Below are 144,179 nucleotides of genomic sequence, written 5' to 3' on the forward strand. Positions count from 1 at the left end.
GTATGGTCCAAGGCTGTCTTCAGGCCAATATTGGTCACATAATGCTTTCTGTTTCTTCTACTTCAGATAATAAAGTTAAATGGCTGAGGTAGCCCAGTCTATGGGTAGATATTGTGTGGACATCGCAGATATTTATCTACAGACATATGATTTAATAAATGCATTATGGCTGTATTCTATGCAAGGGTGTTCTACTGTCACTGCAGTCAAATATACCACTGTAATAGTTCCAGAATGCAAAATTAATTCAGTCTTATAATGCTGTCTTTTTCTCCTACTCCAGAAACAAAAGGTATATGGGTGAGGTAGCCCATGTTATGGACAGATATGACTGTGGTTACATTTCACAGACACTTAGCAGCAATACTAATAAATTGTTAACCGGCATAGTCAATTCCTAAAGAGATTTGTTTCAATATATGCAGTACTGCTATGTGCCATGCATGTGTGTTCTACTGTCACTGCAGTCAAGTATAGCACTGTAATAGTCCTAGAATACAAACCAAATTCAGTCACATAATGTTCTCTTTTTCTTGTACTCCAGGAACAAGGGATATATGGTATGTGATTGAAGTAGCCCATGTTATGAGCAGATATGATTGTGCTAACATTTCACAGACAGATACCAATAAAGTTGAGCCTGCAGTCGCATCTATTGGGTTCTATTCCCATGCCTGCCAACTAAGGGATGGCAGAAGTCTAGATTATGTACTGTACACAAACATGCCTCTCAGGTGTCACAGTTTCATATAATGTAATTAAAACTGCCTAATCAATCTATCACAGGTCTACCAGAAAAAAGATTACCTGGAATGCAATGTATTATCAAATCTGCTTACAGAACATCATGGTAGTTATAGAAGTCCACATTATATGAAAGTGCTCTGTGTAGTTGTGCACCTGCCTTTGTTATTGCTTGGCCCATACTGACCCATGCTAACAGCTTGAGAGGTATGTACGTACTACATTAGCTATAGGAGAATTGTAGTCACTGTACTCAGAACTGACACTAAATGCCTGTAGAGTATATAGTAGCAGTGTTTTCAGGAATATAGTCTGCATTGTCAGTCATGGATTGTTTCTCTCTCTTTTTCTTCCCACCCCTTACCTTCATTTATTTATTATTGTTATTTATTATTATCATTTAATATTAACATATGTTGTTAAACTAACTATATGTTTGTAAAATGTGATATAATATTGTTGTTATTATTATGATTCACTATTAGCATACTTTGTTAAACTATTTTGTTGTCCTTATGGTTTACTTCTTACTGGCATGCTGTTACCATACTGACTGTTATGTTATTTACTGTTGTGTTACACATATTATACATTAATATGTATTTGGATGAATTAAAATGATGTTCCTTTCTGTTAATACTATAAGTGGTTTGGTTATTACTAACCTTAACCTATTGCTATACCTCATTCACTACAGCACATTAAGATAGGCTGGGGCTGATCCCCTTACTTTGACTCAACTGGTCATGGCACTGGGTCCCAGAAAACCTGGGACCCAGACTGGTGGTGCACCGTCTACTGCCCTTGCACTACCTGCCACGTCAAGTAGTCCCATCCCATGGGATGGGGCCAGGCCCCCCTCTGGGAACAGTGGTGGAGAGGGTGTTGTTACTCAGGATGAGCTGCCAGTCTTGGAGCACAAGATACTCTACCATGGATTTGACCACTGCCTGCGCTGGACTGAGGGCATACTGGCTGACCTGGTGGGGAAGCCTCACACCGATGCCCAGCCTCCAGCATTGCCACCCTCGGGGCAGAGAAGGAGCAGTGCTGTCAGTCTCATGGGTGGGGATGTGAGTCATGGTGCTGCTGTCTGGAGGCACATGGGACCTGGATTCCACAACATCCTCCCCATCCAAGGTGTTCATTCCCCTCATGTGTCACACACTGCCCCTGTCTGCTTTCTTGTTTGTCTTTTCTGTCTGCAAATGCATTCTCACCTATGCAACTTACCTTCCCCACACATACCTATGTCCCTTCCCTAACTTTTCAATCCCACTTTAACAAAATGGGCACCTGTCCCAAAAAAAGTATCATCCCTTACATAGCTCTCCATTTCGCACATGTGTTCACTGGACACATGCAATTTAGCCCAATTGGCTTGACAACACAGTTATGTTGTTCTCACCCCTGTCTCTGGGGTTGAGAGCTCAAAGTCATGTAGAAATTCTGTCAAAGTGCACAGTTGTTGCTGTACAAGAAATGGGTAGCTATGGCTCTCTCCTACACCTTTCCTGCACATCCCTACCTGTCTTTCAGTATGTTTTCCCCCCTGCTTGCACCCCATTTCACCACTTTCCTATCTCCCCATTTTTCTTTTCTTTATATTTTTTAGCATGTTGCTGTGCAGCATGCTGCCAAACGTAGCTTTGCTATGCTCAGCTAATTAGAGTTATATTCACTGTAAGTGTTTTTAAACTTGTAATACACACTTACAAAATAAACACCTGTCCCATATTTTGAACTCAATACCATTGGTACCTGCAGGCCACTGCATTAACCTGACACACCATAGAAATTTTAATTAAAACAGGTGGTTTAAACAAAACATAGTAATTGCCAGTTACAGTCATTACACATGTTTCAGCAGAGCTGCGCACCATGCCACTTTGCACAAACTTGATTACAATGTAATTAAAGTCAAAAGATTAAAAATGGGAGTGTACATTGGACTCTGGTGCAATAGTACACCAGCAGAAAACCAAAGACATAATAATGGATGTAAATGAGGCCTGCGATAGCAATTAAATGTGCCCTTCAGCAGCAACAGGTAGATAGGTACCTGCTAAGGCATTAACGGCAAAATATATGTTCAGCTGGGACCCTGTTGTACACATACATCCATACAAAGCCACACACATACTGATGGATGAAGAAAATGTATGTCACAATCTGTATCTGTGCACATATATCTTGCAAATACACCTGCTGTAGCAGTGGCTCAGTAGCTCAGTCTGTTAATTGCTTTGCAAATGGAACAGACCTGGGTTCAAATCCAGTGGTGTGTAGAAGTGAATTTACAGTATTGGGAAGGCAGCAATTAATGACTGAGTCATGCACTCTTTATCCACACAATGCATTTCAAATGACATGTCTGCTTTTCACTGATGGAGGTCACAGGCCTGTAGGTAGGAACACACTTCACATATCCCTATAGCAAAACTTATATGTGCATAAAGTGTCACTTCTTGCATCAATATGCATTCACACAGAATATCAACATAGATACTGCACATGTGGGGCACTAATATCAGAGTGCACCAGACAATCCTTCCAAAGTCACAGTTCAGATTATCACAGCTGCACAGCTAACATACATATTGGAAGTCCCTGCTTGTAACAAGACCTTCCCTCATACATACATCAAATTACTACCAGACTGTAACACATGGCCTGGCAGTTGCCCACATGTTGGATATATTCTTATATTTACACCTCATCTTGCCCAAGGACACACCAAACATGTTGCCTAGTACTCTGTTAGTGATACCATTTCCTAACCTACTTACATTAAACACATGCATTATTTAGAGTGGAAAAGGTAGCCTCACTCTGGTTCTGCCTCCACAACATGGCTGACACAGCTCTCACAGTTACTCCTACAGCTTGGTGTCCTCCAAAGTGTTCACACTCACTGCCTATGTCTATACCAGCAGCAGCGGCTGCAGCCTGTAGCACACACATCTCTATGGTAAGGTTCCTGCTACAGATCTATTCTCTGCAATGATGTAGTCTCCTCATCCCAGTAATGTCCACCACAACATATCAGAAAGGGGCCCTAATCTACATAAAGGCCTTATATACTGTAAAGTGGTTGCATGTCATTGGCTGAAGATAGTGAAAATCAGCTGTGTTACCTGCAATTATCATTTCAGACCCACAGACTGGTTTAGAGACAATCATCTGCTGATGATAAGCATGTTTAAAAGGCAAACAACTGACTAAGGGAAATCAGTCTGTATGAGACTTTCCTCAAACAGAGGACATATTTGTGAAAACCTTACTATCACCATATATCAACAGAAGACAACTGCACTCTAGTAGGTATGTAACTGATTTTGTGTATAACATGATGCAGATGGGTAAATAGACATATGGGGACTAGAGAATACAGCATTAAGCCTGTCATAGACCTGTGATAATGACATGTCATTGATCTCCTGCTTCCTTATACTGACACAACATGTTACTATACATCAAGGGTGCATTATTTGTTGTCATTGTGACACACTGGTCTCGTTGGAATGTCCCTTTATAGTGGTTGTAACAGCACACTGCTAATTGTATGGCACTGTTCCTATGATGTATTATCGAGGTGTTGCACATGGGGACACACCAGAGTAGACTCGAGTGTTGGATGAATGATCATACAGCAGTATCTGTCATGGCACACATGGAAATACTTGACTAGTGCTACTATCTCAGTTGCTTCCACACACTTACTATGTTTGAACACTGTGGAGTATGACATGTGTGAGCTAGCAGTGGATAATGACAGCCATGTTATCCTTGCTGTATCTCTACATAGTGTACTATCACGTATGTCATTCTGTAATGTGGTCCCCTTTTTTTGTCTTTCAGGAATCATGTATTCTAGATGTCATGCACCCTTCTCTGATGCAGAAAATGAAATTATACTTGAAGGATTAAGGCAACATCATCACATCCTATGACCAAGGGGAGCCAAAACAGCGAATAGCAGGCTGCACTGTGGGCAGACCTTGTCCATGATGTGAATGGGAGGGGCCATCAGGGCAGGACATATGAGCAGATTCAACACCATGCAATGGACATTATTAATGCTGCACGATGAAAGGAATGAGAAGTAGCCAGGGATTGTGCTGTCAGTGGTGTACGGCCTGCAGTGGACCAACCACTCATGGCCACTGAGGAATTCCTGGTGAAGTTAGGTGCACATAACAGCTCCCTGGCATCCATCATACCATATATCATGGACGAGGATGCCACAGTTTCCCCAGAACAGGAGCGTGCAGGTAGGCTTAGTGTGATCAGCATTGTAATACTGTAACAGTCAGTGTGTCAGGCTGGACATACTTTTACATTGGTATCAGGTCTTAGTTCTTTGGGGCGGTGTTACCTCAGTTGTTCTCTCATACTCAGAATGTGACCAATACAACAAGTAACACAGTGCGTACTGTAAATGTGAGATATATGGCTTATTGTGCTGCAACATGCATTGGTGATGACATTACCTCACCCTCAACTTTTCACAGGTCCGTCACATTCTGGTCAAGGCCATGGTCCTGCTCCTGGTAAGCATGACACTGTTTTGTTAAGGAAAATGTATATTCTATTAAAGTTATGGGCCAGAATAATGCCCTATTTAAAAATAATGTCATGTGTAAACAGGGTAGAATGTTTTTATTTTCCATTCTGGAACAGGTACATAAAGATCTTAGAGGGGCTAATCAAAGGAGTGTAGTTGAACAAATAGAAAAACTTTGGCAGTGACAGTTAAGAAAAGATAATCCTGCCGGTTTAAATGAGGCATTTACTCTAAAATGCCTTTTAAAACACAAAAGGTTGAAACGACATTAAATTAGGCAGTGAAGCATGTACTTTAATATATTTGTTAAGACAGGTATATTGGGTTTTTATGTGTTGTTTTATCAAGTATAGTGTCATATTGCTTAATTAAAAGTTAAATTGTACTAGTCATGTTTTACTTGACATGATTGCTATAAAGGTCTTGAGTTGAATATGTATTTTGTTCTGAGGAAGTGTGTTTTTGATGAAAGCAGATAGGAAACATTTGACCGATAATCCAGTTGTGGGTCTTTGTTATTATGAGTACTGGTGAATTTTTCAAACACAATACTGCAGGGATTCATGTACCGCTTTTTTTTTCTTACCACAGGTGAATGGGGTGGTTGGTCTCTGTCCCCTACACAACCTGATGTCTGTGTCTTGATGATGGTGGCCACAGGGAGGCACCGGTGGGGGTGTTGGGGATGAATCCATCCCACCAGCAGACATCCCTCTTCTGTCTCCATTGTCACCACACACAGTAAATATGTCCACATATACCTATCCCTGGAGGCCACAGAAGCTGGACAGTCAGAAAGTGGAGACATTGTCCAGGAAAGTGTGGCATCTATGGCTGCAGTGAGTGTAAACACTGGCCATAGTCAGAGACCTGGTGAGGTCCCACACAGGCAGATTGACAGGGGTGCTTGTAGGAGACCTGCTGTCTGTCCACCACCTGTTGCAGGTGTCACATCATAGGTCACTTGGCGCATGTTTCAGGCCATCATGGAGACACAGGCACATTCTGAATGGAACACCAGATGTATGCTTAGGTTATGGATGCAGCACAGTCTGAGATCAGTGACTGCCTCCACCTCACTGGGGACACCCTGGATCAGTTGACTGATACTGTGCCCAGAAGGTGGGCTGAGACAGTATCTGTCTTGGACCGCACATTGTCTACACTGGAATGTGTGGTTGGAGTTGAGCATTGCACTCGTGGAAGTAGGTCAGCAATCACATCTGCTGAGAGTCCATGTGGCCATGCACAATCACACTCCCATACTGGCAGTACATCCAGTGCCACAGATTGGACTGTGCTGTCCATAACATGATATGGCAGGACATAGCCTTGTGGTTCTGGGCATTCCCATGGGAGACACAGTCCCAGCAGACAGCAGGCACCATCAGGTAGTAGCACTGCTTCTGACCTTGGGCATAGAGGTGCCAGCCAAACTCTTGGCAGAGCCAGTTCCCATGCTCAGGGCCAGAGATGGTGAACTGTCAACTCTACCATGTACGGTCCAAAGCTGCCAACATACACACATGTAGGGCTAGTACTAAACATGGCTGTGTACAAGCACACACTCACACACCACTGTCAAATGAACATCACTTACAGAGACACATGGCACCTTTCCATGGTTCATTTTACCTACTCCCTTCCTGACTGACACACATACTGTCAACCATTTGGGTCAGATTAGGCCTCCTGCACCCTCACACAACACCATGTGTAAGTGATGATACCTGTGCCTCATCCCTGCCATCCTCGCCATCGATGCAAAGAAATGAAACTATGTGTCTGATGCTCAGGGTGACTATATTAGTTAACATGTACTTGTGTAATGCAGCGTTGTTTTGCCATGCCACTTGTAGTGGTTAATGACAGATACTGTATGCTGGCATTTGTTACAAGTATGCCACATACTTTTGTGTACCTTATGTTGTATGATGTTGTAATGGCTGCATACTTACATGATAACAGGTGAGTCACAAACCTGTTTATGTTCCTCTTTCAGGGGTCTGTCAGGATAATTTATGGACACACAGTGACAATGAAGTAGCACAAAATGGCATGTCAGCACAGCAGAAATATGTCTTCAGCAAGGTACAGCATTATAGGTGCATGGCTCCATAAGTTCATATGTGTATAACAGGCTAATATGGACAATGGCAGCATTCAGCCTATTCATGCACCCCTAATCTGAGAACAGGTCTGCTATCCTTGATAAGTGTCACCAGGGTTTTGGGATCTCACACATCTACAAGTTGTGATGATGGTGATGACCCATCTACAAATATTGTGTGTCCAGTACAGACAGTTTCCTGACACCACTTATGATTGTCTTGCTCTGCATCCCACTATGTAACCTGCACATGGTGTGTGTCACAGCAGATGTGTGCTTCACATGCATGGGGGCCTGTTTCATGTAGGGTGTACTGTCTGTGTTGCATACCTGTCTCTCCAGCATGTACTATGTATACCACAGTGATGTTGTAAGGGTGTAGAACAGTGAGAGATGAGTTAGTCCTATCATGGACATGTGGGAGGTACGGAGTGGGGTCAATACCTCCCTGTATGGAGCCAGACACATCCCCTACAAAGCATTTAGGGGACTGACTACACATGTACGGTCATGACATGGACTTCATAGGACATGCTATCTATGCTGTGTATTGGTGTACTATGGAACCTTTGTGGTTGCTACAGTTGTACTATATGCCTGGGCAGTGACATAGCAAGGATGCCACTGCACACAATGATAGCTGTGATGACTGCCACATTCAGTATAGCAGTGACAGTCTGGGATTTACATCCCAAACCTGTCGGTGTAGGGTGCACAACAGTGAATGCATCCCCACATCTTACTGACCAGTGAGAATAAAAGGCTACATTACTCTCTGTGTCCATAACTCTATATGTAATGGCTCAAATGTGAGGTCTGCAGACACTACAATATTTGTCAGGGGTGGATGATGTCCCACAGGGTAGTATTGTGCAGTTTTTGGCAGTTAATCTTTGTCAGTGGCTCAAAGCACAACTGACTGTCTTAGGCCATCTTGGATACCTGTTGGTTCGATGTGAGAGTCTGCATATTGGGAGCTGTTACAATGATCTGCTAATGTACTCAGTCAGAGGTCACTGGTACTGGCTGTGACTGCAGACAGGGAATATGTATATGGGATATGCCAATAATTTAGGATGGTGAACCCCACTTGGTGATTGACATCATTGCAGCACAGGACTTCCACTGCTATCTTCCCAGAGTATGACTGTCAGACACTTGCCTATCCACCAGCTGACATAACACTCTGTACATGATCTTTACAGTTTCCAGCAAGGCCTGCTGACCTAATATTGTCATACACCTTGTCAGGTCATGGTTGGTGGAGTGAGATATATGTCTGACATCCATTGTATAGTGTAACAGTCAAAGGGCTCTTCTGGTTACAGCTGATAGGCATGATCTGGCCTTGAGAAAACATAACAGTGTTTGGTCCAGTGTCAGTAGGTGCATAACAGTGTCAGTGCTCATATCCATTATATCTTCTATCATGGCATTTCAGGTGACATGATTCAGAGATCTGGAGACACTGCTTGGCACTACCTATTAGTTGTCCTTCATGCAAGTAAGTGCTGCAGTTACTTCCAGCATTTTGCAGGAAGAGTCATTCAAGGTGTCTGCACAGAGCACAGACAATCATGTTAGTTAAGTGTAATATGCACGTCATGCTGTGCTTCACTTGCCCAAAGGATGGTCCAGGTCCTCATCTACAATGCCCTGCAGCAGTGCCGTGAAATCCCCACATGAGGAACCAACATAGTGCATCATGTCTTTACCGATATAGGTGACCAGTATAGCCCACCCCCCCCCAATGTGAGGTCCTCCATGGTGGGTTCTGGCCACAGATCAGTCTCTTTAGAACTACTGGCACATACCCCCCCCCCGCAGACAATACAGACATATATGTCAAGATAGCCATTTATTACATCCTGTGGGATGCTTGACATATCGTGACTGCACCTCCCCCTTCAGATGGGACAGGCAAGTATGCAGAGCTCTACACCCATGCATTATGTCAGCAGCATTACAATGGCATGAACTCATCTGTCCATGACAGGAGGGACACAGGGTCATCATGGCTCAGCAAACCTAACTGGTGGACAACTTCCATAAGCAGGTTGTACAATAACAGGTGGGCACTGCTGTATAACAGTTGGGATGAGGGTGCCCCCCTTACATGGAGGCAGTACCTTCTCAGCTAAAAGAAGCACATAGGGTTGTTGTGATGTTGAGTAGACACAGTAAATGAAAAAAGTAGCCACCCACACAAAACAGAACCACAGCACACAGTGTAGTTACATGTGTGACCTCAAAGGACAGGCCCAGATTGTTGGTGACCTCATACATCATAATGCCACATACGATGGGTCTGGACTCATACATAACCTGTACACCCACACTGACTGTGTCAACTACACTCCATTGTCCCCACCACATGTGAAACACTAGACATTCCTACAACCTGTCCCATAACTTAAATATTTACAGAACAGTTCATAACTGGCCTTTCATTGGAAGATACATACCATCTATCGCACATGTTAATATTCCAGGCTGCATTCTACATCTGATCTCACAAGGATTACTAACACCATTGGGACACCCTTACAATAATACTGACACTACTGGCTGCACACCAGCTGAGTGGACAACGGCAACTTTTATACTCGTGCACAGAGGTAGTGCATCCACTGACTGACATAGCTATACGCCTCTTTGTCTGAATATCCATATCTGTATGGCTATAGGGGTGATCATCATGAAGATGAACAGCACACATATATGTGTTTGACATACAGTTGACTGTACACAGTTTGGATGTGTGACAGGGGGAGCATGACTGTTACATGTGGTGGACATTTCTGAGGCAGTAACCATGGACCTGGGTGAGGGTACATCAGGGCATATAATCCCCTAGACTTAGTCAAACTATCTGACTATATCCCTGTTCAGGCAACATTTACAAAGCACTCACTTAGGCATCCTTGATACTATCGCTGTAGGGGTCACTAAGTGGCCCATTCCTGAGACACATATGCAACATAGAGCCATCCACCTCCAATAGCTGATCTGTCAGCAGCAGTGCTCAATAGGGGCAGTCCTGTGTCCTTTACTGCTTGGAATACATTCAACCACAATACACATGACTACTAACTGACTATGGCTAACAATGTTGGCTGATGCCTGCAAATTATGAGCCCTCATATAGTCTCTGTGGTATGTCACTATCCTGCAAGAGGGTGCATGCCTGCTGACATTGCAATGGCCAAAAACTGCATGCAAATACATATGGAGTATCAGTTCCATCAGTTAGATCTATGTACCTGGTAAGTAGCACATTAGTCGCAACATGTGATGTACATAGTCAGGGGTGAAAAAACTGGGACACAGACTTGGCCACACAGGTTTACACCTAATGTGTCTCAGGTCACCCTGCCTCTACAGTGGAATGGCAGGAATCATATGTCATAGCTGAGGCCACTGTCACCTGTACGTGACATGCTCATAACCTACAAGTACTTTTCCCTCAGCATGCCAGTATCTGAGTGCAACAGGCATTTGGTGCTGTACCTTTCCAAGCAGTACTGGCAATTGCACACAGCAGTATAGTCCCTCACAAGGTCACTTCACGTCTCCAATATGTGTTCAATGGGGATAGTCTGCAATGAGTATCTTTGTCACCTGTGGCATATAGACTACACAGAGATGATCTGTGCCTTGCATAAGGGGTAATGTTTGACCCTGCTTTATTGCATATGCTGCTTATTTATGGGAGGCATAGTAGATGGATAACCCATAGTAAGGACATTAGCCTCGTAAGAGACGTTGGTATTACATGTTTGTGGGAGAGATTTATCTAGCAGCCTTAAACACACCCTTGAAACATGCCCCTGCCTAATGGCACACAGAGCACTTCAGTGCACCTTTCCACCTGCCATTTATATGAATGGCTGGATAACCACTATCTCAACACAGGGCATCTGCCTGTGACCCTCATGGACTGAGGCAATATATGCTGATCATATAACTATGGATATAAAGATGTCTATGATTGTGAGGGCTGTATGGCCATTATTCAATTGAAGTTCAAATGTCCAATAGTTCCATAACATGATGTAAAATGCTCTAAGAGGCTCACACACAACCATGGCTACGTTGAGGCTAGCACTTCTTCCACTCACTGTGTACAGGACATGTTAAGGTACACAGGTAGTGCAAGTTGGCTGTATGTAGATGAGAACACTTACCTATATAATAGCACACACTACAGATCACAGTATGTTATGCATGCTACACATCTCATGTCTGCTAGTACTGTCACTTCAGGGCATACTATGCTTGATGCATCAGCAGGCCTTGTTGTGGTCAAACTTTGGGGGAGGGCACATAACATGCTGTAAATAAAATACTGCAAAACCCTACCTATTTCTGTGTTACTAAGATGATCATATTTATGCTATTAGGACACACACACCCACCAAGTAGCCTGCACTGAGAATAGAAACCCTACCTACCTAGTCTTACACACTGTAGATCACAGTATTTATCACATGTGCCATGGCTTATATCCTGATACTAGAGAGTCAGCTGGTAGTCTTAAGGTGAATGACTTTATCAGGCCTTGTAGAAGAGGGCAGTGTGGAAACCAGCAGCAAGTTACAGGACCAAAAAGTGCATAACCACTGCAGGTGGATAGCCCATGAAAACACTGCAGTTGTTATTCAGGAGTATATACACACACACACACACACACACACACACACACACACACACACACACACACACACACACACACACACACACACACACACACACACACACCAAGTAGCCTGCAGTGAGATGACAAACCCTACCTATTTAGTCTTACCTACTGTAGAGCACAGTATTTATCGCATGCACCATGGCTTGAGTCCTGATACTACACTGTTGGCTGGTAGTCTTAAGGTGGATGACATAATCAGGCCTTGTAAAAGAGGGCAGTGTGGAAGCCAGCAGCAAGTTACAGGGCCACAAAGTGCATAACCACTGCTGGTGGATAGCACATGAGGGCATGGCAGTTGTTTTGCAGGGGTATACACATACACAAGAACACCAAGTAGCCTGCAGTGAGATTAGAACCCCTACCTTCAAGGTCTTATTCACTATAGATCACAGTAGCTATTGCACACACCACAGGTTGAGTCTGTAATTTTTTATATATATATATATATATATATATATATATATATATATATATATATATATATATATAAATGCAGGCACAGTACTTGTGCATTACACAAACTAGGCTTGTGTTGAATAGCATCTGTGGTCTGCAGAGTGATATTGCTCCTTTACTGTTATCTGCATCAAGTATCCTAGCAGTGGGATGACTATTATCCAAGCTATGTGTGCATCTTTACCAGTATGACCATATGTGGCTGCTTGCAGTTAGGTGGGCAAACTTGTGGGAAAGAACAATGTCCCCAGTCCATGCATCCATTGACAACATTATACATTACACCACCTGCTCACCTGCATCTCTCTATGCAGTGATATCCAGCAGGCACAAGGGTCTGTAGGTAATAGGATTATGTACTGTTGCGCCCTTAGTTTGGATCCTTTGAACAATAGTATGGATGTGTGATGGTGCAGATTTACTCACCGTTATTAGGGTATGTAGAGCAATACAGACATCCACACACATATTTATGTAATTAACAGGGATGTATATATAAATGTAGCTTTGCATGTGTATGATATGTATATGTGTTATGTAAATATATGAGGAGAGTCTATGTATCAATATGATATATGTAGCAATATTTATCAGTATATGTCTGAAACTACATAGAGATAGATATACTATGCATGTGAGAGATACTGACAGATGGATATGTATACATATATGTCTGTATGTATAGACATATCTATACGTAACAGATCAGTCTGATGATGGAGCAACAAAATTGCTCTCATTTTAAAGGCAACAGAATTGCGCTCATTTTAACTAAGATCATTTTAAGGGCAAAAGAATTGTGCTCAGTTTAACTGTGTTTGGGCATGGTCAGTGTGACTGCTAGTATTAGAAGTCTAAACCTCAAAATGCACTCTCTCAAGGCACTTCTAAAAATGGAGAACATCGATATCTTTGCAGTAACTGAGACCTGGTTCAAGGCTCCAGAGAGCACCCCTGCAATACCAGGCTACAACTCTTACCACACTTTTTGGCCACCAAACCAGGACCAAAACACTAAAGGTGGAGAAGTGTCCATATTCACCAAGGATATTCACTCCAATAGGCTAGTTGCCCAACAAAATCTATCTGAAATTCTCCAGGTGTAACTAACACTAGGTAAAACTGCAATCCAAACTGTAGCTTGCTACAGAACCCCCACCATGACCCAAGATTCTCACTACACCTTTCTAAACATCAGAACAACAACTCCAGAAATGTAGATCCGGTCACTCAAACAGTTAAATCAAAAGGTATTTATTCAACTGTTGAATAAATACCTTTTGATTTAACTGTTCGAGTTACCGGCTCTACATTTCTAGAGTTGTTCTGAAGTTTATTCTCTACCTTTGTGTGGTCTGACCTTTCTAAACATACTGGAAAATATTAAGATAGAACCAAAAACCCTAATACTGGGTGATTTCAACTATGCTGCCATTAACTGGAAAAACTACTCGTTTACCAACACCTTTGCCCAACGGTTCTTGGAATTCATAAATTCCAGCGCCCTGGATCAACTAATCCATCGTCCCACCAGAGGCTCCAATATCCTAGACCTGGTCATTACCAACATGGGAAATCAATGCTCCACACCTATGGTCACCCCCTCGTTGGTCAGGTCTAACCATAAGCTAATCACCCTTAACATCCACATCCCACCCCCACATCCCAGTAAGTAACCTCCATAAATAACCTTCTCCAAAGCCATCTTCATGCTACTCAAGTCAGAAGTGACAAACGTCATGACACCCATGCAGACGGGAACTGAAAGTTCGACTGCTGAATCCTACACTAAGGGACTGTACGAGCGCATCCACTCATGCCTGAATCGTGCCATCCAAATAAAACCAAGATGCTCAACTCCAAAAAAGGAAGCCAATCTGGTGGTCGCCTGCCATAAACAAACTTTACAACAAAAGGAAGAAACTGTTGCAGAAAAGAGGAAAATCCCAGGATGCAAAAAACTCTTTTACCAGCCTCAGTAAGAAGCTGAGATCCTTCATAAAATCCTCCAAAGCTAGTTATGAAAATAAAATTGCCAAAGATACCAAAGACAACCACAAGGCATTATATAACGATGTCAAGAATCTAAATGGCAAGGCTCAGATCTGCTCTGAGCTACAAAAAATGGCATTAAATATACTGATCCCAAGGATATTGCCAGTATCCTGGCAGATCAATTCAGTGCCAACTTCACCCCCTCTCACCCCCTAAATAGCCCATCTCAATACCAGAAGATTGCCAAATTCTGGTAATAATGGCCACACAGGTAAAAAATGCACTCTCCAAAGTTAGAATACAGCATCCATGGGACCATATGACATCCCAGGCTGTGCATTACATGAACTACAAAATGAACTGTCCCCTCACGTAAGTGTCATGTTTAATCATAGCCTCACCTCAGGCTTTGTGCCCACTGAGTGGTGCACAGCTACAGTTATCCCACTCCACAAGGGGGGATCAACCTTGGATCCCAGGAACTACCACCCCATCAGTTTGATGAGCCTGATCAGCAAGACCATGGAATGTATTATCATGGAACTTATAAACAAATACATTGGCAACCTTCAAAGACTGGACCCCACCCAGTTTGGGTATGTGAAGGGACAATCTTGTCTCCTGAACCTGATTGACTTCTTTGAATCAGTCTCCAGAGCCGTAGACGAGGGTAAGACAGTCCACACAGCCTATCTGGACCTTGCTAAGGCCTTTGACACCCTCCCCCACTCTGGAATAATAGATAGACTTACTAAGTTGGGCATTAATCCCTACATCACTCAATGGGTTGCCAACTGGCTTACTGACAAAACCCACACTGTAAAAGTAGCCGACTCCAAATCCAGCTCCAGGCAAGTGACAAGTGGAGTACCTCAGGGTTCAGACCTGGGACCGCTCTTGTTTGGCATCTACTTCTCTGAAGTACAGGCCAACACTAAGAGACTCTGGCTAACAAAGTTCACAGATAACTGCAAACTGGGAGCCATTATTGAATCCCCAAATGATGTGAATACTCTACAAAAGGACCTTATAGAAACAGATGCTTGGTGCCAGAGCCATGGGCTCAAGCTCAATGCCAAGAAATGTATAGTTATCCCCTTTGGGAAAAACATGTACCTATGAATTACCCAATAGGTGGTAGTACACTAAACACCGAAAGTGTGATAAGAGAGTTAGGGACACAGGTGGACAGTGGTCTCACCTTTGATAACCACATCGCCACAACAGTCAGGAAATCCTTCTATGTGGCACACCTCATCACTAAAGGCTTTTCATTCAGAAAAAAGGAGGTCATTGTCCCACTATCCTCATCCCTCATTAGACCCATTATAGAATACAATGCCCCATTTGGTATGTACCTATCAAGACATCTGCAACAACTGGAAAGGCCGCAGAAATACCTCACTAAAAGAATCACGAGCCTAAAGCAGATGCCCTACACTGACCGCCTAAAAAACTACAGCTATACTCTGTCACATATCGTCTACTCAGAGGCGATCTCTGCTTAACATACATGGCCATGTCAAACCCTGAGCTGTTGGACATGCTACATTTAACAAAATCCCCATCCCTCAGAGCCACACGCTCCAGGGATCTAAACCTTGTCATCACAATAAACAAAACATGCTGGAGGGATAGGTTCTTGACCCAGAGGCTCCTCAGTCCCTGGACTAGACTGCCCATACATGTCAAGCAGAGCGCCTCTTTGGCCCTCTTTAAAAGGAACCTTAATGATTGGATGGGAGAAAGGAAATTCACCCCGGGGATCACGTCAGTTGCCCTGCTAGAAAGGGGTCCAGGGAAGTAAATAGTGTGGGAAGAAATAGCCAGGGAATTGCTATGGCTAGGCTTGTATAGGCCCTAAGGCCGATAGCCTAGTACCAACCTATGAACCTATGAACCTATAAAGTGACTCCAGGCCACACTTACCTGCACTCCAGTTTGGGATTTTGTATGTTACAGACTATACCTCTCAATTGTCCAGAGTTTTGCAGAATGTCCAGAGTTTTGCCTCATAGTTTTGGTCTGTTCCTCATAAAATTTGTGGTTTTCTGGCAAATCACTTTGATGAACCTAGGACCAAAGTCACTAAATAGTGATATACATTCGAAAGTCTGACTTCAAATCCTTCAGAAAATGGTCTGTTGAAACAAAACCTGTTATTTTATCAACTATTTACATTTATGAGAGCAGTATTTAACATGTGCTCCTGTTTGTGTGCCTTTGTCCCCCATTTTGTCAGGTTTTGAACATATTTCTTGCACTAAGAGGTTGAGAGGTATGCTAGAGACATTGACATCTGTCCCTGTTTCTGCAGTACTGCACATTACTCAAAATGTCCACGGCATTCCCCAGCTTTCTGCTGTACTTAATATATGACTAAGGTTCATAATGTTACTCCATACACAGAGTGACAGTCTCTGAAAATACCAACGTAATAATACCTCACATGCAAAAGATGTGCCTGCTTCCAGATCAGAAGCATCAACACCATCACCCATGCTGACTTCCCTAGTCCACTGAGCCGCATAGGTTGCCAGACAGAGTGTGATCAAGTTCTATGTTACAGCCCTGAGATCACCTGGTCTGATGATATACTATTGCTGACTTACTGTTTAAGCAGTTATATGAAAACACTGCTGTGTTGGGTGTGGGGGAATAACAGCACATAATCTCCTGGGATAGGCAGTAGTCCAAATATCATGTGACCCCACTGTTTAACATCTCCCTTGACAGATGTTGTGAATATTCCAATCATGAGGCCTAGTGATTATTAGGGAACACATACTATTGGACTGGGTACCTGTAGTACCATGTGGATATTACTTCTGTCCACATAGCCCACTATATTTCCTTGCATAAATGCAGCAGATCCATACATATTATACCATATTATAGTAATCCTTAAAAATAGGGTGTAGGTTAGAGACTTACTTTGAGAATTCAGCAGTTGATAGGTCTGCAGTTCAGGGATGACTCTGTGTGATGCAAACAGTACACAGCCAGTACATGGATAGGTACAAGTTGTGTGGGTTGTCAGGCATCAACAATTTTACTATATGTATCTGAGCAGGAGTAAGGTGTCAGTCCCTGTGTACCTAGGTTGTCAGTGAATGTGCTATGTGTTTTCTCATAGCCAAAGCCAGGGTGTACTGGGCATGCATATGTCTGCCTACAAGGCCATCATCAGGAGGTTCCTCCTCCGAGTCCTCTCGTGCCTGTGGCTGTGGTGATGTAGGCACTAGTCAGGGTTGCATATCCCTTCCATTTGCTGATCCTGCTGCAGCTGTTTCTACAGCATCATATTGTGTAGCATGGCACATACTGTGAACATATGGTCACATGTGGCTGGAGAATACTGCAGTGCTTCACCAGATATATTGTGACTTCAGAAGCCCAAACACATGCTCTATGATGTTTCTAGTCTGTGCACGTGCATCATTATGGCAATCTTCAGTGGGTGTGTATGCATTTCTGATGGGTGTCGTCATCCACGTTTCCAGTGTGTAGCTAGTATCCCTCAGTAAATGGCCATGTGGGATGTCCCCCACAGCAAACATCTGGTCCAGCTGTGATGTGTGCCAGATATGGGCATCATGATAACTGCCAAGGCTGCCAGCACACACATTAATGATAAAGCCCTGGGCAAATTGTACATGACCTGACAGTTGATGGAGTGGTACCCCTTGCGGTTTATGTAGATTCTACCCTCCTCACTGGGTGTTGACTTGATGTGTACATGAGTACAATCTATGGCACCTGATACCTTAGGGTAGTGTGCTAAATGGTAAATGCGTTGCATATTGCTTGCCCTCACCTCAGGGGTGAGGGAAAATAAATGTGCTCACAGGCATGTGGTAGTATGGCATCCAAGAACTGGTGGAGTACCCTGGAAGCAGTTGTTTGTGAGACCCCCATCATGTCCCCAGTTGTTCTTTGGAAAGCACCTGTAGTTAGTATCCTAAGGGCTACACCTACCTTTGTTTATACTGGGATGGGTTCCCCTCTGTTGGCTCTGGATCTGAGTTGAGGGCGTCAGAGCTCAGTGAGTTCTTGTAGTATGTCCCTATCCACCATGCAGTGCTCTACAATCTCCAACTCATATAGCCCCTAGAAGGTTACCCGGGCCTGAACATTCTTCTCCTTCTCTGTCTAGGCCTATTGTGAGCAGCAGCATCAGCACTGACTTCAGCATCTAGCACATACAGATATAGAAGACTTGCAGCAGCTCCTCACGTTCTCTCAGTTAAAAGTCCCAGGTCTGTACTCCAATGGTGCAGAGTATGGGGGAAAATCAGATTGTAGGGTGTATGCATACTTTGCAGTGCTCTGCTATAGGTTCTGAATGTGTGATTGGCTACCTATGATGCATTCCACCTGCCTAGTATATCATTAACATCATTCAATGGTCCTAGTTTAAGTTGAACAGAGATAAAACCTGATTAATATGTCACTGTGTTTGAGATATAATCAGCACTGTGGTGCACAATGCAAATGCATGCCCCATAGGTAAACAAAGCCTAGCAGTCAGTCTACACACTCCACAGACTTCCACGGTCAGCATAGCGGCATGTCACACAAACACATAGTGACATGCTTCCCTTACCTAAACAAAGCTTAGAAGTTAGTGCACATACCCTCCTGCAAGGATATGCTCAGCACTGTGGTGCACTGTGCAAACAGACTGAAATAAGCTTAGATATCATTGGAAACACCCTCCTCTGATGTCAGTTACCTCCTCTGTAAAAAAACAACATGGTTCTCTGCCTTCACAAAGGGAATTTGTGGACATGATCACCCTTTTGTGCTATTTAGTAACTCCACTCTCATTTTCATAGGGATCTGTGCTGACAGCCTGGAAACTACATGCTTCAAAGTCCTACCACATTAACAACAGCACCAATGTACCACTGCAGATACTCCACTCAGGGTCCTGTAATGCATTTATGTCACATAATATTAATTTTTTCTCCAATTTTTTTTATTTTTTATAAAGCATGTTTGTACACTGCAGCACACTGCACAAGCATACCCAGATTATTAAAAAATAAATTTAATTTAACTTATTTTCTTTAATCTGTCAGAGACACAGAGGATAGTCTTGCTCATATCTGTACATGGTATGCCATTTCTGCCCATCTGTCTGTATTTTTACAGCCCCTTTTGTCTGTCTATATTCCTGTACATGGAGTTTTTCTGTATACACTATGGACAATGACACAGGGTCTGCAGAGTTGCCTTTCTGTTTGCTGGATTGCTCTACCTACCTCATTTGCTTGAGATTCACGTGCTTATGAGGTGATTTGCGTACCACAGAAGTTTCTGTGTTGGCACACTCGTGCGTGCCACTCAGCAGCACTTACTGAATCTAAAAATGTTCGCAGCCATGTTAGCAGCACGGCGCGAAGCCTACATGAAAAAAAATATGTAGGCTTTATTAAATTTCCCCCTGTAGGTCCTGGAAAATGAATGGAAGGAAGGAAGCATTTTTTCAAAGCTGAATGCTTTCCTGGTAGAAGTTGTTTAGTCAGAAATCTGCTGTAGAAATCAAGACAAGTGTATGAATTTCTCATCCCAAATGATTTTCAGGTTTAACCATCTACAGGAAGTCTGAAGAGACACCAGTGTCTGTGATTGCAATGAAGAGATAACTTAAAGCGAGTATGATTCTAAAACCAGGAGACATATTTCCATCAAGTTTCACAAATATAAAAATAGTTACTAAGTAACACCCAGTATAACATAAAATTCTGTAGACAGATTGTAAAACATTGCAGATATATTCAATAAATGAAATATTGCAAGGGCATGCTTTTCTTTTAAACTGATCCTGACCCTCTATAATGCATTCTTGGAAGAGGAAAAGGCTGAAGATGAAGCCAGGCATTTTGTTACTACAAAGTCAATTACTGCTAGTACAGCTGACATGAGTGAAGAAGATCAGGTTTATGTGGTCACATGAGAAAAAAGCAAATGTCCCATCACTGAAATAGAAACCCCCTGTCAAACATATTCAAAACAGAGATGGGCATGTGGAACTCCCTTTGTAAATGATTGCAATATGCACAGAACAAGAACATGTGTTTGCAACAGTTGTGTAAAGAATACAAAATAAGAGGATGAGAAGAGACAGATTAAAGAACCAGGTGGAACTCCTCCAACGGATGTCATTTGCATCTAATTGATTATGCAGCTGCTGGTCCATTATGATAGATTAAGGTGAAGGCAACATTGCCTGCTGATGGGACTGGGAAGGTAATGATGATGGTTGAAGAGGAGCGTAAGACTGCCATGCCTGAAGTCAGAATGAAACACTGTGATGAGACAGCTTATGTACACATAGAAATAAAGGTGGGATACCAAGTTTTGTATTTGCAGGAAAGTCTTCTACATATACCTCCAAGAAGAATTTAAAAGAAGTGAAGAATGAAGGTCAAGACAGACTCCAGCTACAGTTAAAAAAGGTTTTGACATGGCTTGCTCATAGGACAGAGATCTGATGATGAAACCTTCCTTTTGAATAGAGTTAAAGAGACTGGAGTCTTAACTTTATATAGCATGATAGAGTTCAATTACACAGCTCCATGTGCTGGGACTAGAAATGATAAAGTTTTAAGGAAAGGTGTCCAGCAATTATGAAATATGAAACTCATGGCCATCTAGAAAGTGAAATTGTACTTTTTAACCTTAACCCTGCTCATATTTCCAACCCCAACTATACACCTGTCCTGAGAAAAAACCTTTTCGTAACACTACCACTTCACAAGACACTCAGACACATGCCACATACAACAGCAAATGTGCACAATACTAAATGTATCCCCTTTCCTAGCGCTAATCCTAACCTATAAACATTCACACACAAAGTCCTACTCCCTAATGCCAAAACTTTCAGTACATCTGTAACTTTAAGCATTAACACCCAGACCCATATTTACTTTCTGCAGTCGATTATCCTCCATCTTACCAATGCAAAACATATTTTTACTCAACCAAAGTTCACTAGTTCAGTTTTGTAAGCACATTACTGTGTCAGTCTCAAGAACATTCATAGGATCATAGGAAGTTACTATGCTAATGGCCCTAGGCCCTTTACAAGCCTAGCCAAGTTATCCTTGTTTCCATGATCAGCACCTATTGCCCCTGTCCAAGAGAGACAGGCGGAACCTCTGGGGTGAATTTATGATTACCAGCTTGTGTTTGAAGGGGGCCAATGAGGTGTTCTGTTTGACATGAAGTGGGAGTCTAACAAAAGAACACTCGACCAGAGGAATAAAGTTAAGCACTTTTATTCTTTTTATTCAGAGCTTCTTCATAACAAATAACACAGTAAACCCACACTCTTATATATCACCATCATTATGAAATCACTTCTGGTCTCAGTAGCCAACCATTATAAATTTAAAATCTCATTCCTTGACAAAAAAAAATTATGAACTATAAAAAATATTTATTGTATTAATACAATGTCTAAAAATTACGTAACGGTACATGCCCCCTAAAAATTAACATATCTTAAATAATTTCTGACAGATATTTTCTCTTTCAAACCTGGGTCAGCATCTGCTCTCAAAAAATCTGCCATTTTAATTTTAAGAATTCAAAAATAATTCCAAAAAATAAAGAAACCAAGGTCAAGATCCACACAGAAAAGATTATTTTGAGCGCTTTCATCTCTCCAATAGAAACATCATCAGAATGAAGCAATCTTTTACCCAACATCCCTTATATGCATGACAAAAAGGTTTCAGCTGAAACAATTAATAAAATTAGGTTCTTAAAGCACCCATGCCCAAGGCCAATATAAAATAAAACCATACTAAAATTGAAATGCTTAAAAAGTATTTTAAAGTGCATATGAAATTGTGATACATAAACCCTAGAATGCATGCATGACTTTCATCCACAATATTTGCAACAGCTACCTAAAAAACAGCAATACTATATTTTTAAAACTTTCTTTATAAAAAGAATTGTGCCTTCAGTCTTAAAACAGAACTGATTGACACAGCACGATTAAGTCCTGGACCCTCTGTTGCATTTGCTCTTATTTGCCATTTGAGTTCTGGCAATTCCAAGAAATCGTTGAGGCGTCCCCCCTTTCTCCCATGTTTACCTGCTCTATAATAATAAATTTAAATCTGTGTCCTTCATTGGCAATAATGTGTGCTGCTAATGCATTTTTGCAATTTTTCTTGTTTATATCATAATAATGTTGATATATTCTTCTCCTCAATGCATTTTTCATTTTGCCAATGTAGAAACTTGGACATTGGGAGCATAGGGCCAAATAAAATCACGTCTTTGCTGCTGCAAGACATTTTTCCTCCTATAGTATATCTCCCGTAATTGGGAATCAAGATATCTTTGGCTTCAAGGATGTATTGACATTGTAGGCAGTAACCACATTTTACTTTTCCTATACCTCTGCCTAGATCATGTTTCTGTCTTTCCAGCATGTTTTTATGCTGCAATCTCTGTTATATACAGTGTTATGGACTGGTCCTACAAGTTGTGCCTGTTCTAAATCAATACTAAAAATATTCCAGTTGTGTTGAATAATGTTCTTAATGTTGTAAAATTGCTGGTTGAATATAAAAATAGCTGACCTTTTAAAAGTGTTACTGCTCTCCTGCCTAACGTCATTTTGAATTCCTCCCCCTGTACCAAGGAGGGGTAGAAAATGCCCACTCAACCTTTTATTTATTACCTCCTGAAAAATATTGCCAACATAGCTCACAGGATAACCTCTCTTTTCTAACATGTCTTTTAAGATATCAATTTGTATGATAAATTCATCATATTCAGAAATTATCCTAGCTAGTCTTACCCTCTGACCTTTTACTAATGCCTTCTTTTGATGAAGAGGGTGGCAGCTGGTGAAATGTAAGAGACTATTTGAATACGTGGGTTTCCGGTATATATAGTGGAAGTAAAGTGTTGTTTAACTCAATCTTTTTCAATAGTAATGTCCAGGTAATGGACAGTGGATTCAGTGATGGAATGAATAAATTCCAGAAAATCAGTACTAGTTTTCAAGAATTCTAAAAAGTTAAGTTCCCTCTTGTCTTTTTTCAAAATTATGATATCATCAAGGAACTGCCCTAGAATGTCCAGTCCTTTGCAAAGGAACTGTTGAATATGTACTCTCTCTCCCAAAATGCCAGTACTATGTTTGCAAAAATGGGGGCACATGCTGCCCCCATTGCCACACCCTTCACCTGCTTAAATAACTGTCATTCAAAAGTTATGATATTTGTATCTAACACCAATTCTATCAATGTTCTTAATGTTAGAATACTGTTGTGACTGAGTGTAGAATACTGGCAGAGATATTGGTAAAACCAGTCTAGTCCTGTTTCGTGTGGTATGACTGAAAATAAATCCCTGATGTCTATTGTCATAAAAATCAAAAGGTCAGTGTACATCTTTTTATTGATTTTGGACAAAAAAAATCCCACAAATCTTTGAGTATCCAGAGGCAATCAAGTAATATACTCTTTAGTCAGCCATCTATAAATTTCGCTATGGGAAAAGTTTTTGATGCTCAAGCATCAACAATTGGTCTAAGCGGGGGATCAATTAGATCTTTATGAATCTTGGGGATTCCAAAGATTGTGGGTATTTTTGGATATTTTACTGACATGTAGTGATGTTCTTCTAACTTAATTTGCTGGTTCATAAGTAACTCTTCTGACATGATATCTACTTTGTTGTAGCAAATATTTCTCTCATTTAAACTAATTTCACAAAATGTGTCCCGAAATAGATGATTAAACATTGTGTTAGTATATGTATCATAGTTCATGATGACAAGGCCCCCACCTTTGTCGGGTTTCATGACCCGTATCTCGGAATTTTGAGATATTTCCCTAAGTAACATCATCTCTGTGTTGCTCAAGTTGTTAACCCATCTATTCCCCCTTTTTGAACACTTCCCTAATGTCTTTCTCATATAATTGTTCAAAGGTTGGTACTGTAAGGTGCAAAGTGGGATTAAATGTATTAGGTTTTTTATAACTGGATTGTTCATTGATATTGTAATTAAGACGCTTAAAAAACTGCCCCCTCCGCATCCATTTTCAAAAACTCCTTCTTAGTACCTGGTTATGCCCTTGTATCACAAAACTCTATCCATACTACTATTAACTCCCCAAATTCCTCTCTGATCACATGCTGGAGCTCTGATCCCCTGTAGGCTTGGTCATCTGAAAGGGTACTTTTAACTGTAGAATCTTACTTGATATATTTTCTTCTCTTACCAATGTATAACTGACATTATCTTTTTAACCACGTTCTATATCTTCTTTTACCTGGAGTGTTTTTATTAATTTCTTGTTATATTACTATGCTCAGCATACATGATGTAACCTGTTTTGTGTATTATGCTGGATGTACTGTATTTGTATAACTTGATGTTGGAGCTTTTCTCCCCAGGCCTCTGCTGAAAATGGACCTGGTCCAGTCAGAATTTCCCAGTTAACAATGTAAAATAAAATAAAATAAATAAAATAAACTTCCTAGTGAAAAGCTTAAGGTCAATTATAGTTTGGTCTAGAGAAGCTTTTTTTCTGGTGCAAAGGTTAAACCATTTTGAAACAAATCTGCTATCAGGCCATCGAATTCAACACTACTATAATTGTAAATTTTAAAGTCCCCACTTGTGTTCTCCAAAATAACTACATTGGTGTTACATTCACTCTCTAATATCTGTTCCCCCTCTCTCTCCAATTCCCCCTGGTATATATGGATTATTGGTGATTGTATTTGTAGTTGTAGTGTGCCTCACCCCTCCCCTGGTTCCTCATTCTCTCTGACCTCCTCGGGAGGAGGGTCTCTAAAGGGACTGAGGAACTTGTCCTTTTCTCGCAGTTGCTGTTATTAACTCAATTCATGTTAGATATATATTCAAAATTATTGAGAGCCCCTTCCTACCCCTTAGGTGGTAATGGATAGGCTCTATTCTCCCTGTATTCCTTTTCTTCCCTCTTAAGTTTATGCATTTTTATTTGCTTCAATTATTTCATTGCACAATCAACTTGAATCAGCCAACAATAAAATAGCCAAGTTCGCCACTGGATCCCCATATAGATCCACCACTGCTCTGCCCTACAACAAATAAATTGGCTAGAATTCCCACAATAACTAACTTATACCCAATTTGTCTTTACTCACCAACTAATATATCAGCCAAACAGAACCGTAGCCCTACAACAATTACTCCAACCATATACCAACACTCAGCAACTCCGATCCTCACACAAAACACTTCTCCAAGTATCCAAAAGCAACAGACAAAGCCGGGGATACCTTCTACTCACACCACATTTTTACACTTTGGAACTCAATCCCTCAACACATCCTAAATGCTACCAAGCTACCCCAATTCAAAACTCTGCTCAAAGACCACCTCACTAACAACTGGCTCTGCTCCTGCACCAAGCCAGGCTAATACCACATAAGCCCCACATCAAATTTCATTCCCTAAATTTTATAGTCCCTATGTATACCCCACTCCCACTTGTTAACACCACCTATCAGCTACTTACAATAAGAGTATCATTTGTTAATTTATTTTTTTTTGTAAGGGTATACATATGTACATGTATTAAAGTATACTCAAATGATCAACTAAAGATGGACCCCTGCCCTCAAAAAAAAAAAAAAAAAATATATATATATATATATATATATATATATATATATATATATATATGTGTGTGAATGACTTTACTATATTGTAATAAATTTCTCCTTTTCACTAAAGTGCCTATTGTATATTGTACTTTCTTTATTGTCTCTAGATATTTCTGTTACATTTTACGTAACACCAACACTGTACCTGTCAATATTGTTCTTGTTTTATTGGAACTTTTCTCTCCGGACCTCCACTAAAAATAGGCTCACACCCAAATGGACTATCCTGGTCAACAAATGTAAAATAAATAAATAAAGTTTTAAAATAGTCAACTTTTTTACATTCAAACAATAAGCCATTCTGAATGTTTTCATCTGCTATATTAATTTTGTTCAGTAGGCCCTCCATTTTTCGATCATTGTCCCTGATTAAACATTTTAAAAGTTCACAACCGTTTTTATTAAACAGTTCCAAGAGCTCTAGATGTAGTAGTGAGTCCCTTACCAGGCTCGTTGAAAACTTCCAAAGTCTAAGGCCCTTTGGAATCTTTTCAGTGCGGACACATTCACTAAGATAACTACTCTCCAATTGTAGCTTTTGGTAGTCCATGGTCAGTTTTTCCAGGTTTCTCAACTGTTTGCTTAAAGTTCCAGTGTTTTGGGTTGGAGCCCAATGAGATTCAAGTTACCAGTCCTTCTCTCCTTCCAGCCATTGTAGTAAGGTGTTACGGCTGTTGTAAGGAGTTCCACAGCCATCGATTCCTGCATTTGAACGTCATAGATTACGTTGCATGTAAATCTAGCCATCCTGATTGGCTAGATGCTGCCTGTTGTCCTCTTTGTGCTGGTGTAATGCCAGAACTATTCAAACTACAAAATATGTTACCAGAATTGTTGATTCCTGCCCCATTTGGGCCCAGATGGTTCCCATTTGCTGGTGAAACTTTATTATAGGCTTGTTGGGTAATTTTTTCCATCTGACTGCCCAAATTGGCCACCGTCGTGTCTAGAGCTTGAATGGCTTCAGCCAAAGAGGTGAGAGTATGTGAATCCATGTCCTTGGTTCCCTCCATACCAAAACCAATGGAAACACCAGCAAAGTAAAGAACAAAAAGTAAAGGACTCCTCCACTAAAAGTACTGTCAAAAAAATCCAAATAGTAAATCCAAAAGTAAGGCAAGTCCTACCACGCTGTGTATGAAGCAACTTCACTTATTAAAACAATAAAAGCAGTATCATAAGCGCTTTTGGGTAAATCCCTTCATCAGATGATAAAACACTCGTAAAAACATAGTATCTAATATAGTACAGCACAGCCAATGAAAATCAATAGTTTACCCTCCTTTTTGCTAGATCTGGTTTTAAAGGGACAACATCATTTAATTCTGGGGCTTTGTCAGTTCCCTAAGAGTCCATTGCATCTCTTTGCATTCAGTTTCATTAAACAAGTCACCCATTCTTTGACTTCTGTTTACAACACATATAACTATAAAGGCAAATACATGATCACTATGCAATTCTATATGCTTGTACAGTGCATTATGTTCTTTTCTTAACCTTATATCTGATAGATGCTTTAAAATTCGGGTCTACTTTATATGCTCAAAAGACGAAAAACCCGAATCCAAATAGCGTGACACATAAAGAGTGAACCGTGAATACGTCGAATGTACTAAAGTGCGAAATTTAAAACCTCCAACCATCATAGTCGGCCAAGCCACCACCCACAACACACTACCTACCCAAACACAATAAAAAAAAAAACATACATACACTAACCAAAACCCTACTTCTAACCCTAAATTAAAGCACCAAAACCCTACTGCTAACCCTACACTAAACCCCACATGCACAACTAAATATGCACTATCCTTAACCCCTCTGTAACCCTAAGGTCCGTAACTACTGCACACTTCCCCTACGGAGCTATACCCAAACAAACTAAATATTTCACACACATACACTTAACAAAACCCTACTAAACCTTACATACATTAACTACACAAAACCTTACATACACTACCTACCTATGCACTTACCTTAACCCCTCCCTAAGCCTAAGGTCTATATCTATCACACACTTACCTTATGGAGCTATACTGCAGATGGGCCAACTATGCAAATTCGATATTTCCACTTTCACAGTTTCGTTCGTTCGACATATTCGCGGTTCGCTCTTTAAGTGTCACGCTATTTGGATTCAAGTTTTCCAGCTTTTGAGCACGGAAAGTAGACCCTAAAAATTTTATCTTTAAGTCTGCAATTTGTTTTTCCTACATAATATGAAGTACACTGTTGACAATTTGCAATATAGACAACCTTTTGCGTATTACAGTCAGCATATATATTCAAAAAGTATCTCTTGTTGGTCCTGGAGTGTATAAAACAGTTTCCTTGTAAAATGTGCTTACAGGCCTTACAATGTAGGCATGGGAATGAATAAGTTCCCTCCTTCTTGATGCCTGGATTTTTAAAATGCATAGGTTCTTGACATAGAATATCTTTCAAATTTTTATTTCTTTTAAAAATAAAACTAGGTTGTGTCCCTACAACTCTAGTTATATTCTCATCTGTTAACAGAATTCTCCAGTTGTCTCTCATTACATTACATATACCACCTATATCATTACTGTATGTTAAACTTATTTTCAAACCTTCATTAGCTTTTTGAATCTGTGCATCTACCTTATTAGGCTATTTTTTACCTCTGTGTAATCATGGTTTTGCACTTTGTTTTCTATAGAGACTGCTGTTGTCCAATTCTTTTTCAGTAGATTTTTGCTGTAACCTCGTGTTTGAAAATTATTTGTTAGAGAGTCCAATTCCTGTATAAAGGCATTTTCATTTGTACAAAGTCTGGATATTCTGCAGACTTGCCCCTTGACTATGTGTTGAATACATGTCTAGGGTGCATGCTGTCAAATCTAAGCATGCTGTTGGTCCAACAAGGCTTCCTATATAGTGAGGTCTCTACCTACCCATTTTCTTTCTTAGTAATACTAACATCCAGGTATTCATTAACTGAACTAGAATAATTCAATGAAAATCTATAGAAGCTGGTAGTAGACTCTAAATACTTAACAAAGGATGTTAATTCTGATGTGGTGCCCCACTACAAAAAGAAAACATCGTCCGCAAATCTATTGCAAAAGAAAATTGTGTCTTTCCAATCATGTACTACCTCAAATATCACAATATCTTCCCAGTATGCCAGGACTAGGTTAGCATATGTGTTCGCACAAGGTGTACCCATAGCTATACCTTGTCTCTGGCAATAATACTTTTGTTTGACATAGAAAAATATTGTTTTCTAATACTAGCCTTAATAAGGAACATAACCATATATTTTCATCTATATGTATGTTCACCTTTTTATTCAATATTTCATCTATGACAGTAATATCATATTGATTTTCTATGAAAGTGAACAAATTCTTTACATCTAGGGTAACAAACATGTAGGAAATGTCACTGTTCTCTTGTAAATAAACACCCAATGATTCCAGAAATGTAGCAGTATCTTTCAAAATTCTGGGGAAGGATTGTAACATTGGTGTAAGAGTACATTCTAACCATATAGAAATATGTTCTTTTACCCAACCCCTACCTGATACTATAGGTCTCATGGGTGGTGTTTTGAGATCCTTATGAATTTTTGGTAAGGCTTTAAAACTGGGATAGTGGGATGTTGTATATATAAAAATATCAGCAGCTCATTGTCTATCGAACCAGTTTTTTCCATGTTAAAATAAAGATTTGTGCACTTTTTGTATGTAAGAATTCACCATTAGTGGTGACAGCTGAAGAAAAGTCAATTTGTCAGCTAACAACTGACAATTAACTACTTTAATAATACTTTTCTTACTATACTTGATCATCATGCCCCCTTGCGTTCTATATGTATGAAATGTAAGACAGCTCAATGGCTTACAAGCAATACAAGACAACTAATCCGTAGCAAGAATAAAGCCTGGACTAAATGGCTAAGCACTAAAAACTCCTCAGATCATCTTAACTTTAAACAAAAAAGAAATATGACAAAGCTAGCTATCTTAGAAGATAAAAAGAGCTTTTATACCCGACTACAGCAATCCCCCCACCTCCAACCACACAAATTTTGGAAATCTATTAACACACTACTTTTCCCTGGCAAAGTTGCAACACCTAATCCTCTTGGCTCCAACCCAGACTCCCCCTTACAAACAGCAAATGCATTCAATACTTTCTTTACTTCAGCAATACTTAAACTTGCTAACCAACTAAGCCCTGACACCTCTACACTAGCTAACCCAAGCTGCACTTCTCCACCATTTCAACTTAAACCCATACCTACCTCCTACATCCTTTATTTACTTCAAAAACTCAAACCTTCAACCCCCTCAGCTGACAAATTACCAGCTGAATATCTCCAGCTAGGGGCAAATGCTTTAGCCTACCCTGTCTCCATACTAATTAATAGGACCTTAAAAGAAAGCACTATACCTTCAGTCTGGAAAATTTCATACATCATCCCTCTTTTCAAAGGGGGTGACTCATTTGAGTATTCCAACTACCACCCCATAGCGCTGCTATCTCCCATTGCAAAAATTATGGAGAAATGCATCCACAAACAGTTGCTTAATCACCTCCTACATAATAATCTCCTTGCCAGTTGCCAACATGGCTTTTGTCCATTCCATAGCACCACCACAGCCTTATTATCCTTTATTGACTCCATTAACACAAACCGCAATAATAATATTCTTTCTTCTGCATTTTTCGTAGACCTGTCAAAAGCCTTTGATATGGTCAATCACCAACTCCTCTTACATCGATTAAAATCTCTCTCACTTGACAATCTTGCCATAAATTGGTTTACGTCATATCTTCACAATCGGAAACAAGCTGTTTTATGGGACAACCATCTTTCTGACCTACTCCCTACCACTGTTGGGGTCCCTCAGGGCTCCATCTTAGGTCCTCTGCTTTTTTCCACATTTATTAACGACCTGTATCTTGCCACCCCTCTTTCTACTTGTATTCAATATGCTGATGACACCACCATTATTTGTTCTGCCAACAACCAAGCTGACCTCCACTCCCTTACCCAAAACACTTTCACCACTATAGAGAATTGGTTCACTAACCACTGTCTCCTCCTCAACCCTAAGAAAACCAAGCTCCTCCTCTTTGTACCCACACACCTGTCTACCTCTTTTAACTTCACACTTACTTCTAACAATGGCACCCTCATCACTCCAGACCAAACAACCAAACTCTTGGGTGTTACTATTGATGACCAACTAAAATTTGATTCTCATATTAACTCAATCATAAAAACAACAAATAGAAAACTAGGTTCTCTCTACAGGATCAAATCTTTCCTAACTCCTGAAGCTAGAACCACCATAGCTCGAACCCATTTAATCTCCACCCTATTATATGCTTCTCCCATTTATACTAATCTTTCAAAACATAATCTCAATAAACTTATATCAGCATATAACAACATTGCCAAATTTGCCCCTGCCTCTCCATATAAAACACATCATTGCCTGAACCTCCTAAAACTAGGGTGGCTGGAGTTACCCCACCTAATTCAATACTATCAACTCACTATTGCCCACAAAGCCCTTCACCACCCTGAGAATACTCCTATGCTCTCCACCCTAATAAAACCCTATAACAACCTGAAAAACCTACGCTCCTCTAATAAAACATTGATTCAAACTTCTCTATCAAAGAACACTGCAGGAGACTCCACATTCTCCAACTCAGTTGGCAAAATATGGAATAAACTTCCTCAAGACCTCACCGACCTTACTTCAATTCCACTTTTTAAAACTAAACTGAAATACTTCCTAACCAACCACAGGATATGCTCTTGCATTAACCCTAGCTGACCTTTTCTTCCTCACTTCTCCTGCCACCTCTCCTCCTTATCCCAATTCTACTACTTCACACTTTCCAACTCTGTTGGGTAACTATCTCTCCCTATTAATACTGACTTTAGTAAATTTCTATTGTTAAACTATCAATAATATCATTATTTCTGTTACAAACTATGTCTACATGAACTTACTTTCCACCTATGTCTTTGTCTTTTCACTGCTTCCTGAACATCCTGTGATTTGAGGCTTATTTGCATTGTTTAGTATTGTAAATTTTTGTATTTTTTTTTTGACATATAGTAGATAGCGGAGCTTTTCTCCCCGGGCCTCCACTGAAAATGGACATGTATCCAGTTGGACCAGCCCGGTTAACAAATGTAAAATAAATAAATAAAATAAATAAAATAAAATAAATAAAACAACAGATCTATTTGTGTGTTATAAAACTCTTTGCTAAGTACAACAACAGCAACACCCTTATCAGCAGATTTTATAACTATGTTGGCATTATTCTTTAACTCTTGTAGTACATTTCTATGTGGTTGGTTTAAGTTAAAATACATAGAACTATGTGTATTATGCAGATACTTTTCAATTTCACATTCACATGCTTTAATAAACAACAACAGTGTAGGATTTAAAATAGGTGAAAAAGTGCTAGGCTGCTTCAATACATGAGGTGTTTGAACACTGTCCATATCATTAAACATTTGCTTCGGCATTACATTCCATGCAAAGTATAGCAGCTCAGCATAGGTGCCAGAAGTTGTTAAAGACTGGGGGGGCAGAGGGTGACAGGGGCACTTAGTGAACTAAAAAGGGTAATTTTTTTATAATTATTTGCTACCACAACATAGGTTCACTTGGAGGACATTTTAAGTTAAGCCAATTCCCTTTTGGTGCTTAAATTAACATTTTCTGATTGGTCTTAGCTATCCTATGGCTGATAATTGTATATTAGCCCTAGTGAGAACAACTGTGATCATACCATAGATAATTTGAAGGGGCCATGTAAGGGATGCAGCATTTAGGAACAGCCTCTATCCGTTAGTGGCATGAGGGGAAATCCTGAAGTACATTTTCTATTACCCATCCTTAGATCCAAGTTGCATTTGAATATGGATGGATGAGCTTTGCTTTATTTTTATGGATAGTCCGTTCCAGAACAGTGGTAGCCTCTGTGATATATATCCATCTTTCCACAACATTCAGTTTAGATACCTGGACTGATTATTTTTGATGCCATTTGACTTGCTGATGTTCAGTAGGTCCATCTGTATTATGTTGGAGGATGCTATGTATGCCAGACATGTCACCTCTAAGCACTCTGTAGGATACTGAGTATAGTAATAAATCTTTGAGGTGGTCCATGCAAGACCTATTGTTTAGGCCTTGTATCCTTTTAGTAAGGTATCTATGAAGGTATTCCAATTGTTGCATGGGGCTGGACAGATACATGCCAAAGTGGGCATTATACAAAATGATTGACATAATGAGAGCTTTGTAAAGGGGGACAACAACATCTCTAGATCTAGTCACAATCAATTTGTTTATAAGCTGTGCAATATAGAAAGGCTTTCTTATGACTCTAGGCACATGTTGGTCAAAAGTTAGGTCACTGTACACACAAGTTCCCAAATGCCAAACAATTGAATCAGTTCTCAGAGGGCATTGTGATAATTTTGACACCAGTTATTATTTGGGATAAACCTTCCTGCATGATGGTCAAGTCATTTGGGGATTCAATAACTTCTCCTAGCTTGCAGTCATTTCACACCTAGATGGCCAAAGCTCTTTGGTATTTCCTTTTACTTTTGAGATGTATATGCCAAACAGAAAAAGTCTCAGCACTGAACCCTGGGGGACTCCATTGGTGACTGGTCTCGTCCCCTGTTTTGATCTCCTGCATCCTGTGAGCCAAGTTGGCAATGCAGCTGGTGATGTAAGTGTTTGCTTCTACATTATTCATCTTTTTTACTACACCTGAGTAGGGGATCATGTCAAAAGGCTTGGCCAGGTCAAGGTAATGTGGTGTGACTGTTTTACCTTCATCCATTGCTTTGGTAACAAGAGTAAAGCTTAAAATTTGCCCATGATTTTGAGCCTTTCACACTTTCCCCTGGGTTGTTTTCAAACACATTTTTAGGGCCATGCATACATGTATGCATTCCTTGATTCACCTTCCTGATTGTATTAAATTATATTCCTTGTATAATACAGCACACTTGTTAGACTTAAGTTAGAGCGCATTTTAAATTTATTGTTTAAACATTTTTCCAGTAGGTAATGAAACAAAAATGCATTAACCAATAATGACAAAACTGCCCTATTCAGAACATTTCCATCATAAAGGTCTACTTCCCCACACAATTCCATTTTAAATTTATTGTTCGAACATTTTTCCAGTAGGCAATGAAGCAAAATGCATGTACCAATAATGACAAAACTGTCCTGTTCAGAACATTTCCATGATAACAGTCTACTTCTACACACAATATATGAATACAGAATCACAGTAGTGCAAGCCATAGGCATGTTGCACAGCTTCTTGAACGTATTTTCAATTGGCGGGGGGGGGGGGGCAAAAGGCCAAAAACCTGGGACACATTTTAAACATTGCTTGTATAATTTTGGAAAGTTGCTTGCATAAAACATTGTGTTGCCACCATGGATTTCACTGCCAAGTCTTAAACCCAGAACCCTCTGCACTACAGTCAGAGCAACATATCACTAAGCTAAACCAGCAGTTTTTTGAAAGACAGGAAGACAAACTTAAATGGCTATCATATCATTTAGTGAATTTAGTTCTCACTACTCGCCATAGCTCTCAACCTCTTAGCACAAGAATACAGAACAAAGCCAATAATGGGGGAATACAGGCCCAAAATAGGGACACATTTCAAATACTGATTTTATAACCTTAGAAAATTGCTAAAATAAAAGGTTTTGTTTTACCACTCCTGAAAACCAGAGGAGCAGAACAAAAATGTGAGGCATAAATTTACAAGTGATGGTGGCTATGGACTTGAGTATCTCTAGCAACCAGATGTATTCCGTTGGGGGCATTTTCGCACACACACACACACACACACACACACACACACACACACACACACACACACACACACACACACACACACACACACACACACACACACACACACACACACACACACACACACACACACACACACACACACACACACACACACACACACACACACACACACACACACACACACACACACACACACACACACACCTACATTACAAACTCTGAAAATAGTATGTCTCTCTCCCAGCAAATCCCAACAGCCAGTCCAGACTCTGTACTCCTATTTTCACACAGGCAGCTTCTGAAATTAAATCCTTCAGCAGCATTTCACCCAGGCAGCAGGCAGCCTCCAAAATTAAATCCTTCAGCAGCAGCTAAATAAAACCATCTGTTCTCAAGCAAAAGCATTCAAAACCAGCCAGAAACCCAGAAATACGTGTGCCGTGAGCTCAACTCCGACAGGCTGGTAGCCCTGATGACTTAATTGCGCACATGATGACGTCAGCTAAAGCGTGAAAAATAAAGAAATAATTCAGGAGAGTTGGGTGGTGATCTGCAAAAGTGGGAGGGCTCCCCCTCCCCCCTCACTCTATGGTTCTGGTGCCCATGCAGCTCAGATATTAGAGTACAAAAATATGTCCCTGTACTCGGTACAAAATTTAAACCCTTGCTTAAAACTGTAATTGTAATTCAGAAAGAGAAATACCTGTGATATTATGAACCTTGCAAAAGTTGCATGCATTATTCAACAGTCAGTTGGAGGTCCGCCATCTCTTGTAGTCCTTGTCCATCTGATGTGATGTGTGCCTTCAGTCTTAAAACAGAACTGATTGACACAGCACTATTAAGTCCTGGATCATGTGCTGCATTTGCTCTTATTTGCCATTTGAGTTCTGCCAATTCCAAGAAATCGTTGAGGGGTCCCCCTCTTTCTCCCATGTTTACCTGCTCTATAATAATAAATTTAAATCTGTGTCCTTTATTGGCAATAATGTGTGCTGCTAATGCATTTTTACAATCTTTCTTGTTTATAACATAATGTTTATATATTCTACTCCTCAATGCATTTTTAGTTTTGCCAATATAGAAACTCAAGCTTTGGGAGCATAGAGCCAAATAAAATCACGTCTTTGCTGTTACAAGACATTTTCCCTCCTATAGTATATCTCCCGTAATTAGGAATGAAGATGTCTTTGGCTTCAAGAATGTATTGACATTGTAGGCAGTAACCACATTTTACTATCCCTATACCTCTGCCTAGATCATGTTTTTGTCTTTCCAGCATGATTTTTATGCTGCAATCTCTCTTATATACAATGTTATGGAATGGTCCTACAAGCTCTGCCTGTTCTAATTCAGTACTAAAAATATTCCAGTTGTGCTGAATCATGTTCTTAATGTTGTAAAGTTGCTGGTTGAATATAAAAATAGTTGACCTTTTAAAAGTATTATTGCTCTCCTGTCTAACATCATTTTGAATTCCTCCCCCTGTAATAAGGAGGGGTAAAAAATACCCACTCAGCCTTTTAAATGTATTATTATAGAGCAGGTAAACATGGGAGAAAGAGGGGGACCCCTCAACTATTTCTTGGAATTGGCAGAACTCAAATGGCAAATAACAGCAAATGTACCAGAGGGTCCACAACTTAATAGTGCTGTGTCAATCAGTTCTGTTTTAAGATTGAAGGCACAGTTCTTTTTATAAAGAAAGTTTTAAAAATATAGGATTGTTGTTTTTAGGTAGATGTTACAAATATTGTGGATGAAAGTAATGCATGCATTCTAGGGTTTATGTATCATAATTTCTTATGCACTTTAAAATACTTTTTAAGCATTTCAATTTTGGTATGTGTTTACTTTATATTGGTCTTGGGCATGGTTCCTTTAAGAACCTAATTTTATTAATTGTTTCGGCTGAAACCTTTTTGTCATGCATATAAGGGATGTTGGGTAAAAGATTGCTTCATTCTGATGAAGTTTCTATTGGAGAGACAACAGCACTCAAAATGAACTTTTCTGTGTGAATCTTGCCCTTGGTTTCTTTATTTTTTGGAATATCAGTCTGTGTGGCATTGTGTTTCCAATTCCAAATAATTATTGGTTGACCCTACAAATTTGATTTATCTACTAACTCCACTACAAAGAAGAAAAACTTTCTAAAACCCTTATACTGTAAAACATGTTTAGCTAATGTGTTAGCATGATCTTTCTTTTTAATTGCCAAGAGATTCTCTCTTACTCTATCTATTAACCTTCGAGTGGTTTTCCCAATATAGAAATGGTCACAGTTAGAACAAACAGCTAAATAGATAAACCCATCATTTTGACAATTAAACCTACCTTTAGAAATAAGCAAACAATCTAAATGTTTAAAATAATAACTATAGGTTGCCATCATAAATCTACATTGTGATAATTTCTGACAGGGTAAAGTACCTATTTTTTGTCTTCACCTGTCTATTTAGTAGTTACAGATGAACTGTCAAGAAGCTGTTTTAAGTTCTTAGTCTTTTTGTAAATAATCTTTGGTTTAACACCCAAAATAGCAACTAAATCTTGATTTCCCATGAGTATTTTCCAATTATCATCTATCACCTTCTTAATCTGTAACCTATCAATGCTTATTGGAAGAGGAAAAGAACACTTCAATACCTCTGTCTGACAATGTCCTTGACTTTGTTCATTAGTGTCGGGGGAGAAACCTGCCTTAATAATAGGTGGAAACTTAGTATATCTTTGTGCACCCACATTACTAGAAATATTTATTAACCCATCTAAGGGGTACCCTTGCTCCAAAAGAGTTGCTTTATTCTATTAACTTCTTCCCAGAAAATATTGTCATCACTAGTCATTCTGCTGATCTGGATGACTTGCCCTTTAAAAATATTTAACTTCATAAATTTCAGATGAAAACTGTCAATGTGCAAATAATTATTTGTAAAAGTTTATTTTCTATAGATTGTACTAATAAACTTCCTTTCAAAGACATCCATTTGGAACTCAACATCCAAAAAATTGCTCTAACCCCTCTACTACTTTCAGTAAATTTTAACCACTACACAATATTATTTATCTGGGAAAGAAATTTACACAGCTCATTAACATTACCAGCCCATGTAAAGAACAGGTCATCAATGTACCTTTTATAGAATCTTATGTACTTAAAATAAGGCAACTCTTATACAAATTTTTGTTCCCACCAACACATAACTAAATTAGCAAAAACTGGAGCTACATGAGATCCCATTACTACACCTCCTATTTGTTGGTAAATCTAATTATCAAACATGAAAAAGTATTACTTAGCGCTAGCTCCATTAGTTGGCAAATAAAAATATTTTGCCTCAACTGACTTCCAGACTTACTCAAATATAGTCTCATAAACTCAAGCCCTTCAGCTTGTTCAATGGATTTATATAATGAAGTAACATCTATGGTACACAAAAGCGTTTCATCTCCTATAAAACTATACTTTTTAAGTTTGACCAAAAATATTCAGGAATCTTTCAAATACCATGTACTAGTTTGAACTACTGGATTCAAAATCTCATCCAAGTACATGGAAATCTTAGCTGTTTTATTAATGAGAGCTGACACAATAGGCCTAAATGGAGGCTAAACAGCATCCTTATGTATTTTGGGTATTCCAAATAAAACTCCTAGTTGTGGTTGCTCAGCTATAAGAAATTCAAATAAATCCACTGTAATATATTGCTGATGCAACAAATCAAGTAAAACTAAGTGAACTTCTGGGTAACTTCTCCTAACAAAATCTTTAGAAGCTTTCTTATACTTAGACAAATTGGCTAACAATAAAACCATTGCCTCACTGTAATCTGAAAACTCCATAATCACTATCCCTTGTCCCTTGTCAGCTTTCATATACCTAAGGTGGGAATAAGTTTTCAGCTGTTTCAAAGCATTAGCTTGTGCCTGGGTCAGATTATAAAATTTCTTAGTTTTTATTATTATTATTATTATTATTGTTGTTATTCCTCACCTCTCTTCCCATCTCTCTAAACAAGTCATAAAGTTCACTTTCACAAACTGAGGAAAAATATTTAAGGTGTTAATCAAGGGAGGATTAACATTACTAACTTTTTTGAAAGTATGCTTCCCTCTATCAAGGATACCATGAAAAACATATTTTAAATGTAATTTCCTAACAAATAATTTAAAATCCAAGATAGTATTAGTAACATTAGTCTTAACTGCTGGCAAAAAAGTAAAAACATTTTTAAAACATCAAATTGAGCATCAGAAAAAAATTTTTTTACTCAAATTAAACATGTAAATCAGATATCAATGGTCTTTGTTCTTTCCCAACGTTTTCATTGCTACTGCAAACTCTTCTTGATTCAGTGTGGGATTGTTCAACCCTGTAACTTGTGAGGAAAAAGGGGAAGCCTCCACACTACAACTGCTAGACTCACTGCAAATTATATTTCTGACAACAGAGGCATTAGAACGACCTGGTACTACAAAACCACTTGCTTCAGGAAAAGAGTCTAGCTTATTAAGATGACACTGTTATTGTAATTCCTAAAACTCTTGTTGTTTTCAGAATTATTCCCAATAGGTTTTCTCTTTTTAACCAGAAAGGTCTGCCCTTGTTGATAGGCTGAAATATCCCTAACTGACTTTTTTTTCTTAAAAACAATACTTTCAACATTCCTTTGAACTTTGACATCCATATTATAATATAAATGTTGAAACGTGAAAAGATGGATGTCTATTAATCACAGCATTGAGTTTTCTAATGTCCTCTATTAACACCTTTATTTTCTCATTGCTCCAATTAACAAACAACTTTAGCACTTCCAAACCAGTCTTGTTATACAAGTCCCTTATTTTCACAGAGATGCTATCATCATACTTATACCATTGGGGAACGCATACACCCTTAAACCTAAAGGCACAATTCCCAATTCACTACATCTGTTTAAACAGTGATTTTTTAATATTAAAGATTTATATTTCAGAACCTTTTTCTCTAATGCATAAAAGTTAGTTTTAAAGTCTGGCATGTCTGTTTCTTTACTCAACACCTACCTTGTAAACTGAGTGGTGTTGTTCACTTCAGTAAATGGATTCTTATTATCTGTTTCCAAATAGTCCGTAATTGGCCGATTAACCACAAACACTTCAGCTCCAACTACTGTTCCTTCATCTGAAGATGAACCATTGGGCCTGTTTCCAGCTACCTGAAGGGCTCTGAAACTCCCTTGAACTTGAAGTAGGAGAGTTTGCGCCTTATTGATGTAGTCTTTAAAGTCACATGTTAACACAGAAAGATCTTCAGGTGTAGGATGAATGCTCAAGTCAGAACAATTGTAGCCTTTGATTGCCAGGGAACCCCACTTCAAGGCCACAAAACTGAAAACCGCAAAACTGTAAACTATTGACTGTAAACTGCAGGAAATCAAAAGTAAATTCCAAAATTGAAGGACACAACATACCCAAATGTACCACAAAAAACTACAAAGCTCCAAGCCAGAATGTCCAAAGTTATTAGATAAATCTAAGTTTGTAGGGTCAATAATTCCTAGAATTATAATGGCAGATGTTTTTGAGGACAGATGTTGCCCCAGGTTTGAATGAAAAAATATCTGTCAGAAGTTATTTAAGATATGTTAATTTTTAGGGGACATGTACTGTTGAGTAATTTTTAGACATTGTATTAATTTAATGAATGTTTTTATAGTTCATATCAATTTTTTTATGTTAAGGAATGAGATTTTAAATTTATAATGGTTGGTTACTGAAACCAGAAGTGATGTCATGATGATGGTGATATATAAGGGGGTGGGTTTACTGTGTCATGTGTTCTGAACAAGTATTGAATAAAAAGAATGAAAGTGCTTAACTTTTTTTTCTCTGATCAAGTGTCCTTTTGTTAATATTCCGTATGAAGTGGAAATCTGTTCCAAAGGTGTGGTAAACTCTGGGGAGACAAATATGTCCCTCCAGCAGGTTCTAGTAATCTCACATAGCAGGTTAAGGTCTTTAGAGTGAGTAACCCATGTACCATTTGACTTGTGGATATGCAGCATTTCTAATAAAGTAGCATCAGAGACTAATCACAAGGCAGAGATTGCCTCTGAGTAGGCTGTACGAAACAGAACAAAGTGATAGTGATTTCAGTTGATCCACATAGGAAATATGCCGAAGACCTTGAATTTTCCTTGTGAGGAACCTTTGTGGTCTCTCCAGTTGCTGCAAGTGCTTGGATACTGAAAGGGGCATTGTACTCAATTACTGGCCTAATGAGGGAAGAGTGCAGGGAGGTTGTAACTTCTTTTTTTCTGGAGACAATGCCCTTACTTATGAGATGAGCAATATAGAATGATGTTACCACTGTGGAGAACTGGTGATCAAAGGTAGGGTTGCTGTCAACCTGTGTGCCCTGATCTCTCACCACTGAGTGCATACTTAGGGTGTTGCTACTTATGTGGTAGTTAGCAGGAACATTGTCTTTACCAAAAGGGATGATAAGACTTTTTTGCATTGAGTTTAAGACCATGATTTTGGCACCATCATATGTTTGCATAAGAATCTCTTGTAGGGTGTTGACATCATTTGGAGATTCAATGACCATTCCCAGTTTGCAGTCATTAGCAAACTTTGTCAGCCAAAGACCTTTAGTTTTTGCTTGTAATTTGGAAAAATAGATTCCAAGCAGTAGAAGTCCCAGGACTGATCCCTGAGGAAACCCCCTGGTTACGGGTCTGCTGTTGGAGGTAGACTCCACTATTTTAACTGCATGGGTTCTATCGGTGAGCCAGTTGGCAAACCACCTAACAATAATAAGGTTTGATACTTAGCTGGATGAGTTTGTCAATGCCTGAGTGGGGTATAGTGTGAAAACCCTTGGTTAAGTCTATGTAGGCTGTATGCACAGATTTCCCCTCATCCAGGGCCTTGGTGACTATCTCAAAGAAGTCTATCAGGTTTAAAAGGCATGGTCTTCATTTGACAAATCCAAACCGAGTAGGGTCAAGTGTTTAGAGATTACCTCTATGTTTGTTGATAAGGTCCATGATGATTTGCTCCATGGTCTTAAAGACAAGGCTAGTCAGGCTAATAGACCTATAGTTCCCAGGGTCAGTGGAAGCACCACTTTTGCACAAGGGGATAATGGTGGCCATTTTCCATTCAGCTGGGATGAAACTGATGCTCAGACTATGATTGAAAAGAGTACCCTATGGTGTTGCTAATTCTTGTTGGAGCCCATGTAGGATACAGACAGGGATGTTATCAGGTCCCATAGATGCTATGTTTTTGGCCTTGGAAAGGGCATTTATGACCTGCCCTTTACAGATGCAAGGTAGGGAACAGGTGGTAGGGATGTCATGGGGTACATGTGGTAGAGACAGGGGAGTAAAATTTTCACAGAACCTATCAGCTAATAGGTTAGCTATGTCCACAGGTTCAGTATATGTGGTATCATTTACCAGTTCAGTACAAATCTGGGCTTTTCCTTTTAGGTTATGGATGTAACTAAACAACTCCATATGGTTGTCCTTAGCTGAGAAAGTTAATCTGGATTCATAATTTGCTTTGGAGGACTTCACAAAAAGTCTTATTTGCTTGTTTAAGCTGAGGAGGTTTCCAGTTTAGGGCCTGCTTCCTCTTACTCTTATACATCAATTTATTCCTCTTATTGTAAAGCCTGTTAATGGCAGTTGTCCACAAGGCAGGTTTGCTCTTCCTTGGAGAGCTTGTTTTGGTCCTATCTTGTATGGCTGAGTCAATACAGTTATACAGATGTTTGTATAAAGCATTGGCATAGTTGCCAATTCCATCTGAGGGGGGAGAGGTGCAGTGAAGCTCTTTATACCATTTTGTAAGAGGTTATAATGTGCTTTGGAGAAGTTTTTTGTCTAGTTGCTACTGGGTGGGGGTGGGGGGGGTCAGGTATGACAGTTACTTCAAATGGCACTGATTTGTGGTCAGATCTCACCAGGGAAGACCTCACAGTGGAAGTGCTACAGATGTTGGTGCCCCTTGTGGAGGTGTCAACCAGTTGGTCCAGGGCATTGGAGTTAATGAAGTTGAGGACCCTTTCAGCAAATGAGTTTGAGCATGAGTAATTTTTCCAGTCAATGGATGGGTAGTTAAAGTTGCACAAAACCATGGTGTTTGGATGTATCTTGATAGACTCAAGTAAATCCAAATAGGCAGAGTGCATGTCCTGATTCATGGAGAGGGTTCTGTAGCTGGCAATAATAGGTGCCCTACCAACAGTTAATTGCACCTGAAGTATCTCCGGGGAATCATATTGTTTAACCAATCCGGAGGTGTATTTATTTTTAAAGAATATTCATACACTGCCTCCTTTAGTTTTCTTGCCTACAGTTTGTCATCTGAACGTGTGGAATGAGGTGTAACCAAATATTGCTGGCATGCATTCCACAGCCTTGAACCAAGTCTCCATGACTGCATAAATGTCTGCATCTTCCAAGGTGAGGGCTGCTTCCAGTGAGTGCAGTTTCATGCTAAGACTCCTAGCATTTAGCAGCATACCACGAGGTTGTTTTGTGATGACATTTTTTGTTGGGAGTTGTGCCCTTGTGACTTTGCATAAAAAAGGCACTATGGAAGTGGCAAGAGCCTTTTTCAGTAGCTGAAATCACAGAGGTAACAGATGAAGACCATCTCTGGCAAAACATCAGGTCTAGCTAGCATGCCCTCCCAGGCTAAAAAGAACTGGATCCCCTTAGAATGACACCAGAAACTAAGCCAATTATTGAAGTCAATGATTTTCTGTTTATATTATGGTATCATCCTAGGTGATTGTAATATGCTGCTCAAGGCTAGGGAGATACCTGCTTGTGACACATGATCAGATAGCTCAATCATGTCTCTCTTCATGTAGTCAAGGAAGGCACGTCTCAAGTTGTTTACATCAACATGTACTATGACCGAATCATAATGGTATTTGTTGTTGACAGAGGTGAGTGCCTGCATTATCTGATGAATCCTGGAACAAGAAAGTCAGATGACCGTGACTTACTCCATGTTCACTCTGGTGAGAGGGACATCTGTGTGTCTCATTATAGTGTCTCCTATGACTAAGATATTTGGAGTGGATGTGTATTGTCTTATGGGTTTTGATGGTGAGACACTTGTGCTTGTGTCATTATGTGTATTCTGTGTTTTGGGTGATATGGTTGGTTTAGTATGTATATGTTTTGTAAGTCTCTGGTGTTTAGGTAGATGTTTTGTGATCACCTATGCATATGTTGGTCTATGTGTGTGCTGTGTGTTATGAGTAGGAGTTGTGGTAGGGTGGCTGACAGCCCACTGTGTATTGCTATCTATTTCACAAGACATCTGTGATTCCAGATTCATAATCTAGGTGCATCTCTCACAAATGGTACATGAATGATTGAGACATATGTGGTTATCAGTGTACATGAGGCAGTTGCTACACTCCCTCAATTGGCCCATGCCAACCAGGCTGGTAGGAGAAAAGGAGGGAAACTGACAGCTCATGGTCCTAGGAATAATCTTGGTCTGGCTATAACCCTGAAGAGGGAATACAGCAGGTGCAGGTATTAGTAAGTTTAGGCATAAGGAACTCTGGTTTATGTAATATTTGCAAGGCTAGAGAGCAGGAGTCTGCAACTGGCAATACCTCTGAGCAGTAGTGCACTATGCTGTGAGATGCACAAACAGGTGTAAACAAGCACAAACCAGTTGAAACACTGGTTATTTAAAGCAGAAAAACAGGAACTAGCTAAAGGTCAAATTATCCAATCAAAAAAATCATAAACAGAGCCCTGCAACAGTAACTCTGGCTAGATCAGACCAAACTGCACCTTCCTCTCATGAGGGCACAGCCGGGCCTTTCCTAACAAAAGGTTAACTGTTTTACAAGCTCCAAAGGTCATAAACAGTACTAGATTCAGCAACCATGAACCTAGTCTATGCTAGTATTTTTCAGGCACAGCAACAAGTTAAATGAACAGAACAAGCAGATGAACAGTAATTACAGGTGGAAGAAGAATTGAATTAGCAGACAATCTAAAAATGCAGTAAAATACAGTTGCACAGTTTAAACAAACAAGTATGCAGCAAATATTATTTTAGTTAATCAGAAGTGCAGAAAACAGTTGAAGATAAGCACTTATGCTTTGTAGTCTCTCAGCAGGTTTTCAGAAAACTGTAGAGCAAGAGCAGAAGGCCTAGCTTACTGCAGCTTTGAGCAAACAACAGTGAATGTGACTCATCCATGTATGTATTTTTTCCATTTGTTAACTGGAATAGGCTGGCTGTATTAAAAACATTTTTCAGAGAAGTGTTTGGGAGAAAAACTCCATATATAAAGGCAAGTATAAATTTAGTGCAATATATAAATTTATTATACTAGGGTGTGAATATAGATCAGTATATATGAAATTATAACAAGAAAAAAAATAAGTGAAATGTTACAAAAATACTAACTTGCACATTAATGACAATTTGAAATGTGTAGCACACAAAGGTAATACTGCTGAATTTTTAAAACATTTGTAACATTGAATAATCACACTAATAAAGCACAAATCTATGTACTTTGTTTACATCTTGCTATAGCTAAAATACAAATTTAAATTATTTTTTTACTCAAATAGTTTTTTTATTTTCAGATATTATATCTTCATAATATTTTTAAATAAAATCTTAAATAACTATATACAATATTTACATCAGACTGACCATTTGACTGTATTCAATGTATACAAGTACAATATAGAATTGACACTTCAGTTATCAGGATATCTGTATTAATTATTGTAACGTGTCCAACAAAGATATAACTTTCTTTCATGGATTGTTTACCAATGGTCTAGGATAAATCTGTAGTTCTTTGATTTTGATTTCTATCAATGCTGAAGTCCTCAATAGAGTGTAAGCATATTATAAAGTTGGTGATGTGTTTGAATTCCATCTTCTGGTTATACATTTTCTTGAAATTGCAAGTGTTGTCCATAACAAATACATATATGTCTTATTCAAGTGAGGACCTTCATTCACATTTAAAAGAATCAGTACTTTAATTAGGTTGAAAGATTCATTAAATAAAGCTTGTAAAAAGTAATTAATTAAATTCCAATATGATTTAATTTTACTAAAGTCATAAAATGTGATTCCAGTCTGCTTTATGTACGTGCTCACATCTCCAACTTTCTCCGTTTGCAGTAGAGCTGATTTTGTTAATTCTATCTGGGGTTAGAAATGCTCTGTGTAGGTATTTCCAATTAAATATTTTCCAGTATTTTATAATAGATGTGTGATTAACTGATAACATATTTGATTTAATTTCTTCTGTTAACTGTAATGACTGGCTGCTTTTTAAAAACTGCCAATATGATAATTTAGGTATTGTTTTATAGATTATTAATTATTTGTATAAATTTGAAATACTATTTCTCTTATTATAACTGTGATATAAGAGCCATACAAACAATTTATAAGATTTGGTATAACTTTAAACAAGGAATTGTTGACTATTCCTGCATAAGTCTTGAGTGTACATAAGAATACTTTGTAAGATTAACCAGTCCTGTGATGGAATGTTATAAGTCATTTTATCATATGTAAGTCTAAAACTTTTAATTTTTTAATACATTGAAACCAACACATGAATCCATTTTTCCCCAAGAAGTAATTATTTCCCTATATATTTTATGAGGCTAGTTCTTAGTAGTGTGTAATGGGGTTAAAAGGTCAAACCAAAGTTTTAAATCCATGTTTGCATTAATAAATTTTCTAAAGGAATTAATTTAATGATTAATCGTGAATGTTTTGGTTGGATTTGTTATATTATATTGATTATTAGTACAAAATATGTACCAAGGTTCGTTAGTTTTGTCTAAAATTAAGAATGTTTTAATAAATTAAACTCATTTATTAATATAGCCATTGATAATTCTTTCCAATTCACAAAATAATTAGAGTTTATCCAATCTATAGTAGTTTTGAGTATGGATGCTTTTATATATGTATCACTATCTGCAAAGTTCAGTCCTCCTTGTTTCCAAGGTCTAATGCGATGTGTTAGGGATAATCTATTTCTTTTGGGATACCATAAAAATTTTAATAGGCACAAATGTATTTCTTTAAAAAAATCATCTTTCAGGAGGTAACTGTTTTGCCAATTCTACATACAGGATATTCGGTAATAATTTCCATTTTTATTAATTGTAGCCTGTCTTCAAAAGTTAATATTATTTTATTCCATTTTTCCATATATATTTTATTGTGTCAATAATGTTTTTATAATTTATTCATACTATTTCATTTAGATTTTTGCATAACACTATTCCTAGATATTTTAGTGTGGATTCTTTTTCCCTATGCTGTGTTTTCCTTTGACTTGCAATTCTTTTTTCTTATTTAAAAATAAAAATTTTAATTTTGATCTGTTAAAGTGAAGACCAGTAATCATATAACATTTCTCCATTACTGTGTCTAACTCTTTGAAAGACTCCTTAGAATTTGATAGGGTTAATAATATATCATCAGCAAAAAGCATTATTTTAGAGATATATTGGTCATAAACATCCACCCCTTTTATTTTTAGGTTGTTATGTATTGAGTCTGCAAGTATTTCTATAGCCAAAGCAAATAGAATAGGTGACAGAGGACACACTTGTTTAGTACCTTTTGTTATATAGATAGATTCTGAGGTGAAAGGACCTATTTTAATGTAAGCTAAGTTTTTAATATATATATTTTTTAAGAGTTGAATAAAGGATGGGGGAAATTCAAATATTGTTAGATTTTTAAATAGATAATCCCAATTTAGGGAGTCAAATGCTTTCTCTATGTCTAATCCAATTATGAGTGCTTCTCTGTTTTCTTTATTTACATAACCTATAAGGGTGAGTATCCTTTTAACATTGTCATGTGTATGTCTATTATATATAAATCCAGTTTGATCTTTATTTATTATCTTGGGCAGGGGTATTTTCATTCTGTTGGCTAAAATTGGCATAAACATCTTGTAATCATTATTTAGTAATGATATAGGTTTATATGAGGTGCAAAGATTTGGATTTTTTTTTATCTTTTAAAATTGGAGTTATTACAGAATATTTCCATGAGAGTGGAATTATTGCTTCTGACTGGACTTCTAATAAAGTTTTATGAAAAAGAGAGATTATCATTGAAGGGAAACATTTATATATTTCCATGATTATACTGTCTATTCCTGGTGCTTTATTAGTTTTACTTTATTTTATCTTGTCAATAATTTCTTTGTAGGATATAGGTTTTTGTAAGTCTAATATTAGGTTTTCTGAATTTTTTTTTTATATTGATGAAGCTTGTATCCAAATTTAATTGATCAGTATCTTAATTTACTTTTTAAACTGTTCCATGCAGTAGTACCTGAATACATCAAGGATGTCTCCTATATCCAATACTTCCTTCCCTTTCTTTTCATGGTATATAATATTAATGTCATTTGCTTTGGATTGCATTTTAATTCTTGTAGATAGATTAAGTAAATATCTGGGGAGGTGACTAATGAATGTACTTTTAATTTTTCTAAGGCTAGACATGTTTGTGTGTTAGAATTTCATTATTTTTTTATTTAGATCATCTATTTTCTTTGTAATTTCTTGACAACTTTGTTTTTTTCAGTCTTTGCTGTCATAAGTCTGGATTGTAGATCCAGTAATTCAAAATCCCACACCCTAACTTTGGTTTTATGCCAGTTAAGGGTTTTACCAAATAAATAAGCTTTTAGTGAGTTGCAGACCATGATTTTACTGATTTCTGTTGTATAATTAATTTCCAGAAATAATTGTAATTCTGTCAACATCCAGCATTTGAATTCTTTAATTTTCATGATATATGATGGTATTCTAGATGAGAAGATTAATGGTTTGAAGTCTGAAATTTCAAAATCAGAGAGTTGTGGTCTGAAAAAGGGCATGGTGCAATTGAGAATTTGATGATTTTTGTTTGTAAGTCTTGAACAACGAATAGTTTATCTATTCTAGTTTGTAGTTTGAGTTCTAAGTCTATGATCTTGATGGGAGAACAGTAAAGACTTTCCTTCTTTCATCTTAAAAGTATTTATTAAATGAAACGATTCAGCCCATTTTTTTTAAAGATTTTGAAATAGAAGTTGTACAAAAAGGTCTCTTGTTGGTAGTTTCAGAAGCATCTAAGATACAGTTGAAGTCCACTCCCATTATTAAGTTTCCTTTATAGTTACTGGAAATAAAATCTAAGTGTTTTTTAACTGTTCCTATTCCAATTCCTTGGAACCAATATAGATTTGCTTGAGTCCATATTCTATTATTAAATTTAATTATTACAAATGCCATTAGGCCTTCTTTGTCTTCGTATTTGTAAATAATTTCTGGAGTGACAATATTCTTCCTCCAAAGAATTGATACCCCTTTTGTCTTTGTTTTATAGGAGGATTGAGCTAAGATGATGTATTCCTTAGGATTCCAAGTGAAGCTATCCTTAGTTTTAAAATGTGTTTCTTGAAGAAACACTATTTGTGCCTTGTTAAGTTTTAAATAGTTCAATAGGTTTGATCTTTTACTTGAATTATTTAAGCCATTAGTATTTACAGATAATAATGTTAAATTCTTATCAAGTTATTGCTGGAAGAGATTTTTTTTATTGTTATTATAGCTATTAAACAGTTTCCTCTGATAAAAACAAAAATTATGTTTGTGTGTGCAATTTTAAAAGAACTTGTCTGTCGTATTTCTTCTATGAATACAAGTATTTTGGTCAGGCTTTAAAAAAGTAATTTTATATAACATTAAAACTAAAATAACAACTATTAGTATATCTGAAGTCCCCTCTAAACATGGAAGGAAAGTCATTCCTAATCTAATAGATAAAGAAAGATCTATTAGATTATTGCTCATACCTTTAACCAACAAGAGCATCTGAGCTCCATAAGTTAAACTATTGCATGGAGAATATTTTGTAAAAAAATAACAAACTCTAAATTATTTTATGTATCAGGGTATACTACTAATAGTATAATCAATAATATTATTAACTAAGAAATACCTGATAGATAGTTGCCTATATGAATTCTCAAACATGCAGTATATTTACAATTAAATGAAACAGTTAATGCAGATCAAGAAGGAATGTCTTTATACTATGTTTATTGCTGTTGATCATTTATTATAGATTAGGCTATGTCTGTTTCTTGATTATTATTCTTATTAAATTCAAAGGTTGTATGATGTTCAACCTTATATGGTAGTGTATTGACTTACTTTACATGTTACCATAAGCAGTTGCTATTCAGCATTCATTTATTATGGACAAGATTTGCATGTTAAGGTCCTTATAATAGTTATTTCATGAGTGTGTACTGTGATCTCACATACACAGAGATGTTGAGCAAATTGAACATTATAACTTGTGAGTATGTTGCTTATGATGTATCACTAGAAATATAGCCCTAGAAATGGGTTATAAACCAGGTGCCCACACGTATTATGTACTTGTTTACAGTTGTGTTATTTTATCTACTTTATACATTCATAAGTTCCTGCTTGGGTGTCACGATTACATACAGATTTATAAAGTGAAGAGTTTCATTTCAAAATATAATGTTGTCAGCCTACTAATTTATGTTTGTGAAGTTTCAGACATCATTCTTTATATCCTGTAAATTTATTTGTACATTAGTCTGTCCATATCACTTGCAATACTGTAACATATAAATAAGTTTAAGTAAGTATTTATAGGTGTAATCATATTTGCTATTCCTAGTTAGGCTATAAATAGACCTTATAGAGTGTTTTAAATGTATTCAACACTGCTCCTCAAGTTTAAACTATAAGAGCTTTCAATAGGTAGACATAACTAGAAGTTAATATATTCTAGTTACAATATAACATTTGTATTACGTCTGTACATGAGAAATTTCCATCTGTAGCAGTAACAGTAACAGTGCATTCTATGTTTATTTATATCTCAATGCAACAAATTCTCTTTGTGTCAGAATCTTTAATTGTAGACATTAGACAGCAGCCTTTCATATGATTATCTCTGCTGCTTATATTATAGTCTTCTGATATTATAATGTTCTTTGCTAATTTTGTTATTCTATTTCTGTCAATTGCAATGTTATATCCTTTCTAGATGGAGATTAACAGTATAGTCATCTCTATATCAGAGTCCATGCTTATGCTGATTAGTTTAATACATTAGCAAAGTTTGAAGTTATTAGGTAGAAACTGTTTGTCTCAAAAATTAATAGTTTGTCAGTTGCCAAAAGAATTTGCAAAGTGTTTATGGTCAGTGCAAAAGTAACTTGTTTCAAAAGATAATAGAATTCTTTTCATTGTTCTCTATAAATTGTCACTTGCATGTTAACTTATATGGTATAACATTTATAGCGTGGCCAGCTTAGGATAGTACATGTTTCACTAAGTATGACATGTTAATCAGGTAGACTCAAATAAATGACAAGATGTTATGGGATCATTTCAGCCAATTTCTTAAAATTATTCCATATACATTAAATTTAATTCAGAAAGCAATTCAAAACTGTCTTATCACATCTATTTCTCATTTTTGTTCCCCTTGGTTTCCATTTCAATCGTACGAGCTTAACATCAAAACGTCTATTGTTTAGCATCTGTGTGCCTAACTACACTTCGGAGGTTCACAGAGCCTATAGAGTTGGATGTCATTGATTCCCATTACCATGGGAACGTAGAGTGTGTTCTAACCAGGAAGGGCTTAAAACAACGAAAAGAGTTCGCAAGGCATATGGAATACAAATAAGCTTCACCTCTCTCCGCCAAAAGCACAGTTTTTCCTTCCTTTTATGTGGTGTACCCAAAGCCAAGAAAAAAGTGATTCAACAGCCAGAGAAAGCAAACAAATAAGACATTCAAAAGTCCATCTCGAATCACATCCCACAACCCAGCAGAAAAAGCAGCACATCCTAACATACCATCGAATGCTGTAACATCAGTGTAATTACCATTTTTCTTTCTCCCTTTTCATACAGGATAGCAAAATGTTAATATCTATCCAGTTTAACTAACAAGTCTAGGACACACCATTCCTCTCTGACATGAATTCATTACAAACCACACTGTAGTGACAGAAGCTTCCCCTCACAAACTGAGCAGCATGACATCACTCACAAATCATTCATCCATTCAATCCAGTCTGTATACAATCAATAAGGCACCAACAGTCCCAAAGGCACAATCATACATGCCTATAATCTATCTATCCAGATATACTGGAGGGCAAATTCCAAACTACCTATGAGGAAGCAAAAACGGCGGACATTATCAAAAGGATTTTAACTAGATAAGTTGATAAACGCTACAACTCCAAATGAAAAATCAGTAGACACATCGGTATTTGTAAGTGAAATATTAAGAAAAACAAACTATAAGCATATAGGATGCCACTTTTCAGCCACACCAGTCTAATCAATTATTTAGTTTAATGTAAGCAGTGGGTTATCAAACAAAGAGATTATACATTAACATGAAGAATGAGAGAAATGAAAGAGACAGAAGAGGGAAAGAAAAAAAACACTGTATGCATTAAGTTAATAATGTATATATTTTAGGTACTATATAACCCCCATTCTAAGAAAGCAAACTACCCCATTTGACATACCTGTAGTAGTGTAAAAAATCTCATGTCTCCTCTATTTTTAGGATTGGACATTAAAGATTCCAGTTAATTTAATTACTGTTGCTTTAAAAAGTCAAACAAAATACATACTCATTTAAACAGGCATTAGTAACAGTTCATATTATAGTCGATGCTTTGAGAGATTTGGTTGGAACAGCAATTTTAGAATCAGTTTTTTGTTTTTTTTTCTTTTTGACATTAGTTCAAGCACTTGTTTCTTTTGTTCTTTTAAGAGAAGTGGACACCCATTCCATATCTTCTGGTATACAAATCACATTGTTGTTCTTAATAAATGAAGAAACTTTTTCTGTGTCATTAAAGGTTCTCATTTCATTGGCATACAATATTTTTATCTTAGCTGAATATGCAAGTTGAGGCTTAATATTATTTTGTTTTAGAATTTTTATCATTGGACAAACTTTTTTCCTTTGTTCTATTATTCTGGTAGAGTAGTCATTGTCAAATCTTATCAAGTTCTGATTATATTTTAAAGGCGCTTTCCTCCAAGCAGATCTTAAAATTAGTTCCTTGTCCAGATATAAAAGACATTTTATAACTATTGATCCAGGAGGTGAATTTGGTGAGTTAGAAGCAGGTTTTCCCAAAGCTCTGTGCGCCCTTTCAATACCAAAGGAGAGCCCTTCTTTTAAATTTAAAAAGTCAGGGATCCAGTTTGATAAAAAAGGAATAATGTCTTCACCTTCTCTGTTTTCAGGTAACTCGAAAATCCTGATGTTATTTCTTCTTTCCCTATTTACCAAATCATCTACTTTGTTAAGCAGCCAAATGTTTTGTTTAAGGAGCAATTCTTTTTGTGTTTCTTTTTCTTTAAGTCTTCTTTCAATGTCATTTAGTGAAGTCTCTATATTTGTTATTTTGTCTGATGTTGATGTACCATTTCCTTGAGAGTATCAGTCTGTTTTTGACAGTTTGTTTTAAGATTTTCTAGATTTTCTTTAAAATCATTCATCTTCAAAGATAGCTCTTGCAGGGTAGATGCATCTGTTGTAGTTCTTTCTTTAAAGCTGCATCATGGTGAGAATTCTTTGAGTTACTCGTTTTCAGGAAATGAATAAATCTCCGAGCTTTTTGACAGGAAAATATTTGTATTCATTCAACAAAGTTGCTTATTATGTAATTTAGTTCTTTGTCTATAAATTCTTTATACTTTTTAGAAGAAAAAAAAAATCCTGTTTTATTTTACTAGTTTTATGGAGCTCTAAAATTCTGTTGCTTTCAGTTAGCCATTCAGGTTCTGCCCCCCACAAAAATAAATTCTGAAGACCATTGTGGATCACATAAATGAAGTGCATCGACTTATCTGAAATGCTGCAAATTGACTGATTACTGCCTACAATTTTTTTTTGTATACTTTGTTCTTCATACTATCTTAAGATGTCAGAGACCATTTTTTAGTCTGACTTCCATAACTGAGGAACTTACCAATTAACAATAGGTAACATACGTATAACAGTAAGGTCTAAGGATGAAACATGCACTAGTGCTGTTTTGTCTCAATGGAGATGCTGATCATTGTGAATCACTTGATACCCATATTTTCATTTGTATTTTTCAAAGATGAGTGAGTTGCAAATTAGTAATTGAATAAGATAGGTTATTAGAATTGGGATAGAAAAATGCACTGTTTATTTATCTCTTACCTTGGTAAATTAATTGTTTTTTTTCAGACCCATGAATTACAAAAGCACAGACAAATACAACATCTAATAATTTGATACAGCTAGTCAAGCAGCATGCTTTGGGGAGGTAGAAGAAAACCACAGTATCCAGAGAAAAGCCATGGAGACCTGGACAAAGCATGCAACTCTACACTGACAGTAGCCAGAACTGAATCCCAGGCATGTGAGTGGGAAAGCACAAAGCTTACCAGTAAGAAACCATGATACCTATTGTAAAAGTATCCTACAGAATGCACTGCACTGGTGATGCAGCTAGTTGTTAGTCATTGTCAACATGTGCAGTATTTCCATATTTATAACAATACTGCCAATGCTAAGTCACTTGCAAACTTTTGTCTGGCATCATTAGAAACTTAATGGTGGGAAACTGATGCATTGTAACATATACAATTTGAGAGACAGTGAGTGTGTGTGTGTGTGTGTGTGTGTGTGTGTGTGTGTGTGTGTGTGTGTGTGTGTGTGTGTGTGTGTGTGTGTGTGTGTGTGTGTGTGTGTGTGTGTGTGTGTGTGTGTGTGTATGCGTATGCAAGCATGTGTGTGTGTGTGTGTGTGTGTGTGTGTGTGTGTGTGTGTGTGTGTGCATTGTCAGTTATGCATTCTGTCACACTTTTAATTGTTCTGTAAACATCTCAAAAATAACAAATGTCCAGAAAGAAATTGCTTGTATTCATCTAAGAACTCAAATCTTGCTGAACAAATATGGTGCTGATACTATCTTTCTGTCTAATTGAAAATTATTTCTGGGAATTTATAGAAAAATATAAACTTCAATTGACTTATTTATAACATGTGGACAGAAGGAATATGAAAAAATGCCATTTATCATTGTGAAAAAGTGCTATAATTTTTAACAGCATTTAGTATTCAGAGGATATTTGCATGTTCATCTTCAGTTGCTTAAAGCTAATTTTTGATATGCAGAAAAGACTCAGAAAGCTGAGGGTATTTTTAGCCAGCTATGGGTGTGACTTTACACACAGCTCCTGTGTTTGAATGAGTTAATTGGCGACGACATGATTGATGAGTCAGAGGCAATCTGAAGAATGAACACAGTCACAGTCACAGGTCACACAGCACAGACAGTGATGATTCCCTATTAATTACTATGTACATGTACAGGGAAAAGTGAACACAAAGGAGCTTGTTCCTAACATTAAGTAGGGCATGCAAATAGTGGAACAAAATGTCAACAAGATTGATATGTATGCACATCTGGGGGAAAGTGGGAACTGGGAAGCTATGTGATGCTCAACATAGTATGATGGGAATGTGAAAAGATCTAGTTTCAGACTGTTGACAATAATCTTATTATAGAAAAGAAACTGTGACTGAAAACTCCAAAACAGGGAAGTCACAAAAATGAGATACGCTTAAGTAAGCTGATTCTTATTTGATGCAACTTGCTTAGGGTACAGAGAAAAGGCTTCATCACTGAACACAGGATAACTACTATATGTAATAAGACTTTTGTACTTTTTTAATTGAAGCCATGGTCATCAGAGCTTTAAGTAAGCATTAGTGACCAACATGGTGGCCATTGTAGGGAAATATATCCCCCAGATATGATGTGAGGCTTGATACCACAGGTGGAAGGCCTCCACATCCCTGTTATTTCATTTTAACACCCATCCTGGAGGTCATTACTGCATTTAACACATTGATTTTATGTATATTTGCTTGTTTATTTATTTATTTGTTTACTTTTCCCTTTCTAATGTATGGTTATATCATTTTAAAGAATGTTTTTGTATGTCTCGTAGTGTTCTGAGGAAAGTAGTCCCTTTCATTGTTTTATGAAGTCTGTACAGTACAGCTCCTGTAAGGATGACCTTTTGTGGGTTTTGGTAATGCGTAGTTAATAATATTTCACATACCTAACGTGTGCATATTAGTATCTGGATATTTATGAACTCTAGGAAATGATAAGAAGTGGGACATCACCAATGACTTATTGACATAGGGCTCTCTTTCACTTAAGGCAGTACTTTCTGTATGTGTTTTAGTTTATCTGCTAACCAAGCAACCAGCAGGTAGCATTTAAACCTTGTTTGCATTCCTTTATTCATCTGATATATACAAATATACATTTTATAAGCTGACACATCTTCCCCACCTTTTCTTCAATTCAGCAATCCACAGAAAAATTATTTTATGTTAATTGGTATAACCAGAATGAATTCTCATTACGTATTTCAGTTTGAGAGTCATGTGACATGGAGAAACATGACTGTTATATTTAAGTGTTTAGATTTGTAAGAAATATATAGGAATAGTTTTCCACTGTCCTAATATAACATTAGAAGATTACAACCTAAATCACGATCAGGAAACCAAGAATCAGAATCAGCAAGAATATAAACTCATCCCAATCATGTATGTAAAATACATTGTCCTTATATAAATTTTACTGTTGGTAAGTCAATGAAAGCAGTGCAATCCAAAGACAAATACGGTAAGGCCATTGCATTACATAACAAACACAGTCACATAGCAGTCCATTGCTCACCCTGCTCCTAGAAGCAAAATTACATCAATAAAACATTATTAGAGTTAAATACTTCATTTTTGGAAATGCTCTATATTAGTTGCTTTTTTATCTGGCTTTAAACTGTATTACCTACCTTAAGCTTTGTACTGAGACCAGCAAGATGTCATAATGTCATGAAGTAATCTGCAAATACAGTTATAGCAATGAGTAATGCAGTTCCAGATGGTATATGTATATGTATATATATATATATATATATATATATATATATATATATATATATATATATATATATATATATATATATATATATATATATATATATACATATATATATATATATATATATATATATATATATATATATATATATATATCCTATCATACTGAATGTTAAGTTGTCTCTAATAAATCACTAACCAGTTATATACTTAATGACAGGCCCCGGGATTCATGAAGCTTGCGCCAGGCACACGCATAGCGTAGACGTTATAACGCCAAATATGGCTGCCGAGCGATTCAGGTACGATCCAATTCCACGTGCACTACCGGCGTCCGCCAGATCTGCACAGCCCCCGGTGTAGGTATGCAAATCACCCCATGTGCAGTGTTGCACCATGCAAATGAAGGCATATAGCGATTCATGAAGTGGTGCTGGCGTAGCATAAGCCCACGGAAATGTAAACCAAAAAAACACAGTTTATATTTTCCCAAACATAACATCGGAGCTATGGAAGAGGGCCAGACCCAGGTATCACAATGTGAACATATGCCAATGGCAAAATACACAGCCAATGGCATAAGAAAAGATGCATAACATGTAAATAACAACATTTAATGTCATGTCCACAGTAACGCACAGCAGAACCGCAGGGCATGTGCGCGAAAGCTGTAACATAAAGAAATAATATAAAAATGTCATAAAATCTCAACGTAATAGAAAGCAGGTTTACAGCATAACACAATGGTAGGCATGAAACACCACAACCAAGGTGCAAGGGTTGCTAAGGGCTTGCGATAGTGTTCGGCGCGGTAACTATGAATTAGTAGTCAATGCCATGCAAATGAGGCAGATAATACTGAATTGCAAATGTCCCGCTGGAGGAAGGTTGTACCATACGGCGCAGCGGTATAACACCGAGAAGTGGCTCAGAGGAGATACATGACATCAGCAGAGGGGTGTGCCACTGTAGCACTAAGCACATTGGAGCATTGCAAATCTGGCCTGTCCGTTGCTAAGCAAAGCTGCAGGGTAGGGGTGGGGAGGAATCGCCTAGCTGAGAGCACACATGGTGGCCAAAAGCGCATGTGTACGAGGATGAAAAGGTGCCCGAAACCCAGTAATCGGACGCACGTGCCGCAAACAATAGCAGAAACAGGAAGGTCAGGGGAAGAAAAGGAAATGCGGAAGTAGGGTAATTGGAGTACTAATGAGCAATCAACACCAATCAACCCACGAAGGCCAATCGACGGCAGCTGACAAGTCCGCTTGCAGAAACCTGCAAAACAGGATAGGGGAGGCATGTGAATGCAAAGAAAGGAGGGGAGGTATTGGATTGCAAAGATATGAGACCTGACACAGCAGAGCAAAGCAAACCGACAGCAGACCGACAGTAGCACACATAACGCAAGATACGCCAGGTCCAGGAAAGCACAAATGAAAGTAGGCTGCAGGATGCACACCAGAAAATGGTAGGTGCAATGCGCAGAAATGTAAAGGGAAGGTCAAGAGGTAATCCACGGCAGGCAAATGTAATTCAACACCAAAGGCACCACAATAGTAGTTCCGGCAGTAAAACACATAACTTAACCTGTAGCTACGAATGTACATACACACCCTATGACATCATCGGTGTTCACAGCACAATAGTATAAAGTGTGTAAGCACCCAACACACACCTGTGTATTCCCAAACACCGCACCATAGGTGTAAACACATGAGGAACTTTTAAAATGTACATGTTGAGAGCTGCCATAGCTGTGATTCATCAGCATGTGTTAGAGACTGACGGTGTTGTTGAGGATGATGCCGACAACCACCGCAGGCCTCGGAGGAGAAGGAGAGTGTTCAGACCAAGGGTAACTTACCAGGGGCTACATGACCTGGAGATAGTAGAGCGTTACAGGGTGGACAGGGACATCTTACAGCAAATAGTGGAGCTGTGCCAGCCACGCCTGAGAACCAGAAACAACAGAGGGGAACCCATACCAGTGGACACGAAGGTATGTGTAAGCTTGTGATACTGGCCACAGGTACCTTTCAAAGGCCAACTGGAGATATAATGGGTATCTCACAGGCATCAGCATCCAGGGTACTACACCAGTTCCTGGAGGCCATGTTACCACATGCTAATGAGCAGATATACTTCCCCAGAACTCAGGAGGAATTGGCCAGCAATATGCGTCACTTCCACCGTGTGGCACAATACCCGGAGGTACTGGGTGCGATAGACTGCACGCACATACAAATCAAGTCACCACCCGGTGAGCAGGGTATGCGCTACATAAACCGCAAGGGATTCCACTCCATCAACTGCCAGGTCGTGTGCAATGCCCAGGGCATTATCATGGATGTGTGTGCTGGCAGCCCTGGAAGCTACCATGACTCCCATATCTGGCATGCCTCACAGCTGTATCAGGTATTTGTCAGGGGGGACATCCCACATGGCCATCTCGTGGGGGATGCTGGCTATGCACTGGAGCCGTGGATGATGACTCCCATCAGAAATGCACACACACCCATGCAAGAACGCCATAATGAGGCACATGCACAAACCAGAATCATCATAGAGCGTGTGTTCGGGATGCTGAAATCACAGTTCCGGTGCTTGGATACATCTGGTGGAGCCTTGCAGTACTCTCCAGGCACGTGTGCCCACATCATCATAGTATGTCCATGCTACATAATATGATCCTGCGGAAGCAGCTGCAGCAGGGACAAAATGGTGAAGGCCCTCATAGCCCACCGCAATTGCCAAGGCCAGTACAGGCACAGAGGGATTCAGACCATGAACACACTGTGCCAGCCCCAGTAGGCAGACGGAGGCATGCCCAATATGCCTATGCCTTGGCAAAGAGGGAACGTATAGCACATACTCTGACCATGTAGGCCCCTACGGACTGACACCTCTCCACCTGCACACACAGTAAAATGGATGGCACACAAACATGACCACCTGTAAATTGTAATGTATAGGTGGCCCAATGTGTGACTCCTACATAGGCAGCCCTCAAACATTGTAAACACAACAGCCAGTGCAACACGGAATGCCAACACCTGAACAGTGCATGAGTCATACAGCATATGGTGGTGCTGTGTGCCTGTCACGTTCCCCGCCAGATATATATATATATATATATATATATATATATATATATATATATATATATATATATATATATATATATATATATATATATATATATATATATATATATATATATATATATATATATATATATATATATATATATATATAGATATATATATATGTACACATATGCATATATATAATACAGATAAAAAGGGCAATAGAGGGATATATGGTGATATAGATGGATTCAGCGATATCTGCAAATATGATAGATAGTCCAACGACATTCATAACATCATGGAGGTACAAATAAATAGGATACCGCCAACCATGGAATGTGTAACATACTGACATGTGTAATCACGAGGCTGAAAGACCGATAGAACACAGTACCGGAACAGTACATCCGCGAGTAATAGTATGATGATATGAAGGGACGGTTAGTCACCGCTGATGGTGTTGCGGTCCACATAGGTACTGTTTTCAACTGTGTCTGTGAGTGCCGTAGTCTGTGTAAGTGTGTGTCGAGGGCGCCATGTGCGTTTCTGTGTGACTGTAATGTGTGTGTGTGTCCGCAACATGTGTATGTTGGTGCCAAGTCAGAGGCAGACCAGTATGGTAGGTGTGGGTATAGCTAGACGTAGGCATATGGTTACTACCTGTACCACAGTAGGAGGGACATCCCCACCCTGGGTAGGTGTGTCCTGACATAAAACAGTACAAAGGGCAAATGTCCGAGATGGTAGGACATAAATATGTCCCATATATAATGTAACAGTCATATTTAATAGTTATGCCTGTATGTAAGAAACTTAAATGTTACATGCAATATGATAAGTATCCAAAGTCACACAACAATAGGTATGTAGTGAGGATAAAAATATGTGCTACCTGTGTACTGACTGTGGCTACATGTTGGCCTGTAAACACCGCTTTGTGTCCCGCAAGTGTCCAACAATGACCATATGATAAGGTGGCAACCCATGGCAAACAGGCTCTTTTAACAACACAACCACAATGACTGCAAATATCTGGGACAGAAATACAAGGGATAGCTGTCACCTACACATATCCCCTGATATATCGCTGCAATTATGGAGGTATACAAGTAGCAAGCTCACCTGCAGACGATATAGAAACCAATTAACAATGGCCCAACGTACAATCTCGTAACATAAGTCTATTAACTGTTAGCTCTCTAATCAGGGACGGAGCCCACACACATATATATGGATTATGTAGAAATGCAAGGCCCACAAACCGTATATGTTACTTACAACCACCGACATCCCCCACACTAGAAACTAAAGCAATACAAACTGTAATAGCAGCACAAACATCCAGTCAGTCAATTACATCTGCAGAACCCTCAACATGCCGTGTGAGAGACACAATTAAAGGCGACATGCAAAATTGCAGGCGTTGTATAATGGAACATTGTATAATGTTCAACAGCCATGTTACAGGTATTGATTGCAATACTCCGTTATCAGATGTCGGGATGACAGGTACACCCACATGTTGAACCAAATACTCTACCTGTCACACACAATCCACGGGGGACATGAATCCAAACTATACTTGTCTCCATGCATAGCAGTTGCAGTTACCCATAACAAAACACAATACAGACCGTCTCCCCGAAGGTAGGGCAAATAGGCAACGCCCAAGTGGAGAATCCAATTATACCCCACTGTCGCCATGTAATTGGCGAATGGAGTAGCTGCACAGCTGATATGCAAGTAATTAGTCACTCAGGGACACCAATTGGCGGGAAGAATCCACATGTTTCAGGTATCGACGTATATAAGGGTGACTTGCCAGACATTCAAACCGTATGCTCATACCGAAAAACAGTTGAAACACTGTGAGAGAGATAGAAACGAAATGCTGTAACAACGACAAGGTATGTAGAATGCCCAATATGTAAGGTTATGTATAGCATGATATGTATTAATTAGTTTTACTGTATGTATAGCCTGGTTTGCATTAATTAAACGTGTCCGCAATGCATAAAGTGGGGAAAGGTATTTATGTAGTGATGTCTTGCTGAGCATACTAACGCTTGAAGAATCTGTGCGTCCAGCAGTGGGACACAAGGTACATAGCACAGACACCAGAAGGGATGCTACATGAGGCCATTAAACAGAACAATGCCATACAACCCACCATCAGTGGTAGGGTATGTCCAACAAGGACGTGCTATAGCAGGGGATAGTATATGTTGATCTACTGTCACAGCACGCATGTGTATGGGCAAATAACGTTAGTGACATATGTAAGGTGGTCCCACTGAGCAAGTATGCTTTGCATTATGGGATACTATGTGAAATATGTGTAATGTATAGTATTATAGGTAGATATGACAGATATTCAACACAGCATAACAGGCATATCATGCATACCACAGGTATCGTCTATTGGTATGTACAATGACAGGATACATATGGCCTGTAGGTATGGGACATAGTAATAGCATGATAGCTAATCTAAATGGAAGAGCTACCATGTAACCATGCACGAAGGACAAGTAATAGCTGCACAGGTGCATAGTGGGGTACTATGCAATCTGTCAAGTCCAAGTGTAAGCACAACTACAGTGTTCACACTAGTGGCACCTCTCCAGGGTAGTGCCCTGTGAAGAGCAGAGCCAGGTGTCACCTGCACCACTACACAGTACAGCCACTGCAGTGATCCCAGGCCTACATGTGTCTCCCAACCACCAAGGGAGGTATCACATGAACAGTGCTACTGAGTGTCCCTGCGTGATGTACAGAGGACTTATGTTCCACAGCATGGTGAGTGTCTGGTTTGGGAATGTAACCCAGAAGCACATCCCACTCATTGTGGCGTGTGTGCACATATCCATGAGCATGTTGCTCACAGTGGCCTCTGCTTATGTTGCGTATGAGGAGTATATCCATCAATAATGTTGTGGACATGGGCCCTGTCTGATCAGCAGAGGTCACCCCTGAGTATGTAGTATGCAAATGTGTACAGATGTGGTGTCCGTAGTGCAGCCGCATATTGAAACTGTCAGAGCTCAGTAAACGTCATGGCGTGTTAATGTTGTGGCATGTAAAGCTGTAGCTGTTGTGTAAGGTACACCCTAAATGGGTTGGTGTACCCTTGAATGTGTGTAGATGTCTTGTGTTCAGAGGTACAATGGGTGCCTATGTACCAGTTACACACCCAGTACAGATAGGTGTGGCCATGTAGGAGGATATCCACGCCACAGTGGCAATACGGTAACCACAGGAGTGGGTGCGACATATGTGTGTACTGCAAACATGTACAATGTGATATGTATGTAGGGGACTACCATCCATGTGATAGTCAGTGGGTGAATGGTGTAATGCAAAGGTGATGTGCATGCACCTTGTGTCATGCAGCCATGATAGTCATATTATGTATCTGTAACAGCGACATCCATATGGTTGGAGTCAGTATCAGCTGGTGGATCATTAATAGCGCTTGGTATGCAGGGGTTCTAATGCTAGGCAGGGAAAGTCCCCATGTGCCAGCCTGTTCCAAAGGGAAGCATATAGTTAACATGAAGGGCCCTATGACTGAGGACCTTGGTATGCCAAAGTACCTGACATGTAGTAGGTACTATGGTATGCCGGCCTCACTGTGTGTCCTGTCCATGAGCCACATAGCATAACATCTTGAGACACAGGGTACGATGTGCAGGTGGATGTGTATGTTGTCAATACCAGAATGGGGAATGGTGCTGAAAGGCAATGAGAGGACAATGTAGGATGTGTGGACTCCCGTACCATTAGCAACTGCCCTGGTAACTGTATGAAAGGAGTCTACCATGTGTAGTGGCCATGCTCTGGCCTTAACAAGCCCACCCCAGGTGGCAGCAGAGGATGGGAGACCAACAATGTCTCTGAGAATGACGTCCTTGATGATGTTCCCCATAGCCACGCAGAACAGTCCAGTCAGGTGTGTAGGACTATTGTCCCACTCGTGCAATGTGGTGCCACCTGTGTGTAGTGTGATAAATGCTGCTGTGTGCCATTCAGGGTCTACAATGTCTGAAACAAGGCTATTACTGAATATGGTGGCCTAGTGGTGAGACATGTAATTCGGAGGTTGGTGGACATCACAGCCTGGGACGTTGGAAGGTGACATGGGGCCAGTGTCCCAGGACACATAGAGTGTAGGTCAGTACTGTGTAGGTGTGACCACAGGGACACCACAATGTTCATGTATGGATTGCGGCCCTGTAGTGAGTGAGAGGGTGTACTGTCAGCATTGAATCCATCCTCCAGCATGTTGCCAACAATACCTGGGTCTGCAATGCTCCTGAGTGACTGTTGTATGTGACAGCAGATGTGGGTGTTGCCATTGAATACTGACATACCACCATAATGCCTGGTGGTACACCCCGGAATGTGTGGCAGTCATGTTTACATAGCTAGTCTTGGAGTATGTGATGAGGGCCCTGTGGCCCCACCATGGCTGACCAGTGAGCCACCCCACACATGGGAATGTATACCACTGTGCAACAGCCTACACCTGTTGTTGTACATCATATGTCCGTGGAACATGACCACCAGAGTGGCGTCTGTTATCTGGTGTGTACCATCATGGCTCTGTGTGGAATAGCATGATCCATGCAGTTGTGTACATGCTAATTAAGTGCACTGGGGTATGTGTCAGCATTTGTATGTGCATTGTCCATCTGCATGGGTGTCATGATGTTTACAACCGCTGTCAGCAGACGTCTGTAGTAGGTGTAGTAGTACACATGTACTGTGTATGCTGTGATGGGTGTGTTTCTGGGATGTGGCTAACAAGGTAGATTAGCATATGTTCGGAATCCACCAATGAGGGGATAACCCCAGGTGTGTAACACCAGTCACATGGTGGTAGTGTTCATGCCAAGGGTAATGTAGGTCTTGGAGGTGGTGTGTATGTGTTGATCCAGCAGAGTGGAGAGTATGACTCATGGATGTGTCGGTACATGAGTGGCTATCTCAGTGAAGTGTGTGGTAGTGTCAGTCACACATCAGTAGTAGCTGAGGCCCACTGTCCACTATACCACCATAGAAGGTATGTTACCCGTGGGGTATGATGTTGACTCTGTCGCTTGTTACAATGTGTATTACGGTCCTGGACACAGTTAGTTGCACGTGGAGCACCTCTGATACATTGTGCTAAGCAACTTGCCAGGATCTGTGCCAAACATAGTGGGATATGGGCACCCCTCAGCTGTGGGTGTGCCAGTCCAGGTATGTGCCTGGAAGGTATGGTCCTTCTATAACCTGTCATTGCAGGTGTGCTCTGCAGAGCCTACAGGCAGGTCCCAGTCACTGCAGAGATGTTGGAGTGGTGCATTATAAGGTGTGCCTTGCCTGCGTGCGTCACAGAGGAAGATGCAAGCAATGTGTCACATGACCCTATGTCGCGCATGCCAGTTACCGCCCTGCCGGTGACAGTTATTGGAAACTGTGCAGGACAGGCAGTATAGTAGCAGCAAGAGCCTAGCATGTGAGCTGTACTCCCAGGGACAACAGGTGCAAGTCATCTGTGCCACAGCATTGTGTTTGACCAGGACAGTCATAGCAGACAGATGCCACATGCCTGTGGAATGACAATAGGAGCATAGGCAACTGTTGCAGTGACACAGTTGGTCACTGTACAGTGGTATCGTGTCTGGACGAATGCAAAATGCTCCCCTGGGCTAGATCCACACCCTCAGGGCTATAAGACTGGTGAGCTATTGCATGTCCCTGCACACGTAATCTGTGAAGTGGCATCACAGGGCAGTCACACTAACATGGCGAATGACAGACATATCGTACCTGGTGAGGTGTGGCATGGGTGCATAGGTTATGTTGCAGAAGCAGTTACCCGACAGCAAGATGTAAGCGACTAACGCCTTGTGTAGCCTGCTGTGTGGAACTGTAGTGTGACACCCTACTGAGTCAGCTGTGACTGGTGTGTTGTGAATGTTACAACACACTACTTGGCTGTATGTGGTGGGCACACATGAGTCTGTGGGCTATAAGCTGGTGATGTTGTCTTCTATGATGGGGGCTACCTCTGGTGCCTACAGTGAGTATGGAGACGTACTGCACAGGTTGTCCTCGTAGGTGTGGCCAGTGGTGTAGATTATGTGAGGCTATGTGATGGGTGGGGTGTGTTGCGAATGTTACACATCCCCAAATGACTGTCAGGTGCAGTCAGGGTTGGCGACAGCATTACCCCCAGCCATAGCTGTCAGCCTCCTTTCTCCAAAATGAGAAACATTAGCCCTCATACAGTGTGACAAATGGGCAAAATGTGGAACACTTACAACTGGCTTACTAACAACTTCAACTAGGAAGGGCATATGATGGCTAAAATAGGCTGGTCTTACGTATAAAACAGATATTCCAATGAATTAATATGATTCTCATCTATCTAACCAAAAATTAGGAGATGATAGGGTGAACTTCCTGAACACAAAACCAAACAAGGTTCACTCTGGGGACCAAATCAGAGTATGAGACCCTGTAGCATACACAATGTCCAAAATAATCCAAAGAAACTGCTGAACTTAGAAGGTTACTTTAATAACGCTTGTGACCAACAAAATGCGTTTTCGGATATCTTCATCAGATAACAAACACAAAATCAATTACATACATCACAAGAACCACCCATCTTTTATACCCTACAAAATTGAATGATAGAATCCTGTTAATTATCAATCAAGTAATTTAAACAATCTGTAAAACTTGCCCTGAAAAAAATATATATTTCCTGAGCTCTTCAAAATGTTCTGTACAATATGTAAGGATATGTTGATAGTTGAATGTTAAACTGAATATTTCATGTTAAAAAATATATTTTATTATAAACATATTAAAAAACATTTTAAAAAACATTACAAAAATATAGTGTTATAAAATATGTGTATACAAGGGAATATAATAAAATCTGTGAACTTGTAATCAAAATACTGCCATCAAGTGGACAAAATAAGAATTAAAATTTATAATTTGGCAGCCCTTAATTTAAGAACTGGGGTTATTGAGAGCATTTCATTTAAGCCTGGCTCCTTAGTAGCTTCCAGAATAATTTGCCAATATAACTCTCTGTATTCAAGTTTTGTTTCCCACATGCCACCCCTGATTTCTTTTGGAACAATTTCTAATACAAAGAATCGGAAGACTGATTCCTTGCAAACCTGAGAATGCCTATACAAAGCATTGTTCATTTTATTTTTCTTCATTTCATAGTAATGTTCATATATTCTCGATTTAAGTTTTCTTTCAGTTTTTCCCACATAAAACGAAAAACAGGAGTGGCATGTGGCGAGATAAACTACCCCTGTCGTATTGCAATTGGCAAATTTGGATGATGTTATAGTTTTGTTTCTACTCGGAATAATAATGTTAACTCCAGTGTGTATGTATTGGCATTGGGAACATGATCCACATTTGTATGTTCCTGTTCTGTGTGACTCACTATCACACCCCTTGCTGCCCCCAAATTCAAAGATGTTTTTTAGATTCATGTCTCTTCTGTATATAAAATTCAAAGGTTGATTTTTTATAAGTTCAAGGTCAGTGAAATTTCTAAACTTTTCCCACTCTTTGGTAATAATGTTTTTTAATAATACTGTATCACCTGTGTAGTCCATTATATATGCTTTAGAAAAATTCTTGGTTTCACTTGGGGGTGTATTAGTATGTGGAAAATCTTGTCCCAATATAGGGGCAAATCTCTCCTTTCTGCCCTCTATTACCACATTGTAAATTTCTTTTATTAAATAATTGGGGTATCCCCTGTCCTTGAACATGTTCATAACAAATTGACTGTCAGAATAAAAATCACTTTCATCAGAAGTCATCCTGCTTGTCCTTATGAGTTGTCCCTTTAGTATGTTCCTTTTCTGACTGAAGGGATGCCCACTAGAAAAATGCAGGTATGAATTTGAAAAAGTAGGTTTTCTATAAACCTTAGAAACAAAATGGTCATTGCTTTTTGTTAATAAAACATCTAAATAAATGCATTCATCCATATTAATTGTATATGTAAAATCTAAAAAATTGGTAGTACTTTTAATATATTGTAAAAATTCATAAAATCTGTCAATAGTATCCGTCCAAAAAATCACTATATCATCTAAAAAGCGTTTGTATAACACCCAACAGTTCGCAAATTCACATTCATTAATGAATAAAATTTCCCACCATGATAAAATAATATTTGCATATGTGGGGGAACACTTAGCCCCCATAGCCACTCCTTTTTCTTGTCTGAAAAATTCACCTTGATAAAACATGAAATTATTCTTTAAAACTATTTCCATTAAAATAAGACATGTTTTAAAAATGTCTGGCGTTATGCATCTGTGGTATATCATGCTTTCCTCTAGCCATAATAATCCGACATCATGGGGTATGGATCCAAACAGATCAACAATATCCAAAGTAATAAAAATTATTTGGTTGCAAAACATTTGTTTTTTAACTTGTCTTAAAAAATCCCATGAATCTTTCAAGGTATTTATTCCACAGTATGATAAATCTTTTAATTTTGTGTCAATAAATTTTGCTAAAGGAGTGGTAATAGAACCTTCTGAGGCAACAATTAATCTTAATGGTGGATCATCCTGGTTCTTATGTACCTTTGGGATACCAAATACAGATGGAACTCTTGGATTCTGAGTGGAAAGAAAGTGATAGGTATCCAAATCAATGGTACCCTCGAATAATAAATCATTAAGGATCACATTAATCTTAGCTTTGGAGATGTTAACCTCATTGATAGAAGCTTTAGTATAATTATACGTGTTATACAGACTTTCCTTCATCCTGGATTCATATGAAATGGCATCCATTAAAACTACACCTCCCCCTTTGTCAGGTTGCATAATTCTTAGGTTCTTATTTCTCTTCAAACTGTCTAGTAAAATAAGTTGTTCTTTGGTTAAATTGGAAAAACGTGGTGGCACCTCACTGAATTCCTTATTTCACTTTCCATAGCTTTCTCAAAATTTCTTAACTGGGGGTGTAGTGGGGGGTTGAAAACACTTTTCTTTTTTAGTTCTGTTTGAATGGTACTATTAACATTCACCTTGCCATCAAATATTAGACTTAAATTTTGTTTCCTTAAAAACAATTTTAGGTCAACTATAGCTCTAGGTATGCTGACCTTTCTAATAGGAATAAACTTAAAACCTTTTATAAATAATTCAAAAAATTCCTTGGTAACTTCAACAGAACTATAGTTGAAAATTTTATATTGGTTCAGCTCAAAAATATGTCCATCTTGTTTCATTACATCCACCCCCCCATTTAGTTCCTGTAGTTCCCCCTGTGTGGATACAGTGGGTATTGATAGCGTACCACTGTCCTGTTCCGTAATCGATCCGACCTCCTCAGAGGGGGAATATATTCTAAAGGGATGTCACTAGTACTATCAACTTCGTTAGGGTTGTTAAAATCACCATCATTTTCTACCCCCACATTGTCATTATCTGAAATAACACCCTCGTCTTCCCTTCTGTAGGTGTTGTATAATTTAGGTTTAGGATATGCTGTCCCTGTATTATAAGCTTTAATATCCCTCTCAAACTTGAGGGCTTTTCTTTTCATGTTAATGACACATTCTTTTTCTATATTGTTAAAAATACTATTATACACAATTTTCTCTGCTTGGACTGAAAACATAAGGTCGCTAGTAATGTTAGAATTAACTTTATTAATTTTAGTGATAAGATGAGATCTTATCCTAACATTTTCTGCTATAATGGCTCTGACAATGTCCAGGCCACATTTGTCAAAGATGTTAATGAGCTCTTTGTGAAAAGTAGAACCCTCCTCCACCCTATTTGGGTATTTGACAATACATAAACCTTTGGGGACTATTCCCCTGTCAATACATTTTTTTAAATAAACATTGTCACAGCCTAACCTTTCAAATTTATCTAAATAGAAATATAGTAAGTCCAGACTGTCCTTATAACAAGGATTTTCTGCTTTGTTCTCCTCTGAATGTATGTCCGGTGAATGCATAACAAATTCCTTTTCTAAAAATGATTTTAGATCAACTGCTGTAGTACATATGGGAAAGTCACCTTGTATGCGTGGTGAGCGCCGCTCACGCTGTCCTTTCGGTTCATTGTGAAGCTGCGATCGTCCCTGTGTAGGTACTTCATTAGTATTAGGTCCAGTTCTTAATAGTAAGGGGAATTCGTCGAAATCGTTGATACTGGGTGGCAAAACAGGTCGTACTGCTGTCTCGGCGTTGTAGCGTTCCTTTGAAACAGGAAGTGCTCTATCCATTTGAACTCTGGAGGGAGGGACTTCCCTCAAATGGTTTGATTGACAATTCGGTGAATGTAAAGGTTGTGTAGCTAACGCTACTATAGAAGAACAAACCGGAGTTAACAATTCTATCAGTTGGGAAAGTTGTCCGATTACTTTCCTCAGTTCTCCTTTCTCATTGAGAACTGATTCGTTTTGGGTCTCTGCTCCTGGTGCCTCCGCCATCTCCGAAACTTTACTGTAACCAAAAATTAGGAGATGATAGGGTGAACTTCCTGAACACAAAACCAAACAAGGTTCACTCTGGGGACCAAATCAGAGTATGAGACCCTGTAGCATACACAATGTCCAAAATAATCCAAAGAAACTGCTGAACTTAGAAGGTTACTTTAATAACGCTTGTGACCAACAAAATGCGTTTTCGGATATCTTCATCAGATAACAAACACAAAATCAATTACATACATCACAAGAACCACCCATCTTTTATACCCTACAAAATTGAATGATAGAATCCTGTTAATTATCAATCAAGTAATTTAAACAATCTGTAAAACTTGCCCTGAAAAAAATATATATTTCCATAGCTCTTCAAAATGTTCTGTACAATATGTAAGGATATGTTGATAGTTGAATGTTAAACTGAATATTTCATGTTAAAAAATATATTTTATATATATTTATATATAAAAATGATGGTGATTTTAACAACCCTAACGAAGTTGATAGTACTAGTGACATCCCTTTAGAATATATTCCCCCTCTGAGGAGGTCGGATCGATTACGGAACAGGACAGTGGTACGCTATCAATACCCACTGTATCCACACAGGGGGAACTACAGGAACTAAATGGGGGGGTGGATGTAATGAAACAAGATGGACATATTTTTGAGCTGAACCAATATAAAATTTTCAACTATAGTTCTGTTGAAGTTACCAAGGAATTTTTTGAATTATTTATAAAAGGTTTTAAGTTTATTCCTATTAGAAAGGTCAGCATACCTAGAGCTATAGTTGACCTAAAATTGTTTTTAAGGAAACAAAATTTAAGTCTAATATTTGATGGCAAGGTGAATGTTAATAGTACCATTCAAACAGAACTAAAAAAGAAAAGTGTTTTCAACCCCCCACTACACCCCCAGTTAAGAAATTTTGAGAAAGCTATGGAAAGTGAAATAAGGAATTCAGTGAGGTGCCACCACGTTTTTTCCAATTTAACCAAAGAACAACTTATTTTACTAGACAGTTTGAAGAGAAATAAGAACCTAAGAATTATGCAACCTGACAAAGGGGGAGGTGTAGTTTTAATGGATGCCATTTCATATGAATCCAGGATGAAGGAAAGTCTGTATAACACTTATAATTATACTAAAGCTTCTATCAATGAGGTTAACATCTCCAAAGCTAAGATTAATGTGATCCTTAATGATTTATTATTCGAGGGTACCATTGATTTGGATACCTATCACTTTCTTTCCACTCAGAATCCAAGAGTTCCATCTGTATTTGGTATCCCAAAGGTACATAAGAACCAGGATGATCCACCATTAAGATTAATTGTTGCCTCAGAAGGTTCTATTACCACTCCTTTAGCAAAATTTATTGACACAAAATTAAAAGATTTATCATACTGTGGAATAAATACCTTGAAAGATTCATGGGATTTTTTAAGACAAGTTAAAAACAAATGTTTTGCAACCAAATAATTTTTATTACTTTGGATATTGTTGATCTGTTTGGATCCATACCCCATGATGTCGGATTATTATGGCTAGAGGAAAGCATGATATACCACAGATGCATAACGCCAGACATTTTTAAAACATGTCTTATTTTAATGGAAATAGTTTTAAAGAATAATTTCATGTTTTATCAAGGTGAATTTTTCAGACAAGAAAAAGGAGTGGCTATGGGGGCTAAGTGTTCCCCCACATATGCAAATATTATTTTATCATGGTGGGAAATTTTATTCATTAATGAATGTGAATTTGCGAACTGTTGGGTGTTATACAAACGCTTTTAGATGATATAGTGATTTTTTGGACGGATACTATTGACAGATTTTATGAATTTTACAATATATTAAAAGTACTACCAATTTTTAGATTTTACATATACAATTAATATGGATGAATGCATTTATTTAGATGTTTTATTAACAAAAGCAATGACCATTTTGTTTCTAAGGTTTATAGAAAACCTACTTTTTCAAATTCATACCTGCATTTTCTAGTGGGCATCCCTTCAGTCAGAAAAGGAACATACTAAAGGGACAACTCATAAGGACAAGCAGGATGACTTCTGATGAAAGTGATTTTTATTCTGACAGTCAATTTGTTATGAACATGTTCAAGGACAGGGGATACCCCAATTATTTAATAAAAGAAATTTACAATGTGGTAATAGAGGGCAGAAAGGAGAGATTTGCCCCTATATTGGGACAAGATTTTCCACATACTAATACACCCCCAAGTGAAACCAAGAATTTTTCTAAAGCATATATAATGGACTACACAGGTGATACAGTATTATTAAAAAACATTATTACCAAAGAGTGGGAAAAGTTTAGAAATTTCACTGACCTTGAACTTATAAAAAATCAACCTTTGAATTTTATATACAGAAGAGACATGAATCTAAAAAACATCTTTGAATTTGGGGGCAGCAAGGGGTGTGATAGTGAGTCACACAGAACAGGAACATACAAATGTGGATCATGTTCCCAATGCCAATACATACACACTGGAGTTAACATTATTATTCCGAGTAGAAACAAAACTATAACATCATCCAAATTTGCCAATTGCAATACAGGGTAGTTTATCTCGCCACATGCCACTCCTGTTTTTCGTTTATGTGGGAAAAACTGAAAGAAAACTTAAATCGAGAATATATGAACATTACTATGAAATGAAGAAAAATAAAATGAACAATGCTTTGTATAGGCATTCTCAGGTTTGCAAGGAATCAGTCTTCCGATTCTTTGTATTAGAAATTGTTCCAAAAGAAATCAGGGGTGGCATGTGGGAAACAAAACTTGAATACAGAGAGTTATATTGGCAAATTATTCTGGAAGCTACTAAGGAGCCAGGCTTAAATGAAATGCTCTCAATAACCCCAGTTCTTAAATTAAGGGCTGCCAAATTATAAATTTTAATTCTTATTTTGTCCACTTGATGGCAGTATTTTGATTACAAGTTCACAGATTTTATTATATTCCCTTGTATACACATATTTTATAACACTATATTTTTGTAATGTTTTTTAAAATGTTTTTTAATATGTTTATAATAAAATATTTTTTAACATGAAATATTCAGTTTAACATTCAACTATCAACATATCCTTACATATTGTACAGAACATTTTGAAGAGCTATGGAAATATATATTTTTTTCAGGGCAAGTTTTACAGATTGTTTAAATTACTTGATTGATAATTAACAGGATTCTATCATTCAATTTTGTAGGGTATAAAAGATGGGTGGTTCTTGTGATGTATGTAATTGATTTTGTGTTTGTTATCTGATGAAGATATCCGAAAACGCATTTTGTTGGTCACAAGCGTTATTAAAGTAACCTTCTAAGTTCAGCAGTTTCTTTGGATTATTTTGGACATTGTGTATGCTACAGGGTCTCATACTCTGATTTGGTCCCCAGAGTGAACCTTGTTTGATTCTCATCTATCTAGCCATGGCTAGCAGGTAAACTATGTACAACAATGAATGTGTGACGTACCCTTCCAATGTGGAACCTCTAGGAACATGCACCTTTTAGAACCCCAAATGAGGTACATTCCCTGTAATGAGGTACACCTGAGAGCTATGGGCCCAGCAAGGCTGCAGACATACATCCCCCACAGGCTGTAGTTCTGTATGTTGGGAACTGAGCATTGAATGTGTACATGAGACAATTGCTCTATTGCCACATGTATGACATATCCCTCATTTAGACAGGCAGTAGCACTGGTATGTGACAGTTGGACATGCCTGCATATACAGCCATGTCCCACAGGACATGTGCGTTATGTGTGTATAACAGCTGTTGTACTTTAAGCAGGCTGGGAAGTGTAGGACAGCCAGTGTACCTGTGGGAAATGGTGTGTAATGGGCGCTATAGCAATCAGTAGCTCATGACATGCTCACATGTTCTGAACAAGTGCCTAGCATGACCATACAATACAGATAGGGTGCTGGATAATATCAACCCACAAGAGGTGATGACAGACATTTAGGGTGGCACCGCACTATGACCCTGCTGAGTATGGTGTGCATGTCCATGAACCATTAGCACTGTAGATGTTAGCAGTACAGATGTACAAGATAGCACGAATACTTGATTGCAAATACCTTTGCATGTCACAGGTGTGTTCCACCAGTGGCCTGTTGACAGACCCACAACTACAAAAGGTGCAAGAGTGACATGTGCACAGCACATCTGTGCCAGATACAGTAGAACAGGTTTAATGTGTTGTACCCCACCCTCATTGTAGCCCATACCACACAGACAAATGTTAGGCATCTGTGTATGTAAGGCTGTGAATGACCTATCAGTTAGCTGTGTCAGTGTTGTGAACAACATACAGAATGGGCTGTGTGGGTGAGGTGTGTCACATATGTGCACAGTCTGATGGATGATACCAGCAGTGTCACCGCTAGGTGAACATCCCTGTACCCATAAACTGCTACCTAGGCTGTGGTCAACATTATGGACGCTGTGTAAGGGATGGTGCTGTGCAGTGCACCCCCGACATGGTGACATCTCCAGGCCCCTTAGGTAATCATCTGAGGTACCCATGTCATGTCAGGGTGCCATCCATGAGCATGGAGATCACTGGCCAGGCATATACAGCACTGTGGTGACCAATATTGGATCACATACCACCTGTAAGGGGTAATGGCTATGCATGGATGTGCGATAACAGCCTTCACAATCCACAACACCACTATGCAGCATGCCGTCTACCTTGCAGAAGGACATTTGCTACACCATGTTGATGGACATGCTACATGTCCATATCCTGATCTATATGACATATGTCATGGACAGCCACCGTCCTAATACTAGGATCGCCACAGGCTGGACAGATCCCTGTGCCATATATGTGACATACTCCCGCCATACCATGCAATCCTGTCCATCAAAGCTGCAGATGTCATCCCAGTCATACATGGTGTGATGGCCGCACGGTAGATGTACTATCGACTGAATGGATCAGTAATGTGGCACTGATGCAGCTTGCGGTGGCACAATGGCCATCTGTAACAGCATGGAAACCATGCCCGCACATGCTATGGTTGATGACCATCCCTGCGAATGTTGTCTGACTATCCATGGTCCCATGTCTATCACATGTGTAATGCAGGCGATCCGTGTCAGGATGTTGAACAGTTGTACAGTGCTGTGTAGATGTATATGGCAAAACACATGCATGTACAGGTGTCCATGCGTATGTGTGCATTGTCACTGCTCAAGTCCATTCCGGCTGTATCTGTGTTGATATGTGACATATACACAGCATCCAGGTCAACAGTAGTACTGTGGACACATCGAGGCATGTGCAGATAGGTAAGAACACAAGTGCAGGCAAATAGACATGCCCACAGCAAGACAGCATTTACATGGAGTATGAACACTGTAATGAGGCGACACACATATATGGTGATGATATCCAATGCATAATGGGTGTGACATGTGTGACACAAACACGTCAGTCATGTCAGTGTCATGGTGCTTTGCAAAGATAACTGTGCAGATGCAGTAGATGTCATAGAAATGTATGTGCAGCAGTATCTCTGTATATCTCTGAAACTGTGACCTGTCACCATCATTATGTTTTACAGATAATGCCCCATACACGCCTCCCAGCATACACCCGCCAGGAGGATGATGTCCTCATCCCACAGCTCCATGACAACTATGACTTGTTGTTCAGCCATGTGCCACAGCATGCCCAGCAGCAGGATGACCTGTGGCAGGATCTACACAGGAGGATGAATGATGTGGGTGGCCATAACCGCACCTACCAGCAAGTGCGCAGACACTGCATGGACCTGATACGACATGCAAAACAGGGTGCCACTGCAATCGCCAGGGAACAAGGTGGAACAGGTGGTGGGCCACCAACCCAGCCTCCACTTACACACACTGAGGAGCTACTGGCCAGTCTGGGGACACCCAGGGAACAGCATCCAGAAACACTAGCTGCCATCGTGGAGGTGGGTGTCTCCCAACCAATGAGCCTGGAGTTGCCTGGTAAGTCAGTAATGCACATATGGCTATTATATCCCATGTAGTTGCATGTGTCACTGTACATAATGTAAAGTAACAACATATGCCAGGTATGTGGAGACACATGCTGCATAGTACAGTATGCTACATTGTGTATGCACACATGTGCATACTATATGCTATTACACAGGTGAATGTGTGCACATGCACAGTGCAACCTGTGGCTGTCATACAGTCATGGATAATGTTCATACCGGTGTGTCACCCCTATACAGGCACCTCTGGCATGCAGCACAGACATGGGTCTGTTGCAGGTGCGACTGTCATCAGTATCAGGCATGTTACAGTGTAGATCTATTTGCCATGTGGCCAGTTAACACTTGCACACCTGATGTTTGTTCCAGTCACGATATGCAGGTCGCACCACCATGCATTCACACATGCCACCTATGTGCAATATATGCAAACGTAATGATACACAGACTTGAAACCACAGTACATGTCATTGTGACATGTGTGGTCAGCTGTGCATACAATGGTGGAGGTGTTCTACAATGGAGGCATATGTAGTATGCATTGGAACAACATGTGTGGTATGCACACAGTACTACACAGTGAGCTGTGATATGGGCAGCCCACATGTGTCACCATTGTGTCATATGCCCCTGCATCAGGTGCACACACTGTGATGTGCCACCTGACATGTCCCAGACATGTAGTGTCCTGTCTGCAATATTGTCACACTATCACATGACCTATACCCCACATACCAAGCATACAACGCGTTGTCTGCATAGACCTGTGGAATGTGACATATCTGACATGTATGGGTGTATATCATATGGGACCACACAGACATGTAGAGAAGATGCCCATCACACACAATTGGCCACCACATGTGCACACATGGCCATGGGGGATGGCCAGAGACATGTAGCCACACAGTACATGGGATGTGTATACACCCTGTTGCACATTGTCCACACATGGTCCAAGCCATAGTTGACCGATTATACAGTTGATGTGGTACAGTGGACAACCTAAAAGCCTGTGCACAGCTACTGGAGGTGTCACTGAAGTCTACCATATACGATCTGTCGAACATCACGACTGTGTTGCAGTTATGGCTATGCAATGTGTACACATTATGCATTCTACAGCAACATACATGCCTCATGTTGCCATACAATGGCACAGTGTCTGTACTTCACACTGTATAGCAATGTAGATGGCTCACACTACCCTCCCGTGCTCATGCACATTTGCTAAACATGCATTCTATCTGTAGGGCATACACACAGCACTGCAATGTGAAGCCCATTATGATGCAGTACATGTGTCAGGACACCATTGTGTCAAACATGTATGCATGTTAATGCACATGTCAGCAAATTACATGTCAAGGTCACGTCAGACGTGTACTGTTATCCTGTTCTGGCCCACATGGTGTATCATGGAGATGCATGCATACTACCATGATTGTGTGAACTGCATGGCTACTGATATGACACCTGCTTGCTGTAGTGTGCACCCAAGGGAGGTATGCTTACTAACACGATTAATGTCTGAGCTGCATGCTCTCTGCTCTATCGCAGGCATGCTGCATGCCATCTGACAAATCACATGCATGGTGTGTCTGTGTGTGTGTGTGTCTGTGTGTGTGTCTGCATGTGTGTGTGTGTGTGTGTGTGTGTGTGTGTGTGTGTGTGTGTGTGTGTGTGTGTGTGTGTGTGTCTATGTGTGTGTCTGTGTGTGCCTGTGTGTGTCTGTGTGTCTCTGTGTGTGTCTGTGTGTGTGTGTCTGTGTGTGTGTCTGTGTCTATTGCACTTTACAGTATTTCTTTGCATTCACAGGTGATGTAGGTGTGTTACCCTCCTGCGGTCCATCTGATGTTAGTGTCCCCACAGATACTAGCGGTGATGAACATATGCATGAGGTACAGGCAGGGTTGTCAGGGGCTGAATCTGTGCCAATGGTTACCATCCCAGCTATGTCCTCCTCTTCCCCACACACAGTTCTGCTGCCAACACATACCGCATCACCGGTGGCCATAGAGGAAGGACAGTCAGCATCTGTTGGCGTGGAACAGGAACGTGTGGTGGCTACAGAAGGTGTGTCTACACACCATGGTGTCATTGTAATGACTGCAGATGTGCCAAACAGGCATGTGGCCGGTACTGCTCGTAGGAGGACCTCTGGCAGACATGCACCTGCAGGACAGAGCGCAGCAGCTGGTATCACCAGACGCATGTTCCAGACTGTAATGGCGGCACAGGCACATGCTTAACGGCAGAACAGAGAAGGGCAGAGGCTGCAGAGGGCTGCTATCCATACGCTAAATGACAACATCCAGGCATTGGCAAATGCTCAACAGCAGATTGCTAATGTTCTGGATAGGCGACTAGGTGAAATGGTTGGTATCTTTGACCTAGGCATGCCAATCGGCGAGCGGGAGCTGTCTGTGCTGGAACACCTGGTAGGAGTGAGGCGTAGGCCATGTGGACGTAGGCCAGCAACACCACCTAGTGTAGGTCGACTTGACCGTGCCACCTCACATGCCCGCTCCCATAGTGCCGGTAGCAGTAGCAGTGCAGCTGCTGCTGCGCTGTCAACACCAGGACACAGCAGGCCACGTGGACGTGGCCCTGGACGGTCTCAGCGGAGACACATTTCCAGCGGACATGTGTCGTCGGACAGTAGCCACTCTGTACCTTCACCTGGTAGTGCCAGTGCAACCCCAGGCAGGCACAGGTCACGTGGCCATGGACGGACACAGTGAGCTGTACAACCTGCACTGTACAATCTGGGGCTGTCAATTATACCCCGTGTAGGCATCACAAATGGCAGAACTGTGTACACACGTACACACACACAGCAAACCAACTGTAGGGCTCCACAACATCCACATGCATTCTGCACAGATATGTCCAGTCAACTCACTGGCCCTTACACACACACATGATGTTATCCATTGGTGCAGCCTATGCCTCTGGCAAACATATCACCCTGTGCATATGATGAAGCCTGTGCCGCATCCCTGTCATCCACACCATCGGTGCAGGGTTATGCACAAATATTCTGATGCACAGGGTGAACAGAATAGTGAGAGGTGTATGTAATACCTGTGTATGCATAGTGAAGGATGTGTATGTTGCAGTGGTTGTGTGCAGCCTATGCCCCTGGCAAACATATCACCCTGTGCACATGATGAAGCCTGTGCCGCATCCCTGTCATCCACACCATTGGTGCAGGGTTATGCACAAATATTCTGATGCACAGGGTGAACAGCATAGTGAGAGGTGTGTATGCATAGTGAGGGATGTGTATGTTGCAGTGGTTGTGCGTGAATTTTGAGTTGTGTATGTGACATAGGTTGTGTACTGTCAACATGCACCAGTCACACCATGTAGTGCAGGTGCAGCATGCATTGTGATGTGTTCACGGTATGTGTCTCGGTTACATCTGTAGCAGCATGTTAGTTGTGATACCCTGGTTCCCTCCTATGGTGTACTTGCATGTGCCTACAGGTAGCAGTGTTTGCAGTCCCCCACGTGTAACTGTGGAGTACACACAGGCACGTCTGGCAATATCAGCATGCTACATGTACCCTCATCCTGACTGTTGGACACACAAACATGACACAGATGTCTGCACATATACTGCATCTGACGCATGTGATCGGTGCCACAGGCTACACTGGACAGAGACATGACATACATAGTAGGACACATTACAGGTATGGTGACATGGTGCAGGGGTTGTACACAGCGGCCTGGCCAATGATGATGTGAGGTGTCACTTGGTAGCTGGAGGCCACACTGTGCAGCAGTAGGACCTGTAACAGAACGTGAACATGGCCGCAGTCACGGGGTGTACACCACTATAACGCACACCCCATAGTGTGCAGCTGGGGACCCTTGTCTGTGTGGTCATCACCCTCACAGTACTATGCACCCACACGAAGTGTCACAGAGAAGGGACATGCACAGGTAGCCAGTATGGCTGAGACCTATGGCATCAACAGGGTTGTGCAATGCATCACCATTACGGGTTAGTCAACACGTGGGGCCAGTGATAATTTCCCACCGTATATCAGCATACACACTCACACCAAGCACCAGACATACGTACAGACACACACACACTGTGGTGACCACACATGTGTATACAGACAGCCGATGTGTGTGATGCACATCACCGGCGAACGTCATGCTTCCCACACTGACGTATGTACAGTTCTCTACAATGGTGTACAGGGATGTGTAGCAACTGGGACATATTCCCCGTGATATGTGGCATCCCTGGTTACACATTCGGACACACATGGCAGTGCTGGGAATGATACACCAGCCATATGATGACACGTTTGCTGGACATGCAGCGGTATTGATTGCATTATGTGTACCAACGCTATATCTGGCAAATGTGCTGCTATATACACACAGGAGGTTGTAGGTGTTACAGGTGCCATATGACATATAGTTGTTAACACCTGACCGCTGTGTATGCATTATGTCAGCACCGTCACGTAACAGTGACATAACGTACAGTTAGCACATGGCATGATAGGATGGTGTGTGACACAACTGTGAGCCACCCCCTGCACACATACATCTAGACAGGTGGCTCACCACGGTATGTACACACATCCCTCCATACGTGCTGTTTGTATGTCACCATATACAGATGTCAATGATGGGTCTGCATTGCGTCTGCATGTCGAAGGTAGGTGCAACTATGTTACGGACATCGGCCACTGCACATGCATGTTTGCTGCATGCACAGTACAGATGTCACATGTGTCTCCTGTTGCCATGTTTGTATGCATTGCTATTGTTGGACATGTGTGTTGACATACATAACACATGGACTGCGGTATGATTTCACTTGTGTCACAGACGACCAGTACAAGGGTATGTGTCCCGGTCAACACTGCTACCCCCTGTAGTGTGAGCATTCAACAGACATGGACCCACCTTCAATTCGCATGTGTAGCATTGATTAGGCCAGTGTTATGCACGAGGTACATCAAAGGCCATGTATGTATGTGTTGTGTGTGCAGTCCATGCACACATCCACACAATCACATGTGTGATGTACCCAGACGTGTGTTCATTGGTGCACAGCAACAGTCAGGTGCCACAGCTGTGTAAGGGCCATGGTATATCTTGAGCCGACCTGTTCATGTAATATTGGTATCATTGCAATGCATAACACCTGTTGGATCCCTGCTGGTACGTGTGTACTCTGCACAGATGGTGTACACCACTGTACAACCCAGTGGTCATGTGTCACATGGTGTTGTGGGACCGTAAGGCTGTGTAGTGCTGCACCAACGACATGGTGCTGACTTGACAGCTACAGTGTACACTGCAGTGTGTACGTGTGTGACCTGCACCTGTGACAGCTGTGATGGCAGCTATGTGTGTACAGGTCACTGCATGTGTGACCGCCCTGTGCGTGAGGGCAGTTATACCTTACTGTGCCCTTCTGTGTGTACACTCCATCTGCATGCAAGATTGCCCTTTGCAACTGCTAAGTGTGTGAGCATGCCCAGTACGCCATTGTGTAGATGGACACACAGTACATTCCACACTGCGCCCCTCCATGATTAGACTCTGTGTGCATGCAAGATGGCCCTTTGCAACAGCTAAGTGTGTGAGCATGCCCAGTATGCCGTTGTGTAGATGGACACACAGTACATTCCACACTGCGCCCCTCCGTGATTAGACTCTGTGTGCATGCAAGATGGCCCTTTGCAACAGCTGTGTGAGCATGCCCAGTATGCCATTGTGTAGATGGACACACATTACATTCCACACTGCGCCCCTCCATGATTAGACTCCGTGTGCATGCAAGATGGCCCTTTGCAACAGCTAAGTGTGTGAGCATGCCCAGTATGCCATTGTGTAGATGGACACACAGTACATTCCAAACAGACATGTGATACTAAGCGTGTGGGCATGGCCATTGACATCCTGTATAGCCATGGTGGTCATCCAGGCACCAGATGTCCAATTTCAATGTCACGATGGATGCCTACATTGAACACAGTTGTTGCTCTCTCGAAGGGTGTACTGTCTGTGGCGCATCCCATATCTATTCAGTGTTTGTTGTGCTCCATAGATATTTAGTTGGCCCGTTGACAACACTGGCACGTTTGTGTACGTCTACCTTGGGACGGTAATATGCTTTCAGACCGCTCACTCTCTAAACATTCCCTGTTGGCATCTTTGCCTTTGCGGATGATGTCACCCACCTAGAACTATGCCTCTGGAAGTGCTGTGTTCAGTAATCCCGGTAGTGCGTTCTGTAAATGCGTAATGTTGTAGTGCATTAGAGTAGGTAGGTGTATGTTCAACTCCCGGCCCTTCCAGGTGTGTGTGTGTTTCCTGCTGCCTGGGGACACAGTAATGCTTTTAGATGCCTCACAACACATACATTCCCTATCGGCATCTTTGTCTTTGCGGATGATGTCACCCACCTAGAAGTATGCCTCTGAGAGTGCTGTGTTCAGTAATCTTGGTAGTGTGTTCTGTAAATGCGTAATGCTGTAGTGTGTTAGAGTAGGTAGGTGTGTGTTCAACTCCTGGCCCTTCTAAGTGTGTGTGTGCGTGTGTTTCCAGCTGCCTGGGGGCACAGTAATGCTTTTAGATGCCTCACAACACATATATTCCCTATTGGCGTGTTTGCCTTTGCGGATGATGTCACCCACCTAGAAGTATGCCTCTGAGAGTGCTGTGTTCAGTAATCTCGGTAGTGCGTTCTGTAAATGCGTAATGCTGAAGTGTGTTAGAGTAGGTAGGTGTGTGTTCAACTCCCGGCCCTTCCAAGTGTGTGTGCATGTGTTCCAAGCTGCCTGGGGACACAGTAATGCTTTTAGATGCCTCACAACACATACATTCCCTATCGGTGTCTTTGCCTTTGCGGATGATCTCACCCACCTAGAGGTATGCCTCTGAGAGTGCTGTGTTCAGTAATCTCAGTAGTGCGTTCTGTAAATGCGTAATGCTGTAGTGTGTTAGAGTAGGTAGGTGTGTGTTCAACTCCCGGCCCTTCCAAGTGTGTGTGTGTGCATGTGTTTCCAGCTGCCTGGGGACACAGTAATGCTTTTAGATGCCTCACAACACATACATTCCCTATCGGCGTCTTTGCCTTTGCCGATGATGTCACCCACCTAGAAGTATGCCTCTGAGAGTGCTGCATTCAGTAATCTTGGTAGCGCATTCTGTAAATGCGTAATGCTGTAGTGTGTTAGAGTAGGTAGGTGTGTGTTCAACTCCCGGCCCTTCCAAGTGTGTGTATGTGTGCGTGTATTTCCAGCTGCCTGGGGACACAATAATGCTTTTAGATGCCTCACAACACATACATTCCCTATCGCGTCTTTGCCTTTGCGGATGATGTCACCCACCTAGAAGTATGCCTCTGAGAGTGCTGTGTTCAGTAATCTTGGTAGCGCGTTCTGTAAATGCGTAATGCTGTAGTGTGTTAGAGTAGGTAGGTGTGTGTTCAACTCCCGGCCCTTCTAAGTGTGTGTGTGCATGTGTTTCCAGCTGCCTGTGGACACAGTAATGCTTTCAGATGCCTCACAACACATACATTCCCTATCGGCATCTTTGCCTTTGCGGATGATGTCACCCACCTAGAAGTATGCCTCTGGGAGTGCTGTGTTCAATAGTCTCATTAGCGAGTTCTGTAACTGCGTCATGCTGTAGTGTGATAGGGTAGTTAGGTGTAGGTTCGATTCCCAGGCCTGCCTGATGTGTTTGTGTGTGTGTGTGCATGCTCCCGTCCACCTGGGGACTCAGGTTATGCTTTTAGATGCTTCGCAATACAGATGTATCCTGCTGCCGTCTTTGTCTTTGCGGTTGTTGACATGCACCTAGTAGAATGCCTGTGTGCCTGCTGTGTTTAGTAGTCTCGGTAGAGTATTCTGTAAATGCGTCATGCTGTAGTGAGATAGGGTAGTCATGTGTAGGTTCAATTACCAGCCCTGCCACATGTGTATGTCTGTATCTCTCTCTCTCTCTCTCTCTCTATATATATATATATATATATATATATAAAATCTATTTTCTGCCCATAACCCTGCTCTTGCAAGGACAGCTGACTGTTTCATGTATCGCATATTTGCATAGCTTTCACATACCAATGGAGTATGTTGCAACTCCCAACATTGTCTATGCAACGTCCGTGTTACGGGTGGTGTTACACGCCCTTACAGGCGTTTGCTGTATATCTTGGCAGACATCTATCCTTGCTGTACTCTCACTGTACTTTCAGCGCCGGAGGCTTCATGTATCATGGCCTAGTTTTGATGTGTGTATGTCTATTTGTGCTGTGTGCATGGCTGTGGGTATGTCCCAGTATCATCATTTGTAAAGGTGACAGCCCTAAAGGTTCTTCATGTAGACTGCTGTGTCATTTGACATGTCAGCACATACCTGCGGACAGTACTGCACGTCCTACTGCAGCGCATTTCATACCTTCTGCGTTATCTTGCAGTCGATATTGCTGTTTCCTCACACATGTATCTGTTTCTGTTCATACCACTCCACCTCCTAGAGCAAGTTGCTGGACAAGGCCTTATCTGATAGTGGGACACATAGGGGCAGTAATGACATGTTGCTCTTACAAACGTAAATAGTTGACACAATAATCGGTTTTGCATTAGTATGGCTTTTCTGTCGGATTTGGTGTCTTACGCACATGTTTGTCATTATTTCATGTCTTCAGTTATCATGGAAGTGCCAGAATGTTACTGTTACATGGAACACACCAAACATATGAGGCATAACTCTGCACATTCATCGTAAATCTGTACAGTTGCGGAGTATGTGTCTGTAACAAAATATCACCTTTCTGACACCAATACACACACTGTATGGCGGCATCACAGGCCACATGCCATTACATTTATATTGCAGGACACACCCACCCAGACAGTTGTATTCCTCACACAGGCCAACAGCTGCTTATCCACACTAATTGGTCTATCATGTACCATATGTGTGCGCCGGTATTTGTGCTTTCCGTCAGTGGCAGAGCTCACGTACGTGTCTGGGGGACTGGACATTGTTACGGTGACACTGCATGACACCCTGAGGGACACATTACATTTGTGTCTATTAACCTTCCACACTGACATTCATAGGGCATACGTTGTCATTCACATTTGTCGGTGTACATGCGTGTGACTTGTACATGTTTTCTCATTTGTCCTGATGTCTTTCTTCTCACCTATCCACCTAGTATTACTAGTTCTGTACATGTATTTTGGACAGGTTACCTTCATACCCCTAACCTGTACACATTATGGGTAAACACCCTGACGTTTGACCTTGTTACATTTGTCATAGTGATGTGCCTTTCTGGTAAATTGCTGGCAAGGCATTACGGACTGTGAGGTAGATAATAGTGACTGACATTTCCATTACATGATTAGTAACACCCATAACATCCATATTCATGGGTATGCCAGTATTCACACAACGTTCTGACTTTGTCTGGGGTATATCTAATATAGTCCCTATTTGTATTTCATGTACTATGCCTTAGTGCAGCTGTGTTATTCTGACAGTTTGCCAGTTATGGGTACCATCTTGGTCATACGCATGTCCATCCATGATAATCGCCTACATGACACTGATATAGGGCCCTACATATTGCCAAAATGGTTTCTGCAATATCCAGTGGATGGTTTGCCCCATTATTGAGAATATAGGCGTGTGCTATACCCACATCACTCCCATGGGGAGGGCCTACGAAATCCCTGCCAAAAAACACCTGGGCCCATTTCTGCATACCCATGATTCCCATACCTGACAACCCTCTACAGTACCCATTACACATGTTTAATGCATGCGTTACTGAAGTGTGGAGACAATTATATGCACTCCCCACTCTCCGGATATCAGTTCGTACGTCATACATTCTATCGACACATGTGTCATCACCCTTGCACCTGATACTGTTGCATGTACAGCTATTTTGTATTTGCTGCGGTCACTTCTTTTGCGTCAATGTCGGTTGACACTACGTATTTCAATTTATGGAGTCCTGCAATGGACACCTATCTGCATGTTTAAAGTGTAGAACTTGCTGGACTGTCACTTTCTGGCCAATGTTTTTGAATGCTGCGGTTTATTCACCTTTCCTGCATGTCTGTTTGTCTACCCATATTAGATATAACGTCACCTATTTATGTACATATGTCATATCTACGGGACATAAGTCTGTTGTGTATACATATATACATGTACAATCCTCATTTCATAACTTGCTTTGGTTTACGTCTGTGGATTATGTGTATACACATATATCTATATCCATACCATACCTTTCCACTATACAGATTGTCGCAGAGTGTACAGCTGCTTGCCCCTTTATCTTCGCTGTGTTTTACATAAACCTGTGTCTATCTGGCAATGTAGTGGCATTTCATTTGAGACTTACAGTGAGGATTTCTGGCAAGCAGTTCAGGTTACGACTGCATACCCTTCAGAGAATCCATGCTACTGACACACCCGTTATTCTATCCACTTTCTATGTTTGTTCTGGCACATATCTGGGGTTTGTCCCTATTTGTACCGGTAGTTTGCATGGATTCATCCAGTTTCATACTTTACAAGGTTAACGGGTTTGAGTGATGTATAACTAACGTGGGGGAAACAGCATTCATTTACTATGCTGTGAGCGGATCACACATGCACAGGCGCACTTGCATTTCCTTATTGTGGGTTACGCGCGGGCACGCATACATATCCTTATTGTGGGTTACATATGTTTACTAAGTCTTTGTGCTTACATGGGCTTTATTACTTGTGACAGTACCAGTAATTATCTGTAATCCCGTTAACGGACGTTTGCGAAACACACGTTCACTTTTACATATTTAACTGTCTGTACAGCACAGATGCATTCATTACACTTTCACATTATATGTGCTGTAGTCGTTGTTCAACCGGGACCGCATTCACGCTGGCCGGATGCTGTAACCAGTATACGTTTGGTGTTCTGATTCATTTATATGCATGCCCATAGTACATATCTACATTAACATATGCCTCACCGCTTCACTTACGTCACAGGCATCCATTCTCCTGCTGGGAAAAATGCGGTACTACACGTTACACATTCCCTATTCCCTACTGCTCTGGACCCAAGCTGCATATTTCATCACTGCAGGGATATTCAGAACCCAAAGGCTTATATTCCTGACACATACATTGTCAGGGTGTTCATGTGGTGATCTGGGTTTAGGTTTGTCCGACTGGTGAACGGAACTGCCCTGACCATGTTCAAATGTCAGACAAAGCACATGGACAGGGATTGTACATTTTAAACATTTAATCTGTTTACAGACACAGGTGTTTGGGCATCTGTCAGCAGCTTATGATGTTGGCAGTACATAATATGGGTGGGGGTGGTTACAATACATAATCCACGGTGAGTGGTGTTCCCATTCACATTTGACTATTTCCTGTATTCATTCTTACGAGGGTTATTATTTTGCACATGACGTAATTATGAATTAACTACAGGTATGCAGTAGTACAGTCAACATATGTGACGGTTTGTTACAGTATATATGTACCGACCTCTGTAATACTGGGGACTACCCCACATCCTTCACAACATTTCCTGCTTATGTACATACTATTATTCAGTGAACTTTTGAAGCTTGTGAGAGCAATAATTACATCTGTCCCTATTTGTCCTCCCATCCTTTTAGGCTTTGTCCAGGTTTTGTTGCTGTAATAGGTTGAGAGGTGGTGTCGGTCTGTGATTGAGTTGAATATATACTGTCGATAATTCAGTGGGGAGTAGGGTTACCACTTGTTCCTCTTTGCGAGGGGAGGTCCCACTTTGGATAGTTGTGTCCTGCTATGACACCTAAGACATGGCAAATGTCCTGTGATTTTAAGACAATAATATATTTCTTATTTTCTGTACTAGTTGCATGATACAGGTATTTTTTATCTGGTACACATAACTATTATTTGGGATAGCATAAGCTATTAAAATGCTATGGCATGAACTTTTATCTTGGCATACATGTGTAATTCTGTCCTTTGCACTGGCCGGGGGTATGTTTTATCCTGCAAATTCTCAAATTTCTACAAGGGATGTCCCACCTTGGCCATCTGAACAGGTGGCAACCCTAGTGGGGTGACCTGCATGGTGGACAGCTGTTCCATCCTGCGTAGTATGAATTGCATGTCTGTGTAGAAACTGAACAGTACCATGACTACACATACATGTTTTGTCCAGATGTGTACAGTAATGGACACTGTGGCATGTAAACAACTCTGAGGTTTCAACAGGTTACTTATCCCACGCGGGATGTACACACATTTTGCCGTAACATTAACGCGCGGGCATTTGGATTTACGTACCTGTGATGGGATATTTACAATCGTGGGATACATATTTGCAATCCGGACACTGCCTAGGATGATACTTCCTACTACATATGGGGAATACTCGCTATGTGCAGGTGTACGGATGCGCAATGCTGGTAGCTGGATTTGGTGGACATTCGGACATGGGTGCGGGTTATGTGCTGTACTGGGGTTGTTGCGTATTGCATTTGCATGCATGGGTTCTACTTTTGGATATCCCGGTTCCGCATATAGCATCCTATGTGTATGTGACGGTTACATTCCTGTTCATGTGTATAGCACATTTTAATATACATATGTTTGTGTGTGTTTGGTATACAATTTGGACTGTCAGGTTTCTTTACGGTTGTTATATAGCCACAACTGCCCTGCTGTGTACTATCACTACCACTGTGGGACTGCTGGTGACCATACCCATGGGGCTAGACATGTGTATTGGCGGCGCGCTGACATGATGCGCTTCACTTTCACTGGGTATAACTTCTGACAGTGCAGTACATTACGGACACAGGATTTTAAATATCATTTGTTCCATGGATGGAAACTTATCTTATGTTGCGTGCATTTCTGTTTGGTTCTCCATTTTGTGTGGTCGGGAACTGTCTTGCATGCTTTGCATACATTTCATTATCCACAGACACTGATAGGTGCAATTACTATTGCAGGCAGGCTATAATATTCAGCAGTTTAGGTTGCTCATCGCCAGCCGACATTGACACGCCTTCGGGCGCAGCTTAGTAACGCCCCATGCACTCGCACACGTGTCCTATGCACATGGATGTGGTAGCGGCGCACCTTCATTAATATGCATATGGCACTACTACACCATTTATATGCCGCATGGCCGGTGCAGGCCTTACACAGGCCTTGTGCCGAGCTTCATGAATCCGGGGGAGGGTGTCTCTAATAAACCATTAACCAGTTCAGCCAAAATGTACCATCTCCTAGCCATATCATATGTCAGAGTATATGTTGTTGCTATTCAGAAAAGAGGCTTTAAAGTGAATAAAGCTACAGGCTTATTGCTATGTCAAGAATTTCTGCAAACTGCTTTGTACAATATTTGTTTGATTGGCACTGTTATATTCACTGATAATGGATCCACATCAGCATAGCTTTTTTTTTTCTAAACGGATCATAACTGATAAAACTCGCTTGACTTCCAAAAGTAATTAAGTCTGACTGCTGATATTTTTCTTCACAAAATGTAGACTTCAAACAGGAGTTTATCTACTTTTCCAAGGATGCTGGTAAAACTAAATTAAGTCCATACATAATGAAGCAGATTATCAACTGCCTATCTAGCTAAGCACTGCAAGGTCCTTTTGTAGATCTAGATGTATGCAACATCATATTTTGTTTTATCCAGCCTTTGATGAAATGTAGATTGTCAAGCTTTCAGATTACTTGTGATTTCTATAATTTCTGTTACATTTCATCACAATGCTAAGTCATATACAAAACTATCGAACAAATCAATCATCTGACATATAAATACACATATTTATCCTTGCATAAAATACAGAATTTTGATGTTTAGGGACTGAAATCTCCCGACAGCTTTAACATTTTTTAAAGTAAAGAAAAAAAAACAAAAACAGAAAGGAAGGAAGAAAATATATATGAAACAATATCATGATCGTGGCACTGACTAAACAAAATCTTTAAAGCCAATATTTTCCATAGTAAATAAGCCTCACAATTTTTGGTTACTTATTACTGCTTTGATAAACTCTAATGATCTTTTTATTCAGTTATATTTGACTCTTTGTTTTCTACTTGTCAACCGGGTAAGTGAAATTTTTAGGCAGTAAATCCCTGTATTCTTCCCTTATAAGGCCAATTATTGAGTACAATGCCCCCTTTGGCATGTACCTCGCAAAGCACATGCATCAGCTGGAAAGACCACAAAGGTAGCTCACCAGGAGAATCCAGGGCCTTAAATACCTACCCTACACAGATAGGCTAAAAGTCCTGTCCCTTACTCAGTTTCATACAGACTCCTCACAGGTGACCTCTGTCTGGCATACAAAGCAATCTCAGACCCCTCCTTGATGGGACTGCTGCATATCCGCAAGTCAAGCTCCACTCAAGCAACCCATACACGTGACCTCATCCTGGTCTGTGATATCAATAGGACTTGTTGGAGGGACAGATTTGTGTCTCAGAGACTCCCCCATCTGTGGAATAGACTCCCTCTCCATGTCAAGTAGATTATCCCTTTTTAAGCGCAACCTGGATAACTGGATGGGAAACAGAAACTACACTCCTGGGATTCCACCTGTGCCCCTGTTGGACAGGGCCTCTGGGTGCTGACTTGTCTAAACATGGGCTAAACCATTGGCTAGGCTTATAAGGGCCACAGGGCCAATAGCCTAGTAACCTCCTATGATCCTATGATCCTATGTCCTATGCAGACCGCCTCAAGGCCCTATCCCTGTATTTTGTCTCCTACAGGCTATTGGAGGGAGATCTATGCCTGGCATACAGGGCATTGTTAGATGGACCTCCTGCATATTCACAAAACAAACAGTACCAGAATTACCCATTCTAAAGACGTAAACCTTGCCTGTGATATAAATAGGACCTGCTGATGAGATAGGTATGTATGCCAGAGACTATCCCATCTATGGAACAGGCTCTCCATCCATGTGAAGCAGAGTTCCTCCCTAATCCAATTCAAGTGCAACTTGGACAACTGGATGGGAAACTGGACATTCATCCCTGGTTTGGCACCTGTGTCTCTGATGCAAACAGGTAACCTGTTAATGGTTAATCTCCCAGGCACATTCTTACACTTATCAAGTGTATCAGAACTCATCAGAGATTTGGGATGCATGACTAGGCTTAAAAAGGCCCTTGTGGCCATTAGCCTAGTAAACACCTATGAACCTATGACTGCTTTGAGCCATGAGCCAGAACAAACATGCAACATAGCATAGATAAAATGTTTTATACACTTTGAAATAAACATGTTATGAAATAGCTCACAGTTATAATTAAATGAGCTGTGATGTTAGGGTAGGTAGAAAAGAAAGTGTGTGTAGCTTGTACGTGAAAAATCTGTTTCAACATGGCAATAATATTTATTAAAAAAGTCTAATAGAAAGTTGTAAGTACATGTCCAAGTACTTACACTATAGCAAATGAACGGTTGTGTTTCATATTGCCTGACGTATCCAACATCATAGTAACTACCAGTAATTATTTGAATGATTAAAAAATATGTTTATATTTTAGATAATATGATGTATATAGATCTGTTTAAATGGGAGGGGGTTGTTAGACTAATTTTAGAATACAGCTCTGTCCTGTTACTGCAACTACACTGATAAAATGAAACTTGAATCTATTAAAAAGTACTTTATAAAAAATTATAGATTCAAAGACCATTACTAGGCTAACAACCAGGAGGTCTTTCTAAGCTTAGCCAAGTTTTCCAGAAAGAATAATGATGTCATGCATCCAAATAGAACATTGAAGGCCAGGCATTTATAAGCTCACTGCCCATAATGGACATGCTAGGCCCAGTGTAAATTTCCTATTCCCTATCCACTGGTCTAGGTTGTGCTTAAACTGGGTAATAGACAAACTCAGCTTCACATGGATGGGAAGCATTATCCATAGGAAGGGCAGTCTCTGAGACACATATCTGTCTTTCCAATATGTTCTGTTTAAGTCACAGACAAAAGTCAGGTCCCTAGACCTTCTATTTCTGGTACTCTGACTTACTAATCTGTAGGAGATTCATAAGTGTGGAGTTTTCAGATGCCTTGTAAGCCAGGTATGGATCACTCCTCAGCAATCCATAGGAGACTGAGTAGAGGGAAAGGGCTTTGAGGCACTCTTCATAAAGCAGGTTTGATATGCCTTCTATTCTTTTTGCAAGGAACCTTTGAGGTTGCTCTAGTTGCTACATATGCTTGGTCAAGTACATCCCAAAGTACAGTGGGATAATGACCTCTTTGGACCTTGATGCCATGCCCAAACTTATAAATTGTGCAATATAAAATGACTTCCTCACCATTGTAGCCAAGTGATGGTCAAATATTTTTTCTATGGGCTTAAATACAAGGTTGGTAAGACTTATGGCCCTGTAGTTATCCAGATCAGTGGTTGGACTTCCTTTGTGCAGGAGAATGACTGTTGCCATCTTCCATCCCTTGGACACAAAACCTGACTGTAGGCTCTAGCTGAAAGTTGATTCAAGTGGACCAGAGAGGTCATGTATAATGCCTTTTATTAAACATCCCAGGATGTTATCAGGGCCAATTGATGCAGAGTGTTTGGCCATGGAAAGTGCATTAATGACCTGTTCTCAAGCAATGGTTGGGGGGTCTTTGTTATATGGTATTTTCTTTGGACTATCGGGGGAGTGGGTTGAAAAATTTGAGGTTGTGCAGGAGAATGACTGTTGCCATTTCCATCCCTTGGGCACAAAACCTGACTGTAGGCTCCAGTTGAAAGTTGATTCAAGTGGACCAGAGAGGTCATGTATCATGCCTTTTATTAAACATCCCAGGACATTATCGGGGCCAATTGATGCAGGGTGTTTGGTCTTGGAAAGTGCATTAATGACCTGTTCTCAAGTAATGGTTGGGAGGATTTTGTTATATGGTATTTTATTTGGACTATCAGGGGGAGTGGGGGACAAATTTGAGCTGAACCTGTCAGCAAAAAGGTTGGCAATGGGCTCTGGTTCAGTGTGAGTGATACTTACAATAAGTTCTGCACATTGTTGTATATTTCCTCCGAGATTACGGACAAAGCTGTAGAATATTTTGTGGTTGTCATTTGCCTGAGAAGCTATTTTTTTCTTCAAATTTAGCCTTTAAAGTATTAATTAACCATCTTAGCTGCCTGTTTAGATTGGTCAGGGGGCTTTTAGTATGTATGGTTTTGTTCCTCCTATGCTTGGCCAAGATTTTTTTTCTTTTGTTGTATAACTGACTAATATTGTGATTCCACCAGTGTGACTTGTCTTTTCAGTTTATCTTGTTCTTAATATGAGTAGGTACAGCTCACTCTATACAGCTATCAATATATCTGTACAGAGATTTTGTAAATAGCTCAGTGTATTCTAAGATGATTTCTGGGTTTGGGGGTGCTTGGAATTTATTTAAGATGTTGCTTAGTAGAGAGAGGTTTGCCTTGGAATAGTTCCCAAAGATTATTGGTTACGCTGGATCCCCAGTTTTAATTTTTATTTAAAAAAATACTGCCTTATTGTCAGATTTGATGAGTGAAGATATTACATTGGGTGAGGAACACTGATTGCACCTCCATGTTTGTGAGTATAAGGCCAAGGATGTTTGTACCCCTGGTAGGAGAATGGACCAATTGTTCAAGGATGTTGGTGTGACATCCCTCTTCTGGGCCAGTAATTAAGGAGCCCTAATCCTCACCACTGACACCAGTGAGGGGCGTTCACTTGGAATAAAAGTAGATGCACCCAGTATTTCCAGATGCAGGTCTCTGTACCAAGCACAATTTCCTTTAACAGCACACAGTGAACATAGTCTGGGGTCTGGGCTTCCTCTCTCTCTCTCTCTCTTTCTTTCTTCAAGCCCCCAACCAATAAGACTCCCCACTGGTACAGCTGTACAGCTGAGTCCTCAGCTGAGTGTCCATGCCAAGTCACCGCTCTCTTTGTCAAACCAGTGCTCTTGTGTCCCTGCTCCAAGCAGTTGACACACACTCTTTGAAATTTGATTTGCATACACACACACACACACACACACACACACACACACACACACACACACACACACACACACACACACACACACACACACGCACACACACACACACACACACACACACACACCTAGGAAAGGTTGACACAGATTTATTCACTCTGCTACCCTTTTCCCAGAATATAAGGTAGTTGCTGTCACTAGGCACTCCAAAGCCAGCTAGACTAAGGATCTTACAAGGGTTCCCAATTATACTGAGTGAAATTAATACTAATACAAATGGTAGTGTTTGACCAATGCAGCAAGGCATTCAGGAGTGGCCACAGTGTCACCAAATAAATATAAGAACACTCAAAGGTTAAAATATTCTTATATTCCTTCTCTTACTATATTCACAGTTTAAGTGTTGCAATTTACTAAGGATTTTTCTGTGTGTACTCCACCATAAGTTCCCAGCACAAAACTTCCTGCCCTAACTTTACACAGCTTAACTATCACAAATAGTAGGAATTTTTGTATGTAATTAATGCAATTACTATGTCCTTTTTTTACTCAAATTCTTTTTATAATAATGTAATTATAGCTAAGAAAATGCCCTATTTTTTTCTTTTCAAATTATCTTCTACTCATTCTATGAATCAAGATTGTTTCTTTTACTTATGTATGTATTACTATTGAATTGTAATTATATAATTCTGTGGAGCTTTTATCCCCAGGCCTCCACTGAAAATGGGCTCTTCTTGGCCCAGTGGACTTTCCTGGTCAACAAATGCAATAAATAAATAAATAAAATTTCTAAAGGACCACAATGAAAAGTTTAAATATATTTAATAATGAATAATAAAACAACAGGAAAATACTAAATATCTATTTACAATAAACACCAGAGTTTCAATCACAGGAAATATTAAAATAACAAAAATAAATAGATTCACACAGAAACAGAAAAACAGTACTTAACTAATCTCATTATATTTTCCTGACAGATCTAAATAATTACTATGGTTACTTACTAAAGCAAGACAAGATGAAGCAGGTGAGTGATCATTCTATGTCAGGTTACAAAAACAGACTGCCTTGAAACTTCAATCTCATCTAGTATTAAAACATTATTTTGTGCTGGATTACAGAATGACATCACATACATCTGGTCATATGACTTATGGTTCCCATACTACCTCCTTTACTAGAGGCTGCCAGGATTTAGCACAGATGTGTTACCTTGCACACCTAAAGCTCTGCTAAGATCTGTTGCAGCATCTGGAAGTCATGAAACAATTTCAGATTTCCCTCTTTCCAAAGTAACAATTAGTTCATCCCCAAGGACAGTACAGAAGACTCCCTAGTACAGATGTTTTGTCTCTGACTACATTGAGACCAATGAGATACAATCTTTATGGCCTAATTTAAGTAATTAGTAATTTAATTTCAGAATATTTTTCTAAATGTTAGCTGGGGCTGGGCTTAACCTCTTCTCTTCCACTATCCTCTGTTACAATATATTAATTTCCACAGCTACAATACAGTCTGAAATGCAGGTGTATTTCTTTCTCTGTCCAGCAGGACTCTCTGTTGGTACTTTTTTTAACACAAACAACTTTACAAATACATTTTCAATACAAGCACCAGTACAAATCAGTTTGTACGTACATATAGTTCTTTACAAAACTGCATTTAACTATGCTGGCATGTGCCACACAAGTTTAGAAATCACCAGGCTTGTGCATTAGAAGTGGTGTAGGCTTCCCAGTCTATAGAGGGGTAGTTGAAATCCCCCATCAATATTGTATTGGGTTAAATAGTGAGGGACTGTAGTAAATTGAGAAAGGTAGTATGGGTGTTCTGGGACATGGAGGGGACCTATATGTTTCAAGAATATGGTACTACACCCTGTTTATGATGGATTACACATGTATGAGTTACAGTTGGTCATATACTTTAACTATTCTGGATGTGAGGTTGGTTTTAATATAGACTTAAGAGTTTGATTAATCCATTGTTAATAAGTTGATTGTTAATAGGTGTGTATATTAATGGAAGTATTTTTATGTTTGGTTATTCTGGAGAAGTCCTATTATCATTTGGGATAAAAGTGCTAAACCTGTCCTTAATAAAGTTCTTACTTGGTCAGATTTTGTCTTTCACCTCTTTCTTCTCCATTTTTATTTTATTGTGGACAGTTACACTTTTTGTGTATCATAAAAAGTAGAAATAACCAAACCTTAAATGAAAAGCTTCAGTTCAAACATACAAATGTAGACAAAGATCAGCAAAAGTGTACCAGTTATGTCTTATTATACATTATTATAATGACTATACCTAATTAGTTTGTTTATTGCATTTTTAGGGCAAAGTTCATTTTTTACTTTAAAATCTTTAATCACATGTATTTACATTCCCTACATGATTCTTCTTACATATTGGTACCAATTAGGAATCTGAAACACAAACACAGTATATACCACATACTAAACAGCTTGTCTTTAAAGATAAGTTGGAGACCCAGAATATAATTAGGTCATGAAAAGAAATGCCAGAGAGTTTAAGAATATAAGAATATCAGTACAAATTAAAACATGAAACACATCTTTGATAATCAGAATTTCTGGGTATCTAAGAATATCTGATCTATATCTATATAGATGAACATCTTATCTGTATCTATACCTATATATCTATATATCTATATCTGTCTCCTTCTCTCTCTCTCTCTATGTATATATATATTTACATATATATATATATATATATATATATATATATATATATATATATATATATATGGTGCACAATTAGATTTGCGAACTGCAGTTGATCGAGAGTGACAATGTCGACTTGCAGTTTTCCAAGAGGCAGTTTTGCGAACCCAAATACATTGACTATACTACATCTCATGGGTAGTGTAGTTCAAGCATTTGAGTTCTGAATTTTGAGTGGAGATTGTGGTTCAGTGAGGAACAGGGAATTAACCCATTTCATCACTGTAGCATTATCTTGGAGTTGGTATATATAATTTTCAGGAGGTGCAGGGGGGCTTGCCCCCCCTAAAAAATAGTAAAAGCGATGTACTGTTGACTCCTGAGTGTACATTACGGGGCATAGCCTGGGCAACTGACATCACTTCCTGCTATGTCAAATACATCGAACTACGGGAGTCGTATTCAGTTTCAAGTTTCCTGCTTGTTTGCTGTTGCAATTTTCAAGATATTGGTTCAACTTTAAGACCAATCGACGGATGCAGTTTCAAGGTTTCAATAGTAAACCTATATATATCTATCTATATATATATATATATATATATATATATATATATATATATATATATCTTCAATTACAACACTGAAAGTTACAACACAAAACAAAAAGGTTGGTAGCTCACAACAAAGAAAGTTAGCAATGCCAAAACTAATAAGAATTAAACAGCTACTGCGCATGTCAGGCAGCACTCGGAGGTTGTGAATGGAGATAGCCCTGCAGTTATGAAAACACCTTCTCCATTTAAACACATCATGCAAGACAAAAATGCTCCATTTTTAATGATTCTGAATGGAAATTGTGACGCAGTGTAAATCGGGAAATTTAACCTTTTCCCCACTGAAGTGCGATCTCTGAGTTAGTATATACAATTTGCTGGGGGTGTGGGGGGAGTGCATGGGGGCTTGCCATCATGCAAAAATGTTGCAAAAGGTATATTTTTTGTTAAAGTAATATGCTTAAATATAGCAGTTGTTTTTCAGACTATAGCTTAGTTTCCATAGTGTTTGACATGCACAGTAGCTGTTTTGGTGTTATTATTTACTGCATTGTTAACTAGTTGATGTGAGCTTCCAATCTTTTTGTCTCTTGTTTTTAAATTTTGGTGCTGTGGTAATTTGATCTACACAAGTAGATCCATATATATCTCTTCTCAATCCTTTCTAACCTCCTCTGATTGATTTCTATAATTATTATGCAATATTTTCTATTCCCTGCTAATTATCTCTTTTTGTAACAACAGCTTCTGTTCTAAATTCTACTAAAACTCTACCTGAGCTGGTTATTCACTAGGCTCTCCCTATCCCTTTCTCTTTGCCTATACTCTGATATCAATCCTTGATAAGGAAGGCAATCTCTAGCTTGCAGTCCAAATGTATTCTTGGCCTCTTCCCATTCTTTAACCATTCCTTCACAAATTATTTGCTCCCAATATCTTGGTTCTTTTGCAAGTTTTCACCAGTAAATTCCAGACCTTCTTGCCTATTCTCTGTATCCCTAATTGTAGTCATTCCACATGACAGAATCTCCTTTCTCCATTTCCATGTTGGCTTAATTCTTAGAGTACTTTCTGCTATTTTATGAGTTTAATAGTCTGTATAGTTATGGTTATTCTCCTTAAAGATCTGCATCTCAAATCCCAGTTTCTCCTTATTTCTTGAGCTTCTTCCCTATTTCATCATCATCCCTTTCTACTTTGAATCATAGTTTTCCACTTGTGCTATGTGCAGGAGCCTTAACTATGTAGTTCTATATGGTAATACCAATCGCATCTGAACTATATTTTAGTACATTAGACAAATCATGACTATTGATAGATCGCAGACATATACAAATGGCATGAATCCTTGATAATTGTTAGGCTAAGTATGTCTGGTCATCTATGAAAACTATATACTAATATACTTGACAGGTCATACACATGTACAAAGAGCATATCCCTTATATCAAAACAGGTGTAACATGCTATACAACTATAACACAGGTGTTTAGACTACAGACACATAGGGAACTCAGTTGTTATGTGAAATGAACATTCCCAACTTCTGCCATTCTAAAATGTATGTGAGTAAATAGCTGAAAAAACAATCCAGCTATACATAGGTGAATAACTAACACCAAAACACATATTTAACAAGACACATTCATCCACACCAGAAAAAAAAAAAAAAAAAAAAAAAAACATATCTGTTGCTCGTCTGGACAGGATAAAACAGATGAACAGTTGTGGGGTCAGTTCAAGCAGCCTTATTATATACAAACACATTGGGATTAAGCCTTAGTAACTTAAACTTAAACTTAGAAACAGATTGACTACTACACTCATACATGGTAACATTCTGGCTGTTCTCTCAAAATGGCACTGCTGCCTGCATGTGCTCACTATTTATATGCACATGCCTACACTTTGAAATGCTTCTTAAAGTTACAGCACACACTCTGTTCTACATCCTCCCTCTTTGAGAAATAGGTCATACACTAAAATGACAGCATTCATTGACATGTAGTTACACTGAAATGATCCTTTGACATGCAATTATACAAAACTAAACACATATAAAACAATCATGTTTAGGTTGCTGTGTAGTTTACATTAGGTCTAGAAATACGACCTGATCATGTAACATAAAAATCAGAATTGGATCAAGCAATGGGGGCTATTTTTAAAGAACGTTAAACTTTAGGGACATCTGAGACATCATCAGGCATGGGAATAGGTAATAAGGCATGAGGCATGTTCTTCAATATGAACATTGTCTGGGTTGTTCTGAGATCTAGAGTCTGTATCACAGGTATGATGCTGCGATATCTATTCAGAGACCGGAAGAAGATGCCTGTGGTTTCTCCTGTAGTCTATACCCTCAGATTCAACTAAGTAAGATCTCACCTCAGCACATATACCTTTTGCTTGACCAATTTGATCAAAGCCTTTTGCCGTTTGCATCCTCACTGTCTCTCCTTTCAATGGACCAAGAAATCTGCTCATTTTATCATAGATGGACTTCTGAAAGGAATACTTCTTAAATAGTTGCACTTTGATTACTCTGTTGTTTTTTGCGTTAGGCACCAACAAACTAGAACTGATAGGCAAGGTTGTTCTGGTTTGCCTAGATAGAAGTGTCTGAGCAGGCGAGCCAAGTAGGTTGTCACAGGGTATATTCCTGACATTAAGTAAATTCAAGAAGATATCGAGTTTGTCATGCTTTGACCTCTCTAGTAATTGCTTTGCACTCTGTACTGCATGTTCAGCCAGGCTGTTTGCCTGTGGGTATTCAGGACTGCTAGTAATATGGATAAAGTCCCGCTCTTTTGCAAATTTCTGAAATACTTGACTGGTAAACTGGGTACCGTTGCCAGAAATAACTTTGTGTGGACTACCATGGAATGAGAAATGATGTTTCAACTTAGTAACAACAGCACTGAATGCTAGGTTAGCTAGCAAACCAATCTCAAACCAGTTAGAATAAGAGTCTACCAACACTAAGCAGTACTGATTGTTCCACTCAAATATGTCAGTGGCTACTGTTGACCAAGGTAGTTCAGGAATCTGGCTTTGCTAAAGTGGCTCTTTTTGCAAATGCTGTTTAGTACTATTGCATACTGAACAAGATGATAGCACTTTATCAGTCTTTTGATAGAGAAGGCCAACATACTAGTCATCTCACCCTTCTTTTGGTAGCTGCAGAATCTGGGTATCCACAATGCAAAATCTGAATGTAATCATGTTGTAAGGAAGTAGGAACGATAACTTTGAGACCTTTGAAAATAATACCATCTTCCATGAACATCTCATCCCTGTAAGGAAAATAAGGTTGCACTTCTGGTGGTGCACAAGATTGCTTTGACAGCCATCCAGCATTGATGAAGTGGTTGAGATTTTGCAAAAAAAATCAGAGTAAGAAACACTTCTAAATGAATGCACATTGCAAATTAATTGTATATATTGCAATAAACTTTTCAAAATGGCTGTACTTTACGAAATAACTCTGAACAGTGTAAGAAACACTTTGAAGTGGTGGCACTCTGTGAATAAATGTACACAATACAAGAAACTGTTTGAAATAGCTGTACTTTGACTGTACTTTGTAAAATAACTGTACTTTGCACACAGAAAACTGTTTGAAATAATTGCACTGTAATAAAGCACACACACTCTGCAAATACTTTGTACACTCTGAGATACTCTGAACAACTCTAGTTATGCTTTGAATGGCTTTGATCAATGCAAAATAGTATCTCATGCCAAAATATGGTCATTTACTAAAAGACATGCAGTTGCCTTGCTTTTCTAAGCTTATTTTGCCCTTTTAGTTTCATAGTTTCATAGTATAGTACTAGGCTATCTGCCCTGGGGCATTTGTAAGCCTAGCCATAGTGATGTGGCTTTTGTCACCCCATGAAATGGTACAAAAATGTACAGAATAAATTTAGAATACTGTGCCTCTGTCTAGTAGTGACACAATGAAGGTCCCCTTATATAATAGAATTAGTTTACTGTGCCCCTGTCTAGCAGTGACACAGATGTGACCCCTGGGGTAAACTTACGATCTCCCATCTACTCATCAAGATTTCTCTTGAAGAGAGTCAGTGAGGGGCTCTGCCTAATACGAACTGGGATCTTGTTCCAAAGCATGGGAAGCCTCTGGGTTATGAATCTATCCCTCCAGCATGTCCTATTCATACTTGTGCCGAGGTTTAAGTCTTTAGCTCTTGTGGTCCTGATGGATTTGGATTTTTTGAGGTGGAGCATGTCCATCAGATCCTGATTGGACATGGCCTTGTACGTCAGGCAGAGATTACCTTTGAGCAGGCGGTATGCTACTGAATAGAGCTGAAGTTTCTTTAGTCTGGCAGAATAAGACATATGTTGGAGACCCTTGATCCTCTTGGTGAGGTACTTTTGTGGTCTCTCCAGCTATTGCAAATGCCGGGTGAGGTACATACCAAATGGGGCATTGTACTCAATCATGGATCTGATGAGGGAGGAATATAGGGGTACAATGACATCCTTGGATCTGGATGTGAATCCCTTCATGATGAGGTGTGCAAGGTAGAATGTTTTTCCAATCACTTTGGCAACGTGGGTGTCAAATGAGAGGTCGCTGTCGACTTGGGTCCCTAGGTCTCTGATTACTTTTTCCGTACTCAGTGGGTTGCTGTCTATGTGATAATTTGTGGGTACTTTGTTTTTCCCAAAGGGGATGACTATACATTTCTTGGCATTTAGTTTAAGGCCGTGACTCCGGCACCAGTTGTCCGTTTCTGTGAGGCCTTTTTGTAGGATATGTGTGTCTGCTAGTGTATCGACTATGGTGCCTAGTTTGCAGTCATCTGCGAACTTTGTCAGCCACAGCCCTCCCATGTTTGCTTTAACATCTGAGAAATAAATGCTGAACAAGAGGGGTCCCAGGACAGATCCCTGTGGGACACCACTTGTGACTGGCTTTGAGTCTGACATTGCTCTAGCAATTTTAACTTTATGGGTTCTGTCCTTTAGCCAGTTTGCAACCCATCTAGTGACATAAGGGTTTACTTTTAAGCTGCTGAGCTTATCTATGATGCCTGAGTGGGGTATTGTGTTGAAGGCCTTAGCCAAGTCCAGGTATGCTGTATGGACTGCTTTGCCCTCATCAATGGCTCTAGTGACTGTTTTGAAAAAGTCAACCAGGTTTAAAAGCAGCATCTGCCCTTTACAAAGCTGAACTGGGTGGGGTCAAGTGTCTGTAGGTCCCCTATGTCTCTGTTTATGAGTTCCATAATGATTCTTTCCATAGCTTTGCAGACCAGGCTGGTTAAGCTTATGGGGCGGTAGTTTCCAGGGTCTGTAGAGGCACCCCCCTTGTGGAGTGGGACCACTGTTGCTGTACGCCAGTGTTCAGGTACATATCCTGAAGTAAGGCTAAGGTTAAATAGCATTTTTATGTGTGGGTTTAGCTCCTCTTGGAGTTCACATAACACGCAACCCAGGATACCATCAGGTCCCATTGATGCTGTGTTTTTTGCTTTGTTTAGGGTGGTTCTCACTTGGACATCTGAGATGACAGGGAGATTACATTCAGCTGGGATAAGTATTTCTTCTTTTGGAGGTGAAGGAGGGGAGAAATTTGCACTGAACCTGTCAGCCAGAATGTTGGCAATATCTGTGGGTTCAGTATATTTTTTCTTGTTGTGAACCAACTCTGAGCAAATCTGAGGGTTTCCACCCAGGTTTCTAACATAGCTGAAGAAGGCTTTGTGGTTATCTTTAGTGTCCTGAGCGATTTTTCTCTCAAAGTTGGCCTTGATGTTTTTATGAGAGAACGTAGTTTTCTGCTAATGTTGATCAGAGATGTCTTCCCTTCATGGGATTTTGCTCTGACGTGCAGTAGCTTCCTTCTTTTGTTATATAATTTTTTTATGGCTGAGGTCCACCAGACAGGATGCTTACCTTTGGTGGAGACGGACTTGGATTTATTTGGGATTGCATGATCCATGCATTCTTGGAGATGTCCATAGAAAGCATTTGTGAAGGATTCGGCATTGTGGGATGTGGTATCCACTGGCACAGTGGGCTTAAAGGATACCATCTCAGTCTTAAGAAGAGTGAAGTCTGCTTTTGAGAAGTTTTTCACTGTGGTCTTTTGTGCTGGGGGTGGAGGTGGGATATGTATATCCAGGGTGATTAGTTTGTGGTCAAATCTCACTAGTGAGGGGTATACTTCCGGTGTGGAGCATTTTGTCCCCATGTTTGTGATGATCAGGTCTAGTATATTATCTCCTCTAGTGGGAGAGGTGACTAGTTGTTCCAGTACATTTGAATTTATGAATTCCAGGAACCTTTGGGCTAGGGTATTAGGGCTAGAATAATGTACCCAATCTATGTTTGGGTAGTTGAAGTCTCCCAGTATGATGGTATTTTGTGATACATTCATATCCTCCAATGTCTTCAGGAAGGCTGAGTGGGGTTCTTGAGATTGGGAGGGTGGTCTGTAACATGCTACCAGTTGTATAGCAGTTTTGCCTATGGTTAGTTGCACCTGTATGGTCTCTGATGCTTCATGTGTTGCTACTAACCTGGAGGTGTGGGTGTCCTTGATGAATATGGACACTCCCCCTCTCTTTGTGGTTCGGCCCGGGTTTTGGAGCCGAAAAGCATGATACAAGGTACAGCCTGGTAGTGCTGGGGTGGTCTCAGGAGCCTTGAACCAGGTTTCAGTTACTGCACAGACGTTGATGTTCTCCATGCTGAGGAGTGCATCAAGTGCCTGCATCTTGAGATTTAGACTTCTGGCATTGAGCAGCATTACTCTTAGTTTTTTTCCATTTTTGTTTTCTAAGGAGGTGGGTTTGTCTTTTGAGCCTTGCCTAAAAAGGCACTATGGGGGTGGCAAGAGCCTTATCCAATATCCGGAAGCCCAGTGGTGACAGGTGTAAGCCATCCCTTGCGAAGCAGTGTGGCTTGTCCAACATGTCATCCCAGGCAGACAGACATTGGATCCCCTTAGAATGACACCAGTACTTGAGCCAATTGTTAAAGCTGATTATCTTGTCTTTGTATTGTGGTATCATTCTTGGTGAGGGCAAGATGCTGCTCAGGGTCAGGGTCATACAAGCCTGGGCTACATAATCGGAGAGCTCCTCTATGTCTCTTTTCATGTAGTCCAGGGAGGTACGTCTCAGGTCATTCACACCAGCATAGATAATGACGGAGTCATATTTGTACTTGCTTTGGAGTGACTTGAGTGCATGTGTTATGTGGCGGATCCTAGCTCCCGATAGACAACTCACAGTCACCTTCTCCTTGTTCAGCCTGGTCAGCAGGACATCAGTGTGTCTGACTATAGAGTCACCTATTACTAGTGTATCAGGCAAGGTGTTTGGCCTTAAGGGCTGTGATTGGTTGACACACTGATTTATTGAAGTATGTGTTGCATGTGTTTTATTTTGAGGTGGTGGATTTTTGGATGTCTGCTTTGGGAGCCTCTGTTGTTTTGGTAAGTTTTTTATTAGAGCCTCCGAGTATGTCTTTGTGTTTTTATGTGTTTGGTTTGCAGTTGTGGTAGGTCTATGTGGGACTGGGATTGTTGTGTGTGTGGTTGCCATCTCCTCCTGTCTTGTCATGCCAGCCTTGAGTTGAGAGAGTTCAGCCTCCAGTTTGGCTATATAGTTGCATCTTTCACATGTATTTGTGTTTGTTGGGAGGAGGAGAGGGTTGTCTGTGTACATGAGACAATTGTAGCATTGTCTCAAGATACCCAGATTGACCAGCTGAATTGGAGACGACGCCAGTAATCTACCACTCGACATGCTAGAACAGTATAAGGGAGTGCTGTACCTTTAAGGGAAGTGGATATTGACAGGGGTGGTAAGTAGATGTAGTGCTTCACTTAATACGAGAGTGCTTACTTAGTAGAGAAGTATTGAGAACAAGTGCTAGGCTTATAATATAGTGAGTAGTCTGGTTATACTAAGAGTAGAGCTTCCTTAAGGGAAAATTTGAAGAGCAGACTTGGCGGAGCCAGAAAAAGTTTAACCTTGTTTAACCAGCGCTGCTCTATGCGCACAACCGCGCAATGCCGTGCAAACGCAGATTTTAAACAGTGAACTACAAAAGAGCTAGAAATGGTTCAAAACAACCAATTACTACAGCTTCTTGTGCTGAGGTCACTTCCTACAGGGACAGGTAGGCTGCTCAAGGCTCCCCACTCCCACTGGTGAGCAAAGAAACTTCCTTCTATCCAAGTAAGGTAATGGACAACACAGGAACTACACCACAGCCCAGAATACAGCAATGCCTGTAAACTGGTCTAAAATAGTCGAGGAGAGGCAGGAAAACAAGGATTATTTTTTTGTTTTTTTTTTTGGTAGAAACACACAGAAAATGCAGAAACAGTGATAAATTAGTTACACAGGCTAGCACACTTTAGTGGGCAGCCTCCTCAGCTAAATTAAACAAACAAACAAACAAACTTTCAATCAAATTCGACTAAAATGTAACTTTAAGTGCAGATTTTAAAATAATGCAGCAAACAGTTAAAAAACAGTTCAAGCTAGTTCAGGGTAAGCTACAGAAGCTATTCCAAGTGAAAAAAAAGCAAAGATACTTAAATCCAGAAAGTAGTCGCTTTTCTGAGTTCCCTGCTGCTAGGACCACTCTGCAGAACCACGAGGAGCTTGTCTGAGCAGTATAGCCAGAAAAAAACACCCAGAGGTGGATTTTAAACAGTGAACTACAAAAGAGCTATAAATGGTTCAAAACAACCAATTACTACAGCTTCTTGTGCTGAGGTCACTTCCTACAGGGACAGGTAGGCTGCTCAAGGCTCCCCACTCCCACTGGTGAGCAAAGAAACTTCCTTCTATCCAAGTAAGGTAATGGACAACATAGGAACTACACCACAGCCCAGAATACAGTAATGCCTGTAAACTGGTCTAAACTAGTCAAGGAGAGGCGGGAAAACAAGGATTATTTTTTGTTTTTTTGGTAGAAACACACAGAAAATGTGGAAACAGTGATAAATTAGTTACACAGGCTAGCACATTTTAGTGGGCAGCCTCCACAGTTAAATTAAACAAACAAACAAACAAACTTTCAATCAAATTCGACTAAAAGTGTACTCGTTATGCCCATTTGACCTCTTATTATGCTCATCATACTTTTCTTGTGCTCATTTTACTTTACATATGCTCGTTATGCAAATTGGAGCTAACTCTGAGTTCCATATAAGTACTTCTGATAATTTTATCAAATATCATGGTTTTGAAAATTTTGTTTAATTAACAATGTGTTTTGTGCCTCTTGTTTGATTAATATGCTTTGTACTACTCGTTTGATTAATAATGTGTTTTGTGATTTATGAATGCTCTGTATCATTTTCTTTGCAAAATAAATAATTTCTGCAAGTTTTGGTTACCTGAAGTTAATTTCTAGCTTTTTTTAATCATTTGAGCACTGTTTCTGATCAACATACCTTCACCATCAACTCTGCACCTCATGGCTTGAAGAAGTTGCACTCTCAATCCTGATTCTAACAACATGTTTGCTCGTCCGGTCAGCATAAAACAGACGAACAATTGTGGGTTTGGTTCAAGCAGCTTTATTATATACAAACACATCAGGATTAAGGCTTAGTAACTTAAACTTAAATAAACTTATAAGCAGACTGACTACTACACTCATACATGTCAACACTCTCTTCTCTCAAAATGGTACTGCTGCCTGCACATGGTCGCTATTTATATGCACATGCCTATATTTGGAAATGCTTGTTAAAGCTGCAACACATGATCTGTTCTACGATATCTCATGGCATTGTTGTCTCTTTCTCCTCACAAAATAAACACATTCTTTCAACTTTCTTTTTATACGGCATATTGCCCTTTACTGGTAACTTATTTACTACCAGTCTCCATAGGAAATCCTGATACTCTTATCTTGGTATACAGCTTTTTTCTTACTTTGATGGCTTTAATCATGGGCTGGATTCACAAAGGCTTGCACGGAGTCTAAGAGTAGAGTAAGACTCCATGCAGCCAACATGTCCGCCGAGCGATCCAGGAACAGCCGGTAGGGGCGTGCAACAGAGCTCCTTAAACGACTCTTACATGGGCAGGGCTAGGATATGCAAATTACCTCATTTGCTGCTGAAAGGTATGCAAATAAGGTAAATTTGCGATTCAGGAAACCCTAACCTGTCCGAGTAAGAGTAGTGCTATTTACAGAAATGTACTCCATTGACAACTGAGTACATTTCTGCAAATAGCAAAACAGAGGCGTGACAGCTCCAAAAAAGGATGCAGCCAGTCGAGGAAGCATGCCAATGGCCAAAAATACGGCCATTGGCAATGTCCATCGATGCAAAAATAAAATAAATTAAAATATTTTTTTTCCTGATCGCCAATGTTTAAGCGTAGTGCTGTAAAAACCAGAAAACCAATAATTAAAAAGCATAAATGCGGATTTTATAGTAATCCCTAATATACAATGCAAGGGAATGGCAGTCCAAAGACAACATGGCTACCGAGTAGAGGTTGTTAAGGGGGGAAGCTCAGTCTAAGAGTTGTAGCCAAGCATTAGTAGGCAATCCTATGCAAATAAGGGTAAGGATAGTGAATCCCAAGTTTACATAGCAAAAGAGCACAGTCAGAGTAGTGTAGGACTAGGATAAGGGGTGTAACAGAGTAGAAGATAGGTGACATCATAAGGGGGTATGTCTGAGAGAAGTGAAGCTCATTGGAGTAGAGTGGCATGTGTCTGCTGTCAGATACTAATCACTGGAAGAGGTGTGTCAACAGTTACCCTAGCTAAAGGCAAGAAATTGAAGGTGTATGCCGTGAACAACACCAAAGTTTCTTGTAGAAATGCCTGCACCGTGTATGCGCGCGTGTACACGCCTGTAAAACTGAGTAAGGCTGTGTGCGTGCGTTTAAGACAGAGTAAGCAAGTGTAAGGATGTTGAAACCTGTGTAAGAGAGTTTACACCTGTGTGCATGAGTGTTAGCAAGAATAAGCAAGTTGTAGTCCGTGTAAGCATGTGTGCGCTTGTGTGAGCTGGTGTGCGTGTGTTTGCGCTTGTTTGCGTGGCGCTGCCCCCTGAGGAAACAGAAAGGAAAAAGAAGCACAACAAATAGTAGGAAGTTAACCAGGGAGAACTAGCAGAGCTAGCAGGTGAAAACAATCAGAATCAGGCAATTACACAGGCAGTACACTAGATCACCCAGCCCAGAACTTAAAACTCAACAAAAAACATTCCAGTATGTTTTTCTCAGATACACTGCAACACTGCAGTAAGATAATAGAAGTGAAAACTGAAAAAGCTTTACTGAGATAAAGAAATGTTAGGAGCTGCCATTGCTGTCATAAGGCGACATATGCAACATGCTGAGGGTGGTGACAATGCAAATGTTGCTGAGCAACCCACATTGGGGATACGGAGAAGAGTCTATAGGTGTAGGGTAACCTACCAGGGGCTACATGAGCTGGAGATAGTGGAGCACTATAGAGTGGACAGAGACCTCATGCAGCAAATTGTTGAGCTGTGCAGGCCACGCCTCACACACAGAACCAGCAGAGGGGAACCCATCCCAGTGGAAACCAAGGTATGTGTTGGCCTAAGAATATTAGCAACAGGTACCTTCCAGAGACCAACTGGCAATATGATGGGGATTTCACAGGCATCAGCATCCAGGGTACTGCACCAGTTCCTGAATGCCATGGCAGCACATGTCGGTGATCATGTATATTTCCCCAATTCCCATGAGGTATTGGCCAGCAATATGCGTCTCTTCCAGCAAATAGCAGAATACCCTGAGGTAGTGGGTGCAATAGACTGCACGCACATTCGCATCAAAGCACCAGCCGGTGAGGGGGTAGGGTCTACTATAACCGCAAGGGTTACCCCTCCATCAACTGCCAGGTTGTGTGTGATGCCCAGGGCATAATAATGAACGTGTGTGCTGGCTGCCCTGGAAGCTACCATGACTCTCATATCTGGCATCTGACACAGCTGTACCAGACATTTGCCAATGGGGACATCCCTCATGGTCACCTAGTGGGAGATGCTGGATATGCACTTGAGTTGTGGCTGATGACACCCATCAGAAATGCACACACACCTGAACAGGAACGCCATAATGAGGCACACGCACAAACATGAAATGTAATTGAGCATGTGTTTGGGCTGCTCAAGTCATGGTTCCGGTGCCTGGACACATCTGGTTGAGCCTTGCAGTACTCACCAACTACATGTACTCAAATAGTCATGGTATGTGCTATGCTACACAATATTATCCTGTGAAAACAGCTGCAGCAGGAGCAGCATAGGGCCGGGCACAACAGCCCCCCACCATTGCCAAGGCCATCACAGGCAGAGCGTGACTTGGAGGAGGAACAATCTGAGCCTGCCCCAGTAGGCAGAAGGAGATGTGCCCAGTATGCGTTGGCCTTGGCAAAGAGGCAACGCATAGCATATATACTGGCTCAGTAGGAACCCTGGAAATGATACCTCTCTCCAACTCGCACATATAGTAAAAGGGATGCCTAACTTGACACTACCTGTTAACAAACATGTATAGGGAGTGCAAAATGTGCATCCGATATAGGCAGCCCTGCAGCACCACCTGAGGCATGATTGCTATGTGTTAAATAATATAAAGCACTGCTAAACAGCTCTCACCACTATTTAGTATATGTAAACAAAATTGCACCCACTAAGTAGCACAACTACAGGCAATGTTCAGCAATATTGTGAACTGTCCAGCAATGCTGGGCAACATTGAGCAATATTGTGCAAGTCTGGCCAAATGTGGGTATAGTCCAGCAAAAGCAGGTTAACATGTTCATATTTGCTTCACTTTTCTTGAAGCAGTCTGTTCTGGCATGTATGAAAATATGAAGCAGTGACAGTCCTCAAACCCAGGATACAGTGCACTATAGTCATAGTACAGAACCACTAAACCATGACAGTATGTCAATGGTCAGCTTGTATGAAAAAATGTTGATAAGTCAATGCTAAGTATCTCATGGAAACCTTGCAGGCATAGCATAATCCCTGTCGAGTTAAGACACAAAGGTGAGGCCTGTAGTAATAATAGAACCTGATATTCAACACACATATAGTATAAATGTTAATACTGGTAATGTTCACACACATCAACAAATGTAGTGGACCTCAGACAGCAACATACAACAAGGTCACACTGGGCATGCTCACACACTTGAAAATATGAGACAAATGTCAGGCAACAAAACACTGAAAGTCTAAACTGGACATGCTCACACACTTAGGGCAAGTTTGAGTACAGCAGTGGGCCACACATATCCCTCAGTTGCATGTGTCAACCCAGGAACCTCGCACTATTCACCAATCCGCCATGTGCACACAGTGATATGACGACAGACACGATATAATATAGTGAAATCCTGTCACAATCAAATATGTTATGCAGAAACCTAGGTTGTTCATAGAAAGTGGTAAAGCAAAGAAGAAACAAAACCTGAAATCAGTACCATCACTGAACAATGTGCATCCCGAACATTAGCATAGATTCAGAGGTTGAGACTAGGCTATCTGCCCTAGGGTATGCAGAAGCCTAGCCACAGTGTGTTTGTATTTTGCAACCTCACTAGATCAGTAGACTGTGCCTGTTAATAGTAGGTCACATAAGATATCTCACATATGTTCATTTCATTCTGCCTCTGTCTAGCAGGGACCCATTACTTATCCCAGGGCTAAACATATGATCACCCATCCACCTGTGAAGATGTCACCTGTAGGTGGTCAGATTGGGTCTGTGCATATGTGGGACTGTGATCACATTCCTGAGTGAGTGGAGCCTCTGTGATGGTAATATGCCTCTCCAGCATGTCCTATTAACATCATTGCTCACGTACCTGTCCCTGGAGCATGTAGCTGTAAGGGACTTTGATATCCTCATGTGGAGCCTGTCCATCAATGCTGTGATGGACATGGCTTCAAACAAAAGTCACAGACTGCATCCAAGTAGGTAGTAAGCAACTGAGGAGAGCTGGGGTCACCATAGCCAAACTGTGCATACCATCTGCGTGAGTCCCTAGATCCACTTGGTTATGTAAATCTGTGTACATTCCAGTTACTGCAGGTGTTGGGTAAAGTACATCCAAAATGGGGCATTGTATCCAAGCATGTGCCTGATGACTATAGGGTCACAATGACCCCACCTGATCTGGATGCAAAACCGTATGGGATAAGGTTGGCTAAATAGAAGGTGTGTCCAACAACATTGGCAACATGAATGTCAAAAGTGACAGTACTGTATTCATGTCCCCAAGTCACAAATCACACACACTGTACGTGATGTATCATCACCTATGTGGTAATGTGTGTGCACGATGTTACTACCAAAGGTGATGACTATGCATCTAAAGGAAGGTAGCTGTAGGCCATGGCTCTGGCACCAGTCATCCATCTCTGTGAGACCCTTGCTGAGGATGCTTGTGCCAGCTGTGGAGTCGATTATGGCACACAGTTTGCAGTCATCTGCAAACATGGTCAGCCATATTCCTCCTGTGTTAGCCAGTATGTCTCAGAAATATATACAGAACAAGACAGGTCCCAGGACTGAGCCCTGTGGGATGCCACGTGTAACTGGTGTATAGTCAGACATGGCACCTGCAATATTGACCATGTGTACTATCCATGACCGAATTAGCAATCCATCTTGTGACATATGTGTAGATATTGTATCCGGTGATCTAATGTATAAAGGCCAAGTGTGGTATTGTATAGAACTGGTGTGCAAGCTCCAGGTAGGCTGTGTGGACAACCCTATGTATGTCTATGGACCTGTTAACTGTTTAAAGACATCAAACAACTGCAAGAGTCAAGATATGCCCACAAAAAAAACAAATTGTGTAGGATCTAGTGTCTGTAGGTTCACAATGTGCATGTGTATGTGTTCCATGATGATACACTCCATAGCATAACAGACCAGGATAGTTAGGCATATATTGGGATAATGTCCAGGGTCCCTTGAGGCACCAGCACTGTGGAGCGGATACACTGTAGATGTATGCCATTCCATGGGTACATATCCTGTAGTAACTGTTATATTGAACAGTGACATAATGTGAGTGTGAATTTTGTGATGAATCTCGTGTATGCCACAGTCCGGGACACCATCTGGTCCCACTGATGCTGTGTTGTCTGCTATTGAGAGGGCAGCACACACATGTTCATCTGTGATGTCAGGGAGGCTACACCCTGTTGTGATGGACATGTGCACTGCAGGGGGGATGGTGGGGAAACATTCCCATTGAACCTGTTGTCCAGCATGTTCGCAATGTCAGTGGGTTCACTGTATCATTTGTAATTATGCAGTAACTCACAGCATATCTGTGAGTTCCCACTCAGGTCCTTGACATAACTAAATAAGGCCTTGTGATTGTCCATAGTGTCTGTTGCAAGTGTCTGTTAGAAGTGGGCCTTAGATGAATCAACAAGTGATTGTAGCTATACCATAGTACTGATCAGAGATGCCTTCCTGATTGTGATTGTGCTCTATAATGCAGTAGCCTCCTCCTGTCCCTGTATAGCTCATTAATGGCCGTGGTCCAGTAGACAGGTCCCCTGCCTTTGGAGGAGTGAGTCTTGTAGTTATCTGGGATAGCATGATCCATGCATTCCAGTAGTTGTCCATAGAATGGCCTTGTAAATTAGGAAGTGGTCTGAGCCGTAATTGGGATACCACCTCATTTTGTACAAGTGTGACGTTTGCTCATGAGAAGTACGTCACTGAGATCACATAGGATGTGTGTGTGTGTATGGGATATGTATGTCTAGTGAGATGAATGTATGTTCTGACCTTAACAATGACGGGCGTACCTCTGTTGTGGAACATAGAGTCCCCATGTGGGTGATGATCAGGCCCCACATGTTTTAACCCCCTGTGGTTGTGGTGACCAGGTCTGCCATAGTATTTGAGTGTAACAATCCTAGCAACTGTTGTGCAAGTGTGTCAGTGCTTGAGTAGTATACCCAGTCAATGTTTGTGTATTTAAAGTCACACAATATAATGGTGTTTGGTGAGACCTGCACATTCCCCAGTGTTCCCAGGAATAACGAGTGCTGTTCCCAAGTTTGGGAGTGTGGTCTGTAACAGTCTACAAACTGAAATGTAGTTTTGCCCACTCTCAGTTGCACATGTACGTTCCCCAATGCTTTGTGCACTGCTACTAACCTGGAGGTGTGTGTATGAATGATGTATATGGATACCCCCCCCCTATTGTTGTTGTCCGGTCCGAGTCTTGTGTCTGAAAACCATGGCATGACATAAAACCTGTTAGTGCTGCTGTGCTTTTGTGAGCCTGAACCAGGTGTTTGTTACTGCACATATATCGACAGATTCCATACTGATGTGAGTCCTGAGTGCATGCATTCTGAGGGTTAGACATCTGTTGTTGAGCACCATCACTCTCCGTTTCCTGTACCCTGTAACGTCTATGGCTGTGGTTATGTCTTCTGACCCTCGCTTCAAACAGCCAGTATGTGTGTGTTAAGAGCCTAAGGCAGTCTGTGAAAGCCCAGGAGTGATAGGTCCATGGCGTCCATAGCGAATGTACGTGGCATGTTGAGTATGTAATCCCAGGCTGACAGACACTGGATCCCCTGTGAATGACAACAATATGTTAGGCAACTGTTAAAAGTGATCATTTCATCTGTATACTGTGACATAGTACTTGGTGAGGGTAAGATGCTACACAAGGTCAGGGTCATACTGGCCTGGGCTGCATGATCAGAGAGCTCCTCTATGTCTCTTGTCATGTAGTCCAGGGAGGAACGTCTGAGGGTTTACACACCAGCATGGTCAATGATGGAGCCATATTTATACTTGTAGTGGACTGACAACAGTGCATGTGTCATGTGGCATATCCTGGCACCCGACACACAGCACAAAGTGACCTTCACCTTGTTCAGCCTGGTGACTGGGATGTCAGTGTGACCGACAATTACTGTCACCTAATACAAGTGTATGAGGTGTGTTGTATAGGCCTAAGGGCAGTGACTGTGTGGCACAATGACTTTGTGAACTATGTGATATGGGTGTATGGTTGTGTGTTAGCAGTTGTTTGTGTGTCTGCTTTGGATGTCTCTGCTGCTTAGGCAGAGTATATTTAGATGCTCCAAGTATGTCTTTCTGTGTCAATGTATATGGTTTGCTGTTGTTATAGGTCCATGTGCGACTATATTTGTGGTGTGTGTGGTTACCTTCACCACTCGATAGACTGTGCCAGTCATGGCTTGGGAGAGCTCAGCCTCCTGTCTGTCTATATAGTTGCACCTCTCACATATGTCTGAGTTTGTTGGTAGGAGGACAGTGTTCCCTGTGTACATAAGGCAGTTGTAACAATGCGTCAAAATTCCAATATGCACCAGCTGGACAGGAGAGTACACACAAAACCGACCTTTGGACATGCCAGGATATAATGATGACATACACTGTCGACTGATAACAAAGGATCAGTAGTGTGTCAGGTGTGTAAAAGAGTATAACAGGGGTTTAGTGTTCAGGTTTGTTGTTGCTGTGGAAAGATAATCTGCAAAGGAGTACAGACAGAAACATTACACCTCCTTCAGCTATGTCAGAAATATCGATGTACAGTCATATATGTCCTGAGTCAGGGTCAGCTGTATCTGACTGACAATGTCGACATCCTGTCAGACAGGCCCATACATACATACCCACCGGCCAGTGACAAGAGGCCCTAACATCATACCAGGAGATATCACATGTAGAATGTGTAAACTGGTCCTCCCAATGCCAAATGAATCCCATCACCTGGATAACATTGTTTCCCCATATGTGTCATAAGTGAACAACAGGACAAACAGACACTGCACCCGAACAGTCTGTTGAGCCTCACACTCTCTACAGGATCTTACACCGTTGAATGTGTTACAGCAACATGTGGCACATCCCACAAGTGTTGGTGCACAACACACCATGGGAACTATGGTCCTATAAGCCTACGAAGTCCGAAATGCTAGTCCATGGAGTCCATCATGATTGCAGTCAGGAACAGAGCTATTGTAAACCGACAAACACACAACCCAAATGTCTGTGGTATGTTAATGAGCACATCATGTTCTACAAACATGCTAGATATCTTGCAAGGCAGCCACCCAGGACATACATCACTGACAGGAGCAACACAGGTCCCACATAGACTTTGAATAGCCCTTTACCAACATCACAGACACATGTTGTATCCACAAAACCAACAATCCGTGCATGAATATGTATTGTCTTATGAAGGAATGGTAATATGTCCACAGATAGATCACACAAGCTATGAATTGTGTATTCCAAGATGTTCACACCTGCTGACCCACAAGGTTCATTCCTGGGATTGCATAACACTAAGTGCACACACATTACCATGTCCAGTCTGATGATGTCAGCAACCTACAAATATAGCATGTGAATAGAAGCTCCACATTAAAGCATATAGCGTGTCATGGTAATGTGTATCTCACCAGTATTATAACATAGTTAGGTAGGGGGTTGAATCCTGCAATTGCTGAGTATGAGTCTTTGTGTATGAGATGGCCTATAAGGGGAGTGGCCTTTTTGGAGACTGTGGAAACACATTAGGAGTGGTGAATACCTCTTTGCCAAGTGTGATGATGTCAGCATCCTACAAATAGAGCACTGGAAATGAATGCTCCCAGTAAAGCAAATAGCACGTTGTGTTAATGCAGATTTCACTAGTGTCATAACATAATTAGGTAGGGGTTTGAAACCTGTGAATGTGTGTGTGTGAGATCGCCTTTGAGAGGAGTGGCCTTTTTGGAGACTGTGGAAACACATTAGGAGTGGTGAATACATCTTTGCCAAGTGTGATGATGTCAGCATCCTACAAATAGAGCATTGGAAATAACTGCTCCCAATAAATCAAATAGTGCGTCGTATTAATGCATAGCTCACTAATGTCATAACATAGTTAGGTAGGGGTTCAAATGCTGAATGTGTGTGTGTGAAATTGCCTTTGAGAGGAGTGGTCTTTTTGGAGACTGTGGAAACACATTAGGAGTGGTGAATACCTCTTTGCCAAGTGTGATGATGTCAGCATCCTACAAATAGAGCATTGGAAATGAATGCTCCCAGTAAAACAAATAGAGTGTTGTGTTAATGCGTTTCACGCTAGTGTCATAACATAGTTAGGTAGGGGTTTGAATCTTGCAAATGCTGAATGTGTGTGTGTGTGTAAGATTGCCTTTGAGAAGAGTGGCCTTTTTGGAGACTGGAAACACATTAGGAGAGGTGAATCCCACAAATACAGCAGTGCAGATTAAAGCACCCAAATAAAGCATACAGCGCGTCGTGTTAATGTGTATCTTACTAGCATCATGACTTAGATAGGGGTTTGAATCCTATAAATGCTGAGTGTGAATGTGTGTGTGTGTGTGTGTGTGTGTGTGTGTGTGTGTGTGTAATCCTATGAAAAGAGTGGCCTTTTTTGAGAATGTGAAAACACATTGAAAGAGGTGAATACCCCTTTTGCTGGGTTGATGATGTCAGTATCCCACAAAAACAGCAGTGGAAATGAAAACACCCAGCAAAGCATATGGCGCATAGTGGTAATGCATATGTGTCTAGTACCATGACATAGGTAGGTAGGGTTTTGAATCCTGAAATTGTTGAGTGTGTGTGACACTGTTGAGCACAGTGTTGTGTGTTTTGCTACTGCTACTGTATGACATATCAGTAAAACAACAGTATATGCATTGCACACTGCTGGCATCTGTGTGCCAAACACACATATGTACATGTGACCTAAATTGGTAACTGTGTGGACAAGACATATATGTACATGTGACCTCATTTACATCATAGGTGTGAAGCCTGCTGTCAACACAACTACATCTGTCACTATTGACATTTTTTGCTGCTGCTTCTTGGACCGTAGCTCACATATGTATGTATGTGTAGTGAGCTGTGCCCTAGGTCATCTGTGTCACACACACACATGACAGTTGTTATACAATAGTGTGAGTGTGGGTGTATGCCTGTGGCATATGATAGACATGCCCAAACACAACATAGTCTATCAATAATGGCCATTCATGGTAGGTATACAACAAACCCATGTATATGTATACAGACACCTTATTACTTATGTGATACACTGAGGGACATCAGCATAGCCTTGGGGATGTGGATATCAAAGAACAGATGAAATCACATGTGGCTGTCTGTACACATCGGTACCCCTGCTACACTTTGTGTGCTACTACCAATGTGGTACAATCAGGATACTATGTGTATCAAATGTGGATGAGTATGCTGTTGTTGGATCATAGCTTCACAACATGTGTTTGTCAACAGGTATGTGTCTGTATGATATCCTCATGGAAGATAGGTGTCTAATCCAAGGAATACTTTGTAGGCCACTGTATGCATCACCAGATGTGAATGCACATATCCCTAGTGTGTCTGCATGTAGCTAGTATGGACACATGGCAAACAGAAGTGGTCACGGGAATGTGTGGTGGTCATTACCACTGGTAACTGGTATAGTACAAAACCAGAAAGATTCAAATGCTACTGTGTATCCTACAGCTGTGTGTCAGTTGTCAAGACATCATGTAATGATTTGTTAAAATCAGGCTGTTGAGGTTATGTACACTACCAGAATGCTAACCAATGACCGATATCAACAGTATCACCCACAGCATAGTGTCATACCATGTCATACACACATGTGTACCCAAGTTGTGACATATGTGTAGTGACATGCATATTGGACAACAATAGGAAATATGAAGTATTAACACTGTGTCGTACAGAGCATGTCACACTTTACATGTGCGCATCATGCACATACATGCAAACAGTGCACCTCCATCATGTTCACAAATGTACACCTTGTAATCTGTACAGCACACATCATAGATGTTACATTCACTCAACAACACATGCTGCCAATACCACACACACCAGCCAACTGTTACATATGTGGACAATCCATGTTTGGTATTAACACTGGTGTATACAAAACAAAATTGATAATCATGGCTGGGATGCATCATGCCTGTTAAGATACACCTACAAGGATATCATTACCCATTACTGTTCACAACATGCTAACATTGCTACACTGCTAGTAGGTCACCCTGTGCATCAGCACCGTGTTATCCTGTTCCTGCATCAGTGTCACAGATGACAGGAGGTGGCACAGTTTCATTATATGCACAGGGTGTGTGGTTGTTTTCCAGAGCCCGACAATGACCCAGCCAATCAACATGCGTGTGTGTGTGTGTGTGTGTGTGTGTGTGTGTGTGTGTGTGTGTGTGTGTGTGTGTGTGTGTGTGCGCGTGAGGGACAACAGTATAGTATGGGTCAGTGTTGATGTGATGTGTGTGTGTACGTGTTAGCCCTACGTGTTGGTAGTATGTGTGTGCATCTGCATGCACACAGTACCCCCTTGTGGCTGCCAATTACGGGAGTTTGTGGAACAGCCACAGACTGTACCTGCCAGGCTGTACAGATCACTGTCTCCGGCCATGGACACAGTACCTGTGCCTGCCAGGGGTGACACGGACTGTATCAGGTACTAAGCCAGACTGAGTACTATCGTCAGAGGTAGAGGGATGTTGAGTGGACCCATGTCCATGCTGGGACTGGCCAGAGCCACATGCATGTGGTCGTCTCGGACGGTCTATCGACAGCCCAGCTACAACATTGCTGGGGCTGATACTGGCACTACTGGAGTGGCTGGCACTTGGTTGTCATCCATGTCGGCTGCCAGCTGAGGATGTTGCTGGCATACATCCACATCAACGTCCCAGCCATCCTGCACTGTCATGGCACATGGACATAACATTGCTGAGGATATCTAGTGTCTCCCCCCAATGTCTATCAATGACATCGGTGTAATTGCGGATGGCACCGGCAAGGTCACAGATACTGTCATTGATCGCAGTGTTATGAGCCCTCTGCACCCTTAGCCCCTGCCTGGTGTAGCATTTCATACATGCCTGTATCACAGCCCGGAACATACCTGAGGTTGTGAGACCTGTGCGGGCATGCCTGCCAGGGGCTTTACATCCAGCGATGCTCCTACGAGAACCCCTGGACATATGCCTATGTGGTACCGTTCCGTGTGTCTGTGTATGGCTGCTGTGTGGGGTTGCATGTGCCATGGATACCACACTTTCCTGGTCAATGCCTACTATATGCTGTTCCTCACCTAAGGCCATTGGTGTTGAGGGATGTAATGGCAGTACGTATGTGCACATAGATGGGGTGGAAAGCTGTAGACCACAGACAGTCCCTGTCAAACATGCCTGTGCCACTACACATGTATCATCATGGTCACTATTAGTGGCAGTGACCTTAGGTACCCCGCTGCACCCCTCCAACATTACCTCAGCACCTGTGAGAGGGAGACAGGAAGCACACTTTACCATCTGTACAGGACGTTCGCACACATGAACACATGAACACATGAACACATGCACACATGCACACATGAACACATGCACACATGCACACATGAACACATGAACACATGCACACATGCACACATGAACACATGCACACATGCACACATGCAAACATGCACACATGCACACATGCACACATGAACACATGAACACATGCACACTAATACTCTACACATTCAAGTTGACACACACACACCAACAGCAATATGGAACATAGTTGTTAGTAGTTGATGGTGGAGTACAGTATCACAATACAAAGAGTCCTGTCACACGTGTCAATATGCAGGATGTGTGTTGCTTGACAGCATGCAGTGCGAGTGTAGAGAGTCCTTGTAGTTATAGTTAACAGTATACATGTCATTGATGCATGTGTGTTGTTCACTGATTGCCCTCACCCTGGTAGACAATGTGTACATGGACACAACATTGCACTGCAAGTCTGAAACACTTTCCAATGTCATGTGCACCATCACTCATAGGTATACAAACCATGTCCGGATGCATACAACTGTCAGGTGTCTAACAATTAATGTTATGTGTAGCACTGCAGGTATTGTAACTGGATGTAGTGTAGTACCATGAGCCATCATCAGGCAGCATCATGTGGTCACTCAAGGACACTGATGCATGTCACACTGGCAACTATCTTGCTGTACCTGACCTGCACCACTTAGGCTACATTAAACAGTTCACAGACAGTCATTGCATGGGCATGTCAGGTAATTAGTAAGGAACATTGTCTAACACGACTGTGGTGTGTATTGACACATGTCACACTGCCCCATGATAGGGCTCTACCCCCAACTATAGTATGTGTGCTGTGTTGATGACATATGGGATACTGGAGTACAACCTTACAGCAGGTGTCTACAAACACCATGTGTATCATATTAACACATACTGCATATGACAAAGTGGTGTATGTTGTGTGCATGTGTATTGACGATGCCTATACAATGTCCACTACAGTGTACTCCACTTGTTTGTGATGCTCTGTGTGTTGCATGCGTATGAGTCAGCTACTCATGTCATTGTGAAGTGCATAGTCACACAGAGAACATGCAGAGCATGCACTATGCATAGGTGTTTAACATGTGTATATGGCCTACAACTCTCCTATGACATGCAGATGTTATATGCTAAATTGACTGTAGCCCACTCACCACCATGGGTCTTCTGTCTTGCTATCACACCAGAGGGATGTGCAAGGATATGAGACAGTATGTCAGTGTCAACAACTATGGCATTGCTGCTGCGAGTCTGCAATTATACAGTAGTACATGGGGTGACAGTCACAGGCATACAGACAATGTCCCGAATTATCAGTATTGCATGACACCAGGCACCACATATTCTGCATACACAGTACACATCTGATTAATGCATATTACAACACTTTGGACAACAGTGGTCTACGGATATGCCATGTTACCTGCATGCTCGTTGTCGCTGTGCTGGGTGACTCCGGCCTCCATGATGACACAGGTTTGTTGTAATGGTTGGCCAGGAGCCACCATGCTGAGGAGCAGCTCTTCCACTCTGGTGAGGGGGGGATGTGTGGCAGCACCACCACCTGCAGCAAGCTGTTGCCTTTGGACATCGGAGGCATGCTGCCGGACATGTCTGATTAAATCACTGCAGTGATTGCGTACCTGCTCATAAGTCCAGTTATGCATGCTTATATTATTCACCCGACGGACAACATCCTGACACAGTGCAGTGTGACCATGCTGGTCCTGGCAGTATCTTGAAAACAGTAGATTGTAATGTTGGATGAGTGCATCTCTGATGACATCCTCCTCCTCAGGGGTATATGATGGCTTTCAGTTATGTGCCATAACACTGGAAGACAATTAAACAGTAACTGTGAAAAAGACATGTTGCACACTCAACATTCTAATGTACAGACATCATTGAAATGCTATATATAGCAACCTATAGGCTGTCAGCAGATACACACTTTTAATAACACATATGACTGCTAAGACCACAACTGCCTGACAGTGCCTGGCACATGCTAAATACAAAACCATGTTCTGCACAGCCACAAAGTGAAACAAGTATGTAGGACAATACAACAGTACATGGCACACTGTATGTGACACAATGCAACACCTAGCCACAGGAGGTGTATATGAAGCTAATGCATACAGACATTTGTCATCCATTTAAATCTATGTACAGTACGGTTACGGTACTAGCAGTACACCACACTACTTGTTGATAGCAAACCCCTCAGTAACATATGTGCACATTCACCACTATAGGTGGCATACTGCTGTATTACACTATACATGTTGCTAGATATGCACCTATATCCTGTGACACACATACCACCGAGGACATGTTACAGGCATACCCACACACACATCAGACATACCTACAAGACACAAGGGTATGGCAACCCAGATTACTGTTACCTGTATACCATACATTACTGTGTGTCAGCACATACATAACCTCATGCCTGAGGTATGTGATGTGTGTGGACTACAGGTAACAAACAAACGTGTGTTACCAAGCCATGTGGATATAAACCACACTGTGCAGTTGAGGCATACAGCTTCAGGTAGTACTACAGTCCATACGTGACTTGTATTCATTAGTGTTAACAATCTATAAGCATACATGTACTGCTTTAGCCTACAAAGACACACTCGACAATATGGGACTACATCACAACATATGCCATAGTGATTTTCAGCCCTGACAATAGCATATGGACCTTTGGATGGGATTAGAGCTACAACATTACATACCATGGTATACACAGACTCCCAGTAGGCTATCACACATATACACATCATTGATACATTCACATACACATTCTCCATCACACACACTCAACCTCACATAGCATGTGTTGCAACAGGTACATGCGTGTGTGTATCATGTCCTAGGTAGCTGATAGGCTGTTATCCATAGGGCCTATGGAAGCATAGACATATGGTACCCTGCACTACGACACACATGTAATGTAGGTTCCAGTGCCCCTGTCATGCAGAGCCACAGGTGTGATTACCAGGTTGTGTTTCCTATCTCACATGTAATCATCATAGTTATTGATGGCAACTGCTAATGAGGACCTTCATATGCTGTTGATAGGTCGTTGGTTCTTTAGTATGGTATGTGTCTGTGATGATGATGTGCCAGTCAAGCATGTTCTGCTTTTTACATTACAAGGTGTTGGGCAGTAGAGTGTGTATCTTGTCTGGTGTTCCACCTGTTTACATGGAGCACGTCCAACACCTGTGGGTTTGCAATAGCTGTATGTTGGCCAGGGGTGGCCTATGGGTAGGCGGTATGCGACACAGTGTACAATTGGTTTGGTAAGACAGTCAGCATAGGGCATCTGTTGTAATCCGGTATCACTCTTTGTGAGGTATGTATCTGGCATCTACTGTTGCTGTGTATGTGTTCCGAGGTACATACCAACAGGGACATTGTACTCTATGATGGGTGTTATGACTGATGAGTGGAGTGGAACCCTGTTTCCATGGATGACACAAATTTACTGACGACATATGGACTGTACTAGTTTTACATGACTAGTGTGGCACAGTGATCATCATTAGGGGCACTACTGTCCACCTGTGTCCTGTAGTCTCTTATCACACCTTCAGTGTTGAGTACACTACCACCTATGTGTTAGTTCATGCATACAGGGCTTTTAACAACAGGGATGGCAATACATGTGCAACATTCACCTGGGACGTACATTTCAACATCCACTGGTGTACACATTGATATGCATATCAGCACATATACAGTCCACCTTTCATGGTGGGAATATCAATAATGCTAAGGTTGAGGGGGATACAGTTATGTAATGATATTGCACAGTCTTGTGCAGAATGCATGGAAGGTGTTCTCAGCCCATATATGTTTAGCAGGACCCCATATCTGGGAGACTATATACCTAACAAAGCATACCCATGGCATTTGAACAACACATGTCATATGCCAGCACTGTATGCTGTCTTGTTTGACACACACTACAACCTACATAGATATATGCACATAACCTGCACCAACATATACATGTCCACCTTTCACAAACACTTGCAGTATGTCCCTTGCTCTATGCACATGTTCAGATGCTCAGAAATCAGACACACATGTATCTCGACATATGTGTGTGCCATACAGACACAAGGTCCACAATGTTGTAAGTCCATACACCTCACGGATGACCTGTTGGGCCTTGCTAATGGTAGGACAGTTGTCACATGTGTGCATACAGTAATAGTGCAATGGTATACATAGCTGCAAATGATACATCACTATGCTAGCCTGCTACAGTGGTTGCTAATGCTAAGCTACACATTATGTGACTATCATGCATGTCTTACTCTGCGACATCCAAGTTTATCTAGGTGTTTGCAATACTTCCCAAAACTGCCATTAAACACAGTACTGTACAGACCATGATAACATGTTCAGATGTTTGACATGTACTGCTGACCTACAACTGTCACACTTATGTCCCACTGCACACAGCTACCCAACAATTTCTCCATGGCAATACTTATGCATGGCATCAGTGCATACATACCTACTGCTACCACATATGCATGTATCAGAGGATCAACATTACTAACCATAACCATCTACTACCTGCTGGTAACTACAAACTGTTACATACCTATATGTCCCTTCCGGGTCCGTCTGTGTATGTTATTATTTTTTTTTTGGGTACTGAAACGTACTGTTTTTTTTTTTTTTTTCCTGCTTGCTGTTATTTGCTATGTGCAACTTGCAATGTAATGATTGCATGTGGGGATAGCAAGTCCTATCTGCTTTTATAGGTATCTGCACACATGCATGTGATGCCCTCTGCACCAATTGTTGGACAGCATTTGGAAAATGCATACAGCCTACTGAGTGGTAAGTGCAGCACTCACTGTCATAGCAACCCAATGCTATAAATTGCTAAGGTATGTAGGCGTAGCCCTTTCAGATTTCCAGAGTGGGGCCCATGCTTGTTTGCTGTGGAGACTGTTGTGTAAGTCAGACGGTTGGTATATGTCTTATAAATGAAGCTAGAGGTGTAGACAGTGCTGTACATGTTGTACTCAGACCTGCCTGTTGCCACTTCCAACACTAAGCTATCAGTGTAGAGTTTTACTCACCACTACAAATGCTTACACAGCATTTATGTGACTATACTGGGAATATTAATGTACTGACTTCTGCAGGGTTATGTTTTTTACTGTTGACATTACCACAGGGTTGGCAGGACAACCGGGCAATTCCTGTACTGAGTATGCCTACCTACACAGTTGGTAGACCCTAAACGCACAAGTATCTTTTAATTGGGGGGGGGAGGCTTACATACTGAGAGCATTATGCATTAATGTGTGAATATTATCTTACTGGACTTGCAGGATTGGTGTGTACCTGTGTGTTTATCAGGGCAGGTTGTCTGTCTGCATGGTTCCCACCTGTGAACTTAATCAGTTGGTAGCCAGAGGTTACACTGTCATTCTTTGTCTGTGCAACTCACAGGTGTTTTCAGCACTGTTACAATGGCATTGTTATAGTCAGTTGCTACCAGTACATGGCTACATACATTGGTATTTCTATGTTATACTCCTACAAAAGGGTATGCTTGGGGACGGCCTATGAAAGCTATTTTCAGAGTGTGTAACAGTGGTATAGCCTATATGCCTGTGTGTTTGGGCCTCTGACGGTCCTATGGAACAGTCACATACATCTTTGCATGGTGTCATGGATATGTAGTTGAATGTGAGGTACACCTTACACATAATAGGAACAGTAGGTGCATACTTCAGTGAAGCAGTGCATATGGATTAGTACTCCTTTCATGACATACAAGCAGTGTCTACTGTAATTATTGTCAGTATTCATTGTGTAATAGCCCACCATTCTGACTGACGTCAGTACTTTTCTGTGGGATTCTGAGGGACACAGCTAAAATATGTTTCACAATCAGGGACATCCCTGGAAAGTTGACTGAGTTAGGAGGTATGGCCACCGCCCTACTCAGATATGCCAGTGTTTGTGCTGCTATGATACTGTGTGAGGGTTGTAAAGTACCTCTGCAACATTATTTTCTGCTTGATTGTCTGCTTCTCACATCACACTCATGTAATGCAATCCTAAAACAATTGCTGATAAAGATCCACAGAACAGGCTTTGTGCTATGGCCTTCCTATATTTCCTTTACATTCACTCATTGTAATAAATGATATATTTTTTGCAGCACAAAGTTGTTGTATATCTGTTGTGGCTTAGTGGTACTTCATGCAGTCTTATGTGCCCAAAGTCTGGGGTTTGAAACTAACAAAGGTGTGTCAATTTTGCTGCTGAGCAGAACAAGGGCCCTGACCTAGAGTGACTAAGGCACTTTTAAGCAGTTGTAAGCGGGTTTGCGTGATGCTTAGCTAAGCACACACATGCACACACTCGCTTAAACCCGCTTACTACTGCTTAAAAGTGCTTACTCCCACTACCCCCGTGCTAATTTCTTTGAAAGAAAAGAAAATGGGGAGATAGGAAAGTGGTGAAAAAGAGGGAAAGACAGTAGGAAAACAAGCTCGGGATGTACACGACGGGTGTAGGGAAGGTCCGTAGTTGCCCATTTCTTTACCAGCAACATCTGTGCATATGTTGCAAATTTGGAGTGAAATTTGAAACCTTCCACCCCTGAGAGAGGGGTGAAGACAACATAGTTTGTTGTACTGCCAATTACAATTATCAGTGTACATGTCCAACAGACATGTGTTCGAAATGGGCAGCTATGTATGGGGCGTAATTTTTTTCCGGGTACAGATTGCCCTTTTTTTTTTTTTTTTTTGGGGGGGGGAGTGGAAAGTGAGGTAGAGGAAGTAGGTATATTTGGGGAGGTAGGTTGGGTAGGTAAACAGACAAGACAAACAAGACACATACAGGGGCAGAGTATGACACATGGGGTGGGTGAACACAATTGAAGGGGATGGATGTTTGGAAATTGCAAGCCCATGAGCCCACAGATGGTAACAGTGGGACTGAGATCCCCACCCATGAGCAGTCACCACTGGACCTTCACAGACCTGAGGGTCACTGTCCTGGGGGCTGCGTAGGATGGGAAGGCTCACCCGTGAGTCATGCCACTCTCGCCTCGAGCTGGTGTAGGGGATCAGCGACTAAACGCTGGATCTCCCTATGCACCACAACCCGGACCCTTTGGAGGGTGACAGGAGGCCCTTCTCTGCCCACGCTTGCAGGGGGGGCAAGCCCCATCCCCTGCAGCACTTCCGCCCGAAGGTGGCACAGGACCTATGGAGGAGGGTGGCCCGGGCTGGGCACCAGACCTGCTGGTGCCAGGTGCAACTGCCAGCTGAGGAGGGACAGGTGGGTCCGCTGCGACCGGCCTTCCCATATGTTCTGTGATTAGGTGTGTTTAATTACAACATAGACAACAGCATTCCAAGTAAGTTGTAACAGCATGCAGTAATATTCCCATTAACCCAACACACCAGGGGTACAACAGTTGAACAGCAAGCATAACACATGCATATATTGAATGACAGTGGACATTACAACAGCATGCAGGAATGATTGGTGGCAACAGGCCACCAAGATTGTGGTGTTTTAACAGGGGACATGCATCAAAGTAAGTGCAGATTTTATATAACAATAGGACATATGTCTCAACAAATGTTAAGAGATTAGACATACCCATTGAGGTGTGGAATTGCATTGTTTATGCACATGGAGTAGGGTGCAAAAGGAAACCTCCATTAACATCTTATTAGTACTTTAACTGTACACTACATTCCTATTGACAGCAGGTGTATATCCCCTACATGTATTCTTACACTAGGAAACATGCATTTGATTGCGTTATGGGTTTTGCTACTTCATTATATACCTGACCTATATCTGACATAGTAACTGTCCAGGATGCAGATGTTACTGCTACATACTTGTATTAAATTGACTTGTTTATGTATCTTTACATCTGGATGTGTTCACATGCCTTTTCACTTGTTTTCTACACAACCCTACTTTTCAGGTAGCACACTAACATTTCTGGGGAACACCTTGACAGGCTACTCGTGTGCCAGATTTACCTATGCATGTCAGCCATTTCTCAACTGTTGAGGACTGTTGCATACTTCACAGCTACTGGCACTTCCTTCATCCACTTTATATGGGACTGCACTACTTGGGGTTGTCAGCACTTAATACAACAGTAACGTTTCTTCACTGCAAGGGTACAACAAAATTTTTGAGTAACTTGCACATACACACTTCAAGTATTATACCTTTCTTATTTACATTAAAACTCTTTTCTACAGGCTCTCTCCTTTATTTGACATTACACTGCATACAGTAGACCTATTCAGGACATGTTATACCTTTATTGATAGGTTACAAGACTGTTTTTCAGGCTCACTCACTTTTTATTTATGACAGTGCATGCAGAGATAGCATTCCAGACATGTTATTTGCTTTATTCATGGGTTACTACACTCTATTCCTGGCTATCTGACTTATGATATGTAACAGTACATGCAGAGGATTTATTCAGGGAATGAATGTTTTATGCTTCACAGCTACTGCCACTTCCTTCATCCACTTCCTATGGGACTGCACAACTGTGGGTTGACAGCACCTAATAAAACAGTACTATTTTTATTGCAAGGGTACAACAACATTTCAAAGTAAGTGACACAGACACACTCCAAGTTTTATACCTTTATTAATTACATTGAACACTTATTTTCTACAGGCTCTCTCCTTTACTTGTTATTACAGTGCATACGGAAGACATATTCAGGCATATTATACCTTTCTTGATAGGTTACAACACTCTTTTTCAGACCTGCTCACTTATATGTTATGACAGTACATGCAGGGATAGTATTCCAGAATTATTTTACCTTGATTGGTGGGTTAATACACTCTATTTCTGGCTCACTGACATTTGTTATATAACAGTACATGCAGAGGATTTAATCAGGACATTTTATTGCTGTATTATTGGGCTTAAACACTTTTGTCATGCTCACTCACATATATCATGTAACAATAAATGCAGAATATTTACTAACCTGCCTGGTGGTGTAGCCTTAGCAGCCTATCTGCATAGACTTGCTGATTCATAGCACGAGCACCTGCAGCTGTGGAGTAAATAAAGGGATATTGAGGCATACCTATCCATTATTTAGACTATATTAGCTTGTCTTACATATTGCATTCCATGGCTACCTACTTAGTAGTGGGGCATCACGCATTTGATAGGTCTCCTGGATCCACTGGTTCAGAAGGTCCTGCTTCCACCTCTTCAGGTCTGCATAGTGGTGACGGACCTGCTCACCAGTCCGAGGGACGCCTGTGGCACTGGTGAGTTCATGAGCCAACCGGTTCCAAGTCTCTGCCTTATACTCCATTCCTTGGAACTGGCCCTGCAGGAGTCGAGTCTCATGGACTTGCGATGCCCCAGCGTTGCGCTCAAAAGCATGTACCCTCTCCAGCACCAGACATTCTAACTGCAGATGGGAGCTACAATCAGTTATGGCGAGTACTCCCGCCTATGCGGCTTAAATATGCCGCATTTCCTGCACTTTTCTGTGATTGGCTGTTTTTGAATATTCTTGGCTGACTGCAGACCTGCTTAGAAATGGTTAATCAAACATTTATTACTATATATATGTTAACAGTGGATGTTTATCCTAAGCTGCCGTGGCTTAGTGGTTCAGTACTTTGATTATGGTGCACAGTGTCCTGGGTTCAAACCTTATCATTGCTTTTTATTTTGCTACTGTCCAGACAGGTTAGGGGGCGTGTCTGTGTTTAAGCAACTTTGCTCTATGTTGCTCCACGTTGCCCGATGGTGCGCTGGTTGGCGCGGCGCGCACCTCCGCGCAAACCAATTGCATTGGGTAAAGCCCTATTTAGCTATGGGCAACTACATTGCACTGGGTAAAGTGCTATTTAGCTATGGGCAACTACATTGCACTGGGTAAAGCATGAGTTAGCTAGGGGCAACTATATTGCGCTGGGTTAAGCATTGCTTAACTGCAACCAATTATATGTCAGATTCCTTTATAAATATATATTTTGTTTACTGATACATAAGCCATTTGAATGCTTTTTAGTAAAAGTTTCATCATACAGGTCAGGAATTATTTCATATACTAATTTGGAACAGAAAACAGGAAGGGGGGGTGGTGCGACTCGAACCGTGAGTGCCTCCTCTTTGTACGAATGCTCTACCACTACGCTATTACTATTTGGTGTAATTTGCATAAACATTCCTTATTATGCTCTTCCATGTGGAGATTTCTAACTGCAGCTAAGCAATGGGCACACACCCGCACACACGCGCAAATATGGGCAGCTATATTGGGAATTAGGAAAAAAATTAATAGTTTTACTTTTTATAACTGTACTGGGGTTTACAATGTCAGGGAGTGTGGTGTTGGGTACATGGACATTTGAGTGGACTCACTCTTGTGTGTTGACATTTTGTTTTTTAACACACTTGCAGGGGTGTAGACCTTTCCACTGCTCGGCAGTCGGACACGCCCCCTGCTTGCCTGCATGGTCCATGTTGGACTTGGGTTTGAGTCAGCGTGCCCTCATGAATATTCACGGCATGCTGATGTCATACTATTCAACTGCAGCCTCCGAGTAAGACTTATTTAGTCTTACATGGAGGATTCGTGAATCCGGGGGGATGTCTTTTCATAAAATTTCCCCAAGGATTTACATAATAATATTGTTGCACCACAATATTATACCACAGCCTTCTATCTTTATATCATCAATTTTTATTTTCTATGTTAGTATTTTTTTGATAATTTCTAATTTCTTCATTTACATATTATTTTCTATTTTTCTTATTTTCATAATTTCTTTGAACTTTTTGTACTTATATTTAAACATTTGCACTACTGATTTCTTATTCTCTTCCTTTATCCACTGTAATACTCTATACAAGTTTAAAAAAGCAGAATAAACTATTGGATTTCATAACTCCAGCCCCCTCTTCATCTTCATTCATATACAACACATTTCATTTTACTGAGTTTAATCTTGAATCCCATATGAAGGAAAACACCAATTGCACAATTTCCTTTTCATATTTTTCTGGCGTCATATAAATATTTGGCATGTATGCTATTCTTTTCTTTAATTCAGCATTCACAGCCAATCCTTTTTCATGAATGCTAATATAGACATCCTTCACAGAAGGCATGTTTCTTTTACTTCTTTTATTAAATCCTCCCATTGCATCATAATGACATAATTTTTCCTAAATTGTATTCTTAGCAAATACAATTCATTCATTGAAATACACTCCCCAGTTTTCACCACACCACCCAAACTCTTACTTTTATCTTTATTCAATGTCATTCCCGTTTCTTTTAAACATCCATTCAGACAAAGAAATGCTTCCCTCATCTGTATTTTGTTCTTAGTAACTATAACTATACTGTTTGTGTATGTCAAAACTACTAGAATCACCACCGCCTTTTGCATCACACATGTACCTTCTTTCATTTTATAAGCTACTTCATTCATTATCTCATTCATTACCAGTACAAACAATATTTCACTCACAGGACATCCTCGTCTTTTATTATACTTCAAGCATATTTTACACAGCCACCCATGCACTAACACTCTCACTCTATTATTTTGATATTCTGACATACCCACTCTCCTAATTCTAGTACCTATTCTATACTTCTTCATAACATCCCACGAAGCATTATGTCCTATTGCATCAAATGCTTTGTTAATATTCCCTACCATAAGTTTCACTTCCTTCCTTTTACTTATAATATCATCCACAATTTCTGTCACAACCAGTAACAATTCTTGATATCCATTTCCTTTGATATCATATATACTTTCTTCCATAATATCTCTTATCCTTCTGTCCATTCTATTCTGTATTACTCTTATAAACGTTTATAATCTATGTTATTTGGTGTGATTGGTCACCATTTTTTTATTTCATTCTTTTCATCTTTCTTCTTGAAAACCATTAATATCCCTCTACATAACTCCTTATAAACAAGCTCTTCCTTCAGCCATTCATTCAGTATATTTAAAAAATACTATATTGGCCAATCCATTAATTTCTTGTAATTTTCCTACCCTATGCCACCTGGGCCTGGTACTGATTGAACATTTACTTCCCTAGTATTTCATCCAATTCACTAATAATATTTTATTTTTCAAATTCTTCCTTAACTCATTCTGTATTTTTTTGTTGCTTTCCACTATCTCTTATTTTCCTTCTTTTTAATCTTATATATTTTCCATATAATGTACTACAACACTCATAACTTTTTCTTTTTTTTACCTTTCCTTTTACATTTTTCATTTTCCTCACTATATAAATATCATCCTTTACTATTTCACCCAGGTATGCAGATACCTCCTCCCTTCTTCTTTGTAAATAACATCCCCGCTTAAACAGTAATTTCTTATTTTCTTTCTCATTTTCTTTTATATTTCATTTTCCATTTCATAATACTCTCTTATATTATTCTCTAAGTTCTCTAATATATTTTGATACATTTTTCCATATGTCACTTTCTGCTCCTTTCATGTATCATCCTGCCATTGGGAAAAAATACTTTTTTATATTTCTTTTTAAATTCAGTTCAAAATTCAGACCAGTTTTTATAGGTCCTTCATGGCTATATGATCCTTACATAAGCGCAATTCTTCACAATCTCAAATTTCATTCCATAATTTCTCATTTATTCTTTTTATTCCCTTTCGTATTTCAATATACTTCCTTTCTTCCATCACCTCCTCCCATATTGCTAAACCTGTCACAACTGTATCATCATCTGCTAACCCCAAGCCTTTCAATAATACAAAATAATTTCAGCTCAGTGCCCACTTTCTACAAGTCCATTGACTTTTTTCTGCACAGTTAATTTGTAACATTTTATTTGTTCCTGTATTTTTTAATCTTTCCTCTTCTGTTTATATTTTCCTCTTAAATCATGATAAAGACTATGCAATTATACTTTTCATGTTAACCATCATATAGTCTAATATTTGATTAAGCAGAGTCTCTCTTTCCTTGCTAGTTATATATGCATATAATGCTATAATTCTGTAAACATGTTCTTTTCACCTCACATACACATCAGTTAACCTTCACATCCTTACCATCATTACATCTAATATTTTCACTGTTATTTTACACAGCACAGAAACTTCAGAAGAACAACATTCACTGCCTAAGTTCCATATTATATTTCCACCCCATAATTCTTCTGTATGCAGTCTTTGTTTACTTGTCAAGAATCTTACTTCCTCTAATGGAATGATATAACGGAATAAAATCCACATCACATTTACCACACCATTCCAATATCCCTATCCTTCTAACAGTGTCAGTATTACTGTTCACATTTTCTAAAAGTAATTTAAAACTGTTGCTTTTCCTTCTTTTCTGTTTAGGGGAAATATTTTAAATGTTTGTTTTCTTATTTTTACTCTTCCCCCAACTGAATATTTTTCCAGGGTTTATGTGCAAATAATCCTTGATCCTCAGAATCATATTTTCACTGACTAGAACTTCAACAAATTATTACTATAACTCCCTTTTCCTGACCTCACTTCCTGCACGCACTCTCTCTCTCTCCTCCCTTATTTCTCCCTCCACATATTTTTTCTTCTTCTGCAGGCTCTTCTTCACCTAGTTCAACCTCTTGACAAGCCTCTTGTTGTCCTTCCTTGTGTATGTTTTCTTCCATTTTCCTTCTTTTTCATTATTTACTGTTTGCTCTTGACAGTCCATTCAAAAGTATCCCTTTTTTACACATCCTGAATTCAGGCACACATCTTCTGACTGTATGTCATTTCTCCCCATATTAGTTACTTTGTACCTTGTCACATTAATTAATTAAAAGAGAAAAGTACCCACAAAATAAGCATAATTTAGGCCGGTCAGCATATCTCAATGTCCTTGTATATCAACCACAAAAATAACACTCAGTAAGTGTTTCACCATGTTTTTCTCATATTTTAGTACAGAGTCCAACATCCACCTTCCATTTCATAAGTTTGTCTCAACTCTAACTTTCACAATACTATCAATAGTTTCAAAGAGACCCTCCATACATTTTTCTAATATTGTCTTCTTTTAGTTCATCAGTTCTAAACTGCAGAATAACATTGTTTTAACATTCAGGTTACTACCAGAAAACAAATAATTGTTTCACGGATAAATGGCCTTTTTTTAGTTAGACAGATCAAGAAATTTCATCATCAGTTAATCTGTTTCAAATGTTTAGTCACAAATAGTCTGTGTCCCAATATGTAAAAAAAGCTGCATTTCTTGAGCTTTAGGAACCAGAACAGTTACTAAATTATCACATACGTAATAGCTGTCTATTACAGTGTAATTTTTTGTTGTCACAGTTGGTCTTATCTTCTTTTTAAAAACAGTTTTACTTACAGTTTGTTGCTGTTCTCCTTTTTTGCCTGTGGTCACTAGTGCACATGTTTTAGTTACTGCATTATCTGCTGCCACAAAACCAGATACCTTCTCAATTTTTTTTGCTGCTTTCCTATTTTACTTTCTGTCACTGCTGCATAAGTTTTAACTGCATCATTCTCTGCTGACACATCACCTGGCTCCTCTTCCACATTACCATCCTCAGCACTTCCAAAAAATGTATCTGCCCTCTCACCCCATGAAACATCAGAACTGTCACCTTGATTATCCTGTTTGATTATTTTTAACAGAGCAACATCTGGAAGTTCTCCTTATGTGACTTCTGTTATCTGCACCACTTCAGCAGACTCACTTACTTCCTTATCCATGGAGACAGCTAAATTTTGCTCATTTGTAAAATCCACCATGCAGGGATCTATGTTTATATTCTGAAGCACCAGAACAAACATATTTTTCTCCAATTTCTTACTTTCCATCTCTAAACTCTTCATAGCTTCCCCCCATGCTGCTGTTTCTAGCTTCTCCCTCCCATGCTGCTGTTTCTAGCTTTCCCCTCCCATGCTGTTGTTTCTTCCCTTAGGCCTCTTTCTTGTTGCTGTAAGAACCCTCTGGTACTATTTAGCAGTTCCAAAGAGTAGGGGAAGTTCCCCGATGCCTTAGCCAAATTTTCCCTAGTCATATAAATAACATTGTCGCTCTCCCCTGAAGAGAGGCTGCTAACCTAGTTGGACTAATCTGGTCAATAAAGGATAAATAAAATAAATAAGAAATAAAAAGCAGAAAACATGAGCTGCATTTCATACAGTTATATAAAAAACTTTTAAACATATATACCAAGTGCACTGCATACTGCTGAAGGTTCTTCATAAACTTTGAATGCCTAGAAGGCAGTTCATTTCAATAAGAAAAAGTGCTTACTGCTATCTGTGGGGATGTCACAGTTGTCAATAAATTATTGGTTAATGGCTTTCCTTGAGACACATTGTGCAAATTATGTGGGATATATTCATCCAAGTATGTGCACTCACAATCCATAGGAATATATCTTTACCAATCTGAAAGGACAGGATAACATATAATCATAAAGATTACCACAAAGTGCATACTATGTATACACTTAGTGTAACCTTATAGGTTCATAGGTTGGTACTAGGCTATCGGCCCTAGGACCTATACAAGCCTAGCCATAACAATTCCCTGGCTATTTCTTCCCACAGTATTTACTTCCCTGGGCCTCTTTTTAGCAGGGCGACTGACATGATCTCCAGGGTGAATTTCTTATCTCCCATCTAATCATCAAGGTTCCTTTTGAAGACGGCCAAAGAGGCACTCTGCTTGACATGTATGGGCTTTCTATTCCAGAGTCTGGGGAGTCTCTGGGTCAGGAACTTATCCCTCCAGCATGTTTTGTTCATTGTAATGACAAGGTTTAGATCCCTGATTTCTGAGTAAATAGGCAACAGAAGCAATGTGCTAGGGATATACTTGAATTCAGAAAGTGTACACAAATGTAGACATATTGTACAACTCGTGGTAACCTTTATGAATCCAACCTAAGGTCTCACAGTCCTGCCATCAAGTTCACATCTGGTGAACATCTCTTGCCATTCTACTCTTATTAAAATCCAAGATAAGAATTCTTACTTATTTAACATTTGTTAACTGGGAAAGTTAAAACTGCCCAACAAAATCTACTTTCTGTATATAAACCAAAATGCCCCCCTGGCCAGTTTCTCCTTTCCTATTCACTAGCCAAAAAATGGAACTGCCTCCCACCCCTGCTAAGAATCACTACAAGCTTCGAACTCTTCAAATCCCAGCTCCACTCCCACCTTTCCCAAAACTGGAAATGTAATTGAATTCTTCCTACCTAACTCCTCCTAATATCACTTAAACATTTACTGCCTCATGCACGTTCTATTTGTTTTCTTTCCCCACAACTGCCTTGCTCTGAAATGGTACTAGGCTATCGGCCCTAGGACCTATACAAGCCTAGCCATAACAATTCCCTGGCTATTTCTTCCCACAGTATTTACTTCCCTGGGCCTCTTTTTAGCAGGGCGACTGACATGATCTCCAGGGTGAATTTCTTATCTCCCATCTAATCATCAAGGTTCCTTTTGAAGACGGCCAAAGAGGCACTCTGCTTGACATGTATGGGCTTTCTATTCCAGAGTCTGGGGAGTCTCTGGGTCAGGAACTTATCCCTCCAGCATGTTTTGTTCATTGTAATGACAAGGTTTAGATCCCTGATTTCTGAGTAAATAGGCAACAGAAGCAATGTGCTAGGGATATACTTGAATTCAGAAAGTGTACACAAATGTAGACATATTGTACAACTCGTGGTAACCTTTATGAATCCAACCTAAGGTCTCACAGTCCTGCCATCAAGTTCACATCTGGTGAACATCTCTTGCCATTCTACTCTTATTAAAATCCAAGATAAGAATTCTTACTTATTTAACATTTGTTAACTGGGAAAGTTAAAACTGCCCAACAAAATCTACTTTCTGTATATAAACCAAAATGCCCCCCTGGCCAGTTTCTCCTTTCCTATTCACTAGCCAAAAAATGGAACTGCCTCCCACCCCTGCTAAGAATCACTACAAGCTTCGAACTCTTCAAATCCCAGCTCCACTCCCACCTTTCCCAAAACTGGAAATGTAATTGAATTCTTCCTACCTAACTCCTCCTAATATCACTTAAACATTTACTGCCTCATGCACGTTCTATTTGTTTTCTTTCCCCACAACTGCCTTGCTCTGAAATCTAAAGAATGGTCAGATGTAAATATTGCACATAGCTCTCTCTCTCTTCTCTCTGTTACTTTTGTCCCTCCTTTTTCTTCCTTTTTTTGTGTACCTTTTCAATTTGATACAACTCCATATATAATTTTACATTTGTTTTCTAAAACATTTTATAATTGTATGTATAATTGCATAAATGTATGTTTGTTTTAATTGTATGTAATAAGGAGCTTTTCTCTCCAGACCTAAATGTAAAACTCTATGCTTGTTTTAATTGTATGTAATACGGAGCTTTTCTCACCGGGCCTCCACTGAAAACGGGCACTCTGGGCCCAGTGGATCTCCCCGGTTATCAAACTGGAAATAAAATAAAATAAATAAATAAAGTCTGACTTGGAATTAAGCCAATTTTCAGCAAAGGCCTGGGAAGAAACACTTCAAACACATGTTATTGTAATGTGGGAGGAAACCGCAGCACCCAGAGAAAACCCACACAAATGCAGGGAGGATGTACAGACTCCACACAGAAGGCACCCCAGCTGAGAATTGAACAGAAGAACCTCTTGTTGTGAGGCAACAACACTACTGCTGCACCACTTAATTCACTTTCTTGCTTACTTTCAGTGATAATGGTGTTTGTGAATATGGAATGATATGGTGCCAGGTATGCATGTGACTTTTATAGCATTTCCACACAGTAACTGTGGCTGTATTCCACATACATCTGCTAGGCTTGACTACAGCAGGCAACCCTTGAAAAATAACGTTACCTACAATTGTCCTGTGTAAGGCAATCTGTTCATGGCAATTTTGTAACTAGAACACCAGATGTTACATATGCCGTCTCAGTAACATATGCCTTAAAGTGCAGTATTCATATAGCATGTTTGGCATGCTGTGTTTTATATACATAAATAAATAAATGTATATATATATATATATATATATATATATATATATATATATATATATATGTGTGTGTGTGTGTGTGTGTGTGTGTGTGTGTGTGTGTATGTGTGTGTGTGCAGCAAACTAGTTCCACATTTTACCATAGTGACTCTCTGTGTACATAAGGGTGTCTGCAAATGGTAGCAAACCAGCACTGTCCTTTACTGCATCAAAAGAAGAAATACATTTGTATTCAGTGTTACATTCTGTTATTTAAATACAGTTGTTGGGATGTGTTGGCAGGTTCTGTATTATTTTGCCATATTCAAAGTTCTAAACCTGTCTACAGTTACACGCTGATTTTTTTTTTTTTTTTTTTTTGGTTAGATAAAATCTTTTGAAGTTTAATATTTCTGGACATAAAACGTTAAGACTGTTTTTGTCATCCATACAATGAATACTAAGTACATGTCTGGTGAACATTAAGGGTAAGAATGTTCATTATTCTTATTTTCCTTGGGCTATGTTGTTTTAGTTATTTACAGTCATTGTGTGCAAATAACAAATACATTTTTAGCATATCACTTGACTTGTAAGGGACCCAACTTGGTGGCTTTATGACTGGGACATATTTCCTACCTCGATCTTTGAAGCTGGCCTTTTTCTTCTGAAGTTCTCACAATACCACCATGAGCCCAATCAGCTGCCACATTATAACATTGTGTGTCACACTAGGAGAAGTATAAGGATGACTTGGAACATAATATTACAAGCATATACAAATGTCCAACTTTCCGGGAACTCTAAAAGCAGTTTTATTTTTTTTCTTGATTCAGAGGTTCTCCAAGCAAACATGGACAGCAAAAGTACAGGGTCATCTCACAATTGACACTGTATGACTGTATATGTTACATTTGCCATCAGGTCTACAATTTTAAGGAATCCCAGGTAGTGTGAAGACATCCTGGGACACAGGAGACAGAAGCTGACCAATGGGCAAAGCCTCAGTAGACTGAGTTTTAAAGCATAAAGGTACCAAAGGAGGCTTAAATCCTGATGTCATGTTCCAGGCAACAATACTCACCCAAGTGTGAACTAATGGCTAAGTATGTGACAGAAATGTGGCAGTTGTTCTTAGAGTAAACAGCTGAAGCAGTCACACCCCTTAATGTAATGGCCTTTGACAGGTTTTTCAATATATGCTTTGCTGATTGATGGCAAAAGATATAGAAGGTAATAATTAGGTTACCGATCATAATCTATTTATTATGTGTTCGAGACATCGATGCCAAGAAATCCACCGAGAGATTAAAGGTGCTGCAGAACTTTTCATCGTTTTATTTCCAATATCTGTAACATACTCCTGCAATCTTTTCTTAAACACTCTAGCAGTTTCACATATAACCTAAATTAAAATAATATCTTAGTTCACATATAATTTTCTCAGTATAGTATGGATGTCTACCTTTCACACAGAAGCTAACATTATTAAACAATCAAACATTATAATAGCATACTTGCATAACTGTTGTTAAATATGCAGTTACTAAAACTGAGCAATACCTGACTGTGGGCAGTTTACTCGAGTTAAAGCTATGTGAGGGACACTTTTTCAGGCACCAGTAGTCGAAGCTGAGGAAGGGGACAGGAAAATAAGCTAAAATATTGTTAAAGCCATAAGTTGATTATAATAAAGAATGAGAGAAAGACAGAGAAAGACAGAGAGAGACAGAGAGACAGAGAGAGAGAGAGAGAGAGAGCAGCAGCACCATCACATGACTTTCTTCATTAGAACTGCTTTGACATTGATTTCCTTAACACTTTAATTTCAAAATGTTTCAAGAATGCGAATTAATAGAACAAAAATAACCAAAACTAAGATTCTAAATATTTAGAAATTGTTACACAGCAGAAAGAAAACTTTAACAAAATATGTGAAATGACTAACAAAGAAACAATAAATTGCCCACAGGTATTCAAAAACTGAACAGAACTTCAACATGGAAAGAATTCATATCTTTTACCAACCTTGTAGCAAGAAGCAGGAAATGTGTCTAGTCAATTATCTACCATTAATAACTCATCACTGGAATTAAACAAAAGAATGGAAGCTTCAGAAAGCACAATATCTCAGACAAAAGACAAAATTAATATCATAGAAATATAGTCATGTCAGGAAGTGCCTAACATAGATTAAAAACTATATATAATCAGTATGATATTATCACCAGATAAATCCTTAAAAATATGACTAGATGAACCTGATTAAAACAGTTGAAGTAATCATACTAGACATCTTGGATCATTGAATGTCTACCAAAAAAAACTGCAAACTAAATATGAACATAGATCCATGAGAATATCTCAGAATACTGGCTTGCCCAGACAAATCTATGTTAAATTGTTTAATTATCAAGATGGTATAGCTGTATTGAAGTCGGTAAAACAGAAAAGTATAATTTTTACCTGACAAGGATGCAAACTCATAATTCTCCAGGATATTCCTCTGGTATACATACAAAAGAGGCAGAGCTAGTTCCATTTTGTGCCTACTTCATCAATGATAACATAAGATTTGAAATATTATTTCTTTCCAGGTACCAACTTATAAAAGTGTCAACTACCTATTCCATAAGAATCTCAACACATGTTTGATAGATTATTTAAATAAAATATTGAATGATGTTTTATTATAGTAGCTACTTGATATAATTTGTTTTCAAATATGCAGTCATGGTAGTACACCCCAAACAGTCAGGTTATTGTTTGCATTACATTGAATCTTGTGTCTTGGTCTTGCCTAGTTACAAATCAAAAACTGCTTGTAGGAAATTTCTAGATGTGTCAAAATAAGAAATTTTAAAACCTTTTGTGAGGTAAGAAAAGCATCTTAGTATACATATATATGTATATGTCAACATAAGTTTATAAATATAAGTTTGTTTGAGTATTTAAATGGCATGAGTAGCTGTTGCTATTTTTAAAAGATTACTAAATCCAGTGGAATTACTTCATTGCTTCTTCTTTCTATTTCCATTTCTGAGTAACACATGCTTTTTTACACTGCCATTATGATCATTTTATCATGTTGTCCCTCACTGGGTTTACTTGTTACAGCAAACCATCTGTCATGGCAGGTGACAAAGTTATGAAACTTCCTTGTCTTTTGGTACTTGTAATGATGCCTAAATATTTCTGAGGTAAGTGTAATTAAGATTACAGTGTTTTGACATTTGCCATGGTTTGATTAGCTTTTGGTAGCTGATAGCTAAAGACGCAATATAATAGCATACACTAATGTAGTATCGATATTGACTCCTTTTCTGTGTGTGCTAGTTCGTGTAATGTTCTTTCGAAAGAAGAAATGAATATAGCACAGCCATTTTTTGTAATACAATCCAGAATGACAAGTTAGTCTTTATTAAAAAAAATAAGATTCCCTTTAGTATCCTTGTGCATTTATGCTGATACTAACTTACTGAATATAAATAAAAAATCTGTTGAATGTGTATGATTATAAAATTCTTTCATGTTAAACAGACCTACAACAGTGACTTCTTGAATGTCAACAGAAATATTAAACATTTTAACAAATATACAATAAAAAAATACAGTTAGCACAGAGGATTGATACTATGAGTCGTTAATGAGTTCCTGTTGTCCATGATTTGATTTCCTGTTAATGAGTTGCTTCCTGTTGTCCATGATTTGATTTCCTGTTAATGAGTTGCTTCCTGTTGTCCATGATTTGATTTCCTCAGCCTTCATTGGCCAACTGTATGGCTCTGAGCAGGTCACTGAACCAGGCAGTGCTTGGGTCAGTTGATAAATTTGGCTAGGTTTCTCAGTGGTCAGCTGAATCACATGTCTAGTAATAACCCAGAAACAAAAATAATAGATTTGCAAGTAAGCCTGTTTCATAAGTTTTGCGTGCATGATTACCAGATATATGTGTATGCTACTAACAATGTGTGATAAAGCCACCTAATGCATATCAAAATGAGTAAGTCCATTACTGCCAGAAAATGTAATTAAATGCACATGTCACAACTTTAGAACCATCAAAAGAACCTGTTATATTTCTTTTATATGTCTGGTTTACTCACTTTGAAGATGTTTGTTGCACTATCTTTATGATGTAAATGTTAAATGCATTACAATGCAAACCCAGTACAGCTGTAACAAAGTAATGAGATAGGACTTGGAAGATATATGGCTAAGGTACCAGTGCTGTCTGTCCCAGCCATCCAAAATTCCTATCTGTGGGGACATGCATTTTTAGGGATGAATGGGAGGATGTACCCACATGCATTTTCACAGATATTGAGAGGATGTTTTCCCATGCATTTTGGAGATACTGCGAGGATGTCTCCCCATACATTCTAACAGATGCTGGGAGAATGCCTCCCCATGCATGGCTCCCAATGCATCCTTAGATATGCTTGGAATTTGTCTCTGCATGCATTCTTAGAGATGCTGGGAGGATATATCCCTGTGCATTCTTAGAGATACTGGGAGGATGTCTTCCCATGCATTCTTAGAGATACTGGGAGGATGTCTCCCCATGCATTCTTACAGATGTTGGTAGTATGTCTCCCCATGTATTCTTAGAGATGCTGGACGGATGCCTCCTCATGCATTCTTGCAGATGCTGGGAGGATGTCTTCCCATGCATTCTTAGAGATGCTGGGATGATGTCTCCCCATGCATTCTTAGAGACACTGGTAGGAAGCCTCTTCATGATTCTTACAGATGCTGGGAGGATGTCTTCCCATGCATTCTCAGAGATGATGGGAGGATGTCTCTCCATGCATTCTTAGAGATGCTGGGAGGATGTCTACACCATGCATTCTTAGAGATGCTGGGAGGAAGCCTCCTCATGCATTCTTAGAGATGTTGGGAGGATGTCTCCCAGGCATTCTTAGAGGAAACTTGGAGGATGACTCCCTATGCATATCCTCCCATGCATTCTTACATTTGCTGGAAGGATATCTCCCTGTGCATTCTTAGAAATGCTGGGCGAATGTGTCCCCATGCATTCTTAGAGATGCTGGGAAGATGTCTCCTGTGCATTCTTAGAGATGCTGGGAGGATGTCTCCCCATGCATTCTAGAGGTGCTGGGAGGATGTCTCTGCATACATTTTCAGAGCTACTGGGAAGATGTCTCCCCATACATTTTTAGAGATACTGGGAGGATGCCTTTCTATGCATGCTACCCCTTGCATTCTTAAAGATGCTGGGAGGTTGCTTCCCCATACATTCTTAGAGATATTGGGAGGATGTCTTCCCATGCATTCTTAGAGGTGCTGATATAATGTTTCCTGGTGCATTTTTAGAGATGCTGGGAGGATGTGTCCCAATGCATTCTTAGCGGTGCTGGGAGGATGTCTTCTCATGTATTCATAGAGATACTGGGAGGATGTCTCCCCATGCATTCTTAGCGATGCTGGGAGGATGCCTCCCCATACATTCTCAGATGTGCTGGGA

This window comes from Protopterus annectens, chromosome 4.part1 (assembly GCF_019279795.1).
Source record: "Protopterus annectens isolate FY-2018-M chromosome 4.part1, PAN1.0, whole genome shotgun sequence".
Taxonomy (NCBI): Eukaryota; Metazoa; Chordata; order Ceratodontiformes; family Protopteridae; genus Protopterus; species Protopterus annectens.